The sequence below is a fragment of the Ursus maritimus genome, unplaced genomic scaffold (genome assembly GCF_017311325.1).
Source record: "Ursus maritimus isolate PB19 unplaced genomic scaffold, ASM1731132v1 scaffold_6, whole genome shotgun sequence".
Classification (NCBI taxonomy): Eukaryota; Metazoa; Chordata; class Mammalia; order Carnivora; family Ursidae; genus Ursus; species Ursus maritimus.
Window position 1 is genome coordinate 49,780,700 of NW_024426774.1, and position 144,179 is coordinate 49,924,878.

At 37.2% G+C, this 144,179-nt stretch overlaps 1 protein-coding gene and 1 non-coding gene across 4 annotated transcripts; both read right to left on the reverse strand.

The window, feature by feature from the left end:
• Positions 1-14,423: 14,423 nt before the first annotated feature.
• Positions 14,424-91,432, reverse strand: ZNF638 (zinc finger protein 638). Of its 3 annotated transcripts, none has more exons than XM_040623328.1 (28): positions 91,031-91,432; positions 75,855-77,370; positions 71,003-71,064; positions 66,803-66,841; positions 65,298-65,590; positions 63,741-64,018; positions 62,199-62,345; positions 60,948-61,070; positions 55,000-55,052; positions 54,367-54,419; positions 46,648-46,698; positions 44,381-44,452; positions 43,332-43,418; positions 42,996-43,064; positions 42,573-42,613; positions 40,696-40,827; positions 38,721-38,849; positions 37,381-37,422; positions 36,645-36,779; positions 34,742-34,867; positions 29,619-29,656; positions 23,939-25,163; positions 23,267-23,332; positions 20,740-21,694; positions 20,122-20,226; positions 17,307-17,408; positions 16,294-16,412; positions 14,424-14,743 (listed from the first exon to the last, which is right to left on the reverse strand). In XM_040623328.1, the coding sequence occupies exons 2-28, from the start codon at positions 77,166-77,168 to the stop codon at positions 14,678-14,680; spliced, it is 5,922 nt and encodes a 1,973-aa protein (XP_040479262.1). In that variant the 5' UTR covers positions 77,169-77,370; positions 91,031-91,432; the 3' UTR covers positions 14,424-14,677. The 3 variants fall into 3 exon arrangements, with proteins under 3 accessions (XP_040479262.1, XP_008698203.1, XP_040479263.1); XM_008699981.2 differs by having other exon boundaries at positions 91,021-91,432; XM_040623329.1 differs by lacking the exon at positions 66,803-66,841 and having other exon boundaries at positions 91,021-91,432.
• Positions 73,879-73,985, reverse strand: LOC121101123. The gene has a single exon (XR_005833069.1). It is a non-coding gene; the product is annotated as a U6 spliceosomal RNA (small nuclear RNA).
• Positions 91,433-144,179: the final 52,747 nt, after the last annotated feature.

Here is a 144,179-nt window from a genome sequence, read left to right on the forward strand (position 1 = left end):
GATGATGGTGACTTGGCCCAAGGTGAGGAGGGTGGGGTTGGAGAGAAGTAACACAAAGCTGGAAGGAAGTGGGAGGAAGCAGAGCAAGAGGAGTAGATCAGGTTTCTTGCTGCTAACCTTAGCCATTTTATGTTGCTGGAGGAAAAAGACCGTTGGCTTGGATGAAGTAATTGACTTGTTCATTCATTCCTTTAATCAACATTTATTTATAGCACGTCTTGCATGTGGCAGGAGTTTGCCAGATTCAGGTTTTAGAGAAGGGTACCAAGTAGGGAATACAATTTAATCTCATTGGGAAGAAGGGCAAGAGGCCCTGTTTATATAGGGAAAGGCCCAATTAGGATCTATTTTTAAAGAAGTACAGTTTGGCTCTATTCAGATGTATAAAGTAACATGAAGCAGCTCAAAGAGCTAAAATTGGATCTCAGAAGCACCTAGCTGCTTGCAACCATGGTGTGACTAGAGTGATTGGACCAGAACCAGTTTTCTTTATGAGTTAAACACCCCCCCCCACTTGCAACTTCTCTACGTTATTTATTCATGCAGCAGGTTCTCTTCAAATATTTTAAGTAAATTCTACTCTCAACGTGGGGCTCAGACTCACGACCCTGAGATCAAGACTTATATGTTCTACTGACAGAGCCAGCCAGGCGCCCCTCTCTTCACACTTGTTATGCACAGGCCAGTCTCTACAGAAATAAATTCTTAGTAAGTATGCACCTCAACTTTATTCTTCAATGTGTAGGACATGTTTGGGGTGTCTTCTGTATTTCAAAGAACCACGTTCTTTGAGACCATCCCCTGGCAAAGGGAAAGACACCTGATTCAATGCTGAACCAGTCAGATGAGCTCTTCCCAAGAATCTGTCATTGAGACTGAGAGATGTTAGCCTCTATGTGTGGCTGGAACCGAGCTGAATAAAAGTGGAGGCTCAGAAGAAGCCACATGCATGGAAAAGGAGAAAAAAATTCTGCAGTTGGGGAAAAAAAAGGCACACCTTGATCAGGGACTTCTGGCCCCTAGAACTATGAAAGAATAAATTTGCTGTTGTAACCACCACAGTTGTGACAATCGGTAAGAGCAGCCGCAGGAAACCAATACACTGAACCTCTGACAAGGCAATCCAATCGTTGTTGAGAAGGACAGGCATTCAGAGCACTTTTATTGCTTATCGTCTTGCGGCAAAAAAAGGAAGGTCAACTCCTCAACTTCCCTGAGAAACCAAGGAGCAAGTTTGATATTATTTCCCAGTCGAAAATGGAACGAAAAAAAAGCAACAGATTTTTAACAAAAGAGGTAATTTGGAAAATGTACATGATTTTTATGTTCTCTGCCACTCAGATCTTTGCAAAGCTCCCTGAGAACCACAGACTGTGGTCACACTCTGGTCATTTTATCTGAGAAGAAAAACTCATGGTAGTTTCAGAGCGTTTCAATCTCCCAGGAAAAGGACCTTCCTGAGAATCTCCCGTAAGAAACACTTAGTAAACACTCCACATGTAGGAACTACTATTATCCATTCAGGCGTGGGTGCTGGTCTAGCCTGAAAAGGAGCATACTCAGAATGGATGGTAGGGTTCCTCTGTTGTGAAATTCCCCCTGAACGCTCTGCCCTCGGGCAGGGAGTGGAGAGCAGCTTGTGTGCTGAAGTGTATAGACCTCAGCTCTGGGACCGTGCTAGTAGGTCCATCTGTGTGCACAGCCCTCCTTTGGAATTTACTGCAGAGGGTGAGGAGTCTCTAGCCTGGATGAAAGCAAGCCTACACACATACACACACACACACACACACACACACACACACACACACACACACTGGGAGAGAGGGAGGGAGGGAAGGAGTGAGGGAGGGAGAGAGAGACAGAGAGAGCTTCTGAGGAAACAGAGTGTGGGATGGAACAGGAATTACACTTTTTCTAAAGTGAGGTTATCTCATCTTGTGGAAGAGGCCAGACGTCCCAAGAGGCACCAGTCTTAGCAGATGTGAAGAAACGTGTTCCAGGCCCAGCAGGGGCAGGAGTCAGGTCCTAGTGACGGCTGCTTCCCTGCTAAGGTGCAGAATGAGGGCGCGGGCAGGAGGCCGACGAGGGGCAGCAAGTGTGAAGGGTCTGCGCCATGTGTCTCAGGGCGGAGATGAGCCAGGGAGCTTTCTGAAGCTCCATGCCAAAGAGTTCCTATTAATTCACGGAGAGATACCACTGCAAGGCCTGGAGAACATTTCCAGGAGTTAAGAGGGCAAGAGACTGGTGGCATTTTCAGTGTTTCTTCCTTGGCTGAAGGTCGGGACTTTAGGGAAAGAAAGGACACCAAGAGAAGTGAATATTTGACTTGTCAGTGTTTCAAGTGTGGTCAGTCTGAGGGTCTCCTGTATCAGAATCTTCTTGTAAAAAATGGAGACACCCGGGTCCCTCTGTACTCCTACATCTAGTGAGTCAAAACCTCTGCAAATTGCCAAGGATTCTGGCTTTTAAAAGCTCTCCACTTATTCTTTTGCAGACCAAAGACCGGGAACCACTGACCTGAGCAGTATCAAAGAAAAGGCCTTGGCTCTTTGGATCATAACCTAAAATGCCAGATGAAAGCACTCTTGAATCCGGATTTTCACAAGCACCGAGAAGACTACGTTTGGAGATTGGCTTTAAGTGGGAAAAGAGAGCACTGGGAAGAAGAGAGAGGTGAGGGAGATCATATTCAGCTAAAAACTGTAAAACCAGTAGGACGAGAAAAGAACAACGGCAGCAGTGTCAAAGGATGACTCTGGAGTCGGACTACCTGGATTCACATACTAGCTCTCCTTACCGACTGACGGTCTCAGGCAACTTGCCTTACTTTCCTGATCTGTAACATGGGAACTATAAGAATATCTGCCTCATGGGATAAGTGCTTGTGACCGTTAATTTTATGTGTTAGCTTGACTGGGGCTGAGGGATGCTCGGATAGCTGGTAAAACATTATTTCTGGGTGTGTCTGTGGAAGCTGTTTCTGTAAGAGATTAGCATTTGAATCAGTAGACTGAGAAAAGATCATCCCCACCAATGTGAAGGGATATCATCCAATCCATTAAGGGCCTGAATAGACTGAAGAGAAGAAAGGCAAAGGAAGGGCAAATCTGCTCTCTACCTGAGCTGGGACATCCATCTTGTCCTGTCCCCAGACATGGGCCCTCCTGGTTCTCCCGCCTTCGGACTTGCTCTGGGACTTACACCATTGGCTACCCTAGTTCTCAGGCCTCTGGGTTGGGACCTTTACTACACCACCAGCTTTTCTGGGCCTCAAGCTTATAGACAACAGATCATGGGACTCCTCAGCCACCATAATCACAGGAGCCAATCCCTCATAATAAATCTCTTTATATATTAATACATAAAACCTCTCTCTCTCTCTCTCTCTGAGATATTGGCTCTGTTTCTCTGCAGAATTCTAATACAGTGCTTTGCATATACTAAATGTGCCTAGTGCATAGTGACCATTCGATAAATGTTAGTTCTTATTATTATTGGAATGTGTAACTAGTATTTCATTGGATTAAAACTTGAGAAATGTGGGGCGCCTGCCTGGCTTAGTTGATAGAGCACTTGACTCTTGATGTCAGGGTTGTAAGTCCAAGTTCCATATTGGGTGTAGAGATTACTTAAAAATAAAATCTTAAAGAAAAAACTTTACAAATGAAGCCACAATATTTATGGCCTCTGACATCTGTAAAAAGCTAAGCTCTCTGTCCATTTGGGCTGTTATAACAAAATACCATAGACTGGATGGCTTATAAACAACAGAAACTTATTTCTCACAAACCTGGAGGCTGGAAGTAGAGCTCAGGGTGCCAGCATGGCCAGGGGAGGGCTCTCTTTCAGGCTGCAGACTTCCCATTGTATCTTCACATGGAGGAAGAGGGCTAGGAATCTCCCTGGGGCCTCTTTTTTAGGCACTAATCCTATTCATGAGGGTTTCTCATTCATGATTTAAGTACTTCCCAAAGGCCCCTCCTACTAATCCCTAACCTTTAGGTGTTAGGATTGCAACATAGGAATTTTGGGGGACACAAACACTCGGACCATAGCAGAAGCATTTGAGGTTTTTAACAGTATACTTACATAAACCCACTCTTAGTTCAAAGCAGCATAAATACCAGAAGGCGAGAGAGAGTCCTGCAGATCAAGAACATGCCCCTCTACCTGGAAATCCTCACCAACATTCAGGCAAGAAAGGCCCTAGGTGAGGATTAGAGAGGGGAGAACATGATTAATGGAGATGATGATTCTAGTGGAAGGACAAGCTGAGGTGGTAAGAGAGACACCCACTCTCCGAACATTTGAGGAAGTTACACTAACTCAGATATGCATCTGGTAATGTCTTGACTTATCTTAGGGACAATTCCATCTCTCAGAAGATGAACTAAGAAATAAGGGAGCTGCTACATGGAACCTAATCCTGATCAACAAGAAAGAACTGGTTGGAGAAGCAGGTGCACAAGGTATGCTTGGAGATGGATGCTAGCCAGGGCGATGCCCAGTTTTCAAGGCCCAAACCCTGTCATTTCTGCAGGGCTCTGCCTTTCCACAACACACTCTATTAACCAGGCTGTCCCAAACCCAGGGCACCCACTTAATTTCTTGACCCTGGCAAATCCTTACCCTTACCAAGAGTTTTCTTTTTATAGAGTCAGCTGAGGAAGGTCTCTTGAAGTTCTTCAAATTTTTGGCTTGAGAAGAACAGAACTGAGCCAAAGGTCCCGCTAGGAACAACAGGACAAAGCATGCTACAGTGTTTCCTACCCAGTCACAGTACTTTGTAGCTGCTCTTCTCTCTTGCCCAATCATTGTCCAGTGTCTGGTCTGGAAATCAGATCCTATTGACACCCCTAACATTTGAGAACACTTTACCCTCCAACGTGGTCCCCTTCAAGCCTAGGCTCTGAGGTCGATCTTTACTCATATTCAAGCCTCTTAGTGGTTTTAGAATTGGGTGCTTGTCAGAGCATCCTCAGTTTATTACATCCAACATACAATGAGGGGGAAAAGATTTGAAAAAAAAAAAAAGAGTAATATAACATGGTTGCTATAGTCTCCACCTTCGTATCTGATAACAAGGCCTATGTTGATAATCACAGTTGAATGTTTCCACTACTCATTCCATTTTCTTCTTAACCTCTGCCAGCATGAAGGCTGGCCAGATTTGAGTCCTTTCTGGTCTTGTCATTAGGAGATTGGCAGTTTTCCTTTGACCAGGACTATTGGGCCAAAGAGTCGTAAGAATCACTGCCATGAATCTGCTAGGTTCCAAACATAGTCATTCTTGTTCCTTCTGTGCAGCAACTTAATTTCCCCAATCAAGACCGATCATCCTATCGGGAACAACAAACTCTTTCCCTTCCTGTGGTTCAGTGGCATGAGTTAACTGTAACAGTAAGGTGAAAGGGCAGGCTCAGCTTCCAATTCATTAGAATCACGCCCTTATGTCTGGTGTACGCATTCTTCTCTTGGATACTTGGACTTCCAAAAAGATTGAGGCCAAAGTCATACAGAAATAACAATCCTGGATTTTATTGGGAGGTAGAAATCCTTCAAGTGGGTTGGTAGGTGTAATAGTGAGGGGGAGCACTCTCACCTCTACTCCTTGGTTCCCAAACCCATACATTCCAACCACAGGTGAGATGGTTCCACATACTGGCTTCTGTTAGGGGATATATAGCAACTGGGGGACAACACTCACACTTCCCAAGATGTGGTCTCCAATTTGTGCCATAACTAGTCTTCAGGTCATTCTAACTATCAAGCCAGCTGCTTCTGGGTGATGGAACACATAGGAAAACTTGTGAAGTCTGTAGGCATGAGCCCATGGCCCACAAGTTCATTTACCAAAAAGCGAAATCTTCCTGTCAAAGTGATGATGATGAAGTCCGTCCATAAGCCCACAAATGGCGGTACTATTAGAAGCCCTGAGTTCAGGGAAAGCATATCCATACCTGAAATGTGTACATTCCCACTGAGGACAAAGCACTGTACCTTCCATGATGGGAAGGGTTGAATATAGTCCATCAGCCACCAAGTGGTTAGCAGGTTCCCAAGGGGAATGTGTCATATCTGGGGCTCCTCACCCTCACATGCCCTGTGACTCCAAATGACGAATGCCTTCAAAGCTGTTTTAGAGGCTTTCTGGTTCCCTGTGCCAGTTTTAATTTTCTGTTTGTAACTCTCTTTTCCCCTAAATTCGCTCACTGGGCCATAAGAACCAAATGACTCTAGAGTCATTTGGCCACTTAAGTGCCACAGATACTTGGTCATCCAATGCCTGCCCTGTACCTGCACTCTGTTCTTTGATGCCACTGGTGATAATTTGAATAACTGTGATGACACTGCCCACCATAGACCACTGTGTCCTATTCACCTCTGGCAAAAAAGTTACCTACATACTCCTTGAATATATGATCGATGCAACTTCAGAATCTAATTTTTAAAACTACTGATTTTGAAATAGTTATAGATCCACAGGAAGTTGCAAAGAACTATACAAGGAGGTCCTGTTCACCCTTCCCTTAATTCCCCTGTGTTAATATTTTAAACAACTATAGAACTATATCAAAATCAACAAATGGGGGCGCCTGGGTGGCACAGCGGTTAAGCATCTGCCTTCAGCTCAGGGCGTGATCCCAGCATTCTGGGATCGAGCCCCACATCAGGCTCCTCTGCTATGAGCCTGCTTCTTCCTCTCCCGCTCCCCCTGCTTGTGTTCCCTCTCTCGCTGGCTGTCTCTATCTCTGTCAAATAAATAAATAAAATCTTAAAAAAAAAAAAATCAACAAATGGCACTGGTACAACCCATAAAGCTTTTCAAGTTTCACCAGTGATTTGTGCCTTCATTTATGTATGTATACACACTAGCCTTGCATAACCACCACCGTGATCAAGACACTTGACTGTGCTATCACAAGCCTCCTTCCTGTTAACCTCTTTATAGCTACATCCATCCTCTCTCCCATTCTCAATCCCTGTAACTGATCGGTTCTCCATCTTTACAATCGTTATTTCATGAATGTTACATAAATGGAATCATGTGGCATGCACATCTTTTCATAGGCTTTTTTTTCACCTAGCATAATTTCTTCAAGTTTCATCTAAGTTATTACAAGTTTGTTTTTTATTGCTGAATAGTATTTCATAGTATGTATGTACCACAGTTTGTTTAACCATTCACCCATTGAAGGGTACCTGAGTAGTTTCCAGTTTGGCACTATTATAAATAAGGCTGCTATGAATATTCATGTACAGTTCTTGTGTAAAAATCAGTCTTCATTTCTCTGGGATAAATGCCCAAGAGTGCAAGTGTCAGGTCATATGGTAAATCCATTTTTACTTTCAAAAGGATCTGTCAACCAGTTTCCCAAAGTGGCTGTGCCAATTTTATGTTCCCATCAGCAACATATGAGTAACTGTTTCTCTGCGCCCTTGTCAGCATTTGGTATTATCACTATTTTTCATTTTAGCCATTCTGATAGTTGTGTAATGATATCTCATTGTGAGTTTAATTTACATTTCTCCAACAGCTAATGATGTTAAACATCTTTTCATGTGTTTGTGATCTGTATGTCCTCTTTGGTGAAATGTCTATGTCTTCTGCTGATTGTCTAATTGGTTTTTTTAAAAAGTTTTTGAGACTTCTTTATATATTTAGGTATACAGCCTTTGTTGGATAGGTGATTTGTAAATATATTCTGCTAGTCTATAATTTGTCCTTCCATCCTTTTAACTAGGTCCTTTGCAGAACAAGTTTTCACTTTGATGAAAGGCAATTTATCCATTTTTTTCCTTTTGTGGATTGTGCTTTTTGGTGTCAAGTCCAAGAACTTTTGCCAAGTGCTAGATTTTTTAAGATTGTTCCTTATGCTCTTTTCTGTAAGTTTTATAATTTTACATTTTACGTAAGTTTTACATTTAAATCCATGATCCCTTTTGAGTTTTTAATACGTGTAAAGTTTAGCTTGAGGTTCATTTTTTCTGCTGATGGTGCTCCCGCACCATTTATTGAAAAGGTCACTCCTCTTCTATTGAATTGCCTTTGCCTCTTTGTAAATAATTAGTTGGGTATATTTGTGTGGATCTATTTCCAGGTTTGTTCCATTCATCCGTCTCTCCTCCTGCTAATATCACACTTTCTTGGTTACTATACCTATATGGTAAGCCCTAACATTGGAAAGATTCCTCTGACTTTATTCTTCTTTTTCAAAGTTGCTTTGGCTATTCTAGGGCTTTTCCTTTCCCATATAAACTTTAGAATAAGCTTGTCTATGTCTACAAAAATACTGCTGAAATTTTGACAGGATTGCATAAAACCTATAGAACTTAGTGGAGAATTAACATCTTTATGATGTTGAATTTTTCAATCTATGAACATAATAAATCTCTCCACTTATTTAGGTCTCCCTTAATTTCTTTCAACATTTTATAATTTTCATTACCTAAATCTTATACATGTATTGGTACATTTATAAACCTAGTATTCTTTGGAGCAATTGTAAATGGTATTGCATTTTTAAAATTTTTGGTTTTTGCCAAGTTTGTCAGTATATAGAAAATACAATTAACTTTTATGTTGCTCTCGTATCTTATTGAACTCATTTGTTCTAGGAGTTTTGTTATAGATTCCATGGCGATTTCTATGTGGACAATCATGACATCTCCAAATAACAGTTCTATTTCTACTTCCCAATCTGTGTGCCTTCTTTTCTTCTTGGGTGCTAGAACATGCTGTACTATGTTGAACAGCAGCAGTGAGAATGGACATCTTTTCATTGTTCCCAATCTCAGAGGGAAAGGATTTGGTCTTTCAACATGAAGTATGATGCTATAGATTTTTTTTTGGTAAATCATCTTTATGAGATTGAGGAAATTCCCCCTCTATTTTTAGTGTACTGAAAGTTCTTACCATGATTAGGTGTTGGATCAATTGATATACAGGTTTTTCCTTCTTTAGCCCATTGATATGGTGGATTACACCAATTATTGGATTTTCCAGTATTGAACCAGCCTTGCATATCTGGAATAAATCATTCATAAAATGAGTTGGGAAGTATTCTCTTTTATTTTCTGGAAGAGATCGTGTTTTGTTACAAATTCATTTTGGGATTATTCAGGTTCTCTGCTTCGTCTTGGCTTAGTTTTAATGGTTTGATTTTCAAGAAATTTGTCTATTTTTCAAAGTTGTCAAATTTGAGCACGGCTGGTAGTAGTCCTTTAATAGCTGCAGGATCTGGTGTGGTATTGTTTCATTCCTGATATGAGTAGTTTGTGTCTTCTTTTTGTTAATCTTACTAGAGGTTTATCAATGTTTTTGAGGGACTAATTATGTATCATTTTCCCCTCATTTTCCTCTTTTCAATTTCATTGATTTCTGCTCTTTATCATTTCCTTCTGATTGCTTTGGGATTATGCCCTTTGTTTCTTGATCTATGAACTTATTTCAGTATTTTTTTAATAATGTTAAGCACTTAGTGCTATAAATTTTCCTCAGTACTTTATTAGCTGTATCTCATATATTTTAATGTTTTCATTTTCATTCATTTCTATATATATTTTGAGACCTCTTTTACTCATGGATTATTTCTAAGTGTGCTGTTTACTTTCCAAGTCTTTAGTGATTTTCCTATTGTCACTGTTGATTTCCAGCTCAATTCCATTATGATCAGAAAATATTCTGTATGGGGCGCCTGGGTGGCGCAGTCGTTGAGCGTCTGCCTTCGGCTCAGGGCGTGATCCCAGTGGTCTGGGATCGAGCCCCACATCAGGCTCCTCCACTAGGAGCCTGCTTCTTCCTCTCCCACTCCCCCTGCTTGTGCTCCCTCTTTCGCTGGCTGTCTCTGTCAAATAAATAAATAATCTTTAAAAAAATATTCTGTTATGACTGTAATTCTTTTAAATGTGTCAACATTTGCTTTATAGCCCAGATTATGGTCTATATTCATGTATGTTCCATGTGTACTTGAATGTATATTCTGCTATTGCTCAATGTTCTATAAATGTCAGTCTGATCCTAGATTTGATTATGTTGTTCTTCCATATCCTTGCTGATTTTCTCTAGTAGCTCTATCAATGAATTGGTGAGAGTGGGGAGCTGAAGTCCCCAACTATAACTGGATTTGTCTATTTCTCCTTTTAGCTCTATCAGTTTTTGCTTCGTGTATTTTGAAGCTTTGTGGTTGGATGCACACACATTTAAGATTGCTTTCTTCTTGGTGGATTGACCCTTTTATCGTCATGTATTGTCCCTTATTGTCTCTAGTAATACACTTTGCTTTGAAGTCCAATTTATTGGATACTAATATAGTCAGTCCTTTTTTTTTTTTAATTAGTGTTAGCCCCAGTTTCAAAGGTCAGTTTCCTAGAGCCATACTACCAATTATTCTAACAGCCTGGGTCCCAATAAGAAATAGATAGCACATTGATAGGTAAATTGAGGAATACTTAATTTTAATAAAGGGACTAACTAGTTATAAAGGTGTGAGCAGGCTATAGGAAAACCACAACCAGTAGTTCAGCACACAAGGACGAGAAACAGTAATTAGTTATTGGAACCCAGGAGGAGAGTCCTATACAGAATGCAAACTGATCTTTGGTTGAGGATCAAAGCCAGAATGAGGTGATTCTGCAAGGAACCAGGAGAAATACCTTGACCTCACTTCCTCCGTTCCATCTCCTGCTCTGGGTCAATTGTTCAAATCCAGTGAGAAGTGAGGAGGATGGGGTCCACACGGATTAGCCTCCTGGGACAGAGAGCAGGATGGAAAAGAGTGGAGAGTGAATCTGGTGGGGCAAACAAAATATCTGACAGTTTCTAACCGGAAGGACCCTGAATTACCTCTCGGTTTTTAAGACCTGAATTTTAGGGAGAGAACTGTAATAACTAAAATTATCTAAAACTGGAACTGGCCACAGAAGAAACCCCCAAGACCTGGAACTACTCCTTCAGTGGACAGCCAGTGGGGGGAATGTCATGGAGAATCTTCAAGCATTTAAGGACTGGCCTTGGTAACCTCTGAAGTTCTCCCCAGCACCAAGTTTCTACTGCTGAGAAACCTGCAACAAAACAGACTAAGAAGTATGGAAACTCTAGTCAGTGTGGAGGTCCTAAGGAATCAGGTGGAAGGCAGAAGCAGCAGATTAGCGCTATCCTGGGGCACGACAGAGATATTCTGTGTGAGGATGTTCGGAGCATGGTTGGGAAGATCAGCAAGCGCAGGAGCCTATTGAACGTTGGTCACAAATGAATAAGAAAAGCAGCAACATCACATTATACAAAAACTGGAAATTAAACTGTTCTGTTCCATCAGCACTGAAGTGGATGGCAGCACCTGTAAATGTGACTTCACCAAACAGGGGATTTCATCCCAAAAACTTCTGCAAATTTTCTGACAATGGAATAAAGTTCAAACTCCCTAACTCAACATCCAAAGCTGTAGGAGTTCAAGAAACACCCTGATGAAATGGACTTAAAAACATTAAGGAGGGGGCCCTGAGTGACTCAATCAGTTAAGCATTTGCCTTTGGCTCAGGTCATGGTCCTGGGGTCCTGGGATCACGTCCCGCATCGGCTCCCTGCTTGGCAAGGAGTCTGCTTCTCGCTCTGCCCCCCCCCACCCGTCCGTGCTCTCTCTCACGTAAATTAATCTTAAAAAAAAAAAACAAAAAAACACCCCAACATTAAGGAAAAGGCTTTTCGCTGAGTTAACATGGCTGTGGCCGGTGAACAGCTAGGACCCGATGAGGAAAGGAGGCGAGGTCCTTTCCTTTTTTCCCCTAATTTTGAATCCATCACAGATTATTATTTTGTAAAACAGAAATAAGTGCAGAAATTTAAAACCCCATTTTTAAATTAGCATATCCAACAAAAAGATATAAAGTCACTGTCAAATTGCAATAAGGTTTCAGGCCACTCAACTTCTGTACTTAAGTCAACACGAAGTTACGTACTTTGTGGACCAGCATCAGATTCCAAGACATTTTGAGCAGCATGGATTTTTAGGACCAAATATTTCATTTCTTCATCTGAATTCCAAGAGAAGAACATCTTTACATTAAAAATAATTAAAAAGACCTATCAAACTAGTCACAATGTATGACTTTATTCAGATCTCTTCAGTAAAACAATAAAAATCACTTAATGAAACATTAGAAAATTTGAACTGGATTTAAATAAGGAATGTTTTTAACGATGTTATTACATTAAAAAGAATCCTCATCTTTTAGGAATACAATGAGATGTGTATGGGTAAAATGACATGCTGAAATTTCCTTTAAAATACATGAGAAGTAAGGGTGGAAACATATATATTTGGCTTTGAATTGGTAATTGTTTAAACTACATAATTAGTATATATGGGTAAGTTATCCTCTTCAATATGCTTGGTATTTTCCACAATCGAATATTAAAATAAAAATTTAAGGTTTTTAAAACCTGTTTTTGTTTTTTTAAGAATTCAAAAGGAGTTTTGGAGAGGCAGCAAATTTTCATAGCATTCTGCACCAGAAAGGGTAGTAAAACCTTAAAACTTTTATTAGAGATAATGTTGAATGTGATCGTTTATTCTTTGGTGTCTAGATGATGACAGAAACTTAAAAACTGTTATACCCTTAACCAACCAGTAAGCAAACTGCTATGTATATGATATTCCATATGTGTAGTGTGAATAAAGGAAGGAGGTATTTCAAGGTTTTCTGGAAAAAGTGTGGAACAATTCTAAAATTATATGTAAAGAGTCTATGTTTATTTTTAGAAAAACACAAAAATTTTTTGTATTTGGAGCCCTAGGATAAATTCCCAGTCCTCCATACAGGAACATTATTTACTATGTATAGCCAATCATCAACACCTGTCACTAAAACAAAAATCACCCCTACCACTTTTATGCTTTAGCAGTTCCTTTTATTCTAATATAGAATTCCAATTTCCACATAAGTAATTTGAAAGAAATAAGAGTTTCATACATTTTTTTAAAGATTTTTTAAAAATCTATTTGAGAGAGCGAGAGCATGAGCTGGGGGGAGGGGCAGAGGGAGAGGGAAAAGCAGACTCCCCACTGAGCAGGGAGCCCTATGCAGGGCTTGATCCCCAGATCCCGAGATCATGACCTGAGCCAAAGGCAGACGCTTAACCAACTGAGCCACCCGGGTGCCCCTCACATTTAAATTTTTAAGATTAAATTCCAAGGTTGGTCCAGACAAGATTAAAGCTCATATGGTCTCTGGCTTTAAAAGCTTCCGCCTAAGGAAAAGATTCCTTAAAAAGTAAGATTCTTAGTCTGACTATGCTGCCTTAGCTGGCTGGGACCTTATTCTCCAAGCTTTTACTAGCTCTTCTCCCTCTTATTACCTCACTCAGGTTTTTTTTTTGTTTTTTTTTTTTTTTAAGATTCATTTACTTGAGAGAGCACACACAAGAAAGCGGGGTGGGGCGGGGGCAGAGAGGGAGAGAATCTTAAGGGTGCGATCTGAGCCAAAACCAAGAGTCGGATGCATAACCAACTGTGCCACCCAGGCGCCCCTCACCTATAAGGTTTTAATTACAATAGATTCTCAGACTCTCGGCATTCACAAGCCATCCCCCTCCCCACCCACCCCACTCCTCAGTCTATGGCATATAGCCATTTGTCATTTTGCTCTGGCTGTAGCTAAGCCTGAACTGAGTGTGCAGTGAGTTTGGTGGGCAATAACAAGAAGTTGCTGATTTTTGTTCTTCACTCCACTCTTGCTCACTGTGAGGTAATGTGCTATGATAGGAGTAAGAGATCTAAAAAAGTAGTCGTTTTTCATTTCCTTCCATTCACTCTCTCGTATTAACTGGTAATACTCTAATCTTGGAAAAGCTGAGAAATCTGATATTAAAGCAATTCAAAGTCAGGAGGCCTATGTCTGAAGCATGCCTAATCTCAAAATTTACAGTACAGGGCTGTGTCCTGCACCCAACAAGCCACTGAATTATTTTTTTGCACCTTTACAACTTTTTACAAACACATTAAATAATAATTTAAATGGTTTAAAAGCAACTGTAGGAGTCCACAGGAAGTAAAGGCTGCTTTGTCTTTGTAGTTTTTTAAGCTAATACTAAATGACTTGCTAGAAGCTACCTCAAATGGATCCCGGCAGAAACAGATGTTACCACGAGGAGAAAAAAGATCTTCCTAATACACTGAAAACATCAAGCAGTTTTACTCAAACCTACCTGGGTCAATTATACATAATCTGATTTTATCCAGAAAAACAAGGAGTTTTAAGAAATCTTTAACCTGTATATGAATGGTAGAAGCAAAGTAAAACCCTGCTCTGCTATGACTTCCAGTAATACATGAAGAATCCCTAAACATCCCAAGTCACAGGGGTTTCCTGTCTGAAATCAGAGGCAAGCAAGTCTTTAATAAATCAGCCACAAACACAAGACGGTATTTTAAATATACAGTAGGAACATTTATTTTAACACTTCTAAAAGATATTTCTCCATGCCTGATGATTTGATATAAAAATCAAACCCATCATACTTTCCCCGTCAGTCTTTCCACATCAAGGGCAATCAGAAATTTGTACAACATGAATATTTGTTTCTGAAACAAAAATTACAAATTTAGTGATAACAAAAATACACAAATCAACTGGACCCTAAACGAATTTCTAATGAAGTCTTTCCCCTTTCCCCCAATCACCTAGAACTTCTTTCTTCAGCCTCATTCTGCTCCTTTTCCTTTCTTTGCTTGGCCATGAACTTCTGTTAAAAGCAATTTGCGATATGAAATATTAGGTGTTGCTCTGCTGTGTGTGAAAACATATCTAATATATTTCCCTGACTTTACAATTTAAAAGAGCCTGACCCTACAAAATAAAGATTAGAAACACAGTGCCTTACATTAACATTCTCTCCTTCCATTCACCAGTCATCTGGTATTTATGATACACCAGGCATTATGCTTGGTGCTTGGGGATTCAGTGGTCAACAAGATAGGTAAGGCCCTTTACCTCATGGAGCTTACATTCTAGTGGGGGAAGAGAAACAATAAAAGAATAAATAATTAAGACAAATTTTGGTGCTGGTAAGCACTGTAAAGGAAAAGAAATACAATAAGGTAAGTGACTGAGGGGTGGGAGGGAGTTTTGTCATTTTAGCTAGGTCTTTCTTAAGCAAAAGCCTTTCTGGGAAGCTGGTATTTGAGCCCAGACTTAGCTAAAAGTAGGAAGAGGCAGCTATCCAAGTGGAACTGGGAGAGGGCAAAGGAACAGGGATATAAAGGTGCAAAAGCAGCAAACGGGCCTTTTTTATGTACAAAACAAAAAACTGAGAGCACCAGAAAAACTGAAACATTGTAAGCAATAACAGTGAGGCCAGAGAACCAGAAAGGAATCATCAGATCATGTAGGGCTTTACAGACCTACAAGAAGTAGTTTGGGTATTATTCCAAATGTAATACAAAGCCAGTGGAAATTTTAAATGGTAAAATGACATGATAAAGTTAAGAGCACAGATAGTACAGCATAATGGTTAAGGGTTTGAGGCTAGAAATAAAACAGAGCTAGGTTAAAATCCTAGGTCTGCCACTGACCAGCTATGTGACCTTGGGATTAGATACCTGGGTTTAGATACTCTTTAAATCTGTTTTCCTCACCTTTAAAATTGGAATGATTAAAAAAATAATAATAATAAAAAATAAAACTGGAAATGATAGCATCTACCTCATAATGTTGATGGGGGGATTAAATAAACTTTCAGCAAATAACAACTCAATAAATGTCAATTGAGTGTCGGTGCCACAAATTCAATTTAGAAGATATATAAAACAACTCTCAAACATTCAGGAGGAATCAGAACCACGGCTTCAACTATGGCTAAAGAAGCACTTGCTAAAGATGAATACAACTTAAAAGGGGGGGTGAGGGGTTGTCATTAAATCACCTTAGGAAGTGGATTATATAAAGTTAAGCAGATTCTGACTAGACAATTCACAAATTTTAATATGCTACATGTCCATCACTCTGCAAGAGCCATCAGAATACATGGTTTCCGACACTTCAATGGAGAGTTAAAGGGTCTAGTGATCTGCAGACTCTACCCTGGGGAATGCTGCCAGAGGAAAAGGAATAAAGACTAGAAGCTCCTGGCAAGATACGGCCAAGACTGTACTTCTGAACTGTAGAGGAATAAACTGGCACAGATCTTTAAAGTTCTCCCGAAGGGAAGAATATACATTCTGGGTGAACACTTAAGTAGTTTGATTATAATACCACCTGAAGAATTTTATGAGATGTTAAGAAAAAAAAACTTACCTCTGTATTTTGCTTATGACGTGTACTCTTGCAGTGATTTGTCATTGCTTTTTCACCTGAGTAGAAGAGGGAACAAATTGGACAGAAGAATCCAGCCTTCGGTACAAGAAAGTCTAAATCTAGAGGAAAGGAAGAAAGAGGGGGAAGAGAAAGGAGGAAAATTAATATCTATAGCTGTGTTAATCAATTTATCTAAACATGACAAACATGCTAATCATAGTATATACTTACATACAAACATATATACTTATCTAGGGATCAACAGCAATTAAGCCTTTAATCACAAAACCGAGGCCTTTATTTTTTTTTTATTTTTAAAGATTTTATTTATTTATTTGATGGAGAGACAGCCAGCAAGAGAGGGAACACAAGCAGGGGGAGTGGGAGAGGAAGAAGCAGGCTCCCAGTGGAGGAGCCTGATGTGGGGCTCCATCCCAGGACCCCGGGATCATGCCCTGAGCCGAAGGTAGACGCTTAACGACTGCGCCACCCAGGCGCCCCCGAGACCTTTATTTTTGAACAAATTCTATAATATTCCAGAGCCTCCGGATACCATAAAATTTCTTCAAAATAGCAATTTGTTGAAAAAGAATCTAATGGTGTTTTTGAAATGAACGTCTTTGGAGTCCCATTAAAATAAAAGAAGAAAAAAAAGAGGCAGAACGATGGGCAAGTGTTTGCCTGAGAAATATGCTGAGTAAACAGATATGGTGCTCCTTTAGCTCATTTTAGCTGGCTGCTAGCTAAGCTTTTCAGCATGTTTACTTTCCTGAAATTTCTGCCTGGACAAGTATAACTTAGTTCTTACCACAGCAGCAAAGAAAGTACCAGGAATAAAAGAAAAAAGTCTAGACTTTTAAAGGAAAAAAAAAAAAAATCCTTGCTAGGTAAAAAAACACAGGACTAATAAACTGTTTTCAGAAATGCCAATAGTCATCCAAACAAGAGAATACTTACTACGGTACTCAATTTTTATTTCATATGGATAAGGAAAAATGTCATGTTTACTTTACCTTCAGGGACATCAGGTACCACTGATCTCCCTAAAGAAGAGTCCTCAATCTTCTTACGTTTTCGTGCTGGTTCTGAATCCTTTAATCCGGATTCCTCATCAACTAAAATCATTAAATTTTTCACGGAAAAGAAGTTATTCAAAATAGATTTACAGCCTGTAAAGCTGACACCAGATAATCCCTGCCTTCAAATTTTAATTTACGGCTCATCTCTCCAAGTAAACCTTCCTTGGCTAATCCCACTGGACCACTCTTACAAGATTCTCTGATGTTAGGAATAAATGGACTAAAGCCAATAGCGTATTTTATTTATATATTGTTCTCGGAAGAATTTAAAGAGTAATGGAAGAAGTTCAAGTTCTGTAATTACTGTCAGGAGCTAACTAGCGTATGTAAAGGGCTGGTGTGGGAAAGAGTGTGGATTGAGGAGGAAAGGACATGGGCAGAAAATAATTCTCATGCCCTGTACTGAGGCCCTCCCAATCAAAAAAAAACTCAGCCTAAACTGAGAGAGAGCCCTGTCCAACAGAATCACAAGTGACATCACAAATGTTCAAGTGCAGCAAAGTAAATAACATTTAAGAAACATTCAGTTTTGGCAGACTGTGCATAATAAGATCTTGGGGAAGACAAGAACAGACACTGGCTCCAAGCAATCCTGGTGATCCTCAGTAGCTGCAATACCTTACTATTACATGGTAGCTGACAAGTCCCTTTCACATCTATATCCTTCATTCAGCTTTTATCTCATGTGAGAGAGGCAGGTCAAATAATCATTATCCTTATTACTTCATAGATGGAGAAAGCGAAACCAAGACATAAAAAACTGGTATGCCCAAGGCTGCAAGGCTTTTAAAGTGACTAAGGCTAAAACCAAAGTTTGTGACTTCAAGTTCAGTGCTCTCTCCATGCAACAAATCTGAGGGGGTGGACAGGAACCATGAAATCATTATTTATTCCTCTCTTATTTCTTGTGTTTTATTTTTTTACTGTTCATCAAGTCCTAAAGAGTTGATTAAAAAAAGGTTATCTCCCTTTTCTTGACTTGATTAAAATAGCCTCTGGTCTCTTCCTACAAAAGTTTATTCCCTCACCAGAATTAACTAATAAACTTTCTCAAACATATTTGCTCCTGCCACTCCAAAGGGATGTTTATGTTTTAATAATAAATACATATTATATATAATCATACAATATTTATTTAAATAGATTAAGACAAATATTTTAGGTTTAAAATTGTTTAGAAAATTACTTTTTCTTCAGGTAGGTCCTTTTGTTGACCATATTGTCCATTAACAGAAATAAACAGTTATATAAGCAGTTAAGTCACTTTTCTCTATTGTTCAGTTGAGATGAGGCAGTTCTAAGAAAGCTGGTAGCTGCGAACAGAAAACCTGGGGGGAAACACCCTCATGAAATCACGACAGGAGCCATTTGTCAGATTATTAAACCACTACCTATGGCTTGGTATCAAGGAGAGGTTATGGAGAAGAACAGACAGAGAAGGAGAGTACCCACTTGGCCATGGGAGACAGCTTCAAGAAAGAACACATGATCAAGTAACACATAATGTAGAGAAGTCAAGAAAGACTGAATCAGGAAGGAAAAAAACTTAATAAATCAAGTTGGACAAGAATCCACGGGGGTTTTCTTTATCAACATAAATTTCAGGAAGGTGGTTTAGAAAGAAGCCAAAATACATTCAGTTCACTGAGATGAAGAAGTGAAAATAGGTGATTCCTTCCATATACTCTGCCCTGAAAGGAAAGAGAAAAGATGGGAGCCAGAAGGATTCCAAGGTTAAGGGCATGGTTTTTTAATGGGACAGACTTGCCCATATTTTGTATGTGAGATGCCAAGGAAGATAAAACACAAGCTGGCAGAGTGGAGATCTTGTATTTGCTCTGATAAATGGAAATGAAAGCAAGGTTATCCAGGGAGGAATGAGCTGGGTAAAGCAGTATGTGATACAGAGGGGGAAAAGACTTATATTACACCTGGTTAGGAAATGGGAAAGGAGGGAGGCCTATAAGATTGTGGAGCAGCACTGAAGGCCCAGCTGAGATCAGAGTCAATGAACCTGGACTGAATCACAGTTGGTAGCTTTTCTTTAGAGAAGACAGGATAGAACAGCAAGAGCGCAAGGAGGGTATACCAAAGAGAATGAACAAAGGATCCCTTGTAGTGCTGTTTAAGTCCTCCTAAGTAGTTGATTTTTTGCTTTAACTCTCTGAATCAGTTAATCTGAGATCTGGAACTGTGTGCTTTTCTTCCTAACCTTTTATTAATTTTGCTATGAATATAATGGACATAATGACAAATATTTGTTGAGGGACTAGAGTACTCTCCCTTACTAGACACTGGTCCATATTTGTTTCAAAATAAATTTTATCAAAGTTAAGACATCTTGTTTAATCCATTGGCGGCCTGCATGGCAACCTCCACAAAGCAAGGGATCTGGGTCCACAAATAAGAGCTGGTTAAGCAATGATTTCTACTTGCTGGTACAACTTGGTCAGAATCATCTTTCGTGTATATCATTTCCACAAATTTGTCATGTTCTATTGTCACATTCTATCACAAAAGGAATTGCTTATTATTCTGTTATCCCATTCCATTATGTTCCATTAAATCTAAATTACAAAGACCAAAATCTTTATCCAGATAAGGCTGCTTTCCCCACCCCCACCCCGGCCCCCACCCCCACTCTATTTTCAGTTTTTCTTCTTAGAATGTAGACCTTTGGAACTTCAACCACTACCTTGTGTTGTGTTACTCTCTACTCTCCTCCCCACTTCCATCAATCCTGCTTTACCTTCACTAATTTGGAAGGCCTCTTCACCTTTCATTGGATCTTTCGCAACAGCTTTTTCCGATGGTGGCACTTTCCCAATTCTAACTCTCTTGGCTGGCGTTTTAGCTTTAAAGAGAAAGTCGAATTTACTGCTATAGCAACAGCATGCCATTCTTAGTTCAGAAATTATTGTGATCTCCCTAAAGTGAACCTATTTCTCTATACAATCAAAATATTACTTAAAAATGAAATGGCACCCTCACGAATTTTTCTAAATCCTAAATCTGAGGAAAAACTGGGAGGCAGTCTGGTATAATATCCTGCTACTAATCAAAAGCTGTGTTTTCCAGTAACACAAATATACCACTTTCATTCCAATTTGGGCACTGAAGTTTGCTTTCCAACTTTGTCATCTTTTTTTGAAGTATGACAACTCGGGACAAAGTCTGCTCTGTAACTAAAAGAAATCTGTAAACTTGTATATATTCCTTTGGAAAATATCACAGGCCATCACTATTTGTTGACTTCTTATATCAATCAATACAGGGACAATTATGAGTAATGTTGTAACATATATTTTTAAAATTTTAAATGTAATCCCCTCATAAAGCAGAAAAATTACCACTTCTAAGTATCTACCTGCTAAGTGTCTTTGAATCATGGTTTTCAGACCTTCTTCCATAACATTCTCACTTATTGAACCAACTTGGGAAAAGGCTTCAAGTTTCATCCTCCTTGTGTCCACAGCTCTTTTTTTTCTCTCCCCTCTTTTATCTGTGGGACGGTCATTTTTGCTTTGTACTAACTCAACTTTTAAATCATTGTCTCCATCTTCCTCCTCTCCAACTTCATCAACAGTAACAAAATTAAGCTCTTCTTTAAGGTTGTTAAAATCTGCCAGAGAGTCTTCATCCTCTTCAGTCACTTCATCCAAAGTCACTAAATGCAGATCACTGCTGTCATCCTGTATTTCATCTACAGTAACTAAAGTAGAAGGGTCTTCAGGCATCTGGGAAGAAATGAACCCAATGGGATCCCTTCCAGTATTTCCCTCATCTCCTTTAGTATGTAAAGTAGCAAAACTTAAGTCGGCCGACTCATTTAAAGGTAGCTCCTCAACTTCTCCAATTTCATCCACAGTTACCAAGCGTTCCTGTTTGAGGAGATCTCGCTCTTCAGCCACTGACAGTACAGTAACATCTTTAGGTTCACTGTGGGAAATGCAATCATCTTGATCAATTAACTCATCTAATGTAAGAAGTGAATTTGAATTTTTTACCATTTCTTCCATATTTATTTCTTCTTCATCAATTACTTCATCCACAGTGACGAGAGCTTGAGCTAGGTGTGCAGCTCCATCCTCTTCTTCCCCGATCTCATCCAATGTTACAAAAGATAATTCCCCCTCCACAACACGAGGGGCAGGATTTTTCCCCTTCTTCTTCTTTAAGTTAAGTTCAGAGGAAGGGTTATTTTTGAGAGCTTCTTTTCTTTTTCCCTTTAGTGGGTTTTGCTTGGCTTGAAAAGGATTTACTTCTTCTATAACCTCATCCACAGTGACAAATTCATCCAAATTAAATGGAAATAATGGTTCCTGTTGAAGAGATTAAAAAAAAAAAAAAACCACAGAACCGTGAACAGAAGCACTTAACTGAGAACTGGTTAGGTTCCAAATAGTCCCAGCAAATGTGCATGAAATATCATCTGTGAGAATTTCAGTGCAAAGAAGTTTCCGATAGGCTGAGATAAATTATTTTTTAAGGTCCCACAAATGAATTAGCTCTAATTCACAAAGTAAACAATGCCAAAGGTAAAATTCTAACAATATCAACCTAATTCCATCTTTACTTAATTCTTTTTTTTAAAGATTTTATTTATTTGACAGAGAGAGAGAGACAGCCAGTGAGAGAGGGAACACAAGCAGGGGGAGTGGGAGAGGAAGAAGCAGGCTCCCAGCGGAGGAGCCTGATGCGGGACTCAATCCCATAACGCCAGGATCACACCCTGAGCCAAAGGCAGACGCTTAACGACTGAGCCACCCAGGTGCCCCCATCTTTACTTAATTCTAATTAACATTATGTTTCCTAATTTACAAGTTTTGAAATATGAAGCACAAAAATACTACATTTAAAGCATTTATCAATGTAAAGCATTTATCAAACTACAATGTAAAAAATTTATTGTTCCCTCTTAACTGATATCTAACAAGTGTTCTAGGAGACTTAATGGACTGCCAGAAGCACCTCAAATGTAGCTAGAAAGTAAACAGCTAACTAGATTACACCATTGACCAATTAAGATATACAACATTAATATAAAGTTTATATTTAGAGAAAGTTAAATGGAAAAATTCTTACTAAATAAGACTTAATGCCAAATATAACTGCACTTGAAAAAAAAAAAACAGTATCTGTAATTTGAAAAAGGGTGCCAATACTAAGGAAAATAAATTCCCAGCAGGCCTCCGACAAATTTAGTATGCTATCAGTGATCAATTACTAGCATATATAATGACATCAGAACATATACCCAGTAATTTTGGGAGAAAGAAACTTGTAAGCATTTATACTATCAACTTATTAAGCCAACAGAAACATTATTCTTACTTATGCTTCTTAAACTATTAACATTTCTCCTCCATGCCAGGATAAAATGACCGAAAAAATATTCTATGAATGGAAAAACCTAAAATATCAAACAACAACAAAAATAACACGTTTGTTTGGCAGAACTTAGTACCAGGAAAGTAAATCTTAGAGCCCATCCAGTTAGGTTTAAATTGAGCCATCTCAAAAGGACCACCTGTTTGGAAGTTCCACAAAATTGCAAGGACTCTAGTCAAACACCAGTCTCCTTTAACACATATGGTTCTGTTGTGTTTATAACCTATTGCTCTCAACAGGAGCTTGGAGGGATTTTTCTACCTTTTTCTTCCCTTCCTGCCCCTGCACAACTTTTTGCCTGCACCATGCACACAAACAATTTAACCTAGCTCACGGTCAAAAAACAAATTGGTGGTAGGGTCAAAAATAAAATATCTCATTCCTGTCCCTTGCTCTGTTATTAAATTGATTATTACAGGAGAGACACTAGTTATAAGACAGATGAACTCTTCCATGGAAGGACAGAATAGAAGGCTTATTAGTATTAGTGAACTGTTTCTTACCTCTTTAGATTTGGAACTTCTACCAGTGGTGCTTTTAGGATTCTTAGTGTTTTGCCCAGCCAAAGTCTGAAATATTAAGTAAAAAATACAGAAAAAGAGAATTTACAACTATGTTATTAATGTTCTTTTTAAAAAAAGAATCCAAACACCAAACGATATCCAAACACAATCCATTATGAAAATAGTACCAGGTATACCACACTAAGTCAACAATCATTTTAACAACATAGGCATCATCTCTTAAGTTGTAGGTAAATTCAGTTTTACTGATCTTCTCTTCCCTATACCCACAGTGTCTAAGTTGGGCAATCAGTAAGCTGATAAAGGAAGCTTCAACTTAAAAGAGAAAACGGTTTCCCATTCAGAAGCACAATGGTAAATCACCTCAGGAAAGTCACTGCAGACTTTTTTTTTTTTAAACCACACTTGTATTTCTGACCACATTTTATCCAAAAAATGCTTTTCAAACCTGTTAATAACTTACAAACTTGAACTTATTATTCTAAATGTCTATTGGCTTAAATCAGTGGAATCATTAAGAGAAATGGGAGCTTGGGGGTGGAGTGAGGAGATGAAAGTACCAAACAAGATTACATCTCTTACTCCAAAGCTACAACAGCAGAGCTACTCATTTCAAAGACAACACTGAGCCATTCTTCCTACCCTCCTCACCTTATTGTTGCTGTCATGCCGTTTCATGACGGAAGGTCTAGCCTCAGTTTCCTGAGACTGTTTTGTAATATCCCTGTAATCCAGTTCCGAGTCCTTGCCTTGCAGGGCTGAGATTCTTCCACTGCCTCCTCTGGTAACACCGCTCTGGGTGGGTTTGAATTTATTGCTGCTTTCAGCCAAGCCTGATCTGGCACTTGTAGGTTTAAGGAGACCCAATTCCTTGGCTGAAAGTTTCTTTTCAGCATTTATTTGATCTCTGAGTACAGATTTCAGAAAACTTTTCTGGTTTTCGGATTTTGAAGCTGTAGCTTTTACCTTTGGAGAAGAGACCATACCAGCTTTGATGCCTGATTTAGTGCTAGATGTATTTGATACAGCCAACATACTAGTTTTACTAGTTTCATCAGGCTTATTGGCCTGACCCATTCCTTTATTTGGGCATGCCTTGGCCACAGCACTTTCTGCAGGCTTTTCTTTCACTGCTGTCACGATCTTTTCCAACTTCTCTGCAACCATTCTAGCATCATTCTTTTCAGCCTTTTCTGTTCCTATTTGCAGATCCATTCTGGTTTCCTTACTATTAAATTCATTTTCCTCCTTTTCATCCATGTTACTTTTGTCAGAAATTCCCTTTTTGCTCACTGCCTTCTCATCCCCAGTGGAAATTCCTGGTACCGGGGTCACAACACAAGTAGATGGTACTATTTCTGAAACAATTTCATGTTTGTCTACTTCAGCTACAGCTTCTATCATGGACTGTGTAATCCCAGAAAAGAAGTCTTCTGCTTCAGATGGAGATTCTTCTAGAATTCCTCTGATGTTCCTTTCTTCTATAAATGCAGTGTCAGATGTTGGTAATTCTGTTTCAGGGTTAATAATTTCTGCCTCTTCTTTCTCGAAGTCACTGGTATACACCTGCTGATTTAAAACACACTCCTCTACATTTTCAGTGAATAATTCAATACTGATTGGAGTGGATGTTACAAGAGGAATTTCCACTTTGACCTCTTCTCCTTGAGTTTCAACTTCCAACATTTCAATAGTAAAGTCAGAGTCACATAGTGCTTTTTCAGGTTCTTCCTCACAAGGTTCTTCCTGCTGTACAGAAGTTTCTGTTTCAACGTTGGGAACAGTTTCTTCTTCAACCTCACTAGGTTTAACAGAGAGACTATCAGCTGCTGTTTGCACCTCAATTTCATCAACTGGACTGTTTTTCAAGTCAGGGCTAAAAGTATTTAAAAACAAACAAAAAAAGAACACAAACAAAACACAAACAAAAATCAAACTATGATGAGAATTCAACCATTATAAATAATCCTGTTGATGCCAACTGTTAAGACTTCCTGATGCATTAGTAATAAGCACTAGGAAATCCAGCCAATCGGCATTAGAATGGTTAAGATGTTTTGACACAAATATGTAAGCAATATAAAATTTTGAAAGAGATCCTCCTCCATTGCACTGAAGATTTCTTTTTAGTTCAAAGGAAATAATGACAAAATTATGACCATTAATATAATCCTTATAACCAATTTTTCCTTGTGTCACATTTGCACTAGACATGAGGAGGCTGAACGTGAATCTGAGACATCGCAAATTATTAAGATCTTCCCAACAGAGGTTACTGAAATAATAAAATATGTGTATAGTTCTACAATAAAACTAATAATCCATGCATTGAAATTTAAAATTTTAAGTGAATCTTACCTAAAATGAACAGAAATAGAAACTGGTAGGGAGAAAAGGCTATACTCCTAACCATGTCAACTTTTTTTTTTTTAAGATGTGAGACAGACTTGTTTTTCCCGAGAACTGTATTTCTTGATAACAATACCTAAAAGAAAACTCTCTTTGGAAGTATCTTTTAAATACTCTTTTGGATTTACAGTTAGAGGCAAAACTGATAGAATCACCTTAACATAAGGTAGATGCCTTTGGCTACTTGAGTGAGAAGGTATATATTAAAGAAATCTTTCCGGTTACAGAGAATAAATAACTTAGAATTCCAATACATAATTTAAAGTTTCAAGTAAAATTATTCAGAAGAAATGAAGAAAATACATGGCAAGTACATACAACTGATCTCATTTCATTATGGTCTTCCTAAATCCAAGGTAAACAAAAGTGTGTGTGATTCAATAATTCAACTCATTTCATTGAGACAGAACAAACTGTTTTTATATTAATGTTCCATAGGTCAGAGGTTATCGTGAAGAATGACATGCAAAATCTTAGCTTCCAAAACCATGTCCAGCATGCTGTCAACACAAATCAAATTTAACAAATATATTCACTTATTAGACCAGAAGCAGCTTGTTAGAGGAAGACACCAGAAAGTGACGCCATATCAACACCTCATTGTAAAGAATATTGGTTTTTTTCCTCCTAGTTCTCAAGGAAGGAGGGGATGAAACATCCTTGATATGCTTCCCAAAGAGTGGCCATAATATCCTTTAGTTAATGCAAGGTGATGCGTATCTGTGTACCGAGATGTTTAGTATTTCAAAACTTTGAAAAAATCAAGTGCTACCATATCAGGGTCTAATCATTTGAACCAAAAAAGTGGTCTTCCCCGCCGAAGATGGTTAATTATTAAACTTCCAAAGAAACACCACTTGATAAAAAGTTATAGAGGCAAAGAGTTTGAGGAATTTATTTAAGTTCAACAGTAGGTAACCATACAGCTTAACTATACACTTATACTCATTTGTATAAGCTTCCTTTGTATGCTGAAAGGGTTTAAAACTTTTTATTCGAAATTATTCACATTCCTCATATTCAAAAATACCAATGGCTGATTTTAAGTGTTTCAAATTCTTAGAATGAGTCACAATAAAACATGCGGCCAAATACGACAAAGATAAGAAGTTCTGACATTCAGTTACAGCAGTTCTGTAAATAATATTTCTCAAATGCGAGCTTTCATTTTTGAATTATGAGACTTACTTCCAACAAGGAATATTAAATTCAAATTCCTGCCTCATTACAGAACTGCACCATTAACCCTAAAGGCTTTGTAAGTTAGGGTTATACAAAAACACCAATCTACTCAGCTAGAAGGATAACAATGGAGATTTTGATTCCTGGCTCTAGGATATAGCAAGTCCCTCCCCTTTACCATATTTAAAGTTTGTCAATAGAAAAAGCGATTATCTTTTATACAAAATGAATCACTATGGAGTTCCATACTTCAAACAGAGCATGGACCTACTTGAAAAATAGCTTACTACAATGTTTGTGTGTTTCTGTCTTTTAAAATTACAGTGCTGGGGCGCCTGGGTGACTCAGTTGGTTGAGTGTCTGCCTTCGGCTCAGGTCATGATCCCGGAGTTCTGGGATCGAGCCCCACATCAGGCTCCCCGCTCAGTGGGGAGTGTACCTCTCCCTCTGTCCTTTACCCTCTTGTGCACTCTCTAGCTTAAATAAATAAAATCATAAATAAAAAATAAATAATAAATAAATAAATAAAATTACAGTGCTTTCCTCACAGAATTCATTTACCAAAAATTAATATCTAGTTTTCTGGCTAATATGGGGAAAAGTCTCCATGTTCATCAGGTTAGCCTGAAAAGTCCATCTGAGGTGTCAATTATGTAAAATTATTAACACCGGAGTCAAAAAAAACACTCAGTCTTTTAGATATCAAAGGAATACGCAGCCATATTTTGAGAAATGCACAAAAAAGAAATAGGGAAGGCATTCGGGATATAGATATCTAATTTCCACCCCTGACCCACTTCCATCCCTCCATAATAACAGGGTTTCAAAACTCAAAACAAGCTGGGTGTGAGAACAAAGGTTAACACCATATCCTACACTTTCTGAGAAACTTTAGACTGCAACTTAACAATACTGAAGATTAGTATTTATTTAAGAGGGCAACTGGGTACTTCTCAACATTGTTAATGGGTTGGTGAAAACTGCACCTAGGATTCTTATTTGTAGCGTTAATCACATGGTAAGTAAATACAGTTTACATGGGAGGGGATAAGAACAGGCAAAATGTAGAATATTATTAATATATCCATAGGAGATTTCCTTTAAATAGGAAATATATTTAAAGACTTTACACTAATTATAAACAAAAGCATCACATTCATGATGAATCAGCACCTGCAAGTGCTTCAAAAACAAAAACAACGAGCACCAGTATTTTCCCAGGATCAGTTTACTCCAATAAAGAAATGTGAGGTATTCAGGCCCCATCCTGCGTCTTTTTTCCTAACGTCATATAAGTCAGAAAAAACTGACTGCAAAATGGAAATTATTAGTACTAGAATTTTAAAAATTAATTTTGTAAGATTACCATAATAGACAACTATCTGTAAACTCCTCAAGAAGAAATCTTTGACTAGAAAGTCAAGATAATGAGAGGAAAAAAATGACCAGAACACAGACAATAGCTGTTCTTGCAGACCTTAAACTATGTCAAATGAAATCTATAAAATGAGATTCATTTATAAAATCAATTTTTGAAAGAGCCTACTCACTTAGCCAGAGTTACTGTGGCCAAACCACAGGTCCATCTACGTTACATGTAGCATTACCAACTTATTGCCCTTCGTGGGCTTTTATAGCGAACAGTGCTGTTGGTATACTTCTTGGACATATGAACAGAATTGGTATGATGGTGTACAACGTAAAAAAAAGTCTGTGCTGGCATATACAGGAAATCTAATTGCTTAAAGTTACCACCATATTTTAAAACACTCTTAATCATCTTTATCATTTAAAAGCCTCATATAAGAATTACTAAGAAAAATCCATAAGACATCCTGATTTTCAGGCATCTTAAAATTAGTACATCAAATAAAACAAACTTTCCATATTTAAACACTTTCAAATGCTCTTTCAAACTGATAAGCTCTTACTACATTGACTAACAAATAAGAGCAAATCACTTAGTATTAAAGAGGGAAAGGAATTCTAAACCAGTGATTCCCAATGAAGAGCAGTAAAAAGAAGGTTATTAATTGGTGGGGCAAAGCTGATTCATCATGAATGTGATGCTTTTGTTTATAATTGGTGTAAAGTCTTTAAATAAATTTCCTATTTAAAGGAAATCTCCTATGGATATATTAATAATATTCTACATTTTGCCTGTTCTCATCCCCTCCCATATAAACTTTCAGGACGAAAAAGTTACTAAGAAGAGGGTGTACTATACGTGGTCAGAACAAGACTGTGAGTCACTAGTTCGTGTATACATTGAAGAACAAGTTCCCATCTTTCATCCAAGCTTTCATACATTATTTTGCTTTATAAATATCCTTTCCCCCACTCCAGCTGTCTTCGGAAAGTAAATACATACTGAATACCTTCTTTTTGGTTTTATGTCCATGAAATTTTAAAAGATTATACAAAATGATTAAAATTTTATTACTGTGTTTAACTACTGTGGAACAGAAAAAACTAACAAGAATGTAATGCTGATAACGGAGTCGAGTTGTTCAAGAGTCTAGCAAAACATTTCATAAAGAAGTCATATTTATGTATTTAATTCAAACTGTGTTTACAAATTTAGTTTTTCTAAAAAATTAGTAAATATCTGAAAGAGACTAAAAAACCAAACAAAACGCTTGGTTGAACAGTCAAAAAAAAAAAAAAAACTCATAAACCAAAAACAAAATTCAGTAATTAAATACTATGCAAAAATGTTAGCCAACTTAAAGCAACATACCTTTCTTTTCCTAGTTCTGGGTCTTTGTCAGCTTGAGCCTGTAACACAATTCCATTATTTCATTAGAGACTATTTTACTGGATTTTAAATATTTAACCCATCAATGCAATGTTTTCAGTTCTTAAAATCTAAGCTAAAAAAACAAGACCACATCTTAAAAATATATCAAAACAGTTTTTAGTGTCCACATAACTATCAGGTTCTAAAATTATTTTCTCGTTAGATAAAGAGCCCTAGTTAGGTGATAGAGAATAACTGACACACAGCAATTAATGAGAAAAAAGTCTCCTTAACATTGATAAAAATAAGAAACTCTTTGGACGCCTGGGTAGCACAGCTGCTTGAGCATCCGACTCTTGGTTTTGGCTCAGGTCATGATCTCAGGGTCCTGAGATCAAGCCCCACATTCAGGTACTACGCTCAGCTGGGAGTCTGCTTGAGATTCTCTCAGCCCCTCTCCCTCTGGCCCTCCTCCCCTGGGTGCACACGCTTTCTAAAATAAATAAATATAATCTTTAAAAAAAAAACTTTTTTTAACGTTAAAAGCTTGGAAATACTGCTTTTTTTCAAGAATAAAAACAAAATCAACCAAGCAACATCTTCACTGTGCAATTACTATTTAAAAAGACTTCTATTTATAAGGGAGATTAGGGGACTTAAAAAGCTTTCTAATCAAAACACCTAGAAGTGCTGAACAAAATTTAACAATCCCTTTTTTTTAAGTGGGCTCCACACCCGCCCAATACGGAGCTTGAACTCACAACCCTGAGGATCAAGACCTGAGCTGAAATCATGAATCAGATGTTGAAACTGACTGAGACACCCAGGCACCCCTAACAATAATCCTTTTAAACATATATCTGAACCACCAAAAAATCAATGTCCTAGGACCCAAAATGGAAGAATTAAAATTCAATGCCTATGCACCAAGCACCAGTCCAGGCACTAGACACATCAGTGAACAAAACAGCAAAAACTGTCAGTTCTTTACATCTTATACTAGGTGTAGGCTTTTTCTCCAGGAATCATGTGTGTTCTGAGCTGAAAATTATCTTTCTTTAGATATATTAAAAACTGAAAATTATACTTCAAAGAAACTGAATAATGTGCTTAGAGAGGATTTCTGGTGTGGGTGACGGGAGTCCCAGAGTAAAGGCCTTCTTTACTGGGGCATTTTGTTGGGTATTCAGTCTACACTCTAATGATACATAACCAAAATTAAAGATGACAGTTGATAAGCCCCATCCATAGCATTTACAATCAGTCTTCCCATTCATGGGAAAAGCTTTTTTGGGGGGTGGGGGTGCCTATATGACAGCAGAGGAAATCTATACCAGATACCTGCATTAGCTAATTTGCTTCTTTATTCATAAATAAATACACAACAGAGAGAAAGATAAGGGCACAAAATCAACTGAAGATATTTCAGATAATGAAATACTCCACAAAATCAGTATAGGTGCTACCTCCTGAAAGAACATTAAAATTTGAAGAGAAGAAATAATCAAAGAAATAATAAGAGGAAGACCTTCTTTAGGTGAAGGAGCACACTAATCTTTATAAATTCACTGAGTGCTCTAAAGCAGGATTTATGAATAAGTCCCAAACCAAGATAAAACCTAGCTCACTGGGCTAGCCATACTGATCCTCCTTGGAGTCCCTGAATCATCAAATCTGTCCTTAAGGACTTAGCACTTGCCCTTCAGTTTAAAAACCTCCTCTCCTTGTTACTGTAGAGCTTGCTCTCTTGCTTTGCTCAGGTCTCAAATAACTATTCCTCAGGACTATTGCTGCCACTCTAAAATATACATTCCCCCCATTCGTTACTCTCTATCCTTTTGATTGGTCTCCATAACACTTCATAGCATTTTTTTAACCATCTGACATTGTGTGTGTGTGTGTTTGTGTACACATAGAATCTTTTTATAGTCCCTCTTCTCCACTAAAATATAAGCTCCTTGAGGACTAGGACCTCAACTCCTCTGTTTATCAATGTCATCCAATGTCTAAAACAGTGCTGGTATAGGAAAGGAATCAGACAGGTATTTGTTTAATGAACCAATCAAAAAATGCTTAAAGTTTTCAAAGGAAAAAAACAAAATACATAATGATATGATTAGATCCAGCCTTCTCAGCGTGCCTGGGTAGCTCAGTGTCTGCCTTCAGCTCAGGTCATGATGCCAGGGTCCTGGGATCAAGCCCTTCATCAGGCTCCCTGCTCGGTGGGGAGCCTGCTTCTCCCTCTGCCTCTGCCACTACCCCTGCTTGTGTTCTCTCTCGCGCAAATAAATAAAATCTTAAAAAAAAAAAAAAAAAAAGAATCAGCCTTCTTAACAACACAGGTTAAGGGGCGCCTGACTGGTTCAGCAGGTAGAGCATGCAACTCTTAATCTTGGGGTTGTGAATCTGAGCCCCATGTTGGGTGAAGAGATTTATTTAAAACAAAACAAACAAAAAAACTAATACAGGTTAAGAAAAACAATGAAAGGAACAACAAGCTGAGCACAGACTTCTCCATCTAGACAAACTATCAATGAAATATGTAAGAGCAAAATAAAGTCAATTTCAGGGATTCAAAAAGTTTACTGTCCACACATACTTTCTGGGGGAAAATTATTGATGATGTAATCTAACAAACAGAAAAGAAATCCAAGAGAAGAGGAGATACAGAATCCAAGAACAGAAATAACTCAGAAGAGCAATAAAAGGAAAATAAAGGTGTACAGTTGCTTTATGAAACATGGCCATAAATTTAGAACAGGGAGCTTTAACAAGAGAGTAGATTCCATTCAACAAATAGTAATTAGTGGCCTGAGTAACATGAAGACAGTCTTCCCTTTTCCTCTCAACAACCACCGCCCTACCAGAATTGTACAGGAAAGCCATAATCCAAACACTGAAGAAAACAAGAACAGCATCATTTGGAAGAATGAATGGGGATATAAGAAAGTGACCTTCAAGTATACAAGTTATGGACAGATACTGTGTTTCCTTCTTTATAGACCCAAGCTCATACTATCGAATTCTATAGTATCTTCTTCTTCATCAAGATATCAAAAATACAGATATTATTTTCAGTACTTAGAATCAAGCCTTCATGCTTCATATGCAGAGTAACTATATTTATACAACTAAAAGTTGCACTATATACCTGCATAATAATATTGTAGGTAAAAAAATGAATGGGGGGGTATCAAAGAATAATATAAGGATGTTAATTAGTTCACTATACATGTGGTAAATTAAAAACTTATTTAAAAAATTTGGGGACAGTATTTTCATTTCTTAATCTAGTTTAGGAGGCTTTCATTACTTGTCATATAGACCATTATAATACCCTGAAATTGGTCTACCTGCTTCAACCATCTATTTACTATTTGTTAAATGAATATAATGGACACCATGTAACATGGTCAAGATTATCTTATCAGGTGTGAGGCTAAGTCTACAGTAAAACAATGGGTTTTCCAATTTAATAAGCTATAAGAATAAGGTTCTAAGTAAAAGCCTGGGAAGTAAAGTATCATTCGGGTAGACGTTTTCTATAATCATTTGTTTCATTTTAAGTCTAAAAATTTGGGACTGTATTCTTAGAAGAAAAATTTCTATATCATCAGTGTTGACTGTAACTCTGAACAAAGTAATAACTTCGAAATATCAAAACAGGGGCGCCTGGGTGGCACAGCGGTTAAGCGTCTGCCTTCGGCTCAGGGCATGATCCCGGCGTTATGGGATCGAACCCCACATCAGGCTCTTCCGCTGTGAGCCTGCTTCTTCCTCTCCCACTCCCCCTGCTTGTGTTCCCTCTCTCACTGGCTGTTTCTATCTCTGTCAAATAAATAAATAAAATCTTTAAAAAAAAAAAAAAACCGAAATATCAAAACAACAAATTTTTAAAAATACCATGTTCTGTTAAGAAAAAAAAATGCTAAAAACTTTCAAATTTTTTCTGAAATTATCAGGTTAAACAAGCCACTCAAATTTGTGCTGAAATCAGTACCTATCATGGGTGCCTGGGTGGCTTAGTCAGTTAAGCGTCCAACTCTTGTTTTCCACTCAGGTCATAATCTCAGGGTCATGAGATGGAGCCCCATGTTGGGCTCCATGCTCAGCAGGGAGTCTACTTGAGGATTTTTCTTTCTTCCCTACCCTCAGGCCCTCCCCCCCCATTCTGTCTCTCTAAAATAAAAAATCTTAAAAAAAAAACCAGTACCTATCAATGATGCATTTACTTATAGATCCTTTATTTAATTTGGTTTTAGATGGTGGAATTTTCTTTTTCTTGAGCTAGCACAAGATTTTTAGCATACTAATAAACAAAAAACATGCAGACACCAAATACAGGTCCCATTATTTACCTCCTGTTATAGAGACACAATGAAGCATTAGAAAGAGAAAACATCTGAGTTTGAATTTAATTCTTTCAAAGGTGGATAAGTTTTCATACATGTATTATTACTGTGTAAGCCAATAATCTGTAAACTCTTATGTCTTATACAAGAGTTTATATTAAAGAAAAGAATAAGTAAACTTTTTTTTTAAGATTTTATTTATTTATTTATTTGACCGAGAGAGACAGCCAGCGAGAGAGGGAACACAAGCAGGGGGAGTGGGAGAGGAAGAAGCAGGCTCCCAGAGGAAGAGCCTGACATGGGGCTCGATCCCAGGACTCGGGGATCACACCCTGAGCCGAAGGCAGACGCCCAACGACTGAGCCACCCAGGCGCCCCAAGAATAAGTAAACTTCTTAAGCCAAATGGCCAAAATGGACTCAAAGTAGATTCTGCACTCTGGAGAGAATCATGATCATGTTACATATATGGAATCATTCTACATATATGTCCATTAACAGGTATCAGAATGAATATACTGCATTTTTCAAAATTATTCAATTTATTGTAATTTAGACAAATTTATACTGCTCCATAAACCATGAAAATTGTAGTAGTGATTGCAACACGAATTTTTAAAAGAAAGAATACCTAAACTCAGTACCAGTTTGGCTACTCTCCAAGAATAATTCTTGCAATTTCCTTCAGAGTACACCTTCTAGCTTTAGAAGAATGACCTTTACACTTTCTTCATTTTCTAAAAGCACAAAAGTTGATAGAAAATAATCTTACCTCTGATGAGTCCATTTTTGGAGATAATGTACAGGTCAAAACATGGTCACCTATGTTCTGTGGATTTTGTTTCAGAAAACTATACATTGACTGAGCAGATTCGGGACTATCTAACTGAAGAATTGCCTTTGGAGAAGATAAAAAAAAAATACATTAAGTAGTTCCTAAAAAAAACTAAAATAGAATTACCATATGATCCAGGAATTCCACTTTGTGGTATTTACCCCAAAGAACTGTGTTATTCACATTAGTCAAAAGGTAGAGCAAACTAAGTATCTATCAACGGATGAGTAGATAAACAAAACGTTGTATATGCATACAATGGATTATTATTCAGCTTTAAAAAGGAAGATAATTCTAGCATGTTACAATATATGCTGGAAGACATTAAGCTAAGTGCAATAAGCCAATCACAAAAGATCAAATATTGTATGATTCCACTTATAATATGAGATAGCTAAAGTAGTCAAATTCGTAGAGACAGAAAGTACAGTGGTAGAATGCTGGTTGTCAGGGGCTAGGAAGAGAGGCACAGAGGAATTACTGTTTAACGGACAGGGAGTTTCAGTTTGGGAAGATAAAAAAAAAAGTTCTGGAGATGGACTGCGGTGACGATTGTATAACAACATGAATATACTCAATGCCACTGAATGGACACTTAAACATGGTTAGAACAGTAAATTTAGTTATATGCATTTTAAAAAATTTTTTAGTTTTTCTAAATAGATACATTTTTCTTCCAGACTTCCAAATGTGATTACAAAGGTGAAGTTAATCTTCACTTCAAAGGAAACAAGAGAAAACAATCCTTAAAATGTTGCAAAGTCCAGGTAAAATGGAAAAGTATGATAGGTATTTTTAAGAAATTAAAAAAATACCTACCAGAAGATTAAACATATCTAAAGTAAAAGTTCAAAATTCCTTATACCATCTGTCATCTCCCTTCCCTCCTATGTCACACTATTTCTAAAGTATCAAACATGCTCCATGTATCAGTTAGAAGCATATCAAAGAAATTAGTATCTACCTCTGGTGAATTAGGTACTTTTTCTGAAACAATGTCAACTTTGTTATGAAATCCTACCTTTCTAGGTAATATGTAGTTGCTCAAAATCTAATTTTACTAGACAAGTATCTGAATTAAATATTAAACACAGAGGGCATAGAAAAAGTAAAGACGTTAACAATTTCTTTTAAAGAAGGAAACCAAACCCCTAAGGGATGATCATTTTATATTTCTTTCCATATAACTAAACAAAAAGACCTAACTCTCTATGTGCTTTATGGCTGGAAGGAACTTTAGAAAGTATCTGGTAACACCTTTTTCATTTTACAAATAAGAACCAACCAAAATTTTAAGTCAACTCAGCCAAGGTCACAAAGGTAGTTAAGGCTAGATGAACTCAAGTCTAAACTTTCCCATAAGATAATGCTCTTTGCACATATTACCTTTCTCCCTTGTGCAAGTTTTATTCCATTAAAACTAGGAGTTCTCGGGCACTTGAGTAGCTCAACCGGTTACATGTCCAACTCTTGATTTCAGCTCAGGTCAGGATTTCAGGGTCATGGGATCAAGCCTTATGGCAGGCTCCCCACTCAGTGGGGACTCTGCTTGAGATTCTCCCTCTCCCTCTGCTTGCTCACTCTCTCAAAATAAATAAATATATCAATCTTTAAAAAAAAAAAAACCACTAGGAGTTCAGAGGAGAAAATCATCATCTCTTCCTTGTTATTATAGCCCAGGAGAAAATATGCTGATCTATCATAATTCTGATAAGAAATAATGTTTATAGGTGCTTCAGTTCAGAAGATGGATTAAAAGTCACAAACCCGAAGAGCACAGGGTTCAGTCATATTCTATTCTCTACAGAACATATAGGTAAAACAGGAGGGACCTCATTACCTTGTTTTTATTACTCATGAATACGTGGTGAGCCACTTTTCCAAACTGAAGTCCAACACAAAGCACACACTGAAGTCCATCTTCTGGTAAGTTATCAAGATGTACAAATCGATTATAAATTTTATCTATATTTGCCTGTAGTTTTTTTAAGAGATAGCACAGAAAAAGAGAAACACAGCTGAAGTATCAAACTATAAAACACAGATTAACAGTAATTTAATTTTTCAGAGGTCAGATGATACCCTCTCCCAAGAGTAAGAAAATGACTATGTGAGTGAAGACAGTGAGATCTTAGTTTTAGATTTCAGTAATCAATGAAACAATATACTAAAATAAGAAGTATAATCTTTCTTCTATCAACATAATATGTACCCAAAATACTTTATACCTAAGCCACTTAATATGGCTCCAGTATCTAGAAAATATTTCCATTAAGGATTACCATGACCCTTTATTTCTTATTTTTGCCAAGAGAAGATCCATCTGATATTTTCATCACCTCAGTATTTTATTTTTTTATTTACATTCAATTAATTAACATATAGTGTATTATTAGTTTCAGAGGTACAGTTCAGTGATTGATCAGTTGCATGTAACACCCAGTGCTCATTACATCACATGCCCTCACCGTCACCTCAATATTTTAAGATGAGTAGTCTTTTATTTCTAACAGGCGAATAACCAATATTTCCATCAATTAAACAAGTGTACAAAAGCATTTAAATGCAAAACTTACCTCTGGATCATTTTCTTTAATCAAGGTTGTAAATATAGCTTCCTAGAAAGACAAAACAGAGGGAAAGTGGAAGATGTAAGTCTTCCTCATTCATATATTTATTTAGTCAGGATTTATAATAAAATAATCTATATGAATCAGCATTAAGCACTATTTCATAAAATGAGAAGTCAGCAAAAGTTTTATTCCTTCTAAAAAATCTTTCCGTCTTCCTAAACAAATTATTCAATTCCTATCTTAATACACTTTAATTCTTCCTATTCCCCTTAAGCATATTAAAGATTAATAAGGTGGTGTCAGGGGAGGACATTCAAATTCATATACAAGGAATAAGAGATTTAACTTAGCAGACAATAAGAGAAGTCAAATTGTAAAACAAAAAGTTAACTAAAGTAGAGGATGAGGAAGAACAGAAATGTAGCCTAGTAAAAAAAAAAAACCAAAGTACAGAGTATTAAATGTACAGTTATTTAGTACTGTTGATTATAAAGAAGGCTAAGAGTAGCATGAGACAAAAATGTCAGAGCTGGGAAAGGCTAGCTAATGGACGGCTTACCTACATAGGAAAGGAACTTTATCTTAGGACACTCTGGTTCTTAAAACTTTTTTTTTCCTTTTCAACAATACTGACACATATAAAACAATTCTACCAATTACATCAGAGTGATTCTCAATGGAAGGCTTTCTCAAATAACATGTATTTCCACCTTCCTCTAGAGATTCTAAAAACTGTTTTATGCCTCTTAGCAGTTGATAAATAAATATTTGTATGCCACAAAGAAGTGAAGGGTTTCTAAATCAGTTGTCTTTGAACAGATTTAAATTTTATGTCAGTCTCATTACTTCGTGGAGAAAGATTTTAAGGGAGACAAAACTAAAGGTAGGAGACATGAAGAACTACTTTATAGTTGGAGTTTTCAAGAATCAAGCAATGATGGATGGGATAAAGAGGGAACAAATTACAGAAATATTTATGATTTGAAATATACAAGACCTATACAAGACTGGTTGTGAGAAAATAGAGAAAAATTAAAGATAACATCTGGGATTCCAGTTTGGAGGACAGATAATGGCAGTAAAATAAGAACAGAGTTGTCTACAGATAGTTTTCAACCTTTTTTCCATTCTGACCTACATGAGGGATTAGATTCCCTCCACATGGAAATAACTCTCAAACACTGGCATTGGAGACTGTGAAGAGACAGGAAGAAGCTTTCTCAATAACTCAGAGAAAATACGTAACCTGAAGACACAAGCTCGAAAGCATAACCAACTACAATAAACCCAATCTAAAACTTTTATAATATTCCAGTAAAAACGACGGCAAGTCTACTATTTACCTCGTCTTTTATATTCATGTTTTCAGGAACCATACTTATTGAGAGTTGATTTCCATCCATTGATATTGGGAAGCAGGTATAAAATTTTACCATAGATTCAGCAGATTTTCTATTTATTTCCATAAATATCTTTTAAAATAGAAAGTACAAGAACAAAAAAATAAATGTCTTTAAGTTACTTTTTCTTGAAAAGAATTAATACTTGAGTCAACTAAATAACTTAGTAAACATTAAGATAAAAAAACACATTCCTCAGAAAGTGAGGCCAATAGACTCAAAGTATTACAACCACAAGGAAGAAATAATGAATGACTGAACTCATAAGGCAATACTAAAGAGAGAAATAAGAGGGGACATTCTAGTAAATGACATTAAGGAAAATCTTATTTATCTTATTCATCACTGAACCCTTAGTACCTAGAGCGGTATCTAGCATATAGCAGATATTTAATAAATATTTAAATAAATAAATTTAATGACTGAGAAATATGAGAATTGAAAGAACCAAAGAAATGTGTAATGATTACCAAGTTATTTTTAATTTTGTTGTTCTCCTAAAATTATAGTTCCATCATTTTGGTTTTAATTTTCATCCCTGGGTAAATGACTAGTTGAATATTCTTCTCTGTGTCTGATAGCCAGTGAGGTAGAAATCTTCCATATATTTGTTCATAGTTGTAATTCTTTTTTTTTTTAAAGGAATTATCTGTGTTGTTTGCCAATTTATTTATTGAACTTGTAATATTTTATAGTGTAATGAGGATATGAATCTTTGTTTCCCTTTTACACAAATATTTTTAGTTTTTAATTTACATCTTGCTTTATGTTAATAGTAATTCACAAATATTTGTATGATTGAATCTGTTTTTTTCCCACGTAAGGTCTAGAAAAGTATTAAATCTCCAAACAGTTGATAATTCTACTCAACTCTAATCAAAACTGGGCAGATAATAATCTACATTTTCTGTATTTGGATTCCATATTTAACGTATCTACTTAAGCTTTGGTGTATGATGTAAAGTATGAATCTGAATTATTCATTTCCAGATTCCCACAATTTCCCCCATTTCAATGTACTGTCACATAAAAAAATTTTTATTAAAAAATTCCTTTTATTCTTGTCTCTAAGTAAAAACAGCTCTAATGAAATATAATTTATATATCATAAAGTTCACCAGTATAGGTATAGAATTCATTGGTTTTTAGTAACTTACGAAGTCGTGCAACCATTCAAATAATCTACTTTTAACATTATGTGAAACTGCATTTAACTCACTTGTATTCACGCTCTTCTTCTACTCTTGTTTTCTGAAGCACACTGGCTCTGACTACCAGCAAACATATATCCTACTGTGAAAGATCTCTAGCGATCACCAACTCCTTTCTAATGTAAGAACACTACTACTAACCACCGGAATGGTGTTTCCATTATTTAAACCTTCCTGAAATCTCACTTCCTATAAGATACCTCCCACAAGTTGTTTTTATTAATAATACATTCTGTTTTGTTTTAAAATTACAAAAGCAGTATGTACTTATTACCAAAAACGTAAAACACACAGATAACCTAGGTTATTCTAAGTACTGATGACATCTTTGTCTGAGAATGGTTACTTCCCATTTGAGTGCAATTGGTAAAACAGCAGGAATACTACTAGTAAAAAAGTGCTATGAAGTTTATAAGTTGTTATAAAACTCTGCATTAACATATTAAAGATTAAAACATTTTCTTTAGACTAAAATTTTGAGCAAAATTTTGACACCTTTAGTAAGCCATCCTCTCCATCATTAAAACTAGGTCAGATGAGAATAACACTAAATATGGGGTATCTGTTTTATATTTTAAAAATCCCTTAGCTTGAGTGGCTTAATTATTTTGAGGTGCTGCTTTTAAACCCTTTCTTTTTAGTTTTGTGAACTTAATGTTTTTCAAAATGTGCTTCAGACAATATGAACAGCTATTATCAACGCTTACCTTTTTATGAGATGATAAAATCAAAATATCCTTTAAACCACCAAATGGTTTTACTAGGTTGTAAACTTCTTCTATAGAATATCCTTTATTAGGCAAATTAGAAATAAGTACCACACACATTTCCTCTGTTTCCTTCAAAACAAATTTAAGAGTTGACATTCAAATTTCTTTAACTGCTTTTGTATTTACTTAAGTTTATGCTGCAGATCATGTTATGTTAGTATTTAAACTGCATTTAATACTAAATCTTATCAATTAAGGCGGCCAGTCTGAACCTTGAAAACAAAATAAAATGCGAATTTCCTCTCTTCAAGAACACAGCATCATTTCAGTCATACCATCTGTCCTCTAGTCAAGGCTTTTAGTTCTCTTTTTCAACCACTGTTTAAAAATACAAGTGTAAGGGGCGCCTGGCTGGCTCAGTCAGGGGAGCATGCGACTCTTGATCTTGGGGTGTGAGTTCAAGACCCAAAACTGGGTATAGAGATTAAAAAAAAAAAAAAAAAAAAAACCTAAAAAAAAAAGTAAAAAAATAATAATAAAAATTAAAATGCTAGTTTATTATTTTTTTTTAAAGTGCAAGTTTAAAAACACCAGTTTGTCTCTGACAACAGCTCCTTCATGCACCGCTGCCATTCCTGTGCCATGTGATGCTAAGTTCCCCAAGCTCCAAGTCAGAGCATATCCTTTTATCTTGCTGAATAAAATAATCTTTTAGACAAATTTAAAAAGCTTCCCTGGTGCCTTAGAAACCTTTCTCTACAACCCAATCCCCACCACAAAGTAAATACTTTCTGCCTTCTCTTCTTTCAGATCTGTTCTTCAAGAGAACTCTCATCAATGCCAGTTTTTCCTTTTAATGAATTTTGAGAAAATCCCCAAAGGTGTACTATGGTAAACTGGACAACCTGTGACTTTTCTTTTGGAAAAAAAAGCAGGTGGGGGGGAGAGACAGCAAGTTATAATTTTCATAAATCAGTTGAGAATGATTTTTAACTAGCACACCAACTATGTTCATAAATGGTTCCTTTAGAAGTGCTTTAAGTCAATTTATTTGTGCTTTTAAATATTCTTCCTGAAACAAAATAGTTAAGACATACTACTTAGTTACTACTTGAAGAATGAATCTACCAGTCAAAAATAAACTTATTGTTTAGGACTTGAATGATCTCAAGATCTTAACCAGTAAAATCCAAATTAACAAAATATTAATACAGTCATGACAGAGGAAACCACAGAAAAACAGTCGTGTAAGCTTTATGCCCTGCAAATAAAACTTCAACTCTACTCGCTATTCTAAAAACACAGAGAACTGGTATTCTAAATACTAACTTATCTCCCATTTGCCTCTAAGAAAAAAGAAAAACAGACTTCAGAAAATTCTACTGGTTTTAATTTGACAACCCGTTTTTCTACTCAAAAGCCCATTTTGGCCTAAACTTTTTTTCTTGGTAAAAAGTAAACCTCAAAAACATGTACATTTATTGATAATCTACACTTAAACTTTTGTAACTTACTCTGCATCTCAAACCCTATCTAAAAAGTCACAAATGACAGGGGTGCCTGGGTGGCTCAATTGGTTAAGCCTCTGACTCTATTTAGGCTCAGGCCATGGTCTCAGGGTCCTGAGATCCACCCCGGAGCCCACTTAATATTCTTTCTCCCTCTCCCTCAGCCCCTCCCCCACCTCTCTATTTAAAAACAAAAACAAAAACCTAAGGTGAAGCAATAAAACTTAAAAAAAAAAAAAAAAAATCACAAATGACAGATTCCTCACCATGCCAATCCTGCACATTTTTTAGTGGGTTTACAGTAAGAAAAATATAGTGTCAAAATTTCCTAAACTTTTAAATAATAAGTAAAATAGAAAAACTGACCTTGTTAACTGGTTCTTTTTCTGTGGCCTCCACAGCAGCTTCTTAAGATACAAAATAAGATAAGAATTCATGCAGACATATCTTATTTACCAAGATCCCTCTTTTCCCACAATGGATTAAATAGTAGCTACATGAAAATGTACACAACTGACAAAAACACTAGAAAATTTAAGAAGGAAATAGCTACAGAAGTAACAACGGCTTTTAAATAATGTTTCATTTTATTTCTTGTAAGAGGAAAACTTCAGAATAATCAAGAAGGTGAAGATCTGAATCATAATATTTTAAATTTCACTTAGGCATGAGCCTGATATTTTAAAAAATATACATGTAATATGACACAAAATTAAAAATCTTATTTTCTTAAAATTTAATTTTCCATCTTTAAACACAAGAGAACAAAATAAAAATTTTTTGACCTACCTGAAATCGTTTCCTTAGCACTATTTTCAGTGGCTTTGACTTCCATATTGGTCTTTATTTCAGAGTTTTCTGCATGAAATAGTCTGCTTTAATAGTCTAGAAAAACACACTAATATAATTACACTAATGAATCTAAACAGGAACTTAAATTAGTTTGTCACTTTAAGTCTCCTTAGACTGACCTGATTAAAGTCAAACCTAATGCAGGCTTTTCTTTGAAAATCAACAAAACAATCCCTTTGAAAATGTAAAGGTATAATTTCAAAATATATCTTAAATGTACACCAAGGAGATCTAAAGAAAGCACTTAAACGAATAAAAGCATTTAAAGCTTACCTGGTACAATCACAGGTTTATTGGTGTCTTTGTTTTTGACAATGCCAGCCTTTTTGCCTTCTAGAGACTTTTTTCCACCAGATTTTGCTTTTAAAAGTAGAAGTGAACAATTATTCTAAGGATCTGCTCAATCATTTCACATGTTTCATACTAATACATTTAAGTAATGTGGTCCAACTTCATTATAAAGGCAGTTCTTTTCCATATAGTTATTATTTCCACTTCTATTTGTTTACCAGTAAGATTAAAAGCAAATTTAAAGGGGCACCTCGGTGGCTCAGTAGGTTAAGCATCTGCCTTTGGCTCAGATCATGATCCCAGGACCCTGGGACTGAGCCTCATACAGGGCTCCCTGCTAAGCTTCTCCCTCTGCCTCCTGCTCGTGCATTCCCTATCTCAAATAAATTAATTTTTTAAAAAAGGAAATAAAAATGAGACACAGTTTCGTTAATGGCCATTAATGGGCCAAAGGTTTATCTTCTATGTGGCAGAAGCATATCATAATCACACAAAATTTTTTTATAATTTCTACAAAGGCTCTTTAAAATTAGCCTGTATAGTAATAAATGGATCATGTTAGTTTCAATATGTTACATTTCTTTCTTTATGGGGGAAATATACTTTTAACAGGGAAAGAAAAATATTTTTGGAGTAACAAACTGAAAAATTTACAAGCTGGGGAAGGTAATATGAAGTGACAATCTCTAAAAAATGAGGAAAATAAAGATTTGTAGGGGGAAGTGGCGGAACAGTCTGTAATTATACAGCTGTCAAAAATGTTTCCTCTGCAAAAATTTATCTGCAATGGCAGACACTGTCAAAGACCAATGTACCAAAACACAGAAGTCCCATTATGTGTCAGGTTTTAAATACCAAAGAAGTATCTACTAAACTTTTCAAGATGTTATTAGATACTATAAATTAATGAATTTAAAACTTGCTTTTGATATTATGTTTATTATATAAACATATATATGTTTATATATATATATAAAATATGCAGAATTAAGAACAAACTTAATAAATCCTCTCCCTCCCAAAAATCTTACCTGTTTTGATTGAAGCTTTATTACCTTTAGCAGCTACTGTTACCACAGATTTTACAGAACCCGCTGATTTCCCTAAATCACAAAAGCTGTAGTCAAAATTGGTTTATTGTATCAACAATCCCCAAAGAACTTCGTAAAGAATATGTGTGACAGACTATATTTTATCCAAAACATTAAATATTTTCATCTTTGGGGCACAGGTCATTTTCTAAATCTAGCAATGATGACAATTTCTTCAGGAAAAAAAATATTACTAAAGTAAGAATTCACCTCCCCAGTGGGGTACTTAAAAACAGCATTTGGTTGGGGCGCCTGGGTAGCACAGTGGTTAAGCATCTGCCTTCAGCTCAGGGCGTGATCCCAGCGTTCTGGGTTCGAGCCCCACATCAGGCTCCTCCGCTAGGAGCCTGCTTCTTCCTCTCCCACTCCCCCCGCTGTGTTCCCTCTCTCGCTGGCTCTCTCTCTCTCTCTCTGTCAAATAAATAAATAAATAATCTTAAAAAAAATAGCATTCGGGCAAGTTAAATAAATCTCTGAATGTGTGGATCAACTAGGAAGCAAAATTACTAACTGCAAGGATATAAAAACAGTCCCATAATGCTTTTAATGGTTCCATAAACAGTTGTAATTAGGGTCTCCCAGCCCAAGCTTCCTTGGCTCCCAGCTGACTGAAAAGTATTCAAGAACAACTTCATCATGGTTAAGCCACATAAAGTCTGTTCTGACTCATTCCCAGTGGGCTCTATGTGAATAGAACTATTGAAATTGCTCTGACCCTTCTTTGTACATACGCATCTGTTACTCTTGCTTATTTTCAAAGATAATGTATAAAGACTGTGATCATCAAAGTGTCACTGAAAAGATCACCAGAGAATAAAATCCCCTTCTATTCAGAAAGCAACATGAGGTTTAGCTCTGAAAATTAGGACTCATTAACAACTAGCAAGGCTGCATTATGAGGAAAAAGCTCAGAATCAGAAGTCAGTAGATCCAAGTTGAACTCTAAATTAAACTGTGAAGTCTTGGGGCATGAATCAATTTCTGTGCACATCTGCCCATTTGTAAACAAGGACAGCGACTGCTACAATTACTTAGGAGGACCCTCATAAGAACATGACTATGCTTTTGAAAAATTATCATATAAATAAAATTACTGACATGCACAAAAATCAACTGAAATAGTTTACAAATTCACCCTTCATATCCGAAGACAGACCCTAACCTTTGCTCAAAAAGATTAATACCAATCCTTACAGAGTATCACCTAACCAGTCATTTCTTAGTCAATTCCAAGTTTGGACACACTGCTTGTGTCACACTGAGCCCCAAAGGGTCCTTAAGTATTTCTTTCACTAACCCTATATTATTACAAGTCAATTCACTTTATTACTTCTAGCTGGGCACCAAAACTTAAGGAAAAAATATGGAGAATTAACTTCCCAACACAGTTAAGGGGTGGCTAAGCAGCTTTAACACCTATTTCCCCCCAAATCTCTACCAGAATTCCCATCAACTTACTATCAAAGTAATATCAAACTATTTACTAAATAAATGCATCTTCAAAACAAGATTTCTAGCTTCCCTTGACCCCCTCAAATTACTGCTTCGAAGAAACTACTATACGAAAATTCTGGATCTGCCACTAACAATGGTATTTACCAATGCAAAAGCTGCTTCCTTTCTACCATTACAGAGAAGATAATTTAATATATTATCTCTATCCACTTAAAAAGATGACCCTAAACTAACCAGCATTTAGCAGAAATGAGCAGTAGGAAGGATAATGCTAGAGGAAGGAAAAAAAATAATTACTTTAAAACCCACGAGGGGAGTCTGGGTGGCTCAGTCAGTTAAGCATCCGGCTCTTGATCTCAGCTCAGGTCTTGATCTCAGGGTTGTGAGTTCAAGCCTGGCATTGGAGCCTACTTAAAACAAACAAACAACAAAAAAACCCCACTAAAGTCTGTAAACAACTGAAAAGAAAATACAGTTTTGCTGTTTATTATCTGCACTATTTTACAAAAGTAAGCAAGCAGAGAGACCTCAATAAAAGAGAAAGAGGAATTATCTAATTTTGATAATTACTACAAAGAAGGAGCATTACCTAGTAAGTCTTCTTTCTCAGAATTTCTAAATGGCTATAAATTAAAAAAAATCAGTATACACCCAGCACATACTTTGTCACATGAAAGCCAAAACTACTGTTATATACTTCTTAAGTAATTTAAAGTTAACTAATATGTCTAGAATTCTAGTAAAAAACATACCTGAAGACTTGTTGACTTTGGCTCCAGATGTCTTGGCCTGTCCAGTTTTGGCTAGTAAGAAAACATATCAATGACACATTACAAATAATATCATTTAGATTTAAGGAAGAGCTAACCTGGCAATGACTGAAAAAACACTGTAAAAAAACATCCTTATACTCATCTCTGTATGCTTGTGGAACTATATAGGTAAATTCTGAGACATGCAGTTGCTGAGACAAAAGGAAAAGATTTAAATTTTACCAATATTAAATCGTCCTACATGAAGACTGTACCAACTGATATTCCCATCAATAGCACATGACAGTGGGTCTTCCAGTTTCCACACACAGTAGATAAGGGACATTATTAATCAAACTGAGATGGACACTGTTAATTTTTATTTTTTAATCAGGAGTAAAACTGTGTTGATTTTCACATGTTTAATTCAACACTATATCTTTCTCTGTGATCTGCTATTCTTAATATCTGCCCATTTATCTTTTGGGTTGTTGAGGTTTCTCTTATTTATTAAGAGATTATATATTAAGAAAATTCATCTATATCACATAGATAACAATTTATTTAAAGTTATGAAAAATATTTATGTAAAAATACTTTTTATGTAATCAAGTATTTTCCTGATAGGGCAGGATACTCTCACTCTGCAATTAAAACCAAACCAAATTCTCCACATTTTCTTTCAATACTTTTAATTACCACCTTCTGTATCATGATCCATCTGTGATTTATTCTGCCATTAAAATGTTTTACAAAGTGACCAGGTAATTTAATGAATAATTGATCTTTTCCTTGCTAATTTAAAATATTACCATAATTATTTACTGATGTTCCATATGTTCTGGGAACTACCTCTGGACTCTCTCTCTCCTACTGATCCTTTGTCTGTTTGTGCAACACGTAACATGAACTATTTTGAATCTTTACTTCCATAATGTATTTTAATATCTGTTAGTGTTAGTCTGTCCTAACTACTCAATCTTACCGGCAGTTCTACTGGGTTCCTAGCATTTATTTTAATGTAAGAAAAAAAGGCACATTATAATGGTGAGAAGCTTTCTATCAAAGAATGAGCTGTTTTCTCCCATAGCATTACTTTATGCCTTGCAGTAGTATTTTTAAATTTTCTTTTCAGAGCTTTTACCCTTATTATTTTAAATGTAATATTTTATTACATTACATGTAAGTGGTTATTCTTTCTACATAACAAAACAGTTGAAACCCTATATTAATTTAGAAAATTAAGGTGGCTAATTAGGTTTAATAGCATTTCAGTAGACTCTCTTGGGTTTTCCATTATACATACACATTTGCAAATACTAATGTTGAGTCATACTTTCCAATTTTTATGCCTCTTGACTTGCACTGGCTAGTGGCTATTAGTTTCAGGACAATATTTATGTTCATTCACAGAACTGATGAGTATCCCTTCTTTTGTCCCTAACATTAATGTTAAGGAACACTTCTAATCTCATTAGTAAGCACATGCTGGCTTTTGACTTGATGTATGTATATGTTCATATGTATATAAGCAAAAGTATTTATAAATACATATAAACACACTATCATATTAAGGAAGTAGTTACCTACTTTAAGAATTTTTTTTTGATGCTAGGAATGGATGTTGAATTTTACCAAATATCCTCAGCATTTACCTTTCCTCTACTTAATATGGTGAACTGAATTTAAAAAATTTTCTATTGAAACACTTTTATATTTCTGATGTGATCTCTTTTTGGGCACAGCATTATTAACCACTTACTGTGCTCCCAGCTTCTATATGCTAAAATTTTACTTAAAAAATATTACACCAAAAAAAAATTTTTACATCAATATTTGTAAGTGAAATTGTTCTATAACTTTAATTTAACTACGACCACTTTATCAGCATTTCAAAACATTTAACTTTTTGAGATACCTGTAAATTCACAAGGCGTTGTAAGAAATAATCAGGAGAAGTCCCATACCCTTCACCCAGTTTCCCCTAATGGTAATATTTTGCGTAACTACATACTATGTTACAGACAGGAAACTGACATTAACACAATCTACCAACATTTCCACAGTTCTACCCACACTCATTAATGTATACTAAGTGCTATGAAATTTTTTCATATATGTGTAGAACGCTATGACCATCAATCACAGTACAGAATAGTTCCATCACAAGGATCCTTCCTCTACTTACAGCAACAGCCACCTGCCTCCCTCCTCTTCAACCCAACAACCACTATCTATTCTCTATCTCTATAACTTTATCATTTCAACAATGTTATATAAATGAAAGTTTTCATTTTTTTGAGATTTTTTTTCTTTTTTTTTTTAAAGATTTTATTTATTTATGTGACAGAGAGACAGCCAGCAAGAGAGGGAACACAGCAGGGGAGTGGGAGAGGAAGAAGCAGGCTCCCAGTGGAGGAGCCCGATGTGGGACTCGATCCCGGAACGCCAGGATCACGCCCTGAGCCAAAGGCAGACGCTTAACGACTGCGCTACCCAGCGCCCCTGAGATTTTTTTCATTCAGCATAATTCCTCTGCAATCCATCCAAGTGTTCCATCTATCAATAATTTGTTCCTTTTTATTGCCAACTAGTATTCCATGCTACAGATACATCACAGTTTAACCATTCACCCACTCAAGGACATGTGCCTTGTTCCCAGTTTTTGGCTACTGCAAAATAAAGATACTGCAAAATAAAGATGCAAAATATTCATGTACTGGTATTTGCGTGAATGGTTTTGTGTAAATGTAATTCATCTATCTAGGATAAATGCCCAAAGAGTGTAATTGCTGGGTCCTATGGTAAGCACATGCTTAGTTTTGTTGAAAAACTGCAATACTCAGGGTGCCTGGCTGGCTCAGTTGATACAGCATGCAGCTTTTGATCTTAAGGTTGATCACGTTGAGTTTATTTATTTAAGTAATCTCTACTACACCAGACCCACGTTGAGTGTAGTACAGATTACTTAAATAAATAAACTTAAAAAAAAAAAAAACCCAACCCTGCAATATTCTTTTCTGTACCATTTTAAATTCCCAACATCAACGTACAAGTTTCTGCATATCTTCAATAACATTTGGTGTTACTATTTTCTTAGTTTATCCTTTCTGATAGGCATACAGTGTCTGTCAGCATTCAATGTCCATATTAACCTGCTTTTTCCTGTTTCCCTTCTCTCCACCCCCTTTTTAAAGGAAATATTCCATTCCTCTGAATGCCATGGAATAGCTGAAATAGACTAGATTTACTACTTCCTTAAAAGTTTGGTGGAACTCGTATGTGGGAACTATGTGGGCAGAATGCTTTAATTGGGGGAAATAAAGGACTTAAAGAAAGTCACTTAAAAAATGTTTAATTCCAGTGTAGTTAACATACAATGTCATATTAGTTTCAGGTGTATGTATAATACAGAAGTTCCATATATTACTCAGTGCTCACCAAGATAAGTGTACTCTAATCCTCTTCACCTATTTCACCCATCCCCTCACAACAGCTCCCCTCTGGTAACCATCTGTTTGTTCTCTATAGTCAAGGGTCTGTTTTTTGGTTTGTCTCTCTTTTTTTCCATTTGTTCGTGTCTTGTTCCCTAAAAGTAAGTTATTTTCATCTGGGAATTGGAAAGTATAAAGAATAAGATACATTTACTTAAAAAAAAAAAAAGGAACCAATAAAATCTTATAGAAAAAAAATCATTAAATTAAGGATGACAAATCAGAAAATTCTGGCTACGTTTTCCCATGGGTTCAGTTAAAACAATACAAACTTAGTTTGAGCGCCCCCTGTATTCTTCCTCCTACAAATATTTATTCATTAACCCTTACACTACATTACATGTTAAGGGATGGAAAAATAAAACTACAAATATTCCCTTACCCAGCCAAGTGAAAGAGAGACTTACGAACAAACTACTAATACCAAATGACTCAATGTTCTCAGTATTACTAGAAAGGAAATGGGAGCTTCTAATTGCCTAGGTGAGTCAGGAAAGGTACCACAAAGAAATTACATCTGAGATGGGCCTTTAAAGCACAAACTAGAATTTGCTCCACCACCACCCCAAAAAAGGAGTCTTTTCTTTTTTTTTAAGATTTTATTTATTAATTTGACAGAGAGAGAGACAGCCAGTGAGAGAGGGAACACAAGCAGGGGGAGTGGGAGAGGAAGAAGCAGGCTCCTGGCAGAGAAGCCTGATGTGGGGCTCGATCCCAGAACGCTGGGATCACGTGCTGAGCCGAAGGCAGACGCTTAACGACTGCGCCACCCAGGCGCCCACAAAAAAGGAGTCTTAAATAACTTTCTATCTTCGGTACCTTGCACAAGGCCTGGCACCTACTAAGTAGGTTACTAAAGTAAACTGGAATTCAGACAATTCCAAACAAATGGACAGCATAAATAAAGGTGACAAGACATTAAAAAGTGATCTGGGACAAAGGGTAAATAAAGGGTCATTTATTCAATGCTAAGGAATTTGGACTTACTCCTGTGGGTCACTAAGAGTAGAATGATCAGATCTGCCTTAAAGAGATCTCAGAGCAACAGCATGAATAATGAAGCAGAGTGTGGAATAAAAATACCAGTGAGGAGGCTATCCTCAAAATTCAAATATGAATCAATTAGAACAGTTACAGGTGTGATGAAGCAAAGGCAAAAGACACAGCTTGAGGTAGATTTGAGAGAGAACTAGCTTGCATCAGCCAGTGGCTGGATGAAAAGAGGAAGGGTGTTATTTAAGTTTGAACTGGGTAAGACAGAAAAGAAAAGACAGGGAAAGGATTACTAACAATTTCTACATTGGGTGATGAGTGATGATTGTTAGGTAACGTAAGAAAATGAGAGGAGTAAACTTGAGGGAGTAGAGGTTTGTGTACGTATATGTCACTGGTCCTTAATGCTGTATGAAGATAAAATCAGGAAGAAAAGTATGACATAAGAGGAACAGACATTTAGGGAAACCATTTAGGGAAGATGAAAGAGCGATCAAAGGAGATTAAGAACAAGTTATTGTTCTCAGAGAGGTAGTTTAATATAGGTGAAAAGCTTTGAAATCACAGTTTTAGATCTGAATCCTTACTCTTAACCCAAGTAAGTCATTTAACCTTGAGTAAGTTATTAATCTCTGAATCTGTTTTCTCACCTATAAAATGAGAATGTGACTTGAAAGATTAAGGAAGATAACATAAATTGCCTAGTATTAGTGTAATCAATGGCAAGTTTCTTTCCCTTGTTTTCTGTCTTCTGGCATAGATTACGCCCCTTAGTAGACTCTTCTTTTTAACAAATCATTACCTTATTCTAAATAGTAAATTCAAAAACTCCAAACTAACCCTGGATATCCTTTACCCTGTCACAACACTTTTCATTTTATAAAACAAGTTATTTAGTATATATGATCTGTCACTTCAAGTTAGTATATAAGCTACTTGGAAATAGAGATCTTGCCTACTGGTTTACTGATGTATCCTAAAACTTTAAAAAAGTACATCCAATTATAAGTAGGTGCTCAGTATTCTTTCTTTTTAACTAGTGATGAGTAACGGTTCTAAAGTTTCCCTTTCTGATCAAATTATACTTTTGCTTCCTTCCTGTACTTCTCTTCATCCTTGCTGATTTGTGCTTATAACTAAAGTTCTCTTTAAAACTACCTAATTAGGGGCTCCTGAGTGCCTCAGTCGGTTATGCATATGACTCCTGGTTTCTACTCAGGTCGTGATCTCACCGTTCTGAGATTGAGCCCCACGCTGGGCTCCGTACTCTCAGTGTCGCGTCCGCTTCAGACTTTCTCCTCCTCCGCCCCTCCTTGTTCTTGCTTAGTTGTGGGTGCCCACGTGTATGCACACTCTCTCTCTCTCTCAAAAATAAATAAAAACTACCCTAATTAACTTATCACTGTTCAGACATTGCTGATCTCAAAAAAGATATCATGCACCCTTACCTTTCTCACCTGACACTTTCTCAATCCTATTTACTGGCTCCTGTCTTTCTACATTTCTATTAGAAGGGAGGACATACTTCGTTTGTAGCACTTCTCCCTCTACCCATTGCTTTTACTGTTAGGACCACTCCCAAAATTTAGACCTTAAACTTAACAAAAAATTTCTGAAGTATCCCACTGTCAACACGATGTGACTGGCTGATCTAAGGATATCTCCACTAGCTAAGTGTTTGATAGCTGAAATATATCAATGTTAAAATCTGAGTTTATGGTTTTTCTCAAAGAAATCGATGCATCTAAGTTTTCCTGTTACATATAATCAGTATCACCACACTCTTCTAGTGAAACCTACCTAGCCTGAAATCTAGAAAATTTTAAATTATTTTAATTTTATATTTTATCCACTAGAAAATTCTATAGAATCTATAGAATAAACGCTCAGATTTTACCATCTCACACCATTTTAATTAACATTTTTAATATCAGGTCCCTATTACCTTAAACTGAATCCCAACTTGTTTTCTCAATAGGGTTTTTCTTTTTCTTTTCTTTCTTTTTTTTTTTTGGTGCAAAAAGGTGGTTTTATGAAAGCATGGGGACAGGACCCATGCGCAGAAAGAGCTGCTTCAACAGGATTTTTAATCTCTCCATTTACCCAATCTATGTAAGAATCCTAAACAACTAGTGGTTCTTTATTCTCTATGGCAATTTCCCAGTCTGTACCATTACAGGTCTTACAAAAGAAAAATGGCAAGCATCTTAGCCAAGCTGCGTGAACAGTGGGTTAAACAAAGCTAAATAGGTTTCTTTACTGCAGGACTTCATAATGGGAATGTGTTCTGTGGATTTTTTTTTTTTAAGGAAAAAAAACAGAAGTTATAATACAAATCTGATCCAAAACATCTTCCAGGAATTGGTCTCTCACACACATATTTTGAGAAATGCTACTAATGAGGTCAAATTCAAAAACTTCCCAACATGATGCTTCAAGGACTTCTATAAAGTGATTCCCCAATTCTGTTACCTTTGTTGTATCACCTCCCTAACTAAAGTAATCATCTGCACCTCTCTATCCCACCTTTCCCATATACACACACACACATGTATGAATTTCTGAACAGAAATCCAGAACACACTATACACCTGTCTTTCTAAAAGAGAACACACAAAACAATCTAACTTTCTGAATATAGTTTATGTCTACTTCAGCTTTTCTGTTTCATCCTTCACTATCAAGCTATCTATTCTTAATAAACTCAAGAGTCTTTGTTTTGGCAATAACTTCTTTCCAACCCTTTGGAAAGAGAAAATTCAGTTTATTAAAATTGTACAGAAATTCACTTAGCTAGATTCATAATAAAGACCTGCAATGTTTTCCTGAGTATAAAGAAACAACTTTAACACGAGTGTAATAACATCGATTTCTGTTTGGTCTTTTTTGTTTACCTTTTGGCTCTCAGCAAACTTTCAAAATCAAAGGAGACTGAACAAGCAACCTTAACATGTTTTGTCTTGTATGTTTTGTCTTATTGGCAGGGGATGGAAGGAGGTATTACAAAATTAACCTAAATAGCTATTATCTATGGAACTATGATAGGTATTTTACATAAACTATCTCATTGAGTCTTCATGTATTAACTATTAACCACTAGCTTAATATGGGGGCCATTATGGGCCCCTTCTACTAAAGCACAGTAATGTTTTCCTAGCATCATCTTACAAGAAGTTTCTAGAAAACTGACAAAATATACTTATTTGGAGGAGTATTAAAAGTTACAACTTACTGGCAGAAGCTGAAGTCACAGTTTCAACAGCTTTGGAAGCATCTATATCTTTTCTATTTGAAAGAAGAAAAAATTAGGCCAAGATTGAAATTCTAAGTTCTAAAACTTCTAAAGATGCAAAGCTTAAAAAAGTTTAGGGGCGCCTGGCTGGCTCAATAGGTAGGGCATGCGACTCCTCATCTCAGGGTCATGAGTTCAAGCCCCATGCTGGCATAGAACGTACTTAATTAAAATTAAAAAAATAACATTTAATGTAATTCAATTTGAACGATGTACCATTTAAACTGGAGTCAGGATTATAAAATATATTTAAAATATAGTTGTATGAAAATTTTTTTTTCTTTCTGTTTTATTTTTTATTTTTTTATTTTTTTAAAGATTTTATTCATTTATGTGACAGAGAGACAGCCAGCGAGAGAGGGAACACAGCAGGGGGAGTGGGAGAGGAAGAAGCAGGCTCCCAGCGGAGGAGCCCGATGTGGGACTCGATCCCGGAACGCCAGGATCACGCCCTGAGCCGAAGGCAGACGCTTTAACGACTGCGCTACCCAGGCGCCCCAGTTGTATGAAAATTTTAAAATTTTAATTCATATGCACATTCATTCTCACATATGAAATCATGTAATTACTTACTTTAAAGCAGCTGCTTTCTTTGAATCTGAGATCTTCTTCTTCATCTCTTTGTTCTATGAAAGAAAAAGATTTTGAAAAAGAAAATCTTAGTTTCTTCCCCCATTATAAAGGGCACTTTAGAAAATACAAGCATAAAGAAATACAACGAAAAACATTATTATGAAATTCAGATCAATTTAACATATATTTACTGATTGTTCATCAATTGTCAAGCACAATTTTAGGCACTGGAGAGGAGTAGTAAATAAAACAAAGTCCCTACTCTCAAACGAGTTTAACTTCAAGGGGGGGTAAGGAGAGAAAGACCACAAGGAAATTAAAAATACATACATATTATGCCTGTTAGGAACAAGTGCTGTGGAAAAAGTAATAGAGAAAGGAAACAAGTGCTTTTGTTGGGGAAGGAGGAGCAACTTTCAGTAAATTATACAAGTCTCAATGAAAAGGTGATATATAAGCAAACACCTAAAAGAGGTAAGAGAGCAAGCCATTCCCTGTGTTGACAGCATTCCAGACAGAAGGAACAGCAACTGTAAAAGACTTTTGAGATCCATGTCTATTAGCTTGTTTAAGAAGTACAAAGGATGAGGGGTGCCTGGGTGGCGCAGTCGTTAAGCGTCTGCCTTTGGCTCAGGGCGTGATCCCGGCGTTCTGGGATTGAGCCCCACATCAGGCTCCTCCGCTATGAGCTTGCTTCTTTCTCTCCCACTCCCCCTGCTTGTGTTCCCTCTCTCGCTGGCTGTCTCTATCTCTGTCAAATAAATAAATAAAATCTTTAAAAAAAAAAAAAAGTATAAAGGATGCTTGGGGTTGGAAATAGAGGAGAGAAAGAAGTATCTGGTGGTTTGGAGGTAGAGTGTGGGTGGAATGTGTGGTGTAAACTCGTAAGCCATTTTGAATACTGGTTTTTCCTCTGAGTATGATGAAAGGTTCTGAGTCTAGGTATGGCAAGATCAATCTGCTTCTATGTTGAGAAGAGGTCAAGGTGAATGAAAAGGCAAGGAAAGGAGGACAACCTCTATTGTCATGATGTTACTGTAGTAACAAAGCAAAAGATGGTGGCACATTGGACCAGGGTGATAGCAATTAAGATACTGAAATGTCACAGTATTAGTTGAAATATTTTTGTAAGACACTGATAAGAAAATGTAGATCAATAGTAAAAGATGGAATTATTGAATTACAAAGAATTGATCCTTCTTCCATTCAACCTTGAGAATGTGTTGCTCTGCTACCTAAGACTAGACTATTCCTTTTCATACTTACACTGTTTCTGCCTGAATCACAAGACTGCCCCTGCATAACTATAAAATTTAAAATCTTCAACAGTATTAAAGTGGTGTCATCTTTCTGGAATTTCAGTTATATGCAGATTGGGTCTCCTGAATATATCCACCATGTCTTTCCTCTTCATCACTAATAGACTATAAGTTCCAAAAGTGAGAGCACATCTGTCTTGTTCATCACTCTTCTGCAGATACCACAATGCCTGACATAACAGATTTTTAAGAAAGTTTTTCAATTAAAATGACATTCAACTCTCATCTGATGAATTCTGATTATATCTTTGGTTTTATTTCCTTGTTACTCATTAGATTTTTCTATAATGTGCAAACCACTGATAACTGTTTCCCAGCATTGTTTTTCATTTCCATGAAATCTTCTTGGATCTTAGCTGACTGCCTACTCTGGATTTTAGATATAATGTTGCCATGAATCTTGCTGAAAATACTAAATTAAAATTTGGAAGTGTTGTTTTCGTTTTGTTTCTGTAGAGTTGAGCTGCAGCACTATTTCATAGTTGCAATGGAAAATCTGATACTTTTTTGTAGATCAAGTGTTCCTGCTCCATTAAAGAAAATTTTGGGAGTATGGACTACTGTTCTTTTGTGGGGGAAAAAAAAAAAATGCTTGCTTTCATCAGATTCTTTGTAGTGGTGGTGGTGAAGGTAGCTCAAAAATGGCTTAAGAATCAGTATTAAGAACTGAAGTCTACACTGGCTTGTAATTAAAGACAAGGTAACTGAGTTAAGAGCTATGCAGATTCATATTTTAATTATTCAGGTTTAAATACAGGGATGTGGGCAATTCTCACCTTTCCCGTAGCATTTCTTTATCGATTTGAAGAAGTAGCCAAATGGAGAAAATATTCTTTGAATCAAACCCAGAGTCAAAGGCAGTCCTAATATGAAATATCAAATGTGGGCAGAAACCTTTGTCTTGGTTAAGATCTGAACCACGAAAGTTACAGCACTGCCCTTCTTCCTAGTTTGGGCTCCTAGCCTATTTTTGGCTTGCTCTGGCAAGGAAACTTGATGTCTTCCCCCATAATAAGAGGCTAAGAAGGTTATCTATACACTTCCAATCTCAAACAGCCATGGCTGGAGTTCTCTATGGGGTCTCCTTCAGTCAGTCCCTAGGAAGGCTGCTCGATTACCACAGGAGTCATGAGTTAGCCCCATCCAAACTATATTTAGTTGAAGAATATCAATATTTTTGATATATAGATCGCATGTTTTCTGGTTTATAGAGCTGATAGCTTTCCCTATTCATTACTATGAAAATCAGAATAGTAAATATGGTTGAGCTCTTCTTGGACTTCTGTTGCTACCTTATCAACCTTATTAAAATGCTATGGAAGAGAAGTATTTTAATCTTACTGAAATATTCTAATAACCTAGATATATCCTTATTCACCCATTTTCCCAGATTAAACTTTTCAGTATTAAAGAAGACTTTCTCCCCAGTTCCCAAAATTTAATGATCAGCCAGATCTCACTTGAGAGTAACTGGTTTAAGCTATTTCTCCCTCCTATCTCAAGTTTACTAATCTACCTGAAATCATTACTATCATTACAGTAAGCTGGCTGGCTAGATGAGTCTTCTAAATGGACTTCAGTGGGTTTTTTTCTCTTCTCTCCTTTAATAATCTGCTAAACTTACTTTCTTTGCCTTCTTCAGTCATTTGCCTAATTCACTCTGCAGAACACTCCCAAATGAATCTACCTAATCTATCCATTTTGTGTCATAGCTCTGTTCAAAACCTTGAATAACACTTAACTGTCTACAGGAAAAAGTGTATATTCTTAAATTATACCTTCAATTCTTGCTGCTCCCTAACCTCCTCTGCAACTAGAGAAGGTTATGTGTCACTGTTCTGGTAAGTCAAACGCAGGTAGAAGTTGCTGAGGAACTCATTCTTCCACAAAAAATAAATAAATAAATAAAAATCAAAAACCCTCTTTTGCTTTTGATTTTTATTCCTTTATTTCTTTCTTTCTGCTTGGAAGATAAAAATGATGCCAGAAGGTACAGCAACCATCTTACAACTGAGGGTGAAAAGTACATGCTAAAGGTGGTGAATCAGAAAAACAAAAAGCCTGGGTTCCTGATGGTATTATGGAGCTGCTGCACCAGCCATGGACCACCTACCTACAGATTTTCTGTTATGAGAGAAATAAACCTCTTATTTCTTTCATAAACCACTGGTGAAGTTTTCTGGTAGTTGAAAATATAAGAAATCCTAAGTGATAAAATTGTTAATAACTAGGGTTACCATAAAATTCATTATTCAAATCAGGACAATGGAAATAAATAGATGGCAGGCAGCAGATGTCACCTAGGATCATGGGTTACCCTAGCAGTAACTAACCAGAAAACATAAAGGAAATAAAAAATACAGATCCTTTACGGAACAGCAATTTAAGTAATATTTATGATATATACAAATAAATATATAAGTGAGAAATAAACTTAACATCCCCTCCAAAATGTACAGTATGGAAACATTACAAAAGAACACTACAAAAAAACACTAGGTGAAGTCTAAATAAATGAGGACAAGCCCTGTTTCTGAACAGAAAGTATTATAAATCATCAATACAAATTCAATACAATATTAAACCCAATGAGATTTTTCAGAGAACTTAAACGGGTTCTAAAACCAATAGCAGGACAAAATGTTCAAGATTAACCAAAATAAGTTTTTTTTTAAATATTTTATCTATTTATTTATTTTAGAGGGACAGAGAGAGGGAGAGGGAGAATGCATGCATCTGTGAGCAGGAAAGCATGAGCAGGAGGAGGAGCAGAGAGGGATGGAGAGTGAGAGGGAGGGGGAAGGAATTCCAAGCAGACTTCATGCTAAGCATGGAGCCCAACGTGGAGCCTGATCTCAGGACTGAGCTCGATCTCAGGACTGAGATCAGAACCTGAGCCAAAACCGAGAGTCAGATGCTTAACCAACTGAGCCACCCAAATACCCCAAATAAATTTTATTTTTTCAAAATACAAAGAAAAAGGATTCTACTAGAAAGACAGGCAATTATGTAAACTTACAGTAACCGTTATAGTAACTGAAATCACACAGTATTGTAACAGAAATAAACAGACTGACCTAACAATAGTCTGATAGAGATCTATATGTGTAGGGTAATTTATACACATAAAGATAGTTTTGAAATCAATGAGGAAGAACCAATTAGGTATAAATGGTGTTGGGCTAGTTGGTTATCCATTTTGGAAATAGTACTGATCCCAATAACACATTAACCACAATTTACAGATTAAAATAGTAACAGAATCATATCTTTTTGCCACTGGTATAGAGAAGGTCTTCTAAAACAAGACAAAAGAGAAAAAAGCAGAAGCCATTAAGAAGAGGAAAAAATCAACTTGAGTACACTGAAATTAAAAACTTTATATATGGATATACATATAAAACAACATACTGGAAGAAAATACTTCTCATAAGTAATACAAAATCATGAACACCTTCAAATGAAGTTTTTTAAAAAAGGCAAACAGCCCAATAGAAAGATGGGAAAAGGGATACACAACTCATTAAGATAGTAACAGCTATTATACTAAGATACTGAAGTTTAATAATAATCAAGAAAATGCAATTAAAGCTCAATCGCATATTTTACATACTGCATTTTAAAACTGCAAATATTAAGATGTTGAAGATAATACAGAAACACTAGTACTCTTATTATCATCAGACTGTAAATTATTATAGCTACTTAACAGGAGATCTGATATTACTGTATATCCTATTACCCAGCAATTCCACTATAGATACCACCTTAAAAACAGCACCATAAATGCATAAGAAAGGCCTGTAAAAAGCCATATACAAGGAAGTTAACATAAAGTCCTATTATAATAGTGAAAAATTAGAAATAACCCAAGTACCAAATCCATGAGGAGCTGGTAAAATAACTGGTTTTTCATACAAAGTGATACCACACAGAAGTTAGGAAGAACGAGGAAAATCCGTATGTACAAACATGGTTAGATCTCCAAATCAAATTGCTGATTGAAAAATGTGTATTACAAAGCCCCTTTAAAGTAGACATTCTTCAGCAAATATAATAATTACATGAAAAGAACACTCATACACAAAGTAAAACTTACTAAATATTTTTAAGTACTCCTATAGACATTACCAATAAATATGTAAACTAAAGCATAAAAAAATGATCTAGAAAAACTAAATTCATAAACTAATATTTCTAAGGAAGCAAAAGGCCCAAAAGAATATATATACTCTATAATTCTGTTTATTTAAAAGTTCAAAACAGGCAAAACTCAACTATGGTATTAGAAATCAAGTTAGGGGTTACTTTTGGACAAAAGGAAGGGTATAAGGATTCGGTAGAAGTATGCAAAAGGGGCTTCCAGGATGTTGTTAACGTTAGTTTGTGACTTAGGTAGGCTTCAGAGATGTTTGCTAATTTTGTTAAGTATTTTCTCCTCGTTTATTGCTTGACATTTAACACTATTTAATAGTGCTATTTCTGTAGATATAAAGTTGTTAATTTCAATGTATTTCAATCCATACACATATAATCTATTGAGTGAACATTTATGTTCTATGCATTTTTCTGTACGTATCATACTTTAAAAAGTCAAACTTAAACATGTATGATCTAAATCCAGTTTACCTGTGATTTTTTCTTTCCTGGAACACATACTTTCACACTTTTCCCTTTTATCAGAAGAGGAGTTGTTTCAATGTACTTCATGACTGCAGTAACCGCCTCTCTAAATTCCATTTCCAAGTAAGCCTAAATAAAATGTATCAAATTATTAGTCAAAAATCTAATTCAAAATTCTCTGCATGACTTAGTACTTTTTGTGGAACATAAAACCAGGAAATTACCTAAAGTCCTGGTTGCTTTTACCTCTTTTTGTTTTGCTAAAGTGTCATTTGATCTCCAGGGTGTTTTCACACATGAAATGGACATTTAACCTTGTAGAATTTCTTTTTTTCTTTTTTTTTTTTAAAGATTTTATTTATTTATTCGACAGAGATAGAGACAGCCAGCGAGAGAGGGAACACAAGCAGGGGGAGTGGGAGAGGAAGAAGCAGGCTCATAGCGGAGGAGCCCAATGTGGGGCTCGATCCCAAAGCGCCGGGATCACGCCCTGAGCCGAAGGCAGACGCGAAACTGCTGTGCCACCCAGGCGCCCCAACCTTGTAGAATTTCTATACCATTACCAAGATAAGAAGAGGGGTCTATGGCAGGCTCATGGAACAATGAGAAATAGGAAGGCAGGGTTCATGGAATAAATGGAGAAAAGGCAGGATCTTGCCTAGCTGCTGTTAAGTCTGACATTTTTAAGGCTTCTTGCAATAAAGAACACTACCAACTATGTTCCCCCGTTTTGTCTCACAATTTTATCTTCTGCTTAGTCTGGGGTTGTTCATAATTTTGATGAACTTTACCGTGTGAGTTATAGGACTATAACCCATATGTGAAAAATACTGTACAACAAAATCATTTTTTAGTACAATCTTACCAGTGTGCTAAAGAAATGGAAAGCAAACTATAACCTGCCACCTGTTTTTGCAAATGGTTTTATTGAACACAGCCATACCCATTCGTTTGTATATTATTTATGGCTGTTTTTGTACTAGAAGAGCAGAATTGAATAGCTGCAATCCTATGGTATACAAAGCCTAAAATATTTACTATCTGGCCCTTTACAGAAAAAGTATGCCAACCCCTGTTTTAAAAGATATAAAATGGTATTTGGGGACCTTGTTCACTGGAATCCAAGCATTTACATTAACTCTCAATTAACAATTATATATGTAGTAAAAAGTTGCTAAAAGATCTTTACAAAGTAATAATCTGAGTTTATAATTAAGTAATTGTGTATCTATTTTTAGAACAGAGTGAATGACTCACTTCTTTTCTATAAGGAACAACAAGGACATCATTAACTTTCCCAAACGGTTGAAATATTTTTCTAATATCTTCTTCAGTACAGCCATCCTCTGGTAATTCAGATATAAGAAGAACTGACCCATAATGCGAAGACTGGTCTTTCCGAAGCTATTTTTGAATGAAAGAAAATTAAAAACAAACCGAATTAAGCCATGAAGTACAATAATAATTCCCAATATAAAATCTTCTACCATTAACCTAAGTCCTTTAAACAGACTTTTCTAAATATTTTAGCACAATTAAAAAAAATTTTTTAAATGCTGAAGTAGTAAAAGATACATTTTATAATTTACCACTCAACCCTAACAGTGATCAGAGCTTACAGGTAACACAATCACAGATGCTCTTTTTGGTTTAGAAGCATTTTGTAACAAACAAGACCTATGGAATGGTCCACAACTACAGAAGAATATTTTTCTACGTAAAACTACATGGCCCATCACTAATAAAAATAAAAGTATAGCTTTGTGTACTTTGTGTTTTAACAGTTGAAATGATACAGGTATAACATTTTAAAAGACTCATATATAATATGTATAAAATCTGAATACCCTGTGATATCAAATTTATCACCTATATTAAAAACTCAAAAAAAAGTTCCACTGCCACCATCTAGAAGTCTTGAAACAAAATGAAAAGAGTATTACAGATTAATTTTTTAAAAGCCTCTTCAAAATTTTCCTTGTATTTAAATTTATTCCTAACACTCTTCAAAATTGTGTAATTACAGGTTGATTATTTTAAGTGTATCCTTCTAAATACAAACTCTTTAAAGGCAAGGATTTATACTTATTGAAAATATTCAGACAATGTTAAGAGTAATGGATACCTAAATACCTGAAGACTTGGTAATATTACATTAAACATTTGATAATCTGCCCTAACATTGGCAATTACTCTAATGTTCTCAGGATGCTTTACATACTATTTACTGTAATAGTAATGTAATTAACATATACAATAAAACAATATCTCAGTATTTTAACTAGCAGGTTACAGTCAAAATACACCAATAAATCAGTACCAGAAAATAGGCTATTCTACACTCTATGGACAACAGAGTATCTGTCTTCTGAACTGTACTGCAAAAAAGTAAAAAATAGATTAAAAATGGTCAATTCTCAGTAGAGACTCACTTTTACAGCTTACAGACAAAAATTACAAGAACACCTGCTGGTGATTACATTCACTTCCCCCACCAGATAGCAAAACTCATCACAACTACCTGCCTGTGGGGTTAGCCAAAAACACCAAACCATCAAAATGTTCACTTTTGATACATCAAATGCCAAACCTCTAGGATTTGTAAGCTACAAGATTTTGAATTAATGGACTTTTACTAAATTCATAAGTACAACCAATAAAATATCCATATCAACATAATTTTACGAGTCATGATTTCAAATTTTTAAAATATGAAAATAAAAAATTCAAACAACTTTTTTGTATCATAATGACACATGTATGTACACACTTACACTAACAAATTAAAGAACTACTGACCTTACGCTGGAGAGAAACAGCTTTTTCAGACACTGGCTTACATTCTGGTAAGGTGTCATCTTCAATATTCTTGGCTTTGTAACGAGCAGAATGTCCCCCCAAATTTGCATCACTCTTTGTAGGGTTTGTAGATTTAACTGATGGCTTTGATCCACTGCCAGCTTTAGGCTTTTGTGCTGGTGAGTGTCCTTTATCAACTATTTCAAGATGTTTCTGTTTATTGAATTCTGACCCATGTCCAGATCGTTGTACTATATCTTCTAATGCTTTTTTTTTATCTAGTAAAAAGGACATAAATGCAACTTCAACTGAAAAGAACTTAAGGTGAAAACCATCACATTATTTAAAGAAGAGTAACTCCTCAACTGCCCAAATATTTATCACACAGAGCCACTGTGACACCAGACAGAAATCAAATATATCCAAAACAATTCTCAGTCTTTAAATCTTCACTTATGAGCTTATCTTACACCAGTGGTGCTCAAACTTTTGATTTCAGTATCCATCTTCACTCTTAAAAACTGAGGGCTCCAAGGAGTTTTTGTGTTTAATTTATTAGTATCTACCATAAGAAACTGAAATCGAATTTTTTTAAATATTTACTAATGCATTTAATAATAAACTCCTGTGTTACAATAACATTTTTAGGAAAAACAACTTTAATTCCCCAAACAAACAGAAAATTAGTTAAATGAGTAGCACCACTGTGTACCTTCCCAAACACTTTCATGTTGGGCTTAAAACTTGAATTCTCAGATCTGCTTCTGCATCCAATCTGATGGATACGTTGTTTTGGTTGAAATGTATAAAGGAAATTCAGCTTCACAGACATATAGTTGGAAAAGGGAAAACCTCAGAGACCTCTAAAAAGATCTCAGAGGACACATATATGAGCTATGTCTAGAAATGTCACTAAACCAATATTAAGACACAGGTTGAAAATATGAGAAATTTCAAAAATCTTTTAGAGTAATTCATGGGCAAACTAAGATCTTGGCATATCAGTGGTTTTTACATTTCATTTTGGGTAGACAGATACACTCTTCCACATTTCTTCTGATAGTTAATAAAAGGAAGAAGAATGGACTAGGTTGGGATGTGCGCCAATTTCACAAAGACATTCTAAAATATAATAAAAAAGAATATTTCATTTCTCTCTTATTAAAAAAGCTAAGGCAAATAGTTCAAAATGTCAATTTTTGTTAAATCTTGATGGTAGTATATAAGTCATGATTTCAAACTTATTAAAAATATAGAACTTAGGGGCGCCTGGGTGGCACAGTCATTACAGGGCGTGATCCCAGGGTCCTGGGATCGAGCGCCGCATCGAGCTCCCTGCTCAGCGGGAAGCCTGCTTCTTCCTCTCCCACTCCCCCTGCTTGTTCCCTCTCTCGCTGTCTGTCTCTCTCTTCTGTCAAATACATAAATAAAATCTTAAAAAAATAGAACTTAAAAATTCAAACAAAAAAAGCCTAAAAAATTTAGTCAAAATAAGTGAATTTATTATGTTGTATTATATATTATAGTATATATTATTATTCATAACCATAAGTGTACCTGATGATCTCATTGATCTCCGTGATATCTTTTCAGGACTAACTGATCGAAAACATTTTGGACTACCTCTAAATGGATTTCTCATTCGATACGGTGAACGGGATCTGGATCTGTATCTAGAAATGAAACGATGGCAAATTTTTGGACTTCGACTTCTTGGTCTGTATATATAGCGTATTGGGCTTCGAGATCGACGGAATCTGTGACTAGAGCTTGATCTCCTAGAACGTCTAGGACTGGGGGAATGAGAACGTCTTCTTGGAGTTTCATTTTCTTTTCTATTGCCTTCATTTCTATAAAGTATGGGGGGGAATCAAAAGATTCAGCAATTTAATGTAAATTTAAGTCATATTAAGTTAAATGACAGAGTTCCTTCTTAACAACAGACTATAAACAAAACCAAACTCTGATACCATATATTTATTTAAAACAAAAACCTATTTGTTATGACGCAATTCACCCTCACAGATAAATAAGAAGCAATCAGAACAGATGCTCGGCCCTCTAATTGCTTGGATCTCTGTTTTGCTAATATACAGAAGAATATCCTCCGGCAATTTCTTGGGTTTTTTCCTGTGCCATTTTATAGCTAACTATATATTGAAAGTATTAAGTTATATAAAGAATTTAAGAAATGATTTATATAAATTTTTTTCAACTTTTTTTTTTCCTGAGAGATTATGCTATATACAAATATTTCTTTGACTGCTGTACTTGTATATACAAACATTAAACAGGGACCTCCTAGGGAATATAAAGCTTAATAAAACCATTCCCAGGGGCGCTTGGGTGGCTCAGTCGTTATGCATCTGCCTTCGGCTCAGGTCACGATCCCAGCGTTCTGGGATCGAGCCCCACATCGGGCTCCCTGCTCAGTGGGAAGCCTGCTTCTCCCTCTCCCACTCCCCCTGCTTGTGTTCCTTCTCTCACTGCCTCTCTGTCAAATAAATAAATAAATAAAATCTTTAAAAAAACAAAACAAAACAAAACCATTCCCAGCCTTCAAGGCATTTATAACGGAAGACCCCACACACAAAACAATAACAAAAGCATTAAGTATTTTCAGAAAAGACTAAAAAAAATAGAAGTTCACAGAGGCAAGCTATCACATTTAAGCTGGGATAATTAAAGAAAGATTCATAAAGATTGTTGCATTTGTTTGATGTTTAAAAGTAAAATGATCAGGGGCGCCTGGGTGGCTCAGTTGTTAAGCATCTGCCTTTGGCTCAGGGCATGATCCCAGGGTCCTGGGTCCAAGCCCCGCATCGGGCTCCCTGCTCCACTGGGAGCCTGCTTCTTCCTCTCCCACTCCCCCTGCTTGTGTTCCCTCTCTCGCTGGCTGTCTCTCTCTGTCAAATAAATAAATAAAATCTTAAAAAAAAAAAAAAAAGTAAAATGATCAAAACAGGAACTCAATTAAAAACAACACCTTTTTTAAAAAAAGAACCTGTTTACTTTTAAAAGAAAAATCAAGCCTCAACAATACCACTATTCAAAAGAATTACCTTCTTGATGGGAGGATCTCAGGATTCCAATCAGGATACCTATTTTGAGAATGAACAGTATTAATGAACAGTTAAAATGAGACTATATGTCTCAATCTTTCCCTGCAATGTATCAGGAGGACTGTTCAAAGCCTAAGTTTACATAGTAATTTATTAGTATATTAAAATATGAACATTTTCTTGAAAGTATGATTTGAGTGTCTAATCCAATAAATAATCAAAGCATTATTCAGTAGGCAACTCAAGGAAAAGAAACACACTCCCAATACATTAAAGACTTCAAAGTTTATTTAAGTAAAATAGGCAATACACATACAAGTGTTAAGATGTACAGAATAGATACATGACACAAATTTAGGTAAGGGTTAAAAGACAAAGACAGTTCACGTGCTTTGCAGAACTCCAGGGGGCCCCACTCTACAGAATACAACATGTATGGTGCCCTTTACACTGTACCAAGCAGCCCTCGAAGATACACATCTGGTGGAAGAATCAGGGGAGAATTTGCAGAAAAGGCCACTTTTCAGGTAGCCCTTAAAAAGGTCTACCAATAGGCATGGTAGGTTTCATGCAGTGGCCATACCTAGAAGAATTTAGAGGCAAAACAAGTGTTCTATTCCAGGAACTGGTCTGGCTGTGGCATGGAAATGATGAAAAGGAATTATGAGGGGGGAAAACCTGGAAAGGCAGCTCAGAGTTCCACAAGGAACTTGTGAAGGTCCTTGAAATCACGTAAGGAGGTTGCACATAGGTAAAAGGCAACAGGGAACCAATAAACATTTCTGAAGTGAAGAGAACAAAGGAATATTTTCAGTTCAGTTGGAAACAAATATCTGGAATTATGGGGAAAGATGAGGACTGAGATATTTAAAAAATAGGCATGCAGAAGCCACAGGTATAGTACAAAGATTGTGTAAGACTAACACAGAATATAGTTTGTAGGGAAAAAAAGGGCCGAGGACAGAATTTATTCACACCAACACCAAAGACTAAAGCAGACAAAGACAAACCAATAAGAGATTCAGTAGTAATCATGGACAGAAAAAGTACACGGAAGAGTAACATCACAGAAGCCTACAAAAAAGACATCTTCCTCAACTTTTCTAGAGAATCTGGACTCTAACGGTTAATTGGGGGGCTCCTGGGCAGCTTGGTTGGTTAAGTGTCCAACTCTTGATTTCAGCTCAGGTCATAATCTCGGGGTCGTGACTCCTGATTTGGGAGTGTGGTTGGGGGGTTAGCAGGGATTCAATGGGGTTATAACAGATAACCACTGTAGAAACAGTTACTTATTCTTAGGAGATAGAGGTTGAATTTAGGAGTAAAGTTATCATGTTTGCAATTTATTTTCAAATAGTTCAAAAAAGTTTAATAAAAATATAAAACAGATGTGGCAAATGGTAATAATTGGTGAATAAAGATGAATAGATGAATGTTTACTATCCCTTCAACTTTTGCAGCTTAAAAACTTTTCAGAATAATCTGTTGAACAGAAAAAGGGGAAAAAGAGTAAAGATCCATGGGCTAGACAGACTAGTTATAACTATTTGCTGTGGGATAGCAGGGAAGTTGACTCTCTATGCATCAGTTTACTCACTGGTAAAATCACAAATAATCATTATACATACATCTCACAAGGCTGCCTTAAAAATTAAATTATGTAAAAGACTTATAATTATGCCCAACATACAACAAGAATATAGCTATTATTATTTATTTTTAATACTAAAATTCTGATGTACTGTATCTTTTCTCAGGTTAACCAACTACTCCTGTACCATAATCCAGAAAGATCCAACAAAGACAAAGACAGGGAAGAGATAATCAGCCTTAAGAAAAGGAGTAAGAACCTAAATATACATCAGCAGGTGAATAACTAAATACATTAAGGTACAGAAACAAAAAGAAACACAATGTAGCTTAAAAAAACAAAGAATGGAACAGCATATATTTTGCCATGGAATAATCCCAAGCACCAAATCAAATCTATTTTTTTGTCATTATTTTTTTGCAATACAGAGAAAGCCAAGAAGGAATTATTCAAGAGCACACAACCTGAAAAAAGTAAATATGCAGGCTAGAGTAATAAAGTGACAGGCACAGAAAGCACTTTAAAATCAGGGCCTAAGTGCATGAAAAAAAAAAAAAAAAGGCTAGCTACACAGAAGGCTTTAATAGGCATATGTGCCATTTGCTCTAGTAAATTAATGGCAGTGTATGTAGCTAGAATCTTCTTATTAACATGAATGCCTACCTACAGCAAATGACTCACTACCACTTAAATCCCTCACCTTCATAAAAATTAGACCTCCTACTGGGTATCTGTGAGAAAATTTGTGGCTTAGGAGAGATTTTCCATTTACAGTGGCAGCTAGGCCTATCTAATTCTAATTCAGATAACAAATTATCTCCTATGTTTGTCTGCACAGCATTTACACAGGGAAGAAACTCTATCTCTACTCATAGTCTATATGACTCAGGTAGGGCTTATCATCACACTCAACAGCAGGAGTGGGCAAATGACACATTGGGTAGAGTACCCAATTCTCACAACTATTATAACTGATTTCAAGACAGACAACTAACTCAAAGTGGACCAATAAAGAGTCAAACCTTGGACTTATATAGGAGTTATGAGGAAAGAGGGTTTTTTGAGGGTTTTTTTGTTATGTTTGTTTCAAACTCCTGGAATTACTAACTACACAGTTCATTTAAGTCCAGAATTATGGGGGTCATTTTGCTTCGTGGAGAAGTGTACCTGGGATCTCATGAGGCCAAAGCAGAAGAGAATAGAACAGCCAAGAAACAATTTCTGACTACTCTGATTTTTGTTTCAGAATCCAATTCAGCTGTTCCTAAAACTAGAATCACTTCTTATGCTTCCCAGTTAAACAAACTAATAAATTCCCTTACTTTAAAAACGACTTTGGAGTACCTGGCTGGTGCAGTCGCTTAAGCGTCAGACTCTTGGTTTCAGCTCGGGTCGTGATCTCAGGGTCATGAGATGGAGCCCTGCATCGAGCTCCATGCTCAGTGTAAAGTCTGGTCAAGATTCTCTCCCTTCCTTTTCCCTCCCTCTCCACTCCACGATCTGCTCCTCTCCCTGCTCAAGGTCCTACCCGCCCTTGCTGGTTCTCTCTAAAATAAATAAAATAATTAAATCTTAAAAAAATAAAAATAAAAACTACTTTGAATTCAAAGTTTATCACTTATGACTGGAAGAGTCCTGAATAATCTCAAAAAAATTTGGTAACGTTTTCATAAAAAACAAAACCAAAACCCAAAACAGCTGTGACAAAATCATCTGCCCCAAAACGTGTTACTATTATCAGTCTAGTGATCGGTAACTTGACACACAACTATATCATCATATTTAATGATGTTTAATGATGTTTGTTACTCCAAGGGATATATGAGTTTCCTGTTGAAGTCACACTTTTCACCTTCATAGGTGTCTGTCTTAAAAAAGCAAAAGGTCGAGGAACTGAAGAACCAATACTGAGGAACCAACACAATCTAGCTTGTTTATCTCCCACTTAAGGTTTATTCCTTTATTTTTTTTCTTTAAGATTTATCTATTTATTTGTGAGAGAGAGAGAGAGAGAGCGCACACACACGTGAGCAAGCAACCAGCGGAAGGAGCAGAAGGGGAGGGAAAAGGAGGGGGGGGAAGAATCCCAAGCAGACTCCGCACTGAGCCAGCCACAGGGCTCAAGCTCACGACCTGAGCCAAAACCAAGAGGCGCTTAACCGACTGAACCACCCAGGTGCCCCTAAGGTTTATTCTTAAAATAGGTTCTAAACCAGAGGAGAGCTTTACTCCTGAAATTAAATACTGGTGTTTGGTTTGGGGTTTTAGTTATTTTAGTTATTTATCCTTTGGGAAAGTGGGGCAGACAGGAGAAGGGAAGACTATCTACTCTAAAACAGATAAACCATTGCAAGGAAAGCAAGCCGGCAAGGAATGAACCCATGATATTAAAAGTCTATCTACCGGGAATAATTAGGAGAGAGTCAAAGAAAAGATCATATTTAATTCTCTCCTTTTGGAAAAAGATAATATATCCTTTATAAAATATTTCAAATAGGTAATAACGTTTTAAAAATATTTTTCTCTAAAGTACCACACTAAACAGTCATATCTGAACATTAACTATTTCATAAATTCGCTACCTAAAAAAAGGAAAAACTTGTTCTTACTGTTGACGTAACTGGCGGCAACTCTCAATATGAGTAGATGTATTTTGATGCTGAATCCAATCCTATTGTAAAAGGAGAAAAGTGCTGAAATTAGAATATTCCTCACATTGACTAATGAAATTAGGCTTTTAAGAATGACACAGGATAATTTTTTTCCAAAAATTAACAAATTTAGTTATAAGAAACATTTGATTACTCAATAATATTTCACAAAAATAAAGCACCTTCAAACAAAGGTACTTAATACCAGACCTTATTGATGCCATTTTGAAACCTTTTAGTATACAAAACATTTAAAAAAATCATACCATGGAACTCATTTGAAATCAAATATATATTTAAACTTGGAAAAAACAAAAGCACTGATCAGAAATAATTCATCTTACATATAAAAATACTCCAGAAAACACCAAAAACTCTATAAATAAAACAGTATCTGAAATGGCATCTTCAAAATATAGTGTCAGTTACTTATATCTCTAAATTCAAGCTAACAACATCAATAACAAAAAATCCTACCTCTTAGGCCAGTACCATTCCAAACAAGGTACCCACTATATTGACAAAGGATAAGATTAGTAAAAATATGAAAAACTGCTGACTAAATCTAATTTATTTTCAGTACTTAAGGGAAAGTAACACCATTTCAAAGACACAATATCCCTAACACAGAGTTTTACATTGAACAAAATGGTTTTTTAATACATTACTTCATTTACAAATCTGCCCTGAAATTACATTCTGTACCCATAGTTCTTGGCAGATACATCTGATTAAAATTTTCAAAAAAGACAACATACAGTTTTCAAAGATACAGTCCCCCAAGTGAAACAGTTAAAAGCAACATGTATTATTACTCAATGTTTTATTGTTTCTCCAGCATTTGGATAGGTAAAAAACTTACTCAACAGTTCTATATTTTAAAATGTTCCTTGAGGAAAATGTTATTCATTTCCATCTCAAAAACATTTTAGTATGTCATTGCTACAAACTAGAAGTTTCCACAGTTAAAACCACAGTTGACACTAATTTTGGAATCCGCCTTGTCAAGAACTATCTGAAGACAAGTGCATTCTATTTGCAATACTCAGCAACAGGTTATGAAAAACCCTAAACTATTTCATTAAGCCATGGAACTGACTGTGGACTGCAAAAAAATGTTTGCATATCCCGCTCAATGCTACATATAGAAAGGTAGAAGAGATTGGCAGTTAAGAGTCTCTAGTACTGCTGAACCCATGTCTTTGACATTAACTGAACATTGTTTACATAAAACAGACACACTGGCAAATAGTGGATTGGGCATGATTTATTTAGACCATAAAGCATTTTATTTGAGTAAGTTGCTATCATTTAAAAATCCAGTGATTTTACCCCCAAATCCAAACTTCCAGCTTTTCTTGAAAAAACAATACCGGACATGTATTCTGTATAGCAACTATCAGCTGATGCTGACAGCTGCCCTATTTAAGGCATACTCTCCAGTTCTACACATATATTCATATATATATATATATATACACATACATACATATATATATATATATATATATTTATGTAAAAACACATACACACACACACACACTACTATTTAACAGGCCCACTTTCACTCACTGGTATTATTTGATTTAAGCTCAGTAAATATACCTATGCCACCCCAATTTCTAGACTCTCTAGTAACAGTATCCAGATTAGATAATAAGGGTCCAAAAGCAGTACTGCCTCTCCAGAGAAAAAGTGATAATTACCTACTAAGCTGGAAATGCCGTAGACTTGAGTAGGCCCAGAATCAAACTATGAAAATACCTACCCATGTAAGAGTTTACCCTATCCTCCAACTACTCAAAAATCTTTTATGTCAATTAATATTTTCTCAAACTGAATTATTTCAGTCAGAAAGACAGCTTCTAAGCTGAGGACAGCCAAAAAGACGTAACTTCTAAACCGAGCACAGCTCCTCCTCTGACATCTGAATCCCAATTTAGAAAAGAAATACATTTCACATTCTACTGTTGCTTTTGGCAGGCTATAGTTTTAAAGATTCAGCGATGGAGAACGTACTTGTCAAATGTCACTTAGCAAAAAAAAAAAATTGCAACTGGTAATTTACACTTATTGGCTATATTATTTACAAGGTCATACATATGCACATTTACAAGGCAGCAAGATATATTACACAGAAACAAAAGGTAGTTTGTACCATCTAAGTCCATGTTCACAAATCCCTATCATGTAGTCATCCAGTAGTAAAGAATTCATTAGTTAGATCCATCATGCTGTTCTGTTAAAAAAAAAGGTGTTTTTTGTTTTAAATGGCAATCTCTGCGAACTCTAATGAATCACTAATGATTTCTTTTTCTAGTTTTACTTTTATCATATTAACCCAGACTTTCACCATCTTACACTTGAAGGAACTAGGGAAGTCTCATATGCAGTGCCCTACCATATCTCTTCTCTTTCCTATTCACCCTGAATACATCTGCCAGATTTATCTCCCTAAATACACTTTGAACATGTCACTTCACATACCAAAACTTTAATTAGCTTCCTAATGCCTCTCACCTCAAGTCTAAACTCCTTAAGCTAAGCTTTTGAAGGCCCTTGGTACCTATTGTTACTGCTGACATCTGAAATGTCATCCTTCCACCCGTAGGTATATCTGAAGCCTACTCATTATTTAAGACCCATATTTAACCAACTCCATGAAGTCTTCCCTCCCAAATCCTTCCAGGCCAGACTCGATACAGTTAGTCACTGTCACTTAATCTCATCCAACTAGTCTTTTGATGTCAGCAAGTATATTTATACTTTTTTTTTTTTGCGTTCTCTTTTTGTTTTATCTGTGTGAGATGATGATGGTAACTACACTTACTATAAAAAATATGGAACATATCACGAATTCACATGTCATCCTTGCACATGCGCCATGCTAATCTTTTCTGTATTAATTCAATTTTAGTATAAGTGCTGCCAAAGTGAGCATTATTTATACTTTTTAATTATATGCTGCTAAATACACATTAGGTGTTGATAAACTGATAAAGCTGACCTCAATGGATATAAGCCTGAAGTCAAGATTGAAATATTAAATCTCTCTCCCCACAGCACACCCAAACAAGTTAATTGCAATCACTGAACCATTTGATGTCCTCGAATTTTTTAAATTCCTTAGGTGTGTCATTTTTCCTCTTCAGTGAGGCTGCCCAGCATCTAATATAGCCATGTATGAAACTGGTAATCAGTAAATACCTACTGAATAAACATATACCTTTTCCAGTCTAAGAAATAAAAACTTAAAGTTCTTTTAAGATACCTTTCTTGGATTCATCATAACTAAATAAAAGTTCAAATGGAATACAGAGAGCCTATTACTCAATTCAGAACTCAGGCCAGCGCTACTTAAAGATTAAGTGCTATGAATTATTCTGAGATTTTTCAAGACTTGACTACCTCCCTTGATAGGGAAGGCAACTATTATTTCATTAGAACTCAACAAATTTGGCTAAAATGAGGAGGAATACTGCTTTCCTTTGCTAGAGTTAGCAAAAGCATCAGCTGAAATCTGGTGAGTGGATAATACAAAGACAATAAATGGGCAGCACTGCAAGAAGGAAAAAAAAAAGAGAATTAAACACCTATTGGTTTTTAAGCCTATTCAAAGTATATAACCAATGATCGAAGCTTATTCCATGGGAAGTACATTCCTTCCTGACCACTTATAATATAAATCTACAAATCACATTAGTGAACAGAAATAAAAGTGGTTTCCAAATATACATTAAGTAAATAAAACATACTGGGAAATTCCTACACAAATCCACCCACGATTACAGCTGACCCTTGAACAACACTGGTTTGAAGTGCACGGGTCCACTTACACACAAACTTTTATTACAGTACACATAAATACATTTTCTCATGATTTTCTTAACATTTTCTTTTCTCAAGCTTACTTTATTATAAGAATACACCATACAATACTATTAACATATAAAATGTATTAACCAACTATTTATATTGTTGGTAAGGCTTCCGCAGTCAACAGGCTAGTAGTTTTTAAGGAGTCAACTTGGACTTTCAACTGCAGGATTTGGCACCCCCAAACCCCAAGCTGTTCAAGAGTCAACTGTACTATCTAAGAGTACGTTCTATGTTACTCTTCAGCACCTCTATAAAATACTTTCTTCTAATTATACTGACCACAGAGGTACTAATGCCTTTTTTTATTTTTTTAAGATTTTTCTCTCTAAATTTCTACCATTTTACACTATTCTCTGAGCTGACAGCTGACCCCAAAATAATTACTCTTGACTCAATTTTGTTATGGATTAAGTTATTTAGGAAGCTCCTTCTCATCAAACACTAAAAATCCTAGTGTAGCTAGAGTCAGAAAATATTTAAGTCAACATTAACTGTCTTTTAGCCAAGACACGAAGATACATGCAAGGCTACAACATACTCTCTCTTAAAGTGTACAGTACAAATATTTTATTCCAACTTTTTATATTTGTATAGTAACAGATTTATTTAAAGTTGACTCATGTGATTGTTTTATAAGTCCACAGTTTGTCTTATAAATTTTATGTTGCATGAATTTTCTGAGAGAACTAATCAAAAGTTCAAAGTACATGGACAAACTATGTTGTATGCCCAGTCACAGGAATACAGAAAGCCTAACACTCAAGTCAGTATTTAGGCCAGGACTACTTAGATTACAACTAAGTGGTGATGTTGCAATCACAAATAATTTCTGCCATTTCCTCAACGCCTAGTTAACACAAGCATAATATGAAAATTTAGAGGAAATCTGGGCCCTGAGTATCATTATACAGTGATCTTTAAAAACACTCACCTTCAAATGACTACATTCTACGTTACACAGAGAACACAAATGTGGAAATATTCTTGGAGATGCTGCATAATAATCATTCATCATAGAGGGAGTTGGAAGTCTCTTCATCTTCTGGGCATCAGCATGTGAAAACTTTGGTAACCATGATGCTTTCACAATCCCAAAGGGCGACTGAATGGGAATGTCAGCCTCTGACTGGTAATTCTTTTTACTTCCTCCTGATCCATGTACATTAGATGAATTAATCACAGGTTCATGTGGGATCCGCTCCTGCTGGCTTACAGCTGAAATTAATTCTGATGAAAAAGGCTGCTGGTTCATAGATGGAGGAATAAGAGACTGATTCATTGTCTGGTTAACTGTTTGGCTAATGGATTGACTGACGGATTTTACAGGTTCAAGGACTGACTGTCCTCCTGAAATGTGTAAGCCTGACATCTTAGTTCCACTCTCAACTGGGAAAAAGGACTGATTATTAGAGGACTCACTGGGGAAGTCCATCTGTCGAAACACATCTTCAACAGGAAACATAGAATTACATATCACATTTGGAGTGGGAACAGATGCAGAAATGCTCTGCTGTGACCGAAATTCATTCTTGACCTCATCTGTTGGAATTTCAGGATCATAAATACGTACTTCAAGTGGATCTTCTGTGTAGCCATATTTGCTTGCATGCCCATAATCAATCACATTACTCGAAACTGCCTCATTACCAAGCGTTTCTTTATTTCTGCTCTGAGAAGGTATACTGGGTAATCGGCGCCCCATTTTTCGCATTCTTATATCCCTCAAAATTAACGGCATATTTTCAGGAGTTAGCTGTTCATCAGGATAGCGACTGAGTTCTTCTAAGTCTTCATTAGATAATCCAAAACTTGCTAAGATACTTGAGGCACTCTCTTTTGTATAGCGACTCTGCACTTGAGGACTCTGCTCTGTAACCTGTGTTATAGAACTCTGTTTCACTCCCACTGATGCAGATATATGAGGCTCATCATCCCACCGGCTGCCATGAGGCTTCCCCTTCTTTTGTTGTGCTTCATGAAAATCCAATTTTTCTTTGGTCAATCTTGGATCAGTTCGGTGTTGAGTTACCTGAACATTCATTCTCTGTGGTCCCATGTTCTGATAAGATTCATGGCCAGTAAATCTGTGTGGAATTCCACGGGCTCTCCCTGCTGGGTAAAATCTTGGAAGACCCATGGATCCAGGCCTCATAAATGGTCCTGGAGGCCTCATCCCAGAAGGGTTAGGTGCTCGTGGCCTCTGAAGTGGAAAGTTTCCTCGAGGATTAAACCTGGGTCTCGACATGGCTATTTTCAAGAAAGCCTGATTTAATAAAGTATAAGGTGGTGTTGAACTATGTGAGGCAACGGCATTCAGCTGCTGAAGCGCCAACTGAGTCTTAATCTGAGCAAAGTGCAAAGGAGATGGGCCCAACAGAAGTGGGTTTGCAATGCCCAGGTTCAAGGAATTCACAAGTGGTGCGAAATTTTCCAAGAATAACACAAAGCTGAAAGTTAAAACACAAATATTAGATCATTTTAACTCAAAACTACTTCATGAAGTGGGTTCTACAGCCAGTGTAAAACATTCTGAAATAAAGCCATGAAACCATCCTCCATTTCATATACTTCTAGAGTGTTTACGAGAATTGTTAACTTTCCCAAAAACGTTCTCTTCTTTTCTTTCCTGAATCCAGAACACAAACCCCAAACCTCAAGCCAGAGTTCATGTACAAAGTGTTGCATTGGGTGCTGTCCTAGGTGCTGAGCGGTAATTATAAATCCTTTTAAATAATCTTGAAAAACACTGGGGATTTATTTCACGCTTTGTTACTGGAAAAAAAGATGAAGGCATTAAAATACTTAGAAACAGACATACACTTAATATGTATGTTATGTACAAACCATTAAAACAGAAACGGTAAGACTAAAATTTTACAAGACCCATTTCTCCAAGACACAGTCTTCCTTGGAATCACATCTCACAAATTCCAAATAGCAATTAGACTATTGTTAAATAAACTAGACTGTTGTTAAATAAATTTTAAGATGAAAATTTATCATCAATAACTTAACTAGAGTCTGACAAAAGAGTGTGCAGCAGCATGGAATTGATTATAACATACAACATAATATGTCGCACAACCACCAGTCACCTTTCTCTTGGATTGATTCCCTCCATAGTGTACAGGCAAATATATATCGACAATAACAATGACTAAGTTTATACTGCTCATGTGCCAGTGACTGTTCTAAGCACTTTACATGGATTGGTTTAATTCTCACAACAACCCCTTGAAATATTTAAGTTTTACAGACAAGGACACTAAGGCACAGAAGTTAAGTAAATTGCACAGATAATAAATGACTGGGCCAAGATTTGCACTCAAGGTAATTTAGCCCCATAACGAATTCTCTTAACCACTAACAGATGTAAGCAAGACTATTTTGCAGTTCCCAGATACTGTATTAAACTGGTTGCTGTCCAGCCATCAGAGCACAGCACAACTCATTCCAACCTGGGTCTCAGAAAAATAGTAGTTTAGCTATCATTCAGGACCAAGGTCAGCAACCACCGAACTTGACTTCCCTCTTCTAGTTTAAAACAAAACAAAACACAGACTATGCCTGTTTTCCATCAGGTCCCTACTTTTATACCTGACAAAAATGCGAGGTGGGAAACATGAGGTCTTGAGGCATCTACACCTACTATGAAAATCCACAGTACAGATGATATTTGACGATCATCACTTTCTGGTTCAAGCTACAACTTCATCCATACCTCAACTATACCCTTTTTAAATTTACACATAATGTTAGTGAAATGTTAATTTGGCTGAGAAGTGGGCTTTATCTGGTTAACACACTCCCTTCCAACCATCTCTTCCTATCAAAACAAACAAAATAACTTTGCCCTGGACCTGACTTACTTGATTTTACTCAATGGTCAGCCTCCATTAAACCTTTTTTGACCACCAAGGCCCGGTGAGTCTTTCAACAAACTTTATTTGTTCCTTGTACCATTTGGGATTCATACCTTTTACTACGATTTGTATTCATATGTGTCTTTTTTTAAACTATCTACTATCAATTAAAAGCATGTGTTTACTGCTGTATTATCTTAAGCATAAACTCTTCTCCTACTTAAAATACGCTTAAATATTTGTTAAGCTATTTGATCAAAATCAAAGTCATTATTAACATACATAATTAATTTTAAAATCATAATGAAACACAACACTACAATAAAAATTACACAAGCTTCTAATTCAACAGATATAAGCAGCAGACACAAGTTTAGCAAACTATGAAATGATACCCACATTCTCTGTTAATAATGTTCACTTATAACAAACTCCAGGTCTTTTTAAACAACAGTCATATGAAACTGTGTCTATTTTCTACAAAATTAAAATTTCCAAGAACAACTTTGTCTTATATAAGCAGTTTGTCATCTAGTTACTCAAACTCTTTCAGCACCATTTTCCTTAACTGGTGAAGACTCCCACAACATTAGGAACACAAACTCTCCCAAATACTGTTTCTCCTCCATAAGGAAATAAAAAAGAACAGATTTCAGTCAGTCATCTAATTACCACATGGAATTGTGAACAAGTATCATTTACAGGTATCTACGTCTTAAGTTCTTTAAAGGCAAAAACTTATCTACATATTTCCTAATGTGTCTAGCACAGCCTTACACTGATATGTGTACATATATATGTTTATAGAATGAAAGACAGCAGTCCTTCATGAACTGTATTCTGCAGAAATTACTATCCTGTATGACTGTAGGTCTTCCACAAACAAGTTCCCCGGTCAAGAAAGTCTAAAATGCATGCACTAGATACCCTTCTTAGAAAGACATGATGCCAATGTACATTAAAGGCTCTATGATACCACTGTTTATCAAGAAACTTTTTCATTTTGTGTTTCCTAAACTTGAGTTTTCTTTATGCTTATACCCAGAGGTGATACTTGAAATATTTAGTAATTGGTAAAGCACAAGCAATGAACAATTAGAACAGTAACTTGTGACTTACAGTGTGCAACCAGGGTCCTGAGCCCTTCCTTCCTCTATCCCCTTAAGCTTTTAGTTGCTGGGGGAGAGGGGGACAGTCCTCAGGGAGGGACTAAAAGATTGGGGAAAGTGAAGGTCCACCCTTGGAGAGAAAGCTACTTAATCAGGGCAGAATTATTTCCATGTTTCAACAAATGCCATTATCTGTATCAGTGTTGTAGTCATGAATATCAGTCCTGAAAGATTCAATATCCATAGAACAGTGTGGAATATAAATGAAGAGAAGAATTAAAAGGCCTTTCCCTAATCTAAATTTCAACTCTGAGTAAGCAGAGATTTGGCTTATTTGCATTTTTTAGGAGGTTTAAAACCCACACGTGCGCACACACACTAGAGGTCTTATGTGGTTAGTCCCAATGTGAAATTTAACATAATAAGGACACAGTAATAAGTTAACAGCAGTCCTGGCTCTCCCAAAGAGATTGTTCTCCATTCTCTCTTGGTAAGACAAGGGGCTTTTTTAGTCATACTTATTTATGAAACATTCAGATTCCAGGACCTGCTGCTGGCTAGAATTAAGAAAGTTTCTCTCCAGATATGCATATCCTGGCAAATCCGTCATTATAATTAAATGTCACTCTTTTAATATGTCACTTCAACTAACCTCCTTACTAAGAACAAGTTTAATCCTTCTGAACTTTAAGCCAACACTTCCAACTTTTATCCCAAGACTCCTTCTGAATTTAAGACCTATTCTAAGTATAGTGTTTCATTTTAGATTGCATTTAGTAACATTTTCAGACACTGACCCATTAATGTAAAACCATCAAATACCTTCTTATGCTACCATTATCATTTTCAATCCCGGTAGAAAAATTTCTTTTTTTTTTTTTTTTTAAGATTTTATTTATTTATTTGACAGAGAGACAGCCAGCGAGAGAGGGAACACAAGCAGGGGGAGTGGGAGAGGAAGAAGCAGGCTCATAGTGGAGGAGCCTGATGTGGAACTCGATCCCAGAACGCTGGGATCACGCCCTGAGCCGAAGGCAGACGCTTAACGACTGCGCCACCCAGGTGCCCCAGAAAATTTTCTGACAAAGTAGTTCATCAAAACAACATCACTAAAAGAGAAATTACGATGAATTCCTTTACTATACAAGTGCTCAGCTCTCTCCAGTTCTATTCCCACTACAATGACATGAATGTTAAATCAGAAGCATGAAACAATGTGGAGCATTGGTAAGAACTGACACAGACTATTTTAAAAATATAATAAAAAGTCTACCTACAATCCATATGCCAAATAACAGATCTTCAATGGTTAAAAAAATGTTGAGTAACCTTGTGGGTTTTTTGTAAATGAAATTTAAGGAGTACACCCATATTTCATTTGCATAACTGTCTTTATATTTTGTAAGTGTAAGCACATTTCCTAAATGATTAAAAAATCATTTTTTATGATCTTCTAATGATTTTTTAATCATTTAGGAAAGTTATAGTTTAATCTCTCTTAAAACTATCACTCACATTCACTGCAAACAAAATGTTTTGACTAAAAAGGTGCTGGTATTTATAGTTCAAGCTTTCTATTTGTATGGTATTACAAACTTCCCTTTTGCAATTATATAATTTTCCAGCCTCATTTCTTCAATTCTAATTTAAGGACAGGCAAGCCCCACCAATCAGCATCCTTTTCTTTGTTGCTTAACTTTTCTCCCCTTTGTTTAAACTTCAGCCCTAACAATAACGCCTCAGAGTACTACTACTCAATGCAAATGATAACCACTAGATGAAGCACAGGAATTTAGCACCTTCTCAACAGATTCAGAAGGAAAATTCCAAATCGACTATGAGCTCTTTCAAGATACCTAAAAAAAGATGCTAACTACTCCTAAAAACTTAAAGAAACTGTCTTCTTAGCATAAGTATGTCGGAATAACTTCAAACCCAAGCCTTATTCATCCACTTAACAAATACTTTAACAGTGCTGGTCTACATGGGGAAGTAGCAAGGCTATTAAGCCCAGAATAGATCCCTTCCTTTATAAAGCTAACACTCCAGTTCTTAAGATGGAGTTAGTGTCTCATAAGAATCAGAGAAACCAAAATGATAAAATATAGTTAAAAATCTGGATGTTTCCCTTTTCACACCTCTCCAATTAAGAGGGTTTGGAGAGACTGGAGATTGGTCGAATAAACTATGGTATACCGCATTTTGCAGCTGTAAAAAGGAATATTAAACATCCTTGGTAGGATATACCCTAAGGATAACAACTAGTACATAAAACCCTTCAAGTTGTTTTCATTTTTTTAAATTCACATATGGACAAAACAAAATGCTGATTAAAGATAAAATACCCATATAATAGAATTACGTAATAAATACGTAGTACTACCATCACATATGTCTAAAGTCAAGCTGGTTTCAGGGGCGCCTGGGTGGCACAGCGGTTAAGCGTCTGCCTTCGGCTCAGGGTGTGATCCCGGCATTATGGGATCGAGCCCCACATCAGGCTCCTCTGCTATGAGCCTGCCTCTTCCTCTCCCACTCCCCCGCTTGTGTTCCCTCTCTCGCTGGCTGTCTCTATCTCTGTCAAATAAATAAATAAAATCTTTAAAAAAAAAATAAAAATTAAAAAATAAAGTCAAGCTGGTTTCTAAACCACAAATAGCAAATGTAAGAGAATCCTTGTTCTCCAAATCTGCTACTACAAGAAACCCGAGGGGTTTCACCAAGAATGGCTTTCAGTGATATGACAGTAATTTGTAAATTTTGGCAATATCACAGAATCTATACAAAGTAACAAGTGATAGCCAGAACAAATGCCTGACACAGTAAATATAATCTTTATTGACCATAACTATTAGAGAATATGCCATTTTCTGGGTAACTGAGCTCTAGCCATAGAGGATGGTTCACCTAGAGCAATTTATGAAATCACTAAACTTTGAAAAACCTGAGTTAAGATCTGAGTTTTTCATTATTAAAACCCTGCTTTGAAAACAACTGCAACTAAATATTAATATTTTAAAATAAATTTTACTCCTGATTATATAAGTAACATATGCTTTTTATAGAAAATAAAAAATATTAAATTAAATCCTTACAATTAAAAAACCATGATCCTAGAATGAACTAGTATTTTGATATAACTTCTTTCAGGCTTGTGTATGTAAATACACACATGGATGAGAAGGGGAGAAAAATACACCAAACCTTACTGTATGAAATTAGAAATATACTATTTCCAGTTAACATTTTATTTTCCTATATTTAATATTTTCCAAAACCAGGGTATTTATTGGTCACGAAACATTCTGAACTCCTGAAAAAATTATATTACTGAGACAAGTAGCAGTTAACTCTTTCCTATGCCCTTTTAAGAACTGAAACATGCCACTCTGAAACAACAAATATTCAGTAAAATAACAAACATAAAAATTCTTTTAGAAACACTTAATAGAAACTGACCTTTTTGAGTCAGGCATGCAGAAATGGCTTGATGGACTAAAAAGATATTGAACTAGATCCCATGAAGTCTTTCTGAGATGTCCACTACCATGGAATATCAAAAACTGCCTGTTACTCTAATGTAATCTTTCAGAAGAAAGAGAATCCTTTATTTTCTTTATAGATACTGGTAAAGAAATTGGAAATCTAAAAGCATCATCAAAAATTAGTCAGCCTGATCATAATGGCTCCATTAGATTCATAATGGAAAAATTTATATCAAACCCCAAACATCAACTTTATAGTACTTCACAGTTTACAAAGCACTTTAACATTCATTATCTCACTGGAACCTCACAACAACCTGTGAGCAAGGGAATCCCAGTTTTTCCAGATTAAGTGAAGCCTCAGAGCTAAGATGCAAGATCATAACTAAAACCTGTAATTCCTCTGTATTTTTTCCATGCTATATTCTAGATATATAAAATGTAAATTTTATAGCTTTGCTTTTTCTCATTATAAAGTAATAATGTTCATTATCACCCCCCGCCAATAAAGAAAAATCACCCTCATGACACACCGAAGAGTTGTTTTCTATAATCTTAACATAAAGGGAAAACAACCATTGATTTTTCTAGATATATACCCACATGCCTCATTTGGTATCATCTTGTTAGAGTGTCTGTCTGACAACATATAAATCCACTTTCATACCTAAGAATACAGGTATTACACTGGTCAGTTAATATAAAGAGTACATATCTTTCTATGCTTTCCTCAGTTTAAACTCAATCTGCTCATCTTCTAGTATAGAGATGGATCCACTCACTCAGCCAACTCTTTTCTACCATTACTAGTGTCCTTTCATGTCTCACAAAAGGTAAGTCATAACTCTGAAGGTGCCACCAGCCACACTGATTAGAAGTTAAAATGCCAAAATGTGGTACCTCAAAGAAATTGTCAAAAAAACAGAAGAAAAAATAAGACAATTAGAAACATTATTTGGTATCATGGAGGGCATCACAAACTTCACTGTCACTTGAGCGGATTGATAAACATTATGATTCCATACATAAAAAAAAAAATGGAAGCTCAACTTACTAATGCACAATGCCAGGAACAGATCACCATGAGAACCATGCATTACCCATCTCATATAGCAATGATTTAATAGTTACTATTTCCAGGAAAACAATTTTTTGATAAACAGGATGAATATATTAATTACATGTACTTTTTTAAAAAGCAGTGCATACATAAATGGGTCTTGAGAGACCACACTGTATTCATAGTAAATAATGCCTCCCTGAGAAGTGCTTCGGTGAGCCTGCTTACCTTGCTATCCTCAATAAATGTAATGCATGAATCAGAGAGAAACCCCCTGATCCGAGATGGAATAAAGAAATCTTCCCTGGGATTGTTTTTAAAACTAGAAATGAGAAAAGTGGTGGGTGCTGATAAAACCCAAATGCTACTGATAGCATATTTACTGCCTGAGAAAGCACAAGCACTGAAACAAAATAAAGCCAACATAACAGAGGTCAGCAGGACTAAGAAGTAAATATAGTATCGAAGACATTCACTACCCAGACACAAATGTTCTGAGGCGTAACTGTATTCTTGCCTTCCCTGCCATTAGGTTGTTCACTTTCATGAAGCATACAGGCCAAAATACATCTGTCTCTGCCTAAAACGAGTTTCCAAAATCTTTGGTTAAGCATACCTAAATTATTTGGTCAAATTCCTTAAAATGCCAAATTCCTTAAAGTCTTCACAAAGCATAAAAAAGCATATATAGCACGTTACTTTTTTTTTTTTTTTTTGAGGCTTTTATTTATTTGACAGAGAGAGAATGAGATAGCACAAGCAAGGGGAATGGCAGAGGGAGGGAGAGGCAGGCTCCCCGCTGAGCAGGGAACCTGGAGGTGGGGGCTTGACCCCAGGAGTCCCGGATCATGACCTGAGCCGAAGACAGACACTTAATGGACTGAGCCACCTAGGCGCCCCAGCATGTTACATTTTGTATAAAAAAATTAAAGTAAGAAAATACATATATCTGCTTACAGTTACAAAAAGAAACACAGGTAGGATAACAGACAAAAAAAAGCTGATTACCTATCTGGGATACTGGATACAAAGGACTGAAAGAAAATGGGAATGATATTTCATGGAGTACATCTTATTATATAGTTTTAACTTTCAGGAGCATGTTAACAACCAACACTAGGATGGAAGAAGGTAAAAAATCTAAAACTGAAAGCGAACATTCATTTTTCAAATGCATACTATAACCCACTTAAAAAAATTAATGCAAATAATTTATAAACCCACTATTTGATTTATATATTCTCAGTTTTAGAGGAGCTAGGAAAAAGGGGAGAACTACAAATAAATTCTTATTCTTTTTAGTAGTTTGTTTTGGGGAGTTTTTTTGGTAATGATATGGGTGAAGCTATTCTTAAATTACTTTAGGTATGTTACAGGATTAAGCGAATAAGTAAATGTTTTGATAGTGCTGGGAACTAGGGCTTTCACTGTGCAAGGCAAGATATATAAATATGAAATGAGAAAAAGAAAAAACTGGATAGTAAAGTTATAAACCACTGAAAAAACCAAGAGCCTGTAACTCCACAGCAATCAGTCACTGCAAATGTAGAGGGACTGCTGACTTGAAAAATCATCATTTTGTAACCGTAATAATAAAGATTGGTTCAGACAAAAAATCATCTGTGCATGTTAAATCTAGAGGGAAATTTTAATAAGTAGGACATTTGCATAGTCTTAAAATGTCTCTCCACAAATTAGTTTCGGGGGTGGAGGGGGGAATCAAACATTTTGACCAAATATGTTATCAAACATAATATTATTCATAGCAGACAGATGGACATCATGCACCTCCAGATTTGATACCGTGGGGACCCAGCATCACTTACGTGATTTTTCTGGCCAGGGACACATAATCTGAATCTAATCAAGAGGAAACATCAGACAAATCCAAAATGAGAAATGTTCTACTACAAAAGAAAAGAAAGAAGTAAAAAGAACAGAGAAGAAAGAAAGGAGGCTGTATTTTTCAGAAATGTCAATTTCACAAAAGATAAAGAAAGGCTCCAGGAAATGTTCCAGAGTAAAAAAGACTAAAGGACATGACAATTAAATACAACTATTTGACTGTAGACTGATACTGTACTGGAAAAAAAAAAAAAAGACAACCATAAAGTGCTATAAAGAAGACTATTGGGTCAATTGACTAAATCAGAAAATGGTAGATTAAAGAATTTTACCAATGTTAAATTTACTAAGGTTGTTAACTATCTATGACTACAAAAGAAAATACCCTGTTCTTAGGAAATAAAATAAGGTTAAGTAGTACAATACTTACTCTCAAATAGTTCAGGAAAAAAAAAAAACCACATGTGTATATGAGTACAAGAAGAGAAGAGGGAAGGCAGGGAGAGACAGGGTATTCCTGTCGGAGATTTAATTCATTCAAAGGTTAATGACCCAACCTTTTCAGTCCAACACCAGACTAACTCCTTAATTATATACTAAAAAAAAAAAAAAAAAAATACTATAAGTATGGAAACAGGCAGAAAACATGCAACACAATAAAAGCATCAGCCCTAAACACATTTTTGTTTTTCTTCTTCTTCATCCTGTTCACTCCCTATTGACTATTAGTCAGCCCATTATGCAATTCATAATAATCTCATCTTTGGGGACATTTCAACTAATCTGATGATATCCACCCTGCTAGGAGGGGTGCCAGTGAATTACTTCATGCAAAATTGGTTAACTCCCGTAAGTAAAATTTAACACTAATGTAGCATAGTGTTTTTTAAGAACTTAGACCTTAAGTTCTGTATTGATTCTGGTCCTGCTGAGTGCTATAAATGTGACCCTCAGCAAGCTGGTTAACCCAAGCCTCAGTTTCATTATGTGAAAAATGGGAATAAAAACAATACCCACTTCAGAATGGCGATGTGACAATTAAAATTATATCTCCTGGCACCTGGGTGGCTCAGTCGGTTAAGCGACCAGTTCTTGGCTGGCTCTTGATTTAGGCTCAGGTCACGATCTCAGGAATAGAGCCCTGCTTCAGGCTCTGCACTCAGCATGGAGTCTGCTTGAGATTCTCTCCTGCTCCCTCTGCCCCTCCCCTCCTAAAATAAATAAATAAATCTTTAAATAAAAATTATACCTAACTCACAGTAGGTGCTCAGAAAGTGTTAAGATAGTAAACAAAATGCTTTACTTAAGAAGTAGGCAGATAGTTGTTTCTTTGAATAAGACTTGGGTAATTCCTGAAAATTTCAATATAGTAGTTGAGATTGAAATTAAATTAATATATGTATATACACACTAGGAGTGTGATATATGAGACACAATTGGGGAAATTTGAACACTGGCATTAAGGAATTATTATTTTAGGAGTGACAAGCATGTTTTTCTCTATTGTAAAGAAAAATTCTGAACTATAAATTGAATGACATGGGATTTGCTTAAAAATAATAGGGTCGAAGGTAGAGACACGACTGACCGTTAGCTTGCAATATTGAAGCTGGGTGATAGGTACACAGATGAATCATTACAAAATGCTCTCTGCTTTTGTATATGTTTAAAATTTTCCATAATAAAAAGTTTTCTAAAGAAATGAAGACATTCAAAAGAAAACAAAGTTGGCAACATTCCCTCAACAGCAGGACAACAGGGAGATTAGCTGAAAGTTTAATAAAATGAAGACTGTAGAAATAAGGCGTGTGTAAAACCTTAAAAGACTGGAACAATAATTATTTCGGTATTTAAGGGAGTCAAGAGTTGAAAACAATCCAAAATATATATGTGCCCAAGGTAACACAAAGAAAGTATCAAAATATGTGTACTTAAAACTCTCGTGTACTCCCTGAATTCTTTCCTCAGGACAAAACCCTTGCTCTTGACCCTCACTGACCATTATTATAGCTATGTTTTATTTCTACACCTCATCATCTTCCTTTCCATTATTCCTTTATCTTCCAAATAGCTGTTTTCATTTTCATTCTCAGCCACAAATTTCATACTACATCTATATCGAGTTGAAGTAATAAAAGAGCAAGTAATGCTGAATACAAAATGGGGCTTACTGGCTTCAGCCACAAACAGAATTACTTTCAAAATCTGAAGGAGGTCTAAACCACGATATGCCACCATTCAGTAGCTCCGCTTTCCTTGCAAAACAGCCCAAACAATGTTACTGGGTACCCATACAGGAAGCACTCATTCTTAGTATATAAAGCAATTTATAAAGAATTTGGACAGATTTATTCAAACTTTGACCAGTACACATTAAGTCATGGCAGAAAGAGCACAATTTGGACTCGGAGGGCTACGTTCTTACCCAGGCTCTGGTAACTACCAGCTGAGTTCATTCACTCAACTCATGCTCACTCAGGAGCATGGAATACGTACCAGGCACTGGGACAGATACAAAGATGAACATAACAATCATATAAATAAATGGTTACAATATATTTTGGTAAGTGCTACAAGAGAGACACATATAAAATTTATAAATAAACCAAATATTTTAATGAAATATTAGATGATTTTTAGCTCCAAAATTCTATCAATTTAATCAGAATTCCTTTAGGCTTCTTTTTAACTAAAAGGGAATATCCCAAGAGACAAACTATCAAAAGATGCTGCCTGAAACTTAAACATTTGTAATAAAAGTATCAGCTAATATTTATTAAGCACCTAGTATGTGCCAATGGATATTTATTGTCTCTCTCAATTCTCACAACAATCCCACGCAGGAAATAGTATTATCACCATTTTACCGATAAGGAAACAAAAGTTCAGAAAGACTAAAGTAACTTGCCCAAAATCTAAGACATACAGTAAGAAAAAAACAGACATTTGAATCCAAATCTTCTGATTCCAAAGCCTATTCTTTCACTAAACTATTTGTCTCGCATTTTCTTTCACTACATAAAAATTTCCAGAGATCACCTCCTTAAGAGCACCCAAGAGAAAAAATCTTTATGACAGCCATGAAGTACAAAGTGATCTCTGATTGTAGTAAGTCTTTTCTAAACACGAGTATCTGCTATGTACACCCTCCAAGACAAAAAAGATTACAAGACTAAAATATTACCAATATTCAGGGTAATAAATATGTGACATGAATAAATACATTCTGAAAACTAGTTAATAGAAACCAATGAGATTTTGTGATTTCTTCCAACTGTTTTATCTTTCCCCTTACCAGATAGCAACAACCAAGCAGGAAATGCCCCAGCATATTTACTGTATTAACATGTTGGATTGCACATAATTATTTAAAAGTGCATATTAGAGTATGGGGATACAAAATAAAACGTATATGAAATGTTGTCAAATTAAAAAAAAGAATGCAACATAAGCTAAGTCTAGAATGCCTAATAAAATTAAAGCTGCTAAAATAATACAAATTATGCATTTATTTTTCTGTATAAACCTCATTAATCATTTTTGGAAATTTATTTTTCCAATTTATCAATACCAACTGCAAATCTGAATCAACAAATATCCCCAATAAGTAAGTCAACCCTTTACAACAAATGAGGGGGGGCAAACAAAGAAATTTTTTTGTGCACAATTTCAAAGCCGGTTAGAAAAAGAATCTGAATCAACTTCAGTTGCCGGATCCTGGTAACTTTTAAGTTTTTCTTCAAAAAGCCTTCAGATTAAAATAGGTTTTTTTCCCCCAAATTTCTCCTTAGAGTAAATCTTATTAAGATTAAGAAAAATTAGCTAGAGGCAGCCGTCATTGTCTAGTTCAAAGATTTTGTACTAACAGAAGTCTCCTTCATTCGCAATTATCTCAAACAACAAAAGATCTGTTTCAAACGTCCTCAAGGATTTAACTGTGTGGTATACATTCTCCCCCCACCTTTAAGAGAACGGGGCTCAGCCTAGGAATCACACACAAACCACTAACGATCCGTATTCGCGACACCTCCGAGAAATGTGTAAATTAAGTATCAGCCGTTTATGAGTCCTCTGTATCCCGCAGAGAGGTGACATTTTCTTTGCTTTCAAGGCCGCAAAAGGCTGGCATAGGACACAGCGACCAGCAAAAGCCGCTAGATCTAACATCCCCCCCTTCACCCCAACTCCCCCTTCCCCAACCCCAAACACAAACATGCCCTTCTCTCCACGCTTTCTTGCACAACATCGCTCGCCACAGGGCTCAGCTCAAGCTCCACCGCCTCGATTCAAGGCCCGACGGGAAAGGTTACTCCCTCCTCGGTGCTCCCGCACCACCGCTTCCTCTGGCTGTCAGGCCTGGCGCGGCCTCGGCAGGCCCTGCGCCGATGGGGAAGGGGCCGCCACAGCGTTGCCAAAGGGCTGTTCTCATTCCTCGGCCCAATGCAACGGCGTCAGGCGGCTCTTCCTGAAGCAAGGTCCCAGCGCGGTTGCCCGACCTGGCCTTCCAGGGTAGCGAAGTGAACCGACGCGGTAACGGGGCAACCAAGCTTCCCTTCCCATCCCGGGGGTCCCCCAACCTCCTCCCGCCCCCGCCGCCTGCCCGCCGCCATTTTGTGCGCAGCCGCTGCGACACAGATACAATAGTCGGCCCGGACCGCGCAGGAAAAGCTCAAGACCCCCACGCTGTGGGCTCCCGCCTTCCAGCCCCCTACCCGCCACAAGGCAGCTGTCCTACCTATGCCTACCCGACTAACAGCCGGATCCCATTTGCGCCCCACACAGTTTAGCACTCAGCCTCCAGTCTCCAACGCCGAAGAAGCTACCGCCTCCAAAGAGCTGCACGCATGCGCGCCTGTCGAGCCTTTGCGAGCCCTCAGCTGCTCCGGGCGCCTGCGTACCGCCGGCACCGCGCTCGCCGGGAGGCACGAGAAAGGAACCAGAGGAGCTTGATTCCGAAAGGGGGCGCTCGCGCGCGTAGCGTTGCCGGGGCCCACGGTGTCCTCAGGCGCCCGTGTCCGTGCCTCTGTCTGCTCAGTACCTGTCCCAACCAAATCATGCGCAAACTTTAACACCTGTGTTGTCTCGCCTCCGTGAAGTCTTCCCTGACCATTTTTGCCTTCAATAATATCTCGCCCTGGATACCATATGCTTCGTATGATTAAGATTTTGCCTGCCTTTAAGCTCTCGCCTTATATCTGTTTTTGCATCCCTATAGCAATGATGCGATGTATATCACAGTCACTGAAAATGTCAGGAAATTAGAAGTCAGTTGAAGCTTATCAATCTAAAAGCTTAACAGTCTAAAAATCTTTTCATGTGTCATTTCACAATCAAAATATCTACCTGTATGGTGGATATTTATAACCTTCATTTTACTGATGAAAAACTTTGGGTTGGGAGAACTTGAGTAACTTAAGGTTACTCTACGACACCAACATAAAAGCTCAATCATTGGGCAAAATCTGGCAAAACTCACAAGTCTCGGCTATGGATATCACACAAGTCATAGACCCTAAGTCTCACGTATCAATTTTACCTAGACCCAAACAGATGTATATTTTTCTTTTCTTTTTTCTTTCTCTTTTTTCTTTTTCTTTCTCTTCCTTTCTTTCTTTCTTTTTCGCAGAGCTGTATTTCTTTTATTCACATTAAAATAAGCATAGAGGGGCACCTGGGTGGCACAGCGGTTAAGCGTCTGCCTTCGGCTCAGGGGGTGATCCCGGCGTTATGGGGTCGAGCCCCACATCAGGCTCCTCCACTGTGAGCCTGCTTCTTCCTCTCCCACTCCCCCTGCTGTGTTCCCTCTCTCACTGGCTGTCTCTATCTCTGTTAAATAAATAAATAAAATCTTAAAAAAAAAAAAGTTCCTTTTAAAAAAAATAAATAAAATAAAATAAGCATAGAAAAACAAAAATCTTTTTATAAAATATATCTTACCAGATTTTCATTTCAAACTAAAAATCCTGCAGAGGAAACAAACCAAATATAACAAAGAAAAAGCCAACAAACCAACTTCACATAACCAATGTTAAAGCTTGAAGTGTTTCCTTCCATACATTTCTATATATTCATACTAACATACACAAATATGTTATTTGCACGCAATGGGAAATGTTTTTGCTTTTTTGACAAAAACTTACACATTAGCCTGCTATTTCCTTTTCTGATTACTGACATTTCTCCAAGTAAACCATATAGATCCCTTTTTTAAATAGTTGTACAATATTCATAGCATGGCTCCATGATCAATTATTCAACCTGTTGTTGACACTGAAGTTGTTTTCAGTCTTTTTGATACTATAAACATTGCTCATAAATAAACAGCCTTATCAACTGATTTTTTTTATTTCTGAAGGCCTAGAATACCAAGAGTTAGAGTTCTACATTAAAGATATATATATATGTAGATATGTATATGTAGATAGATTTAATTCTACTAGATATTGTCAGAATCCTTTTCGAAAAGTTTATCCAAATTCCCACTTCCACTAAATGCATAGGAGAATGATCATTTCTCCACAACCTCACTTCTTTCTCTAAACTCTGAAATGACTTAAATATCATTGGACATGTCTGTTCTTTAAAAGTTGGTATAACTAGGGGCACCTGGCTGACTCAAGTCAGTAGAGAATGTGACTCTTGATCTCAAGGTCATGAGTTTGAGCCCCACACTGGGAGCAGGGTTTACTTAATTTAAAAAACAAAACTGGGTGCCTGAGTGGCTCAGTCAGTTAAGCGTCTGCCTTCAGCTCAGGTCATGATCCCAGGGTCCTGGGATCAAGTCCCGCATCAGGCTTTCTGCTCCTTGGGAGTCTGCTTCTCCCTCTACCCCTCCCTCCTGCTCATGATCCTTCTCTCTCTCTCTCTCTCTCTCTCTCTGAAATAAATAAATAAAATCTTCTTTTAAATTAAAAAAAATTAAAATTAAAAAATAAAAATTTAAGTTGGTATAATTAACCTTTGAAATATCTCCCCTGGTGCTTTTTCTAGGGATGGCTCTTGAACAACTTTCTCTAGATGTTTTTATGATATATAATTTGATTAGAATTTCTCTCTCTTCCCTGCAATCATTTTTGTAATTTAATTCTCCTCAAAAACATCCATTTCATCTGGGTTGATTTATTTACTTATTTGAGAGAGAGCAAGAGCATGGGGAGAAGGAGCAGCAGGAGAGGGAGAGTCCCAAGCAGACTCTGCACAGAGCGCGGAGCCCCATGTGGGGGTAAATCTGTGACCGTGAGATCACGACCATGAGATCACGACCCCGAGATCACAACCCGAGCTGAAACCAAGAGTCAGATGCTCAATTGACTGCACCACCCAAGCACCACTCATCTGGGTTTTCCAATTCATTTCCCTAGAGTTGGGCAAACTAACCTCATAAATTCCCTTTTCTTTTATGTTGTCCCCCTACATGGTTTTATTTCTACAGCACTTCTCACCTTCTAAGATACCATATAATTTATTTCTTATTGTTTCTTCTCTATGTCTCTCTACTAGAACATAAGCTCCATGATGTTAGGGATTTTGCCTCTTCTCTTCACTGCTTTATCTCTAATACCTAGAATGATACTTGGCACAGAGTAGGAAAATCAGTGTATATTTTATCAAAAAAATTAATGACCCTGATGGGTAAAAAAATGTGTGTGCATGTGTGTATGAAATTGTTGAGCCTCCTTTCATATCTACTGGCCATGTGCATTTCCTCCTTCAAAAAATCTTTTTAATATATTTTGCTTATATTTCTAATAAGCAGAATGTCTCTTTCTTGTTAGGAGATAATTCTTAGTATATAACAAATATTAATCCTTTGTCAAGTATGTTGCAATTGGTTTCTCCCCACTCATATTTTCTCTCTAAGTGTCTTTTGCCATTATAAATTTTAAATGTAATCACATTTGTCAGTCTTTTCCCTTATGACTTCTGAGTGTTCTTTTTGTCTAAGAAGCCTCACACCACCCCCAAGAAGCATACACACCTAGGCATTATACAAAAATCCTCCTAAACTTGATAAATTTTTGTTTACGATTTCATAATTATTTTTTTTACAATCAGACATGTTCAATCTAAAATTTATTCTTGGGGCGCCTGGCTGGCTCAGTTGTTAAGTGTCTGCCTTCGGCTCAGGGCGTGATCCCAGGGTCCTGGAATCGAGCCCCACATTGGGTTCCCTGCTCTGCTGGGAGCCTGCTTCTTCCTCTCCCACTCCCCCTGCTTGTGTTCCCTCTCTCGCTGGCTGTCTCTCTCTCTCTCTCTGTCAAATAAATAAATAAAATCTTTTAAAAAATTAAATAAAATTTATTCTTGGGGTGCCTGGCTGGCTCAGTTGGAAGAGCGGGGGACTCTTGATTTCAGGGTCATGATTTCAAGACCCACACTGGGTGTACAGACGACTTCAATGAATACATAAGTAAATAAACTTATATAAAATAAAATGTATTCTCTTTGTGATATGAAGTAAAGATCTAACTTCGTTTTCTTCCAAGTATATTAAATTAATCACGAAGTTTCCACGTACTAAAACAACCATGCTTTCCCACCCTTCATTGAAATAGTCCTTCCCTTTAAAACACAAACAACAAAGAAATAAATTCCCATACATAAAATGGATTTATGGACCTTCTAGTCTGTCTTACTTATCTACTTGTCTACCTATGGGCCAATACCATTTGTTCATTTATTAACTGACCCACTAAAACTCATTTGAGGGCCTGCTTCTAGGAACTCCTCTGGCATGGAAGAGTCAGTGGCAAACCAGAAGGCAACACTGACTTGTGCCCTCATGGCACATACAGTCTTGATGGGGGAGACAGACAATAAACAAGGCAATATATAGTATGTCAGATGGTAAGTGCGATGGAAAACAACCAAGCAAGATCAAGACCTAGGGAATAAGGAGGTAACAGAGGTTGCAGGATGGTGATCAAGAAAGGCATGACTAAGAGGGGTCTGACTGGCTCAGTCAGTAGAACACCCAACTCTTGATCTCAGGGTCATGAGTTCTAGCCCCATGTTGGATGCAGAGATTACTTTAAAAATAAATAAATAGATAAATTACTTTAAAAAAAAGAGAGGCATGACTAAGAAGGCAGCATGTGAGCAGAAACCTGACTGAAGTATATGAATAAGCAGTAGAGAAATCGGGGAAGAAGAGCATTCCAGGAGGAGTGAACGTAAAATACAAAAACTCTGAGGTGAAAGCCAGCTTGTCATACTTGGGAAACTGCAAGAAGGCCAAAGAAGCTGCAACAGCGTGAGTAAGAGGGGACGCAGCAGATGAGGTGGAGGAGAAGCAGGCTATATTAGTCGGCTATGGTTGCCATTAGCAAAATATCACTGGCTGGGTGGCTTAACCAACAGGGATTTATTTTCTCACAGTTTTGAAGGCTAGAAGGCTAGATCAGGGTATAGTCACATTTGGTTTCTCCTCAGGCTTCTCTCCTTGGTTTGCTGTTGGCCACCTTCTTTCTGTGTCCTCACATGGGCTTTTCTCTATGCATACACATCCCTATTGTCTCTAACCTCTTCTTATAAGGACACCAGTCATATTGGATCAGGGCCCACTCACCTGACTATACTTAACTGTAATCACCCTTTAAGGCCCTATCTCCAAATACAATCCTATTCTGAGGCATACTGGAGGTGAAGCCTTCAACATATGAATTTGGGAGGAACAACTCAGTCCATAACAAAGGTCATTTTAAGGCCTTTCAGTTTTTCCTATGAATGAGACGGGAAGGTTTTGAACAAAGGAGTGACATAAATCGACTTTCATTACATTGAATACTTACTCTCGCCCCTATTCTAAATACAAGAGGACACAGTAGTCGACAAAAATCAAGAATCCGCTTTCACAAAATTTACAGTCTAGTGGAAAGAAACAATAAACAAAGGAATATATACTGTGGTAAAATAAAATAAGGGAAATAAAGCAGGTGAGGGAAAAATGATGAAGCAGGGCCTGGGTAATGCCTTAGATAAGATAAGCAGGGAAGTCCTCTCTGGTAAGGTGACAGTGAAACAGATATGAAGGAAGAGAGGGGAAAAGTCCTGCAGGTATCTGGAAGAAGAGCCTTCCAACAGAGGACACATCAAGCACAAAGGCCTTGGGACAGGAGCACATTAGGTATGTTTAAGGAACAACTAGAAGGCCAGCACAGTTGAGGTGGAATGATAGAGAGGAAGGACAAGATAAGGATGGAGAAGTACAAGGGGTCAGATCATGCAAACCTTTATAAGCCACTTATGGCTAAAAAGAACATTGACTACATACTGAACTAGGAATCACAAGAGTTTCCTTTCTAGCTCCTGCTCTGATAGTAATCTTACTGGATTTCAGTTTTCATACCGTGAAAAAGCGGAAGGGAAGGGACTAGATTATCTTGCCCATAAGATGTGAGTCTGGAAATCTCCTATAAACTGAAAGAGGCTCATGAATATTTATGGCATTCCTAAGAATGTTTTTTAAATTTTAGAATCTACTCTATCCACACTACTCCACATTTTTGTATCTTCTAGCCATCGTGGACCACTTGTAGAAATTTGCATTCCCACCTAAAAATGTCAATATTCTTGACAGGAAAAAAAGTCATCTTACTCCACCTACTCTTTTGACTGTCGCTCTGGTCCACAATCCTCCTCCCCTTTTTTTACCCCTTCTGTTTTCTGATTGGTCAGACAAGTACTGAGCAGCTCTGTCCACAGCTCAGCTCCTGCCTGCTCAGCACAGCTCAACGCCTGAAAGGATTAGAAAAAAGAAGAGTCATCACAAACCTTTTCCTGTGATTTGTTAACATACATGGGGCTTTGTCTCAATGACACAAAGGATCTCATCACCATTTCATCTCAAGTACAAGAGTAGTAAAAAATAGGAGATGGGGGTAGTAAGTGCCCTCCATATGTCTTTAGAATCCAAATCTAATGATTGGGATAGACACAGGGCCATGCTGAAAGTTTGAGAAATCCCAGAGCCGTATCATGCCCTGCTAATGAATACCATCAACAAAACTTGGTTCTTACTGGTCCTTGAATTTTGCCTCATTGGTGACAGACTATAAGGTGTTACCCATGTATCATTTAGAGAGGAGTTCAGAAACTAACTCAAAAGAACAAGCAGTTATTTTTCTGAGTTTTTATCAAAGCTCGCGCAATGGTAACTAGAAATTAGTTTGTCTCTTCTGGTTAAGGTGGTTTCTAAATATGTCCACAAATTCTTCAACAGGATTCACTTCACAAGGTAGAACCTAATTCCACACTCCCTGAACGCAGGTGGGTCTTAGCCTGTTGTTTCTGTGAATAGAATGTGGTAGAAAGGATGCTATGTGACATCTAAGGCTAAGTCATAACAAGGATGGCTTCCACCTGACTTTCCCTTCTTTTTTTTTTTTTTTTTTGGATTACTTATACAAGGAAAAGTCAGGTTCGTGAGAACATCCAAACAGCCTATTGAGAAGCCCAAAAGGGAAGGAATTTTAAATACTAACAGAAGCAGACAGCATAACAGAGAGACCAGGAAAAGAGACTGTCAAAGAGAGTCCAGCTGAAACACTGTCATCCAGGGTAACCCGTATGCATCTAGGGCTGCTGTCTCTAAGGAGCAAGAACAGAGGCTGCACATTGAAGGGGCAATAGACCTCACTTAAATAGTTCAGTTAAGTTCCTAAACAAATAAATAAGCAAACAACAACAAAAATAAGTCCCAGGAGAAGGGGATAACCAGGATCTAGATGTGCTACTATCTGGTACTTAAAATGTCCAGTTTTCAACATCCAGAAAATTACAAGACACAGAAAGAAACAGGAAGCCGTGGCTCATACACAAGAAAAAAAGATAGACAACAGAAACTGCCTGTGAGAAGCCCAGATATTGGATTTAACATATAAAGACTTCATAATAAGTATTAGAAATATATTGTAAGAACTAAATAAAGGGAACCATGCTCAAAGAAGTAAGTACGTGTATGACCTGTTGCAACAAGTAGAGAATGTCAATAAAGATAGAGGAATAATTTTTTTAAAGAACCACATGGATTATGGAAGTAAGAAATACAATAACTGAAATGACAAGTTCACTAGAAGTGTTCAACAATAGATTTGAACTAGCAGAAGAAAGAATCAGCTAAAACAGGGATTAATATAGGTTTTTTTGTAAAAACAAAGTGGGTGTAGCACAATTTTCAGAAAGTGGGGGATACTCTTCACATTATACCATTTTGGCTTAAGAAATATTTCAGAGGACTGCTCTAGTTTCAGATGGTGGAGGAAACTTGTAATGTGCATTTCCATGACACCAACACTATCTGTTTTCGAGTCACAGTAAAACACACAGAATTATATCCATAATTAATATAAATAACAACATTTCAAGCAGTAATTTCTGTTACGTAGAAAACAAAATTAAGAAAGCAACCATCAGGGTGATGGGCATTGAGGAAGGCACGTGATGTGATGAGCACTGGGTGTTATATACAACTGCTAAATTATTGAACACTCCATCTGAAGCTAATGATGTACTACGTGTTGGCTAATTGAATTTAAAAAAGAAAAAAAGAAAGAAAGCAACCATCATGGGGCGCCTGGGTAGCGCAGTCGTTAAAGCGTCTGCCTTCGGCTCAGGGCATGATCCCGGCGTTCCGGGATCGAGTCCCACATCGGGCTCCTCCGCTGGGAGCCTGCTTCTTCCTCTCTCACTCCCCTGCTGTGTTCCCTCTCTCGCTGGGTGTCTCTCTGTCACATAAATAAATAAAATCTTTAAAAAAAAAAAAAGAAAGAAAGCAACCATCAAACAAAGCTTCAGACAAAGCGAGTCCAAGGATAGCATATGAGAACAGCTGCTGATTCAATGAAGGGGTTCTGGCCTAACCAATGAGAAGGCTGCCGAAGACTAGTCCAATACCAGCACCAGAAACTGCCACTGCGTTGTTGCAGCACCTGTACCAATAAAATTGGCAGCAGTATCACTGTCTCTGCTGATTGCACTCGTCTGAAACTCCCATTGGATTAGCTAAATCACACCTTGCTATGACTCATTAAATACTGTAGAGCCCTCTTCTATCAATACAGCACTGATGTGGCAATGGGTCTGGATGCAATTCTGGATCCAGCTTGGATCAGAGCAGGGGTGCAGGCAAGCTTGGCACAGATAAACATCTTATACTCTTTGGGGGCAGCACAGCTGGAAGACTTGGGTGACAGGCAATATAAGCTCCTCTCCCACTTCCTCTCTTCCAGGAAGGTGGTGGCTGTGGCACAGAGGTCAAAGAAGTGGGGTTCTCTTTCATTTTTTTTTAAGATTTTTATTATTTTTATTGAGTTGAGAGAGAGCAGGAGACAGAGAGAGCACAAGCAGGGGGAGGGGCAGAGGCAGAAGGAGGGGGAGAAGCAGGCCCCCCCCTGAGCAGGGAGCCCAACTTGGGACTCAATCCCAGGACCCTGAGATCATGACCTGAGCTCAAGGCAAATGCTTAACCAACTGAGCCACCCAGGTGCCCCTCTCTTTCATTTTTGAAGGATAGTTCTACCAGATATAGAATTTTTGGTTGACAGTTCTTTTCTTTTAGCACTTGAAATATGTCATTCCATTGCCTTCTGGCCAACATGATTTCTGGAGAGAAATCAGTTGTCCCTGTTAGCGGGGTTGGCTTGTACAAGATAAGTCCCTTCTCTCTTGCCACCTTCAAGATTCTTTGTCTTCTAACAATTTGACTATATTGTGTCTGCATGTGGATCTCTTTGTTGTTTTTTTTTTAATACTTTATTTATTCATTTGAAAGAGAGAGAGAGCACAAGCACGTGGAGAGGCAGAGGGAGAGGGAGAAGCAGACTCCCTCCTGAACTGGGAGCCTGACACAGGGCTCAATCCCAGGACCCCGGGATCATGACCTGAGCTGAAGGTAGACACTTAACGGACTGAGCCACCAAGGTGCCCCTCAATTAACTATTTCCAAGTGTGTTGATTCTTTCTTCTGCCTGCTCAAACCTGTTATTAAACACGTTATTTTAGTTTCTTCCTAATCACCCCTTTAGTGAGAATGGGACTCCCACTCTAGGATTATTGGCATGGATGAACACAGAACACACAACACCCAACACTGAAAATATGAGATTGCTAGCAGTTTGTTGTCACATATATTTACAACCTGGGGGAGGAGGACATCACACATCACATAAGGCCCTGTGAGAGTCATACTCAGAAACAGAGTGAACAGTCACATGTGGGAGATAGGCTTTGTAATTTCAATAGGGTGGGTTAATACCTGGCTCCTGCAGTAAGTTGTGATTATTTTGTTTGAATACTTTCACGGACTTGCAGGGAATGGAAACCTGTTACTCAGGAATAATCAGGAACTGCACCACAGGGGCGCCTGGGTGGCGCAGCGGTTAAGCGTCTGCCTTCGGCTCAGGGCGTGATCCTGGCGTTGTGGGAACGAGCCCCACATCAGGCTCCTCCGCTGGGAGCCTGCTTCTTCCTCTCCCACTCCCCCTGCTTGTGTTCCCTCTCTCGCTGGCTGTCTCTATCTCTGTCAAATAAATAAATAAATAAAATCTTAAAAAAAAAAAAAAAGGAACTGCACCACGATAAGAAAGTTTGTTTGGCTAGGGGTATAGAGCATCTTTTTAGAGTGATGAAATGATTCTAATATTAATTGTGGTGATGGCTGTGTGAATATACTATAAACCACCAAATGGTACACTTTCAATGGATGAACTGTATGGTATGTGAATTATATCTCAATACAGCTTTTATATTAAAGGTTCCTTCCATACTTATGAGAGTTTATTTTAAAGCAACAGAGAAGAAAAAAAAAAGTAGAGTCTCCAGCTCAGCTTCTGGAAGGCCAGGTCTCAAAAAGCAATAGAATATGAACTTTTCATCATTCATGACCCAAGAGCAGCACTGCGGACTTTGTCATCTCCGCATTCCCTCTGAAATAGGCAAGTGTTGTACCCTACTTAAATAGGTCTACTGTACAGATGACTCTGTACTTCTAGGTTCCTGCTTCACCTCTAATCTTGGCTTCTGCTTCTCTTTTTTCTGAGAGTCTTGAATTCAGATTTGTTTGGGTCCCCTGGTCCCTCTTTTGGCAGTGTTCTCATACTAGTTCATTCATAAGTCACTGGTCTGGCTAATATATTGTACCTTTTAGCTAAGGCACTTATCCTTACTTTAATTAGCTGTGGCAAAGGCGGTAAGGTAATATGATACATTGCTAGTCGGAATCCAAAATGGTACAGCCATTCTAGAAAATGGTTTGGCACTTTCTTACAAAGTTAAACAAGCATTTTCTATATAACCCTACAATTCCACTTCTAAGAATCTACCCTAAAGCAACAAAAACTTATATTGACACAAAAACCTATACACATATGTTCATAGCAGGTTTATTTGTAATAGCCCCAAACTGGACACAACCAAATGTCCTTGGAAGGGTAAATGGATAAACCAATTTTGTTACATCCATACAATGAATACTAGTCAGCAAGAAAAAGGAACACATTACTGATACATGCTACAACTTGGATGAATCTCAAAACATGCTACATGAAAGAATCTAGTCTCAAGAGTTTACATTCTATGTGATTCCATTTATATACCATTCTCAAAACCACAAAACTGTAGTGATGGAGAATAGATCAGTAGTTGTCAGGGGTTATAGTTGAAGGGAAAGTGTGACTATAAAGGTTTAACACAAGGGTGTGGTTTGAAATGGTAAAACTGGTTTTTATAACTGGTGGTTATACAAATCTATACATGAGTTAAAATACAAAGAACTGGGGTGCTGGGGTGGCTCAGTTGGTTAGGAGTCCACCTTTGGCTTGAGTCGTGATCCCAGGACCCTGGCATTGAGCCCCACATCAGGCTCTCTGCTCAGCAGGGAAAAAGAGCCAATGTCCCTCTTGCCTCCTCCTGCCTCACCCCCACCAATTCTAGGTTGGATAGAGGTGACTACCACATCATAATGAGCTGGTCTGAAATGCACAATGGGGACAAGGGGAGGATAAGCAGTGGCTCCCCACCTCAGAAATGCCCCAAGACAGGGGCCAAGACTAAAACAGTTACATTGAGTGAAGGAGCTTAATAGACAAAGAGCCCTGTTCCAAAGGAACAGAAATGAGTATTCACATTCAATATTGATGGGAACAGTCTTTCTGGAAGTTGTTTTAGCTTAACAGAAACCTTTTTAAAAAATGTCTCTACTCTGGATATAGCAATTCTATATCTAGGAATCAATCCTAAAGAAATAAAGTCTTTTTAAGAGATTTTTATTTATTTATTTGAGAGAGAGCATGAGCAGGGGGAGAGGCAGATGGAGAGGGAGAGGAAAAGCAGACTCCCTGCTGAGTGGGGAGCCTGATGCGGGGCTTGAAGCGGGGCTTGATTCCAGGACTCCCAGATCATGACCTGAGCTGGAGGCAGATGCTTAAGCGACTGAGCCACCCAGGCACCCAGAAAGAAATAAAGTCTTAACTACAGATATAGTCATGTGATATTTAAAATGGCCACCACTGGGGGCACCTGGGTGGCTCAGGTTGTGTTCTCAGGGTCCTGGGATCAAGCCCCAGGATTGTGCCGCACATTGGGCTCTCTGCTCAGTGGGGAGTCTGCTTCTTCCTCTCCCTCAATGTTCTCTCTCTCTCAAGTAAATAAATAAAAAATAAAAGTCCTTAAAATGGCCACCACTGAAAGCAACTTGAATGTCCCCAAATTGCCAAAGTTATGTTTTTCATTTCACAAATACTTACTAAGTGTCTTCTATATGACAGCCATTCTGCTAAGCACTAGGGATACAACAGTGCACATTGAGTTAACAGCAAAAATGGAGAGTGCTCCGAAACAGTAGAGGCCATTTTAAGGCAAACAGGCTGGAGCAATGGAATGCAGAAAGGGCCACAGCGACCACCTGGCTGGATACAGATGGGCCCATTGGGCGCCCACCTCAAAATATCCATAGGCCCTGACTGACCAATGGGCTACTTACAATCAGGCACAGTTCCCAAAAAAGGAAGATTCCATGTGTCACCATACCTCCTCATCTTCCCCCTTTAAAAACAACCCCCTCCTACTGCCTCCTGGCAGACAGCCTCTCCTCTCCTATCCGGCTGTCCCTTCCTTGTGGTGTATTCAATAAACTTCTGTCTCCTTTGTTCTGCCTCCGGTGAATTCTTTCACTGCCGCTGCCACCGGCTACTACCCTATTGTTGCCCCACATTTGGGGGCCCCCATCTGATAGAGAGACACCCCATTTAGGCACCACAGAAATTTTACACCAATTTAACACAGCAGTTTTATGTCAAATCTAATAACAGTGTGTGGCTATATTTTGTATACCTTTGGGTTTTTATTTCATTTGTTTCCAGTAAATTATTTTTATTATATTTCACAAAAATATTGGTCTGTGATAGATTGAACATTTTTAAAAATTGGTCCTTCACCACAGATACTTTGAGAAGCATTGGTGTAGATAATTTATAAGATGGGGGTCTGATTGGATGAAGGAAATCAGTTGGTTTGGCCAAGGATTAGAGCATAGACTAAAATGTTGGCAATGGAGATAATAAGAAGTGGAAAGTCAACATATTTAGGAGGAAAAATCGGTTTAATTTGGTAATACAGTAGATATGTGGGGGATGTGTTGATCCCTAAGTTGACGGCTTATTCTGTGGGACAGATGATCTTGCCATTGACTTAGCTAGTCGACACTGGAAGACTGCAGGTTTGGGGGAAGGGGGGGTTCGTAAGTTCTGCCTAGCTTGGATACGTAGGGTTTGAAGTGTCTTTTTTTTTTTTTTTTTTTTTTTTTTAAAGATTTTTTTTTTTTTTTTTTTATAAAGATTTTATTTATTTATTTAACAGAGACAGAGACAGCCAGTGAGAGAGGGAACACAAGCAGGGGAGTGGGAGAGGAAGAAGCAGGCTCCTAGCAGAGGAGCCTGATGTGGGGCTCGAACCCAGAACGCTGGGATCACGCCCTGAGCCGAAGGCAGACGCTTAACCGCTGTGCCACCCAGGCGCCCCTGAAGTGTCTTTGACACAAGTAGAAATGCTAAATAGACAATGAGATGCCTAGGCTAGGTCTCAAAAGAGGCTTATGAGATGTAAATTTAGAAGTCCCTGGCAGGTATCTAATAATTGAAGCTGTGAGCCATTGATGAGATTATATGGGGAGATAATACTGAGTGAGAAGATGGTCAAAGCCAAGTGTTGAGAACCGGCAATATTTAATGACTATGAAGAAAAGGATGAGCTTGCAGAAATAACTGAGGACAAACTACACAATGGCCTTATAACCACAAAATGGAATATCACTCAACAATTTAGTTTTTTAGATTGTAATATTAACTGAAAAAGCTTAAAGTAACTGTCAAATGTTCCCATTTTTAAATATATATATATATATATATATATATATACACACACACAATCATATAGCCAAAAGTAAATGCCATTAAAAGCCCGGTGTTAACAGTGGGAAATATTGAGAGAGTTTTTTTTCCTGCTCATTTTTATTTCTACTTTTATTTTCTTTACAATGACCACAGTTTTTTCCTTATGACAAAGCAAATTTTATAAAATTTATGTGCACATGAAGATACAGTTCTCAGATTTAAAACTACCTGAAACTTAGGATGTATATTAATTTTTTTCTTTTGCTTATAAATACCTTCATTTTATAAAGCCACAGATCATTCTGTAAAGTGGTTTTTCCCCCCACACTTATAAAAAAGATGTTGACAACTTTTAGAGAAAAAAGGTGAAAATGTTTCTTATTAAGTCAGGGTTACACAAAGATTATATTAAGAGTCTTCAAATTTTGACTAAAGATTGCCAAAGTCACTTAAGGATTCTTTGAAAATATAATCCTTGGGCATACTGAATTTGTATTTTTTTCTGGCCTGGCACTCCTGGCACCTATCACAACTACATACTAGCACCAAAAAAAAAAAAAAAAAAAACGATTTACCAAAAAAAAAAAAAAAATCACAAAAAAATGTCAATAACATTACTAAAGAAATTTTAAAATACTTTCAAAGTACTTTATTATTTCTTAAAAAGATTTTATTTATTTATTTGTCAGGGAGAGAGAGTGAGAGAGAGGCAGGCAGAGGGAGAAGGAGGCTCCCCGTTGAGCAAGGAGCCCGATGCAGGACTCAATCCCAGGACCCTGGGATCATGACTTGAGCTGAAGGCAGATGCTTAACCGACTGAGCCACCCAGGTGTTCCTGAAGTACTTTATTATTAAAGTAAATTTATCTAGGAAAATATTTATAACTCATATTACAAAGGACTAGTTCCCCTATCTAGGACCTGTCAATCAATAAGGATAAAGCACCCAATAGTAAAATGGGCAAAGAATACGACAATGAAAGAAGTACAAAGGACTATTAAACATGCAACGATATTCGACTTAACTCATAAGAAAATGTAAATTGAAACTACACAGAGATACTATTACCCCCCCATCAGATTAGCATAGATCAGAAAGTATCAGTATATTGGTTAGAGTTTGGGTGATCAGCATATTCCCATGTGGAATGTAAATTGTTGTGATCTCTACGGAAGGCAATTTGGCAAATATCTGTCAAATTTACAAAAGCACATGCCCTTTGAAACAGCAATTCCACTACTACGGATTTATCCTACAGATGTACTTATAATTATACAAACATACCAGATTATGCACTGAACACTATTTGAAATTATAAAACATTGGAACATCCTAAATACCCATGGATAAGGAATTAGTTAAACAAACTATGGTACATCCAACCAATAAAAATACTACCAAGTAAATAAAATCTTTAAAAAAGGGGGGGGCACCTGGGTGGTTCAGTTAGTTAAGTGTCTGCCTTCAGCTCAGGTAATGATCCCAGGGTCCTGGGATCGAGTCCCGCATTGGGTTCCCTGCTCAGAAGGGAGACTGCTTGTCCCTCTACTTCTGTTGCTGCCCCCCCCAACTTGTACTCTCTCTCTCTCTTGCTCTCTCTCTCAAATAAATAAATAAAATCTTTAAAAAAAATATTACCAAGTTGTAAAACTGAGCAAGGAATCTGTATAATGATCAGGAATGATCACTGAGCTATATTTAGTGAAAACAAATAAGAGGCAGAACACTGTGTACAGTGGGTAGCTAGAGCATATCCTTTATTACCTTTTAAATTTGAACCATGTGACTACATCGCCTATTCAAAATAATTTTTTTAAAGAATGTAATAAAAAAAAAGAAGGTTCTCTCAAATTTAAAGCTAACAGGAAGAGGGGCGCCTGGGTGGCACAGCGGTTAAGCGTCTGCCTTCAGCTCAGGGCGTGATCCCGGCGTTATGGGATCGAGCCCCACATCGGGCTCCTCCAATGGGAGTCTGCTTCTTCCTCTCCCACTCCCCCTGCTTGTGTTCCCTCTCTCGCTGGCTCTCTCTATCTCTGTCAAATAAATAAATAAAATCTTTAAAAAAATAAATAAATAAAGCTAACAGGAAGAGAGACAGAAATTAAACAAACAAACAAACAAACAAATAAATAAATAAATAAATAAATAAACAAATAAGGTGGTAATATCAGGAAAAAGATAAAGATGCCCATCACGTTAGTTTCCTAGGGCTGGGATAAAAACCACAAATTGGGTGGCTTTAAAACAACAGAAATTTATTGCCGCATTTCTGGAGGCTAGAAGTCCAAAAGCAAGGCGTTAGCAGGGTAGGTTCTTTCTGAAAGCTTGGAGGGAGAAAGTGACATGTCTCTCCCCCCAACACGCAGGTGGTTGCTGGCAATCCTTGGCATTCCTTGGTTTGTAGATGATTACTACAATCTCCTCCTCTACCTTCACACCACCTCCTTCTTGTGTCTGTGTGTGTGACCTCTTATCAGAAGGCCCTCATTAGAGTTAGGGCCTAGCCAGTCCAATTTCATCTCATTCCTTAGTTACGGCTGCAAAAACCCAATTTCCAAATAAGGTCACATTCTAAAGTTACCAGTGGCCATGAATTTTGAGGGACACTATTCAACCCACTATACCTATTACTCCTGCTTTTTCTTGGCATTACACTGGAGATCCTAGCTAATGAGTGAAGACCAACAAAAATGGTATAAAGATTAAAAAGAAATAGAATTATCACTCTTTGAAGATGATAAGACTATGTACAAAGAAAACTCCAAGGAATCTGCAGATAAATAACTAGAATTAATAAGATAGTTTAACAGGGGTGCCCGGTTGGCTCAGTTGGTAGAGCATGTGACTCCAGATCTCAGGGTTCGAGCCCATGTTGGGTGTAGAGCATACTTAAAATATTAATTAATTAATTAATTAAAAAATAAGATAGTTTAACAGAGTAACAGTATAAGATCAAATTACAAAATCAACTGCATGTCTATACATAAACAAAAAAGTCAGAAAATTTAATTTAAAAAATAACTATTTATGGTAGTGATAAAAATTAAAGTACTAAGAGTAAAACTTAAAATGAAATGCAAGATTCCATGTGGACAAAATAATAAAACTTTACTGAAAGATATTAAAGAACATTTAAATAAATGTGAGTTATATACTATGTTCATAGATAGTAATATTCAATACCATATATATAGCAATTCTGCCCTAAAGACATGTATAAATTCAATTGAATTTCAATCAAAGCCTCCACTGCACATTTTTTATAATCTGATAAGTTAATTCTAAAATCTATATGGAAGAATGAGGAGCCAAGAATAGTTAAGACTCTCCTAAGGAAGAAGAATAAGAAGGGGAGCATTGGGGCGCCTGGGTGGCACACCTGGGTGGCACAGTGTCTGCCTTTGGCTCAGGGCGTGATCCCGGCATTATGGGATTGAGCCCCACATTGGGCTCTTCCGCTGTGAGCCTGCTTCTTCCTCTCCCACTCCCCCTGCTTGTGTTCCTTCTCTCGCTGGCTGTCTCTCTCTCTGTCAAATAAATAAATAAAATCTTAAAAAAAAAAAAAAAGAAGGGGAGAATTGCCCCACCAGATATCAAGAGGATTAAAAGTTAATAATATGTTAAAAAAAAAGTGTGGCATTAATAGAACAAAAAATGAAAGCTCAGAAAAAGACTTAAGAATTTATAGAAACTACAGAAATATAGACAGAAAGTATATATAGATATATATATCAATTTATATTTATATTTACATAAAACAGAGGTGGCATGCAGATCAGCAGGGGAAAGTATGGCTTTCCAAATGGAAAAAACAAATGGACTCCCACCTCGCAACATACCCCAAAATCCATTCAGGTACATTAGATACTTGAAAGTGAAAAGCAAAGCTTTAAAACTTTTATAAAAAACATAGGTAAATGCTTCTGTGCCCTCAGGATAGGAAAGAATTCCTCACACAGCAGTCGAACAACACAAACCATAAAAGGAGATATTAATGAACTTCACTACTTAGAATTAAAACTGTTTATTAAAAGATATCAATATTTTTTAAAAAGTTAAAAATTAAGTCACAAAGAGGAAGAATATTTATTTTACAGGTAATTAACAAAGGCTTACAAATCTGGATTTATAAAGAACTCCCCAAAATCAAGGAAATGTTAAACGACCCAATAGAAAAACGAACAAAAGATATGGTGAGGCATTTCACAAATGGGGAAGTATAAATAGCCAATAGAAACCTGCTCGATCTCGTTAATAATCAAGAAAATGAAAATGAAACCTCAATGAGATTCATTCCGTTCAGTCAATGAATATTTATTAAAGCCTAGTGCACACCAGTTACCCTCTAACTCTAGGGATGTAGCAGTGAACAAGATGTACAAAATCCCTGTCCTCGTGGAGTTAGCTTCTGATGGAGAAAGGCAGTGCGAATAAGGGCTCTGGAGAAAAACGAAGCAGTGGAGGGGGAGAGGGAGTGGGAGAGAGGCCCATCAAGTTTTAAAAGGGATGGACTCTCAAGGGCTCCTGGCTACCTCAGTCGGTAGAGCGTGTGACTTTTTTTTTTTTTTTAAGGATCTTATTTATTTATTTGGCAGAGAAAGAGAGAGAGTACAAATAGGCAGAGCGGTAGACAGTGGCAGAGGGAGAAGCAGGCTCCCTGTTGACAGGGAGCCCAGGCGGGGCTCGATCCCAGGACTCGGAGATCGTGACTTGAGCTGAATGCAGAGACTTCACCGATTGAGCCACCCAGGTGCCCCTAAGCATGTGACTCTTGATCTTGGGGTTCTAAACTGGAGCCCCAAGTTGGATGTAGAGATTACTTTTTAAAAATTTCTTTTAATTAATGAATAAATAAATAAATAAATAAGGATGGACTAGGAAGGCCTCACCATTCAGTGAAGGCCTGAAGGAGGTGAAGGGGCCAACCATGCAGATATCAGGGGGCTGAGGACAGAATTCTATGCACACCAATACTGAAGAGTAAAGCAGACAAAGACAAACCAGTAAAAGAGATTAAGTAGCAATAACAGAAAGAAAAAACTACAAGCAACAGTAACATCACAGAAGCCTAAGATATTTTCCTCCTCAACTTTTCTAGAGAGTCTGAACTCTAAAGGTTAACCAGGGGGCGCCTGGGTGGCTCAGTCAGTCAAGTGTTTGACTATTGATCTCAGCTCAGGTCATGATCTCACGGTTGTGAGTTCAAGCCCTACATTACAGTAAAATAAACTTTATGTTAAAAAAATATATGAATATATACACTATCTTTTGGATATAAGTATTTTACCTAAAAAGTTTTGTTTTCTAAAGAGTGAATATACAAGTGTCGAATTTCCTTGGTAGATAGTTTTAATATGATCCTGAAATGGTTAGATAAGTAAAGCACAGTATCTTTTAAAATGAAAGCTTCCAGATTATTGAAAAGGTCTTTCTTCTATTCAGACAGAAAATACCTAAAAAGTAAAAATCTACCCTGCTTGAATCTGGGTTTTTTTGTTTCTTATTTCACTTTCTGGGAATATAACAACCCTATATCCTTTAATAAAATTCTGATGTATAAATAAACACAATCCCTGTCATCTTCTTTTTAGTGACTAATATAAGGGTGGGAAATAGGAAAACATGACTGACAAAAAAAATTTATGAAATACAGTCTCCACCAAAAGCACCTAAATTTGATTTGGATGTTTTTGGGTTTTTTTTTAACAAACGAAAATCCTCAAATAGTTCACACATCTGCTTAACAAATTAAAACATGGTAATTCTGTAAATTAATAGAAAAAAATTGAAACTTTAATTCCATAAAAATTTAACATTTTTATCTGCCAGGCATTGTTCTGAGAGCTTTTACACACATCAATTCATTTAATCCTAAGAATAATTCAATGAAGTGGACAAGGTCATGTTCCCCATTCCTTGGAAAAAGGAACCAAGGCCCAGAGTTAACTGATTTGCTGAATGTCACCTAGTTAATAACTGGTGGCCTCTATGTGAACTCAAGCAGTAGGGCTCCATAACCCACACCCTTAATCACATTATATTGCTTTCCTCATATTATAATGTCCTGGTGGAAGGAGACAGAAGGACAGAGGTCAGAAAACAGAAAAAAAAAAGATAGCAGAAAGCTAAGGAGGCAATATTGATGTCTGTTAAGTATCTGATATATCTGACTGAGAAATCTTTAACTCATCTACCAGTATTGGTCTTTTTTTTTCTTTTTTTCAGCTTTAGTTTTTTAGCTTTTTTCCTTTTCAAATTTTTATTTAAATTCTAGTTAGAGCTTTATTTTTATCACAAGTAAAATTGTAAGATATTTATACATCAGGATGATTTGATATACATATAAATTGTGAAAGGATTTCTTCCATCTGGTTATCTGTCACTATCTATGTATTTTTTTTAGAATAACACAACAGAGGTTTATTTTTTGCTTGTGCTGCATGTCCAGTGCAGTTTAGTAAATGGGTTCTGTCCCAAGTAGTTACACAGTGTCCCTGGCAGAGTCCATATTCTTGTGATATTGACATCTTAACATGTAGCTTTGTATATACATGATGGATGTGTTAATTAACTATTCACACACACACACACACGATACACACACACACACACATATATATGCTCTTTTACATATATACATTTTTTTATAAGAACATTTAACTTCTACTCTCAGCAAATTCCAATTATACAATACAGAGTTATCAACTAGAGTCACCATGTTTTACATTACATTCTCAGACCTTATTCATCTTACAAGCAAGTGTTGCAAAAACTTGCCGAGCGAGTATTTTGATCATATAAGCTTTGAAATATAGACATTCTTAAACTTTCTCATCCTTGTTTTTTTCATCAGGGAACATCTGATCTGAAACAGCCTCTCCCAAATCTACCTTAAAAAAAAAAAAAAAAAAAAAAGGCATTTTAGAGCTCTTTTGCCATCTTGTGGTCTTTTTCAGTATTGCTACTGAAACTTCAAACGCCCCTGGGCTGGGCTCCGGAAAAAAGGTCAATGCCAATCTTAGGGCTGAGAGTTTGCCTGCTTTTGATCATTTTGATCACCTTCTGTGGGCTCCTAAATTTATCTACATCTTTTTAAAAGTGTGGTAATCAAAGCTGGACACAGTCCAGTCTATTTATGAAGTCCCGGACCAAAGCTGGCTATGATCAAAATCTTTCTGAGGAAAGCTGTCCCAGCAAGCCCCTGCTGGGGGGAAGTTTGTGTGACTTTTCACAGTTGTAACAGTTGCAAGACAGGTCTTCATGCTGAATTCATTCTGGGTCTCCTTAGTCTAATCCAGTAACACACTGCATCAAATCAGAATTCTAAAATTAGTCAGTATCCTATTTCCTCCTCAGGGCTGGTCTCCCCCCTCAAGGATATTTCCCCTTCCCCTTTTCTGGAAGGGAGGAGGGACAGGCTGGCACTGGGGAAATAAGGCAAGTACCAGGGGAACACTTCATGGAGAGGCTCACAGGGGAAGATTGAAGAGTCCTGTAGGCACATGGCCATTTCCTGGCAGCTCCTTGGTGTTGGCAACTGAGAGCCTAACGTAAACCCCAGATAAAACTTGAGTGCCCCCACCCTACCTGCTTTTCTGCCTTGCTTATGGTCAAATTAATCTTTGAAAAGTCCTTAAGTTCTTTAATCAAATACAGCATACACACTTCTGTATAATCAAACCTAAAGACCTCTAATTCTTCACTCAGCTTTCTTGTGACCTTATATTATTTCTTCTTTTTCTCCTCTTATGTTCCCAGTTTGAGACAGCATGATCCCAACCCCTGCCCCACCCACTTCTGTTTGAAGATCTGTGGGGGTGGTTCTCTGCTTGACCCAATAACTCAGGAACTACTGGCATTTCACGGTTGAGGGCCAAATATATTAAAAATCCTGCAATATGTGTGACACCCTCTTTTTTCTTTTTTAAGATTTTATTTATTTATTTGACAAAGAGCGAGAGAGAGATAGTGAGAGAGAGAGCACAAGCAAAGAACTGCAGAGAGAGAGAGGGAGAGGGAAAGGGAGAAGGAGAGGGAAAGGGGGAGGGAGAGGGAAAGGAGGCTGATGCGGGGCTCAATCCCAGGACCCTGGGATTGTGACCTGAGCCAAAGACAGATTCTTTTTTTTTTTTTTTTTAAAGATTTTATTTATTTATGTGACAGAGAGACAGCCAGAGAGAGAGGGAACACAGCAGGGGGAGTGGGAGAGGAAGAAGCAGGCTCCCAGCGGAGGAGCCCGATGTGGGACTCGATCCCCGAACGCCAGGATCACGCCCTGAGCCGAAGGCAGACGCTTTAACGACTGCGCTACCCAGGCGCCCCCAAAGACAGATTCTTAACCTACTGAGCCGCCCAGGCACCCCAATGTGACACCCTCTTATAACAAATAGTCCTACACAATAGTTAAGAAAACCACTACTGTTCACTTGTCTGGCCTCCTGTGTTATGTGTAATTCTTCTTTATAAATGAACAATAAAACCCTTAAAATTATTTGGATGCTATTTCCATAGACTGTTACAGGACGGAGCATATACTCATAACGTGGGAAAATAGCTATGGCAGTCCCCGCCCCTGTTTAGTAACATGGGTTTCTCTGTTTTTTACCTATATGCTTTAGTTGATTTTGAGTAACATAGGTGAATATGTGATGACATTCCACCGTATATATTCCTCTACTCATTTTTACTTTATTTTATTTTATTTTATTTTATTTTATTTTAGAGAGGGCGGGGGGGGGGAGGGAGAGGGAGAAAAACTTAACGTTAATCTTAAGAGATCATGACCTGAGACGAAATCAAGAGTTAGAGGTTTGACTAAGCCACCCAGGGCCCCCCCCCACCCGTTTTTAAACATGCTGTTCTGCACCTTGTTTTTGACTTAACAGTAATTCTTTGAGGTTATTTTATATTAGTACAAAGATCTCCACCTCATTCTTTTTAATGACTGCAGAATACTTCATTTTATGGAGATAGCCTAGAATTTACTTAACCAGTCTTCGTGGAAGGATTTAAGCCAAAGAGTATCATAATGAAAGGTATATTCTGAAAAGGTCATTCTAGGTGATAATTGCCAGGTATCATTCACTGCGGAGAAGGGTTTGAAGATTTGCAATAGTTGATGTGAGGGTACCAGTGAGAGGATACTGCCACAGTATTCCTAGTGAGAAGTAATCTCTTTTTATCGTTCCTCTGTGATAATTCTTCAGCAGGGCTGAATCTGGGAAGGAGGGGTGGGAGGGAGGGAGGGAGGGAGGAAAAAAGAAAGGTAGGTTTACTTTGCATTTCACTATTCACTAAAGATAGTAAGCTCCTTTTTATATGTTTACTGGCTATTTGGGTAGCTACTTTTCTGAAGTCCTATTTAAGTCTCTTGCCTATTTTTCTTTTGGGTTGTTTACCTTTTTCTTATTGACTTGTAAGCTTTCTTTCTATATTCTGTATATTAATTGTTCAGTATTTTCCATTAGAGTTTTCCAAATACTAACATCTCCCTCACTGTGCTTTGTCTTTTTACACTGTCTTTAATGGTGACTTTTGATGAATAGAATACTTTGATTTTAATATAGTCCAATTTATCTTTCTCTTTACAATTAGTGTTATTTGCATCCTATTTGGAAAAAAAAAGTCTTTTACTGTACAAGGGTTATGAGATTTCCCCTATATTATCATTCAGGTACCTCATTGTTTTGCTGTTGACATTTAAAACTACCATCCACTTGGAACTATTTTTTTAATAGTGTGGTTTGGTTTGGTTTATAATTTTGTATCTTTATTTCTTTCTTTAAAAAATAACATCTGATTGTCTCAGCACCATTTATTGAAAAAATTAGTCCTTTTTCCTCTTCTCTTTAGAGTCAACTTTGTCATGTATCAAGTGTCCGGATATATGGGAGTCTGTTTCTGGGCTCTCTGTTCAATTCTATTGATTAATTTTTCTATCTTTCCATTAATATCTCACTTTCATAGTAACTGCAGCTTACATAAGTCTTGATAGTCAACACAGCTAGTCCTTCCTCTTTTGGAGATTGTTTGGGCTCCTTTTTGGCCCTTTGCATTTCCATGTACATTTTTTTGTTTTGGTTTGTTTTTTTCTTTTTAAGATTTATTTATTTTAGAGAAAGAAAGAGAGAACATGCGTGCATGAGACAGAGCAGGGGAAGGTGTAGAGGGACAGGGAGAGAGAGAATCCTCAAGCGGACTCCCTGCTGACTGCAGAGCCCAATGTGGGGCTCAATCCCAGGATCCCGAGATCATGACCTGAGCAGAAATGAAGAGCTGGCCACTTAACCAACTGAGCCATCCAGGCACCCCTCCATGTACATTTTAGAATCAGCTTGTCAAGTTTTCAAAAAGACTTACTGAACTCTGGGTTGGGATTGCATTGACTCAATAGATCAGTTTGTTAAGAAGTGAAATCTTTACAACATGGAGACTTCCAATCCATAAACATGGTATATCTTTCCATTTAATCCTAAATTCTTTAATTTTGGGGTGCCTGGCTGGCTCAGTAGGCAGAGGATGCAACTCTTAATCTCAGGGTTGTGAGTTCAAGGCCCACGTTGGGCGTGGAGCCTACTTAAATTTTTTAAAAGTTCTTTAATTTCTCACAATAATATTTCATGGTTTTTGCAGTCATATAGTATATATACATTATGTTAGATGTATTTAATATTCCTGATGCTTTTTTTTAAAGGAGATATTAGTTTATTGAATACACCAAAAGGGAGCAGCGGCAGGACAGAAGACAGGCTGTCTGCTATTCCTGATACTCTTGAAAATACTATATTTTTTAAAAATTTGTTTGTTGTTGCAATATACAAAAGCAATTGATTTTTGTATAATGGCCTGGAATCCGTCAATCTTGCTGAACTTACTAGTTCCCTAGATGCTTTAGTATTTTCTATATACACAATCATTTGATCTATGGTCATTACAGTTTTATTTCTTCCTTCCCAATCCTTAGTATAGTTTAGCAGGTTCTTTTTCTTGTTTACTGCACAAGCTAGGATCACAATTACAATGCTGAACACATGGGTAATAGTGGACATTACTGTTTTATTCCCAATCTCAAAAGGAAATCTTTCATCTTTCACTGTTAAGTATGATGTTTGTTGCAGGGGTTTGTTTTTGTATATCACTTTTAATGGATCAGCAAAGTTCTATTTCTTAGTTATCAAGAACTTTTTCATCAACAGATATTCAATGTTATCAAATACACTTTCTGATTTTCAAGATGGTCATATGATTTTTCTCTTTTACTCTGTTCATGTGAAACATAGCACTAATTGATTTATTAATGTTAAATCAACTTAACATTCCTTGGTGTTAAATGGAATACCAATTTGTGATTTATTTTATATATTCCCAGATCTGGTTAGCTAATATTTTATTTGAGATTATACAGCTATGTTCCAATGTTTCCATCTTGTTCCTATGTTTTTCATGTACATAATTTTCCCTTCTCAAAATATTATTGACAAGTTTTGGTATCAGGGTCATGCTGGCCTCATGATAGTAGTTGGGATGTATTCCTGGTTTGTTTTGTTTTGTTTTGTTTTTTTCTATTTTGGGGGAAGATTTGTGAAGTATTGGTATTATCCTTTCCTTAAATGCTTGGAAGAATTCCATACTGAAGCCATCTGGGCATAAAGCCTTCTTTACATAATTTTTTTCTTTTTTTTTATTGTGGTAAAACACACATAACAAACTTTACCGTCTTAACCATTTTTTTAAAGTAGGCTCCACGCCTACCATGAAGCCCAACATGGGGCCTGAACTCACAACCTTCAGATCAACACCTAAGCTGAGATCAAGAGTCAGATGCTTAACCAACTGAGCCACCCAGTGCCCCCCATCTCAACCATTTTTAAGGGTACAGTTCAGTGGTACTAATGCATTCATATTGTATCCAACCATCACCACCATTCATCTCCATAACTCTTTTCACCTTGTAGAATGGAAACTCTATACCTACTAAACAATAATTCCCCTTCCCCCTCCCCCTAGCCCTTGGCAACCACCCGACTACTCTAAGTATCTTGTATAAATGGAATCATACTGTATTTGTCATTTTGTGATTGGCTTATTTCACTTATATAATGCCCTCAAGGTTTGTCCAGGTTGTAGCATATGCAGAATGTCTTTCCTTTTTTAAGGCTGAGTAATATTCCATTGTATGTATCTATCACATTTTGCTTATCCCTTCATCTGTTGATAGACACTTGGGTTGCTTCCATGTTTTAGCTACTGTGAATAATGCTGCTATGAATATGGATTTACAAATATCTCTTCAAGACCATATGGTTTAAAAAAAATTTTTTTTAAAAACGACCACACTGTTTTCCACAGCAGCCATCCCGATTTACATTCCCACCAACTGTGCACAAAGGTTCCAATTTCTCCACATTCTTGTCACTATTTGTTGTCTCTCTCTCTCTCTCTCTTTTTTTTGTTGTTGTTGTAGCCATCTTAATGGGTGTGAAGTAGAATCTCAATGCATTTTGACTTATATTCCCCTAATGATTAGTGATGTTGAGTATCTTTTCATGTGTTTATTGGCCGTTCACATATCTTCTTTGAAAAAATATCTAAGTCCCTTGCCCACTTTTGAATCAGGTTGTTTGTTTTTTGTTGTTGAGTTTTAGTTTTATACATATTCTGGGTATTAATCCTTTATCAGACATATGATTTGTATATATTTTCTCCCATTCTGTGGGTTCCCTTTTTTCTCTGTTGATAGTGTCTTTGGAGGCACAAAATTTTTTAATCTTTATGAAATCCAATTTGTCTGTTTTTCTCTTGTTACCTGTGCTTTTGGTGTCATATCCAAGAAATCATTGCCAAATCCAATATCTTAAAGCTTTGTCATATGTTTTCTTCTAAAAGTTTTACTGCTTTAAGTCTTACATTTAGGTCCTTGATCCACTTGATTAAATTTTTGTATATGGTGTTAGGTAAAGGCCCAACTTCATCCTTTTGCATTATGGACCAGTTTCAAAGTTTGCATTATGGACCAGTTTTCACAGAACCATTTGTTGAAGATACTTGCCCCATTGAATGATCTTGGCACCCTTATCGAAGATCATTTGACCACATATGTGAAGGTTTATTTCTAGGCCTTCTATTATATTCCATTGGTCTGTATGTTTGTGTTTATGCAAATTCCACACTATTTGGATTACTGTAGCTTTGCAATAAATTTTGAAATCAGTAGGTGTGAATCCTCCAGATTTTTATTCTTTTTTAAGATTATTTTGGCTCTTTGGGATCCCTTGAGATTTCATATGAATTTTAGGATGGGTTTTTCTATTTGTGCAACATCACTGGCATTTTGATAGGGATTGCATTGATGTGTAGATCTTTTTGGGTTAGCATGACATTTTAACAATATGATGTCTTCCAATCCATGAACATGAAAAATTTATTTATTTATTTATTTGAGTCTTCTTTAATTTCTTTCAGTAATGTTTTGTAGTTCTTGTTATACAAGTCTTTCACCTCCTTGGTTAAATGAATTCCTAAGTATTTTATTGTTTTTGATGCTATTGTAAATGGAACTGTTTTTCTAATTTCCTTTACAGATTGTTTGTTATTTATATATAGAAATGCAGTTGATTTTTATGTGTTGACTTTGTATCCTGCTATTTTGCTGAATTCATTTACAGAAAAAAAATTTTTATTTTTATTTTAAGATTTATTTATTTCTTTGAGAGAGAGAGAGAAAGCACAAGTCAGGGAAGGGGCAGAGGGAGACCATCTTTCAAGCAGACTCTCCACTGAGCCAGAAGTCCCATGTGGAGCTTCCCATGATCCAGGAGACCACGACCTGAGCTGTAATCAAGAGTAGGACTTGAAACCAACTATGCCACCTAGGCACCCCTAGAAAAATTTTAAATTAAGCTTTTCGGGGCACCTGGGTGGCACAGCAGTTAAGCGTCTGCCTTCGGCTCAGGGCGTGATCCCAGCGTGATGGGATCGAGCCCCACATCAGGCTCTTCTGGAAGCCTGCTTCTTCCTCTCCCACTCCCCCTGCTTGTGTTCCCTCTCTCGCTGGCTGTCTCTATCTCTGTCGAATAAATAAATAAAATCTTTTAAAAAATTAATTAATTAATTAATTAAGCTTTTCATAATTGTAGATTCATATGTAGTTGTAAGAAATAATACTGGGAGTTTCCCTATGTCCCTTATCTAGTTTTTCCTAATGGGTAACATCTTCTAGAACTACAATAAAATATCACAACCAGGATATTGACATTGATACAATTTAGATACAGAGCATTTCCATCACTACAAGGATCCCTCCGACTACACTTTTATACCCATATCCATTTCTGTCTTGCACTCATCTCCTATAACCTGGGGCAACCACTAGTTTGTTCAACATTTCTATATTTTGTCAGTTCAAGAATGTTATATAAACAGAATCAGATGATGTGTTATTTTTTAAGGATTGGCTTTTTGCTTTAGCGTAAGTATGTGCAGATCCACCTAGATTGTTACATGTACCAATAATTCGGTCCTTTTTATTGCTGAATAGTATTCCATAGTATGGATGTACCATAGTTTAACATTCAAAAAAAAGTAATCTCTATATCCAACATGAGACTTGAACTCACGACCCTGAGATCAAAGTCATATGCTATATCGACTGAGTCAGCCAGGTGTCCCTGGGCATACTACAGTTTAAATATTCACCCTTTGAAGAACACGTAGGCAGATTCCAGGCTTTGGTTATTACGAATACAGCTTCTTGGAACATTAGTGTATAGTTTTTTGTGTGAACAAAAGCTTTCATTTCTCTGGGACAAATAAATGCCCAACCGCTATTGGGGTTGCATGGTTAATTTTATCAGAAACTGCCAAATTGTTTTCCAGAGTGATGATGCCATTTTACATTCCTACCAGCAAAGTATGAGTGATCCAGCTTCTCACCATTCTTGCCAGTATTGGGGGTTTTCACTATTTTTTTATTTTAACCATTCTGATAACTCACTGTGGTTTTGATTTGCACTTCCTTAATGGCTAATGATGCCAAACGTTTATTTCACGTGCTTACTTGCTATCCGTATTATCCTTTGTTGAAATGCCTCAGTGTGTCTTTTTGCTTCTTTTCTTTTGCTTCTTTCTTTTCTTTTCTTTTTTAGAGAGAGAGAGATATCAAGTGGGGGAGGAGTAGAGGGAGAGGGAGAGAGAATTTTAAGCAGGCTTCGTGCTCAGTGTAGAGCCTGACATGGAACTCAATCTCACGACCCTGTGATCATGACCTGAGCTGAAATCAAGAGTCAGGTGCTTAACCAACTGCATCATCCAGGCATCCCTCTTTGCCTATTTTCTAGTTTGATTGGTTTTTCTTTATTAACTATTTGTTAACTATTGTTTAACTCATATTTTTGCCAGTGGGTATGCAATTTCTCTAACTCCATTTGTTGAAACAGCTATCTTTCCTCCATTGAATTGCTTTTGCGTCTTTGCAAAAAATCAGTTGGGCATATTTGTGTAGGTATCCATCTGGGTTCTCTATTCTGTGCCATTAATCTGTGTGTCTATCCTTCTACCAACACCACAGTCTAGATTACCATGGCTATATATAGTAACTCCCAAAATCAGAAAGCCTGGCTTCCCTCATTGTATTCTTCCTTAAAATTGTAGCTCTTCTAGTTATTTTGTTCTTTCATATAAATTTCAGAATAATGTTGTTCTACAAACAATATTACTGAGATTTTGATAGCAATAGCATTAAACCTATATTTCAATTTGGGGAGAATCAATATCTTCACTATGTAGAATCTTCTAATCCACAGTATTTATCTCCAAAGAAGTATTTAGATCATCCTTGATTTCTTTCATTAGTGTTGTATAGTTTTCAGCATACAAGTCCTGTACCTTTTTTTGTTAGAACTACACATAAGTATTTCATATTTTTGGAGCATCTTTAAATGGTATTGTATTTTCAATTTTGGTGTCCATGTGTTCACTGATAGCATCTAGAAATACAATTGATTTTTGTATGTTTTTCCTTTATACTGCAACCTTGCCGAACTTCTGTATTAGTTCTAGTTTTTCTGTTGATTCCTTGAGCTTTTCTATGAAGAAAATTATGTCATATGCAAACAGGGACAGTTTTATTTCTTCTTTGCTGATCTGTATGTCTTTTATTTTCTGCAATAATTTCCAGCACTGTTTTTGTTCCCAATCTTAAAGAGAAACCATTCAGTCTTTCACCTTTACATATGATTTTATCCGTAGGCTTTTGTAGATACTATTTACCAAGTTGAGAAAGTTCTCCTCTCTTCCTATTTTTTGAGAGTTTTTAATTATGAATGGATGTTAAATTTTGTCAAATACTTTTTCTACATTGATAAATACGACCATGTGGTTTTTCTTCTTTATCTTGTTAATATGGTGAATTAGATTGATTGATGTTCAGATGTTAAGCCAGCCTTAAATCCCTAGAATAAACTTCGCTTGGCTATGGCATATAATTATTTTTATATCTTGCTTAATTCTATTTTCTGATATTTTGTTAAGGATTTTATTTCTGTATGAGAGGTATCAGTCTGTAATTTTTATATTTATCTAGTTTTGGTATTGGAGTAATATTAGCTTCACAAAATGAACTAGAGGGGAAATAAAACACATGATAATCTCAACTTTTGCAGGAAAAATACTTGACAAAATTCAACATCCTTTCCTGATAAAAAACACTCAACAACTAAATAGATTGGAAGAGTTGAAATTGTTAAAATGTCAATAAGTCTCCCCTCCCCCATTCTCTCTCTCTCTCAAAATAAATTTAAAAAATGTCAATAATTCCCAAAGTGATCTACACATTCAGTGCGCAGGCAACAAAAGAAAAAACATATAGAAAAAACTTTATCAAGATTAAAAACTTTTGTGCATCAAAGGGCAGTGTTAACAAAGTAGAAACGTAACCGACGGTAGGGGAGAAAAAACCGAATGCAGTTCGGATGATGGAAAAGTTCTGGGGAGGGATGGTGGTCATGGTTGCACAATAATGTGAACATGCTTAACGCCATTGAACTGTACACTTACAAATGTTTAAAATGGTAGATTTCATGTTATGTATATTCTACTGTAATAAAAAAACTTGAACACACAATTTCACATACAAATTCATATACTCGGTGATTTTTTTTTCCTCCAGTGGATTACTTACGTTAAGTAACCAGAGGGATTACTTACATTAAGTAACCAGAGGAGAATAATTGCTTGGTCGTGTCTCGAAACTAGCTTTCCCTCTGATCAACAGTTCTTGGGATGCCCACTCTGACTTCTTCTGGAAGGGCCCAAGGATCTGTCTCACCTGTGACCTCAACAATTAGTAGATGTCATTCAAGGCAGTTAGCTGACAGTAGCCACCATGAAGTCCACAAAGCTGGGATTAAGGTCTGCGGTTCACCACAATATATACTTTATCCAGACTCCCAAAGCAATGAAAGGAAAGCAGGAAGACACTACAGGAGTTTGAAAACTTTTCTCGGTCTCCACATCTAAACCTAACACAGGCACAACTCCAGTTATATAAAGCAGTGGCTCTCAAACCTCAGTGCACATCTGAGTCACCTGAAAGGTCTGTTAAAACACAGGTTGCTGCCCATCCTACTCCCCGAGAGTAGGCTCTCATCCTGTAGGTCTGAGATGGGGCCCAAACATTTGCATTTCCAACAAGTTCCCAGGCAATGCGGGGAACTGCTGGCATGGGGACCACGCTTGAGAACTACTGAACAGTGTATTCAGAAGCATAATTCTATCTGACCCCAAAGAAGGATCAAAGGGAGCAAGGAGAAATGTGAAGGGTGGTAAGTTGCCATTCCTCCCCCAACCCCGATATTATTGTTTCTTAAATAAATATATTTTTTCTAAACATTCAGCAAAATTAAAATTTAAACACCCAACTAGATACTGAACCTTATGGGTGAAAAAAGTATATATTCATAGTGACAGTTCAGTACCACCAATTATTTAGGATTTAGAAAAACATTTTCCATTGTCCTCTTTTTCTCTGTTTTCCTTGAGCTGGTTTGGGAACTTCAGCAAAAAAAAAAAAAAAAAAAATAGTGTGTGTGGTCAAAAGCGTTACTAGAGAGTCTTTAAGGTCTATAATTCTATGAAAAGGCAACAAACAGCAAGCAATTGAGAGGGCAGAGCCATAGCTGTATCCGAGCCAGGGTGAGGGTAGCACTGCCAGGGAGAGGACAGTACCAGGCAGCTTCTCACAGGCAGTAGTCATCTGGTCCCCAACTAAAGAATTTCAATGAGACAACTAAAAAACTCAGGAGTTACTACAAAACACAGCACAGCCTCTGATTCCTCACCTGAACACAATTACTTGTCTAAACAGAGTCTGGGTGGACCCTCTGATACTATCAAAGCTCAGGGGTGTTATTTTTTAATGGTTTGCCTTGAAGCTTTCATAAGGAATTCTCATGGAATATTCTGTAGGGGTGAGAGGAGGGTGAAGGGAAAAGTCTTGTTACGTGATGCTGGGCTGGCTAATATGCACTTACGATGCTGAAATAAATAGGCAGGAATTTTTCATGTTTACTCCCTAAAACTGCCACCATGAAACAAACCACCGAAAAATATGTTTAGTGCCTAAGTTAAGGAAAAGTGGTAACAGTGTAAAATTAATTAGAATGATGTGATCACCATATTTTCATAGGCATCTTCCCCAAGAATATAGCTAAGATTTTACCTTTCACTGACGGCAAGGGTCACAAACTCAGATACCTATAGGGAACCAGCCGGTAACTTATAATAATCGAATAATATGTATTGATAATTGAATATATCAAATTGGAAATAATTGAATATATAATAGTGAAATTGAATGATAATATATTGAAGTGATCAAAATCAAAGAAAATTCAAATGCCAGAAATAGAATCAAACATTATTTTTAACAAACTATGATTTAGACATGTAACATAGTACAAACATTTATGACAGGAGAGATTATCAATTTGAAACTGACAAAATACAAAATAAAAAATAGGAACACTTAATTATTAAGGTTTTCTTATAGCTCACAACACCTTAGACCTAAAACCAAGAATTTGACACCCTTTCCCTTGTACCAAGATGTCAATGTAGTTAGAGTTGCATGCAATGGATAATATGGAATACATCCCTGAATCCATGATTTTCTAATATTTTATTTATTTATTTGAGAGACAGAGAGAGAGAGAGCACAAGCTGGGATGGGGGGCAGAGGCAGAGGGAGAAGCAGACTCCCTGTCAATCCCAGGACCCCAGGATCATGACCTGAGCTGAAGGCAGACACTTAACCAACTGAGCCACCCAGATGCCCCAAGAGCAGTATTTTTTTAAATTGAGTTTCATAAGAGAAAACAACTCCTCTTAAACACAACCACTTTCAAACAAAAATGAAATTTTTGCATAGTGAGATTTGAATTTAAGGTAATTCAAAGGTTGTTTCTGGAATTCTGTTGCTCCAACGTTATAATAATTAGTTCTTATACCTTCATTTGTAGCTATCCATTCACATTATTGCTATTAATTGAGAAATGTTAGCTCATTTTCATAAAGTATAAAATCAAAGAGCCTGCCTTAGAATTCAGTCTTAAATTCCATCGTTTTGGGAATTAAGACCATAATTTTCAATGCTGGAAACTTCAGCATATGAAAATGATCCAGATTATTCCTTACATGTATTTACTAAAATAGGAGAACTGAATCATATAAATGTGGTTCTCCCTGTGAATACACCTGTAAAGAAATATTTGTAGTATCTACTCGAGCTGTAATTTAACCAAAAAAGCCAAATCTTTGAACCAGTCTTCACTGGTAAACTGAGGCAAAGATTCCTCTCTTGGATGACAAGTACAGATTGATTTCTCTTAACAATTGAAAAAACATTTTCAGTCCTAAACTGCATGTAGGAGACTAGAGTTGTACAAACCACGAATCCTGCAAGGCCTTGGAATACTTAAAGTTCAAGAACCAGTATCCAGTTTATGGTGATAATTACTATATTCATTGCATTGTTTAGTTTTTGAACTAAAATTATTCCTAGTGAAATCTGCAATAAACAAATTATTTTTTAATTTTTAAAAGATTTTTTAAAAGATTTGTTTTATTTATTTGACAGAGAGAGAGCACAAGCAGGGGGAGCAGCAGGCAAAGGGAGAGTGAGAAATTTAATAATTTGCAGGGCCCCTGCTGAGCAGAGAGCCCTTGTGGGGCTCGATCTCAGGACCCTGGGTTCATGACCTGAGCCAAAGGCAGACGCTTAACCGACTGAGATGCTTAACTGACTCCATCCACGTGCCCCATTTTAAAGATTTATTTATTTATTTATTTATTTGAGAGAGAGAGAGATCATGTAGCAGGGGAGAGGGGTAGAGGGAGAAGCAGGCTCCCTGCTCAGCAGGAACCCTGAAAATTATTAAATTCATGTCTTCACCTTTCACCATGTCACCAAAATGTCTAATGTTAACCTAAACTATTTATTATTCTAGGAGCACTATCTATCATCAAGCTAATATATTTTTAACTTATTTTCATTAAATTTTGAGAGACTTTCCTAACATACATAAATGAGTCATTTGATACTGGTGTTTTCATGGGTGACAAATCCAAAAGTTCTTCAACCCATTAAAATTTTCAGACACCACAGGTATTGCTGTATGATATTATCTATATATGTATCTTCACGAGCTTGAATTGAAAATGCCATAAATAATTTAAATTTGAAACGTAATCTGCCTTTAAATTATCAGTCATATATTCAAGATGCTAAGAGATAGCATTTCCAATAATATTGACATCATTTTACATTTCATTCTGTTTGAGGTACATAATTTCTGCTGTACTTAAAAGGCATTGCTTTAGGAACTTATCATCTATATAAGGTATTGATACCCAGGAATTTTTTTTTTTACCAAAATAAATAAATACATATCATGGTCGCATCCCTTATTTAATTCTCATCAAAAACAAACCCTATTATATCTTTTCTAAATACTAGTTATGGTGCTTGGTACGTAGGGTTGGCATCTTAGGGGTGCCTGGGTGGCTCAGTCAGTTAAGCGTCTGTCTTCAGCTCAGGTCATGATCTCAGGGTCCTGGGATCAAGCCCCACGTCAGGCTCCCTGCTCAGTGGGGAGCCTGCTTCTCCCTCTATCCTTCCTCCCTGTTTGTGTGTGCTCTCTCTCTCAAATAAATAAAATCTTAAAAAAAAAAATGGCATCTTAATTTGCATCCTTTTGACACAGACCCACTTTGTTTGCATATTAAAATACAGGAATATTCTTTACTTACACACACACACACACACACACACACACACAAATCTCTCTCCTTTTTTTTAAATAATAAAAAGGCCTTTTACTTCCCCACTTTTGAAAGACAAGTGGATCTAAAATATACAGTCTTTCCTTCTTAAAGCTACAGGGTACAAACAGCAGCATAAGTAAAAACAAAAAATGACTACAGATACTTTGCCTAGACATTGGGAGTAAGAGCGAATGGTGGGGATGGTCCACGCGGAGAGCACATGTCTCTCTAAAACTGACAGGTGCTCCCCAACTCCAGCCTTTTGCAGGCATGTGCTAATGTAATCTCCGTGTTCTCAGCGCTTCCACGTCTTTAAACCCTGGAAATGCAGATTTGTGCATGTTTGTGAGTTTATATGAAGCTGCTTTATTTCAAAGTGTTGGCAACTAACTAAAAAATACATAAAACACTGTGATGGTCCAACAAATGTCCATAGCCCATTAATTTGGGACATTCCATTCCATCCATCTTCCCCTAACCCATCATGAGATTTAAGTCCTATCAACATTAATCTATATTCTTAGTAAAGCTAGTAAAGCAAGCAATAGTCTTTTCACACAACAAGGCGTCCCCTCTTTGGCTGGAGCTTCACAGCGGTCTACCAAACAGTGCTTAACTGCCCACAACTCCCAGTTGCATCTAAAAAGCCTAAGTTTACTGTTTTTGCTTTTTTAAAGTCCTTTCCTCTTTTTTGTTATCCAAACTGCTCTTGTTCTAAGAAAACTGAGCTCAAAATGGAGCTGTTTAGCTCTTCTAAACGATGCCTATAGAGATAATCAAACAAACAAGAAAACTCCTGGGATGAGAAATTCCTATTCTGTTTCCGTAGCCTGTTCGGTTCAAAATCTTAAACACGTGGCCCATATTCTCTCTCTTTACCTGAGAAGCAATTAGCCATTCCATCTGTCTCCATTCTTCCCATTCGAGTCTCTTCATAAGGCTACTTGAGTGTTCTCATGACCTGACAGTTGATCTCTCTCAGAGAATCCCAGAGACTACAGTGGAAGCAGCAATGTCTTAATGACTAAGCCTTGGAGTCCACACACTGTCACTTCACCACATATACATAGGTATACAGACCAATCCTGATACAGTGTGGGAGGAACCCATATAAACAAGGGTGTGACTACTGGGAGGCTAGGTCTGATTGGCTTTTTATTTGGAAGGATAATCAGAAGTTCCCATATTTGTATAACTGGAAAAAACATTCTGGTTAAATTCTAGTTTTCCTTCAAAGCCCTGATGAAATGTTAACTTCCCTGCCAGAATGCATTGCTTCCTCCTTTGTGATTCTACATCACGTTTTTCTCAGTGCAGTACCTTTTACACTGTATAATGGTTCACTATGTACAAGGCTGTCTCTCCAATGAGAATATAGAACGGAGGCTTACTTATTTTGATGCCCTTCAAGCTCAGTGTTGAATGTAAAAAAATTTTTTCAGCCACTGACATGTCAGTTTCTGGTAGGGAAACCAGTCTGGGACCAAGGTAAGAAGCCTCTAAGTGGGGTGCCTAGGTGGCTCAGGGGGCGCCTGGGTGGCTCAGTTGTTAAGCGTCTGACTTCGGCTCAGGTCATGATCCCAGCGTTCTGGGATCGAGCCCCGCATCGGGCTCCCTGCTCCGCGGGAAGCCTCCTTCTCCCTCTCCCACTCCCCCTGCTTGTGTTCCCTCTCTCGCTGACTCTCTCTGTGTCAAATAAATAAATAAAATCTTAAAAAAAAAAAGCCTGCTAAGTTACCTATTAAGCTTATCACTGATTTGCCTTATACACCTAAGCAACTTGCTTAAAACAAGCAAGTAACCTAGCAAATAAAACAAACCCAGAATACAAATTTATTCATTTCAATGGTAGATTTAACTTCTCTGTTGACCAGAATTTTCATATAGATAACTTTACAGGAAGGAGCAGGCAAATTAAAATCTCAACATCACTAGGTGAGTTTTATAGGAGAAAATGTGTGCTTCAATGGAAAGTGATCTTTGTTTAGATGACGTCTTTCCAGGTTATCTAATTCCAGCCTTTCATTGCTGTTGAACTATTATTCTCTATTAGTTTGTACTGAAGAAAAGTTAGAGCGATGTAAAATAACTCTTGCCTCTAGGCATGTGAATCCTGTCTGCTGGAGGTTCAAGTGACTCCCTTCCACTGTAAAAGGGGCCAGTTCTGCTTTCATTTGCATTTTCCTGATCTATAAATATGTCTGGTCTTTGGCTTCTCCCTTTGAACTGGCTGTAACCTCTTCCTGGTTCCCTCCTTTAACTAATGAGTTAAATAAAATCTTTAACACTGGGTGGGGGAATGGGATAGGCCGGTGATGGGTAGTAAGGAGGGCACATATTGCATGGTGCACTGGGTGTTATACACAACTAATGAATCATCGAGCCTTACATCGAAAACCGGGGATGTACTGTATGGTGACTAACATAATATAATAAAAAATCATTATAAAAAAAATAAGTATCTAAACTCAAACAAAACAAAACAAAACAAAATCTTTAACACTTGTAAATTTTATATTTGTATGAGAATCATGATTTTTACCTAGTCTTTAAAATTGTCCTTCAACAGCCCATATATACAGGACAAGAGGGATTGGTTGGGTGATCTTAACCAAAATGAAAAAGCACAGACCAGAATTACACAAATCTGGACTCCAATCCTGGCTCTTTAAGCACTTGGGACCACTGCACTTTGCACCTGCAGAGACACACCATTCACACTGAAGTTTCTATGAACGGGCTTCCCCGCATAGCACTTCACACAGGTCTACACTGCCCATGTGGCAGTGCCACTTCCCCCCGCAAGAGCAATTTGTGTGCATGGTGCATGTCCTAGCGGAGGGCCTGTCCCTTGTCTTTGCCTGGGTGATGGATGAGATGTTTTATGAACCAATAATACATGTATATGTGCTTAACTGTCATACTTAAGCAAATAGCATAGGAGTAGAAATGAATAAGGGAAAGAGATAAGAATGGCTTTTAAATATTAACAGCTTTGATCAGCACTGTCCAACAGAATGTTTTGTAATGATGGAAATGTTCTAGGTCTGTGCTGTCCAATACAGTAGCCGCTACTCCCCACAGGTGGTTATTGAGCACCTGAAAGGTCGTTAGTGTTACTGAGGAACTGACTAGTGGCTACCATATGGGACAACACAGGTATTAATACTAGTAGAAAAACAAATTTCTAGACTCAGAAAAATGGGAGATGTAGGCTTCTCAAGCTTTTTGGTGCAAGGACCTACATATTTAAAAAGCACTGACAAGATCTCCTTTTTTATGGCTGAGTAATATTCCATTATATGTAGGTACTACCTCTTCTTTATCCATTCATCTATCAATGGACACTTGGGTTGCTTCTATATCTTGGCTATTGTAAATAATGCTACAATAGGAGGGATGGGTGAAATAGATAAAGGGGATTAAGAGGTACAAACTTCTAGTTATAGAATAAATAAGTCCCAGAGATGAAAAATACATCATAGGGAATGTAGTCAATAACACTGTAATGACATTGTATGGTGATAGATGGTGACAATGCGTATTATGGTGAGCAAGGAGTAATGTATGGAATTGTCAAATCAGTATGTTGTACACCTAAAACTAATATAATATTGTGTCAATTATATTTCAATAATAAAAAAATTGCAACACACACCAAAGTAATACAAAAACAAATAAAAACCATTGAGACTCCAAAGAACTTTCATTTATGTGGGTTATATCTACCAGTAATCATTATCTTAAGAAAAATAGAAATTTAAAAATATTTATTAGTCCATTTACAAATAATAATAAACCCATTATTTTATGGAAAAAAAACTATATTTTCCAAAACAAAAAATAAATCAGAGAAGGGTGGCACTGCTTTATATTTCTGCCTTTGGGCTATTGGAATATCACATAGCCTCTGGAAAACTCCATTGTATGCTCGTAAGAAAAAGGCAAATATCACATCAATATTATTATGGAAAGGGTCTCAGGAATTCCCTGAGACTGCACTTTGAGAACCATTCATCTAGCTATAGGATAAGTAACAGCAATGGTTTACTAATACAAAACGTTTAGATACTCCCTTCTGTAGGACCACTCTCCAACCCTGTTATGACAGGTGACTTCGTCAGCCCCATAGCAGGTGAGAGGCTTTGTCCTCCAGGTTACCATTCAAGGGCAAGGATACGGCACCAGGCAGAAGATAAGGAGGTTAAGTGAAAGCCTACAGAGGAAACTGTGGGACCCTCAGTCCCTGTGCAGAAAAGAATTCTCATAGCAGGCCTGAGACTGCAAGGCCTGCTTGCAAAGTTAACTCTTGGCTAGAATCTGGGAACTTTGATTTCAGAAAGGATCCCACTATTCCCTGACAAGAGTTGTTTTAATACACCTAATCATAGTTTGCACAAACAATGTAGTTTATGCTCAACACCTGCTTTCCCTGGAAGTCTGGGATTTTGGTATGTGCTAGGTGGAGGGTGCCTATGTGAACAGTCCCCAGTAAAAATCTTGGGTGCAGAGTCTCTAATGAGCTCCCTTGTTAGACAACACTTCACGCATAGAGTCACAATTCAGTAATGAAGGAATTAAGCACTCCCTACGTGATTCCACTGGAAGAAGATTCTGGAAGTTTCTGCCTTGTTTCCTCTGGACTTCACTCCATGTTCCTTTTCTTTTTGCTGATTTTGCTTTGAAGCCTTTCACGAAAATTAATCATAACTGTGAGTATGACCATATGGTGACATATGGTGATGTGAATCTTCCTAGTGAATCACTGAACCTGGAGGTGATCTTGGGGACTCTTGACACAGTCCCTTTCATTGGCCCCGCTCCCAGAATGCCAACACCCAGGATTATATCTCACACTGCAGAGGACTGGAGGCTTCTTTCTGAAGAAACTGAAAAATGAAGAGAAATGAAAGGACTATAAAGGGTAGAAATAATGCAAAAAGAAAAGGAAAGTCCCAAAATAAAACTACAATGAATATCTTTAAAAGGATAAGAAAATATACTTCATTTATTAAGAGTAGAATGCTATAAAAAGAAGCAATCAAAATAAGAAAGAGCAATATGAAATTGAAAATATGATAAAATGAAATTCCGAGTAAAATGGCTAGGAGATAGGGTTAAAAACTTGCCCAGAGAAGTTGGGGGGTAAAAAAAGAGAGAAAGAGATGAAAAACAAAAGAGAAAAGATAAGAAAATTGAAGGATCAATCCAGGAGGTCCAAAATTCCAACTAAGAAAAAAAGAGAACAGAATAAATGAAAAGGAAGAAATTATTAGAGTTAATTTCACCACACTACAAAAAACACAAGAGGTGTCAGGCTGTAGGAGCTCACCAAGTGCAGACCACAATGAATGAAAAAAAGAATCACATCAAGGTCACCAACTCATCAAATTTCAGGATACCAAAAAGAAGATTCTAAAAAGCTTTCAGAAAGGAAAAACAAGCCATAAAGGGGTATCAGACTTAATGATACCAGATTTCTTCACAGTAATACTGACAACAGACACTCTAAAATTAAGTCTTAATCATTCTGAGGAAAAAACTAGAATTTCATACTCAGCCAAGCTACAATTCAACATCCTAGCCATGAAGAAAAACACTTTAAGACATACAAGGACTTTGAAAATTTCTTTTCTTCGGAAGTGACTGGACTAAGTGCTTGAGCAAAATGATTGAGTCAACCAAATCAAGATCTAGGTAACGGGACCCAAACCAGGAGAGAGGTAAACCAGAGCTATAGCTTATGCCCCAAACCTAGAGGACTTTATATTTTAGTCCTTCTATTCAGAATTCCATTGTGGCTATCATATGTTTAATTTCATAGAACACTTTCTTATTCTCTGATTGTTTCTTTCCATAGCATCCAAATCCTATTTTATGGGTACAATCTCTTTTTTAACTCTTTAAAGACACTAATCTTTAGGTTGGTTGCAAACTTAGAAACAGACCACATGTACACGAAGAATGAGACCTATGGGAAGGAAGTCTTACGGAAAAAAGGAAGTTGATAGATTCTTGCAATTGAGCATTTGACAGCATTTGAGTATTTGGGAAAAGCCATAGATTGATAGAAACTTAGGTAAGTGAAAAAAACACAATCTTTATCTTTTGGCCCAAAGGCTAGTCATATTTACCTATTCATAATAGTATAAAACCTATTGATTTAACTAAGTATCGAGATAAAATCTCAATTGAGAGGATGGAGGAAGTGGAAGTAGAAAAGAGAGAGAGAGTAAAGGTGTTAAATCTTCACCATAAAGTATCAATTCTCAACTTACAAAAAAATAAGATAAATAATATCTAAATCATTTAAGTCAAGAGATAGTTATAAACTTTCACTTTAAGACTTTAGGAGGTAAATACTAGAAGAAAAAAATAAGAGTTGAAAGTAGTTGCCTCAACAGAGAGCAACAAGTACTTAAGACGAATGAACATGTGTCTCATATTTTTGTGGCAAATTTTTAAGAACTGCTCTATTTTGTTCAATTACATATATATTATAATAATCTATATATATTATAATATATATTATATAATCTTGTGTAATATATAAATTTTAAATTTTACTTTAAAATCAATATGTATATTGGGGACACCTGGGTGGCTCAGTTGGTTAAGCAACGGACTTTGGATTTCATTTCCGCTCAGGTCATGATCTCAGGGTGGTGAGACTGAGCCCCAAGTCGGGCTCCCTGCCCAGCACGGAGTCTGCTTGTCCCTCTCCTTTACCTGCTTGCACTCTCTCTCTCTCTATCAAATAAGTAAATAAATAAATAAAATATTTTTAAAACATAATTTAATGGTATTTAAACTGGAAGCTTTCACAATTTCATATGCCATGTTCAAGTACGCTAAGTGGTTTCCTCTTCACTCAGCAAGAGCGCCTTGTACTCAACACTCCAACCATGAAGAAAACTCTCCCTTTAATTGTTTTAATTAAGGTCCATCTCCTTTCTTTATACGCTTTCTATGTTCTAACCACTTTTTTAAAAAAACCTTTTATTGGGGCACCTGGGTGGCTCAGTCAGTTAAGCATCAACCTTTGGCTCGGGTCATGACTTCAGGGTCCTGGGATAGAGCCCCACGTCGGGCAGGGAGCCTGCTTTTCCCTCTCACTCTGCCTGCCATTCTCCCTGCCTGTGCGCTCTCTCTCTCTCTCTCTCTCTCTGTCAAATAAATACATAAAATATTAAAAAAAAAAACTTTTATTGAGGATGCTTTCTATGTACTGATATGAAAAAAATCTCCATGATACACTGTCAAATGGAAAAAGCAAAGGAAAAAAAATGGCAAATATATCCAAGAAGAGAAAAATGTAGATCTGTTTTGGCTCAGATATGCATAAAATATCCCTGGAATGTTAAGCAGTAAACTAGTTAATGCTTACCCAGGGTAGGTGAATTGGAGAAATGGGAATTGGGGAGATGAGGAACAGTGGAAAGAGAAACTTTTCATTGTATAACGTGTTTTTTTTTTACATTTTGATCTTCAACCCTGTAAAATCATTGCCTACTCAAAAATATTTTTTTTTAATTTTAAAAAATATACCTCTTTATCTTGGTACAAAATTACAATCATATCACACACTGAACTCGTACACTTCCATGCCAACTTGAGAACTTAGTTACCAGGCTTTTAATCATTACATAAATAAATCTATTAACCTGTATTAAAATTACAAAGGCTCAGATAAAATAGAAAGAGTAAACCTTGGGGATAAGCAGGGACATATGGATAATCCCCATTTATCTCTAGGGATTTGATGATTATTTCAAAGACAGAATGGTTTCAATGCCTACATATGTAAATATAGTCTTTGCTTTTTTCCTTCTTTAAACCTAGCTCAAGGGCTTTTTAAATTTTACTGTGCAGAAGAATTTCTTTCAAAGTGACAAGCTGAATATTAAATCAAGCATAATCTTTACTACACTTCAGAATATTCTTATACTTCTTTTAACCAAAATGCAAACATATTCATACTCTTTTAAGTATTCGTTTTTTACCCTGATATTATATGACGACCATCTTTTGATTTTGTCAATTTTTTCCTACAACATCATTAGTAATGGCTACATATGTCTACATTATATTAATATACCAATTATAATATATTAATACAACATATTAATGTATTAATTAATTAATACATTAAATTATAATATATTGATATTACATTGTATCAATATATTAATTAATATGTTATAATATTAATTATTACAGTGTATAGATATTCTCTGACTTAAATCATTTTACCATTTCCCTATTTTGGGGCATTGAGTGTTTTCAAAGTTTCACCATCATAAGCAACATTGCAACAAATATCCAAGTAACTAACCGTATGCACATATCCATTATTATTTCCTTAGAGTAAATTCCTAGAAGTAGAATTGCTGGGTCAAAATTATCTAAAAATTTAAGAATTTTAACAACAATGGGCAAATGCCCTCCAAAAACCTACTTAACTGTTAATGGGAAACTAAATACACTTAAGGGAAATGACAGGATGCTTTATTGATTCGATGTGTGAGTTTTCAGGTACCCCAATGAATTCCCAAATCTCAAACTGCAAAATGTTGCACACGTAACATGTCAAAAAGTCAAAAAAGAAGGTAATGAACTTTGATATTAAAACCATAGCTCTTACATGAATGCTGCAAGAAATGTAGAAGCTTCAGAGAGCGGGGAAAAAGAACACTAGCGATGACACATCCCTGAAAAACGGCAGACTCGAGTTCTCAAAGCCTTCCAATTTAATGTCATTCTAAAAGTCATAGTATTTCCTGTTACAATACTCAAAATTATTAAAGCATTTTTGTCATCACATCCATATCTTAAAGGAGAAAAAGACGTAAAGTTTCTGCTGGTGTTGACATTTTAATGGAGAAAAAGAAAAATTTTAATACAACCAGTAAGCCCCACATTCCCTGAAGTTGCATATTCAACACCATAATTTAACACCACTCAAAATTTGGGACCTGAATATGTAGTTGTGGGTCAAAGCAGGCCTAAGTAAATTGGGAAAAAATAATCTTTCAAAATTGATGACTCAAAACACTGTACATGGGTTTTTCTTTTATTTTTCTGTATTTTACAAAATTTCCCTAATAAAAGAAAGTGCATAAACATAAATTAAAAGAGCTCAAACTCATCATTTAGGAAACAAAAATGTGGGTGTTGCATTCAAACAATTACCCTGACATCAAAAACTATTTTTGGAAAAGATACAGCATATTATACCATTCTAGAAATCATAAGAAATGTAGTGTAACTTTCTTTAAAAAGAGCAATCCCAACAAATTCTTTAAACCATACTATTCTCATAGATCAAAACTGAGTAAGTTTTCCTCACTACCACAAAACATCCCTAAAGGCAAAAGGTAAAGAATTACTGCATGTGATAGCTCTCTCACCTCCCCTCTCTAAAATACACTTAAAGTTCAAGAAAAATATTTGATTGCAATTAAAAAGGCACTCCTGTTTCAATTTAAAAAAAAAATTGAAGCTCAAATAAGTTACTAAGAATTCTGATGACTAGGGGCGCCTGGGTGGCACAGCTGTTAAGCGTCTGCCTTCGGCTCAGGGCGTGGTCGCGGCGTTGTGGGATCAAGCCCCACATCAGGCTCCTCCGCTAGAAGCCCGCTTCTTCCTCTCCCACTCCCCCTGCTTGTGTTCCCTCTCTCGCTGGCTATGTCTATCTCTGTCGAATAAATAAATAAAATCTTAAAAAAAAAAAGAATTCTGATGACTAGCGACAGAAAAACACTACCCAAGTCCTTTAAGCATATGCAAAAAAAAAAAGATATACAGAAAAGATGAATTGAGGGTGCCTTTGATTTTACAAGACAATTCACAGCAACATTCACAATTGTAAAAGATGTATTTAAAGTACTTACACATTTCCTAATCATTAAATAAAATAGAGCAACATTTTTATTTTCCAACTGCCTAATAAAAACAATAATTACAGTATTCCCCAATCTCCAATATGTTCCCATTTTTAAAACATCAATAATCTTCTGATCCTTGGAAGGCAGCAAACTAAATGCCAGCACCTTTTTCTCAAGTCAGGAATTCCTTTCCCTAATCCTTATGGAATAAGAAATAGACACTCCAAAAAAGAAAAAAAAAAAAAAGAAATAGACACTCCTTTTCAACTCAAACCAATAAACGGGGTCTTGGCAAAGAGCAGAGCAATCTGAAACAATGTCACCAGAACTTAGATCTAGAAAGGAGCGCCAAGAACCGTGACAGAACACTGGACGATCCGTTCTGAAAAATGTCTATCATTCTCCTCTCCCGACTCCCATCGACTCGCACAAGGGCCACAAAAATTGGGAGAGGGCAGTACAGTACCGGCGTATGGGGTTGTCAGAGCAATTCACTTAAAAACTCCAAGCGTAGGTTCAGCCTGCTCCAGCGAGAGGACCGGACGCAGACTCCTGCCACCGCTAGTAAAGAGCTGATGCTGCTACGCAGAGTAACCCCCTCACCCCCCTCCCAGGCTGGGATGTGACCAGTATCCTAACAGGTATGCAGCTCGCCTTTCTGGGGACTCTTGGAATGTACAAATCGCTGCAATAAACAGCCGGACCGGGCGGGCGTCCTCTTGCCCTCCCGGGGTGGCGCTACAGCCTCCCGACGCAGGGACAGCCCGGAGTTCGCAGGCCGAGCGGGGCTCCGGGGCGTGGCGGATTCCCGGCCGCTGTCTAGCCGGCTGGGGGCTAGCGCCGCACGCGCTATTTACATCATTCCAAAGGTCTGGAACCTGGGTATGCAGTTGTGGGTGAAAGCAAACCTAAGCAAACTGGAAAAACAAAATCCCTCAAAACTGATGACTCAAAAGAAAAAAAAAATGACTCAAAACACTATCTGTGGTTTTTCTTTTATTTTTCTGTACTTTGAGAAGTTTCTTTCATTAAGAAATCTATTACTCTAAAATAAGAAAGCTCAAACTTATTATTTAAGGAAAAAAATTATCAATGTTGCATTCAAATGACTACTACCCTGAGATCAAGAACTATTTTTGGATGAGATACAGAGTATTATGCAATGCTACAAAGTAATTTTTTTAAAGAGCAATCTTTAAAAAGAGCTCGAGCTCGTCGGGATCTGTTTCTCTGATTGAGAAGCGAACACCACGCTATTTGAAGACTCCTCATCACCACGGTGCCTGGTCCCTGCAGTGTAAAGGATCGTTTACTTAATCGTGCTCTCCCAAGACCTGCCCGCACAGCGCCGCTTCCACAGAGCCTGTCCAGACCGGAGGAAGAGCCGCTGGGACCGCGAAGCCGAGCGACAAGTGCCCGTGAGGCGTCCCACTGCTATTCGCTGACCGTCTGGAGCCTCCGCACACACAACTTGCGCAGCGCTTAAGACTGGCCCACTGGGGGAGTGACAGTCAAGGAGGGGAGGAGGGGCAGCGGAATTTGGACCAGAATCCCGTGACACGAGGATGCCTTGGCACGGACCCTGCCGGTCCGCTGGCCCTCGCCATCCCACTCACTGCCAATAGCCCAAGAGGACGCAGCAGGACAGGGAGCCCCGGGGGCAAAGGAAGCGCTCACCGCTTCAGATGGTCCGAAGCCCGCCGAGCTGCGGTGGTCGCGGAGACCAAACTCGGCGCGGTAGCCCCCGCTGCAGCCCGGGTTGTAGCCCCGGCAGGAACCGGATCCCGGGGCATCGCCGGCGGCTTCCACAGCACCCGCGCAGCTCCGGGAGCTGGGCGCACGCCGCCTCTTCCGCCACAGGGCACAAGGCACCCCGGCGCGGCCCGCCCACACCCGAGATAGGCCAATGGGCGCGGAGCGCGGGAAGCCGGGGGCGGGGCGCGAGCGGCCGGGCAGCCCAGCGACGGTGTCCGCAGAGAGGTCCTCGCCCACCGGCCGGGAGCAGTCCAGGTTTCGGAGCCCCCCCGCCTGGGAATCGTGTGTGTTGGGTGAGTGTGGAGAGGGCAGAGGACGCACATTCCGCAGATGAAAGATCTGTGAGAGTCTGAGACGTTCGGGACACACTTCTGATTTTGCGGGGCCTCTCTCTTTTCAGAATTCTTCGTCCGCTGTTTACAGAACACCAGCCACAGTGTTTGGGGACGCACGGGAATGAGAAACAGTCCCTCCTTTCAGGGATCTTCCAATCAGGCGGGTGGAGGAGCAGGTAAGAAAACAGGTAACTAGGAGAGCCTTCATGAGATGCATTCCAAAATCAAAAGTCATGTTTTGCAATGGGGGAATGTAGGGGGATTCTCTCCTGCCAGGAGAGAATTAAAAGCCTTGTTACTTTGCAATACTTATAGCCATGATTCACAGTGGAGAACAGTGTATACATCTCTTTGGTTTCCTTTTTTTTTTCTTTTTTCTCTTCTTTTTTTTTTTTTTTTTTTTTTAAGATTTTATTTATTTATTTGACAGAGAGAGAGACAGCCAGCGAGAGAGGGAACACAAGCAGGGGGAGTGGGAGAGGAAGAAGCAGGCTCCCAGCGGAGCAGGGAGCCCAAAGTAGGGCTCAATCTCAGGACCCTGGGATCACGCCCTGAGTCGAAGGCAGACGGTAACGACTGAGCCACCCAGGCGCCCCGTGGTTTTCTTTTTTTCTTAATGACTACCAGATAATATGCACGACAGTTAAAAATTTCAACAGCATCAAAAACACATGATAAGCAATGAAAAGAAAATTTCCATTATCCACTGCTCCCTCCTCCTCCCTTCCTAACAGGAAATGTTCTTTCCTGTTAGAGTATCACTGCTAACTAATTTGTTGTATGTCCTTTCAAAGACACTCTGTGCGGTGTATATATATATATATATATATGCTGTGTATGTTATATATATATATATACATACTCTTTTTATTATATATATATATATATACATACTCTTCCCCCAGTCTCCTCCCTCCTCTCTCTCTCTCTCTCTCTCTCTTTCTCTCTCACACACGGTACTCTACACAGTTTTGCCACCTTGGTTTTCTTCACTTAATGCTATATTTTGGACAACTTTTATTATTTTTGCTGATTGCATAGTATTTCATCAGATTATTATTTCAAGTTTTTCCCATTCTTTTGCTTTTACAAACAATGCTGAAGTCAGTAATTATATTCTTATTTATAGCCATTTGGCATGTGAACAAATGTCTGTCTAGGCTAAATAGCTAGGTGTTGAATTCTGGATCCTAAGGTATGGACTTTAAAAATTCTGGTAAATGTTGCCACACTGCTCTCCATACAGTTTGTGTCAGTTTATGCTCCCACAACAATTTATCAGGGTGTCTGTTTCCTCATATCTCTCTATACAGTATGTTATCAAGCTTAATTTTTAAAAATTGCCATTCTATGAACTTCTCATTTTCTTTGCCCATTTTTCTGTTCAACTGTTGGTCTCTTTTTTCTTTATTGTTGGGGATATATATATATTTATTTATTTATTTATTTATCTATCCCTCTCTATATATAAATAAAATTAGTCTATTGTGAATAAATTGCTTATCTTTCCCCCATCTTCTTTTGGTTTTGTTTCTCGTATTTTTTTTGCAATGAATTATTTTTTATTTTCATATAGTCACATTAATTGATTTTTATTTATGTTCCTAGGTTTTTTTTTTATCTTAGAAAGGCTGTCACTACCCCCAAATTAAGAAAGATTCTTCAATGTTTCCTTCTAGTATGTTTGATATCTATATGATTAATCCATAATGTAAATAATCTATAATAAAAATGTTATGATAAAGAAATAAATCAGAGCAAAGGATATGATCAGATAATTCTCCAGAGAAGATATCCAAATGGCGAATAAACACATGCAAAGATGTTTATAGTGTCAGTAGCCATCAACAAAATGAAAATCAATACCACAATGAGATACCGCTTCACACCCACCAGAATGGCTATAATCAAAAAGACAGATAATAACAAATGTTGGTGTTTTAGTCCGTTTGAGTCGCTATAACAAAAATATCATACCCGGATGGCTTAAACAACAAACATTTATTTCTCACAGTTCTGAAGTCTGGAAAGTCCAAACTCAAGACACTGGGAAGATTCTGTGTCTGGTGAGGACCTGCTTCCTGGTTTAAAAATGTCTGTCTTGGGGCGCCTGTAGCGTCTGCCTTCGGCTCAGGGCGTGATCCCGGCATTATGGGATCGAGCCCCACATCAGGCTCCTCCGCTATGAGCCTGCTTCTTCCTCTCCCACTCCCCCTGCTTGTGTTCCCTCTCTTGCTGGCTGTCTCTATCTCTGTCGAATAAATAAATAAAATCTTAAAAAAAAAAATAAAAAAAATAAATTAAAAAAAAATAAAAATGTCTGTCTTCTCACCACATGGCAGACAAGCTGAGGCAACTCTCTGGGGTCTCTTTTAAAAGGCACTAATACCATGCATGAAGGCTCCACCTTTATGACCTAATCATCTCCCATATATACCCCAAAGGTCCCACCTCCAAATACCATCACATTGGGGATTAGGTTTCAACATGTGAACTTTTGGGAGATGGAAACATTTCAGTCTGTAGCAGCTGGCAAGTGTTACGAACCAAATTTGTCCTCCAAAATTCATACGTTGAGGCCCTAACCCCCAATGTGACTGTATTTGGAGATAAGGTCTTTAGAGAGGTAATTAAGATGAGATGAGGTCATAAGGTTGGGGCCCTAATCTAATGTGACTGGTATGCTTAAAAAAAAGGAAGAGACACCAGAGATATGAATGGATACACATGGAAAAGACTATGTGAGCACACAACAATAAGGTGACTATCTGTAAGCCAAGGAGAGAAACCTCAGGAGAAACCAAACTTATTGACATCTTGATCTGGAACTTCCAGCCTCCAGAACTATGAGAAAATAAATTTCTGTTGTTTACGACGCCCAGCTGTGGTATTTTGTTTTGGCAGCCCTGGAAAACTAATGCAGCAAGAATGTGAATAAATCAGAACCCTCATACACTACTGGTGGGAATGTAAAATGATGCAGCCACTTTGGAAAACTGTCTGGTAGTTCCTCTGTTAAACACAGACTTACTGGCCGTATGACCCAGCAATAGCACTCCTACGTATATATCGCAAAACCTATATCCACACAAAAACTTGTACATGAATGTTGGTAGCAAAATTATCATAATAGACAAAAAGTGGAGAAACCCACATGCCCATCAACTGATGAATGGATAAAGAAATGTGATATAACTATATAATGGAATGTTATTTGGCAATAAAAAGGAGTGAAGGACTGATACATGCCATAAGATGGGTGAACCTTGAAAACGTTATGCTAAGTGAAAGAAGCCAGTCATTAAGGACCACGTATTATATGGTTCCATTTACATGAAATGTCCAGAATAGGCAAATCTATAGAAACAGAAAGATTCATGGCTGTCTAGGTCCGGGATGGGATGGAGGGATTATAGGGTAAAGGCTAGAGGTACAGGGTTTCTTTTTAGGGTAATGAAATGTTGTAAAATTTATAGTGGAGATGATTGCATAACTCTCTGAATATACTAAAATTCATTGAATTGTACACTTTCAATGGATCAATTATATGGTATGTGAATTATATCTCAATAAAGGCGTTAAAACAAAATCCATACCCAGACTTCACTGGACAAGAGGGCAAAGTATATGACCAAATATTCCATACATGGAAAAACTCAGAGAAGTGAATTTTGGGGAAATGATTAGCCTTGCTGCGAGGTTAATTGAAAATCACAAAGGAGGGGGCGCCTGGGTGGCACAGCGGTTAAGCGTCTGCCTTCGGCTCAGGGCGTGATCCCGGCGTTCCGGGATCGAGCCCCACATCAGGCTCCTCCGCTATGAGCCTGCTTCTTCCTCTCCCACTCCCCCTGCTTGTGTTCCCTCTCTCGCTGGCTGTCTCTATCTCTGTCGAATAAATAAATAAAATCTTTAAAAAAAAAAAAAAAAGGAGAATGTTGGCAGAGCTAAACAAAATGGCTAAACTCTAAGTTGATAAAATTACTTATTAGGACAACTGTTGATGAACATACTGAGGCAAGCACAAAATCTATGAGATTATTCATGTTTGACCCATAGTCTACATTTGGGAATATATTCCCTCAAAACAATCCAAGCAAGAAAACCAATTTTCACTAGATGTTTATAGCACCACTCTTTATAATGTGAAACTAAACTGGAAATACAAGTACCTAATAATTTGGAGGGTATTTATTAAAGTGGGAAGCCTGGGCTGCATTCATAAATGGGAAAGTACATCCAAAATAATGAGAAAAGTAGAAATCAAATGAGTTTGGGAATGCTGGTAAGTGTACATAAATAAACGTACACTGTTGAGTATAATGAGGAGGAAATGTAGTATTAAATGGCACCAGGATTGCTCTTAGAAAGAAACTGTCTTCATTTGGAAAAATAACCAGATAAGCTGTTTCCAGTAGAAGGTGAGACTCTAAAAAAAACATGGTGTAGTTAAAAACCCTAGCAATACAAGACAAGCTGCTCTCCACACTGGAGGAATTTATGTTTGCTCTTGAGAGAGAGAGAGAGCGGTGAGAGGAGATGGACCACACAAGCAGGGGTGGGTGGGAGAGAGGAGTCAGGTGGGCAAGTCAGCCACTGCATAGAGTGAAGGGCTAATGGGAAATCTCTGGTGATAGGGCGGGAAAATGGACCTTAAAGACAGGAATGTCTAATATATAAATTTTAAGTTGTTTTCTCAAATCTTAAAATCTCACTAAAACTGTGTGTGAATGGGGTTTTGTAGGAACTGAAGAAGAGGTTGAAGATGGGACAGTTGGAACAGTGAAAAGACAGCAGCCATGGATACACAGACTCAGGGCCAGAGAAGACAAGAAAATGAAGCCCCCGGAGGAAATTATCGGTAATCTTGGAAAGGGCTCTGAACACCCAGATTGGATGTCTGGGCCAATCTCCTTGAGACTACAAAAGGAAGGGAGGCTCTGGCTGACATTTGCCTTACATAAAGGATAGGAAGGTAGCGTGAAGTAAATGTAGGTGTTTAAAGTTTATATCAGGCTTAAATGTATGACTTTTTTTTTTTTTTAATTCTCATTTGGGGCACCTGGGTGGCTCAGTCAGTTAAGCATCTATCTTCAGTTAAGCTCATGATCTCAGGGTCCCAGGATCGAGCCCCAATGTTGGGCTCCCTGCTCAGCAGGAAGCCTGCTTCTTCCTCTCCCTCTGCTCTTCCCCCCAGCTCATGCACGCTCTCTCTCTCTCAAATAAATAAATAAATAAAATTTAAAAAGATAATAAACAAATTCTCATTTTTTCTTAAAATATTGATTCCCATCCACAGACTGAAACAGAACAAAAGGATCCTGGTTAAGCCCCTGCCCTGGCAAAATCCAGTGGAAGTGATGTTCGAGTACACCCTGGCTAATGGCCGGGGGAATGGAAATGAATGTGTAAGATGGAAAAATTTACACCTATTCTCTCTTAGCAGTAAGGCCTAAAGGGATGTAGTTAGGCTGTCCCATTATGGAAACGTTGTCCTATGTGTTCTGCATTAAAGTGTTATTAGAGCAAAAATATGATCAAGTGTTCAAGAAGGCTGGTCTGTGGAAAAAGTTCAAAAGAACCCCTGTGCAAATGATTCTCAGTGAGCATGTTGAAGTTCTTAATTGCCCAACTCCAGAATTCATGACTTCCACTGACTTAGCCAGAGGAAGGTTACTAACCAGGCGTAATTTACAGATGGCAGGTCTGTGGCAGGCGGCCTAGAAGTGATTTTCCCAAGGTTATAGAGCAAGCCAGAGGGTGAGCTGAAAATAGAACCGTACCTCATACTCGCATGCAGGCTATATGATAACTTGTGTACTGTCAGCAGAGTTGAGGGATGAATGTCCTGGAAAGGTTAGCATAGTTTTATGGCTAAAGGAGCCTTGCTCAACAATTGCAAATGCTACCTGACAACAGCAAATGACCTACTTAATCTTATAAACAGTAACAATGTGGACAATTAAGCAGAAGTTTCAGGGAAAAATTACTTTTTGACAATAGCACAATTTTAAAAATACACAGCTCCATGATCATGAAGCCACTACTTGTGTCATGCACACACTTCAGTGATAGTGTCCGTCTTCCTCTAAAGACTAAACTTCCGAGTGCTAACTCTCAACACTGTAATACCAGCAAGCTTACAGGATCTGGCAGAACTGCCTAAACATTGTCAGAAGTGTAGGATTTTTCTGGATTTCTGGAAGGGTAGGATTT

What these genes read in the sequence shown, in the direction of transcription:
- ZNF638 (XM_040623328.1), bottom strand. Translation starts at nt 77,168, where the DNA reads ATGTCGAGACCCAGGTTTAATCCTCGAGGAAACTTTCCACTTCAGAGG. An exon ending in TGCCGCCAGTTACGTCAACA is followed by an intron (nt 66,842 to 71,002) that starts GTAAGAACAAGT and finishes TTCTCAAAATAG; the next exon opens with GTATCCTGATTGGAATCCTG. An exon ending in TTGTTCCTTATAGAAAAGAA is followed by an intron (nt 61,071 to 62,198) that starts GTGAGTCATTCA and finishes CATTTTATTTAG; the next exon opens with GCTTACTTGGAAATGGAATT.